A 144179-nucleotide genomic window follows, 5' to 3' on the forward strand; every position below is an offset into this window, starting at 1 on the left:
GGATGGCCGGCAGCCAGGACGCCGGGAGTTTGTAGCCATCTTCTTTGTTGATGTTGTCAGGTTGCTTAATGACTTCGATCACCTCCTGTATTTTGCGTTGTAGCATCCACGATTCTTTCGCCAGTACTCGGGCTTCCTGGAATTATCAAGCAGCCTGACACCATCAACAGAGAAGATGGCTACAAACTCCGGGCGTCCTGTTTGCCGGCCATCCAACTGTAGAGCAACTGTCAGTCCACTTCCGCGCACACTAGGAGGGATACTTGCCGACCAGAAGCCGAACGCTGATTGGCGGACAGCTACCAATCGTTGACGACATGGACATCCACGAATAGCCACTTTCCTTCCATCTTCCCTTACGTCTTGACTAGCCAATCATATTAGAGGGCCAATTAAAAGTTTTGCAACAGTGACATCAGACATGGATAGTCTGTAATAAATAAAATCACCTATCCCCATGCAAAACCAGTCGTGCCCTGAGGAAGGCCGTTGCAATTCGGCCGAAACGTCGGTTTTAGTTCATTATTGTTGTCAGTTTTTAGCAATGACGCGGCATAATACCCAGAAGAATTTTAATCTCTATAATATGAGTGAAAAACAGGGAGAGATATTTTACCCTTTGATATGTGTCATTTTTCAGTATGTCATGTAGTTTTTGTGCAGGTATCTTCTGAAACCACGGAGGAACGTATGAACAAACATTTTATCTACCAGCGCATATCGACAGCGCGCCACGGGCTACAAATTCGCATTTCCGCTGTGAGCGTCGCAACCGACTGTTGATCCGAAGAAATTCTGGCGACCGACGACCGGAATCGAATTATACGCGCGAGACGACGTGTGTGTGGGCTGCGCGGAGACCCGGCATATATGGCGACCCCGCCAGGAGCCCATAACGGTTCTTCAGCGCCGACATTTCGGAGGACGCGTAGCAACAGCAGCATCCTCCCCCATCTGCGGTAATTCACCCGCCTCCACTCCCTGCTACCCGCATCAGCCATTTTTCCGCCGAACTGCGCTCGCTAGGCGGCGGGGGTGGGTTGGGGTCCTGGTTATTAAGCCGTTGGCACCGCTTTCTGGCGCCGTCCCGCAGAAATGCTAAACTAGGTGGCGCGTTAGTGGCTGCGTCTAGGCTAGTAAAAGACTACGGGTGGGGGGGGGGGAGGAATTGTTGCATGTAGACCGCCGCCGTATGCAGCAGTAGCCGCCCGCTTTTGATTATAATATCTTCTGGCGGTGAATGCAATGTCTGGCCGTCTGCAATTTCTCGCCGCGACAGACAAATTACCCTCCCAGGATAGCTACAGGGCCGAACTAGGCTGCATAGCCAATAACTAGCATAAGAGTGGGCGGGGCTGGGAGGAGCGCACACAACAGGAAGCATCCGGTAATAAAAATCTTGGCTCCTCGTCATGGCTCGCTCGTAATAATAAGGCGCCTTCCGTGGGAAGAGTTTTTTGGCAGCCGTACCGAGGACTCCCCGCTATACCCCCCCCCCCCCCCCCCAGTCAGCCCACTCTCGTACCGTGCTCCAGGCCGCGCGAGTGCATCTGTCTCGTCGACGTCTTTGTTGATGTCGCTGCCGCCACTTGGCACGGCGCGTACACGCCAAATTGCCCCTCTCGGCCGGTTTTGTGCCGTGTCGGCGAAGCGGCGCATTGGTGTGCTCTGAATGGCCGTGTTTCTTGCAGCGAGACTGGTGGCGTTGGGACGGAGGTGGGGTGGATGATGCTAGACGCATGTATCGTCTGCGCTGTCGCGCATCGCTTGGGTTCCGTCTATTAACTTTGCTTTACGTGTCTGCCTCTCGGAGCGGTCCGAAGTCTGCTTACAGTCGCAGGAATATTAACGGCGGCCGTAGATAAAAAGGAGGAGAAATAAGTGGAAAATGGAGACCGGACGCCCATCTCTCCCGCAAAGAGAGAGGAGGAGAAAATGATGAGGTCAGTCGTCGGAATTATATGCACGCCAGCATGAACTGTGCTGACGCGTCTTGGCTATTTACGACACTTGTGCCCCAACCTCTTTCTCCCTCTACGTCTATTGCGCCTGCTCACCAGAATCTCTCCACCCCCTCCTACTGCCCCTTTATTTATTTATTTTATTTCCTCGGCCTTGTGTCGCCCCAGTTCTTGTCCCCTCCGGTTCCAAACAGGCCCATCGCCGTGGACAGTGCGTGCGGTAGTAAACAGACCGCGACGGGCAGCTGTAAATTTGGCCGTAAAATGTTTCCGTCGGATAATACGGAGCCGCTATTAGGCGTTGTTGCTCTTCTTGTAAGCGGTCACTCGGGAACTTGTAGACGCGTGTACTGACCGCTGGGACCGCTTCCAAATGGCCTTCCAGTGTCCGGAGGACAAACTTGCAGGCGGCGATTACGGCCGCTGCTGAGCCGAGCCTCCGGGCGGGGAAAAAATATCTCCAGTTCTGAGGAATCGGACGCCACACTGATACGTTCCCAACTATTAACTTGTTTCGGCAGTGCTGTAGATACCTGCGATTCATTGCAGATAGCACAGTCTGTTTCCCTCTCTAGTCATTTGGTTGGTTGGTTGGCTTGTTGGGGGAAGGAGACCAGACAGCGAGGTCATCGGTCTCATCAGATTAGGGAAGGATGGCGAAGGAAGTCGGCCGTGCCCTTTGAAAGGAACCATCCCGGCATTTGCCTGGAGCGATTTAGGGAATCTAGTCATTTGGTCAATTTCATGCGCCCTTGAACTAAAGCACGGCCATTGTTTCTGTCCTGTCTCCCGAAAATTTTACAATTTGGAATCCGTAAATTCTGTGGAGAAGTCCATGGAGAAGAAATAAAAACTTTGAGGTTCGCCGATGACATTGTAATTCTGTCAGAGACAGCAAAGGACCTGGAAGAGCAGTTGAACGGGATGGACAGTGTCTTGAAAGGAGGATATAAGATGAACATCAACAAAAGCAAAGCGAGGATAATGGAATGTAGTCGAATTAAGTCGGGTGATGTTGAGGGTATTAGATTAGGAAATGAGACACTTAAAGTAGTAAAGGAGTTTTGCTATTTAGGGAGTAAAATAACTGATGATGGTCGAAGTAGAGAGGATATAAAATGTAGACTGGCAATGGCAAGGAAAGCGTTTCTGAAGAAGAGAAATTTGTTAACATCGAGTATAGATTTCTCAGGAAGTCAAAAATGGTTCAAATGGCTCTGAGCACTATGGGACTCAACATCTTAGGTCATAAGTCCCCTAGAACTTAGAACTACTTAAACCTAACTAACCTAAGGACATCATACACACCCATGCCCAAGGCAGGATTCGAACCTGTGACCGTAGCAGTCCCGCGGTTCCGGACTGCAGCGCCAGAACCGCTAGACCACCGCGGCCGGCTCAGGAAGTCGTTTCTGAAAGTATTTGTATGGAGTGTAGCAATGTATGGAAGTGAAACATAGACGATAAATAGTTTGGACAAGAAGAGATAGAAGCTTTCGAAATGTGGTGCTACAGAACAATGCTGAAGGTTAGATGGGTAGATCACATAACTAATGAGCAGGTATTGAATAGAATTGGGGAGAAGAGAAGTTTGTGGCACAACTTGACTAGAGGAAGGGATCGGTTGGTAGGGCATATTCTGAGGCAACAACGGATCACCAATTTAGTGTTGGAGGGCAGCGTGGAGGGTAAAAATCGTAGAAGGAGTCCAAGAGATGAATACAGCAAGCAGATTCAGAAGGGTGTAGGTTGCTGTAGGTACTGGGAGATGAAGAAGTTTGTACAGGCTAGAGTAGCATGGAGAGCTGCATCAAACCAGTCTCAGGACTGAAGACCACATCAACAACAACAACAACAATAACAACAACAACAACAACACCCATACAACTTTATGCCCCCCCCCCACACCACATCATATGTGCCACCAAGTCGATCATGTCGGATAATACTGGACGTACCTCCATCTGGCGAGAGGTGGGAACACCCAGGAACAAACAAGTGTTACCACTACGTAATACAGGGAGTACCTCACAATTGGTTGATATCTTACTTTAGCAATAGACAGCAAAAGGTTGTTATTCACAGTATTGAGAATGGCTGTGATGTGGGGTCTGAGTGTGGTACGGTCAAGTGGGAGTTGCCCCTGGGATCAGTGTTGGGGCCACTCCTGTTCCTTATTTATGTAAATGATATGCCCTCTGGTATTGCGGGTAACTCTAAAATATTTCTGTTTGCTGATGACACTAGCTTTGTAGTAAAGGGTGTCGTGTGCAACATTGGTTCGGTTTCAAATAGTGCAGTTCATGACGTAAGTCCATGCCTTGTAGAAAAGAAACTAACGCTAAATCACAGCAAGACTCAGTTTTTACAGTGTCTGATACACAATTCAACAAACCCCGACGTTTCAACTTCACAGAATGGGCATATGATTAGTGAAACTGAACAGTTCAAGTTTCTAGGTGTTCAGAGAGATAGTAAGCTTTCGTGGAAAGCCCACGTTCAGGATGTTGTTCAAGGACTTAATGCTGCCATTTTTACTATTCGACCGGTATCAGAAGTGAGTGATCGTTCGAGACGAAAATTTGTCTACTTTGCTTGTTTTCATTCGCCTATGTCGTATGGTATTATATTTTGGGGTAACTCTCCCCATTCTAAAAGGATATTTTTGCTGAGAAGCGGGCGGTTAGGGCAATAAGAGGTGTAAGTTCGCGAACTTCTTGTCGACCCCTGTTCACGAGTCTGGGCATTTTGACATTGGCCTCTCAGAATACACATTCCTTACTGTCATTTCTTGTTAACAGTTTTAGCTTATTCCCAAGAATAAGCAGCTTTCACTCAGTTAATGATCGGCAAAAATCAAACCAACATTGCATCAGAATTCCTTAACTCTTGTACAGAAATGTGTGCAGGATACTGTTGCATCCATTTTCAACAAGCTACGACAAGAATTCAAAAATCTGTAACAGTAATACAACTCTAAACTGAAGAGTTTCTTCATGGGTCACTCCTTCCACTCTGTCGAGGAGTTTCTTCAAAAATTAAGCTGATTGCGTTTACTTAAACTTATATCCTGAATTTTTCGGCTTCATAAACATTATTTTTATCTGTTATTACTTTCATGTTGTAAATTCATGTACTGTCACGTTCCATGAACTTGGACATTTGCTCCTCAATTTGGTACTTCGCAGCTTGACGTGTAAATAAAAATAAAAAATTGTAACAGCAATGATAAATCTGCTGTGTTGGCAGAAGAGCCAACACCGTGTTGCTAGAGGAGGCCGAAATGCACACGTTTAATTACACGCAGACTGGCGTGAGGTCTGGAACAGTTAAAGGAGTTGAGTCTAATAAGAAAAGAACGTAGTTCTTGGAATACTTAACTTTAATCCATAATTGGAGAACATCGCTCTTGATGATACATTAATTATAATCTCAATATAAACTGGTAATGGCGCCTTGCTAGGTCGTAGCAAATGACGTAGCTGAAGGCTATGCTAAACTATCGTCTCGGCAAATGAGAGCGTATTGGTCAGTGAACCTTTCATAGCAAAGTCGGCTGTACAACTGGGGCGAGTGCTAGGAAGTCTCTCTAGACCTGCCGTGTGGTGGCGCTCGGTCTGCGATCACTGACAGTGGCGACACGCGGGTCCGACGTATACTAATGGACCGCGGCCGATTTAAAGGCTACCACCTAGCAAGTGTGGTGTCTGGCGGTGACACCACAAAATCAATTCCTGTACATTTTATGTAAAATCAGATTGCTGTATGGTTTAAGCTAAGCACCAATAAATTAAAAATTAAAGCATATCAATTGGTTTCAGACAAAAAATTACTCCATTTAATGTGCGTCTGGGCTATTTCAGTTCTTTTTTTCATGTTTCTCTCTTTCATGTTGCTCGCATCCTCTCTGTTGGCAATCACACACATACACATCTTTTTATACATTTGTAGGTAGGTGACAAAATAGCCAAGTGTTCATTGACACTGGTGCTACCGCGTCCCCTAAGCGTTGTTTACTGTACTAATTGTTATATATGTGACTGGTACGAGAGACATTGTTGGAAACCAAACACGACATCTGGGGAGATGGTAGTTCTTCGCGATATGGCTAGATACACGGTATTGTTTGCATAAACTAGTGTGCCTTTGTTCCCATGGCCTGCTCTCAGCGAAGTGGTCAGACCAATGGACTCGCATTCGGGAGGATAGAGTTTCAAAACCCCGTCCGGCCATTAAGGATTAAATTTTCTCTGGTTTCCGCATATCGCTTAAGGTAAATTCCGGGACGATTCCTGCGAAACCGCGCTGCTGAATTGCTCCCCTGTGGTATCCACACCCGGCTGTAATACCTCGTCATCAACGGGACGCTGCTGAATTGCTCCCTTGTGGTATCCACACCCGGCTGTAATACCTCGTCGTCAACGGGACGCTGCTGAATTGCTCCCCTGTGGTATCCACACCTGGCTGTAATACCTCGTCGTCAACGGGACGCTGCTGAATTGCTCCCATGTGGTATCCACACCCGGCTGTAATACCTCGTCGTCAACGGGACGCTGCTGAATTGCTCCCCTGTGGTATCCACACCCAGCTGTAATACCTCGTCGTCAACGGGACGCTGCTGAATTGCTCCCCTGTGGTATCCACACCCAGCTGTAATACCTCGTCGTCAACGGGACGCTGCTGAATTGCTCCCCTGTGGTATCCACACCCGGCTGTAATACCTCATCGTCAACGAGACGCTGCTGAATTGCTCCCCTGTGGTATCCACACCCGGCTGTAATACCTCGTTGTCAATGGGACGCTGCTGAATTGCTCCCCTGTGGTATCCACACCCGGCTGTAATACCTCGTCGTCAACGGGACACTGCTGAATTGCTCCCCTGTGGTATCCACACCCGGCTGTCATACCTCGTCGTCAATGGGACGCTGCTGAATTGCTCCCCTGTGGTATCCACACCCGGCTGTAATACCTCGTCGTCAACGGGGCGCTGCTGAATTGCTCCCCTGTGGTATCCACACCCGGCTGTAATACCTCGTCGTCAACGGGACGCCAAATGCTAAGCTTTCCTCGCTCTCGACGGCTACTCAGTTCCTGACGCTATTGTTCATGACTAAGCTAGAGGTTCAACTAGAAATTTACGTGGCTCGAGCACCGAGAAAATTTGAGCCAAAGGAACCTTCCGATACTGTAAATCGGCTTCGTGCCATGGCGTGATGATATAGTGGTACGTGGCGTTATACGTGCACAAACAAAAAGGGAACAGAAAACTGATTGCTGAAGTGGGTCAAGGAGATTCAGTTCAAACGAGTCTACCGATACCGCATATCGCCTTCTTCCCATATTGTTGTTGTTGTCGTCGTCGTCGTCGTGGTCTCTAATCCGAAGACTGGGTTGGTGCAGTTCTCGATGCTTCCCTTTTCTGGTCTCTGAATGTGTCCTATGAACCAATGCCTTCGTTTAGTCAAGCTGTGCATACAAATTTCCTTTCTCCCTAGTTTTGTTCAGTATCTCTTCATTAGTTATATGAGCTACCTACGTAATCGTCAGCATTCTTATGTAGCAGCACCTATCAATAACTTCTATTCCCTCCTTGTCAAAACTGTTTATCGTCCATCTTTCACCTGCGTACGAGACTACACTCCAGACAAAAGCCCTCATAAATGTATATTCGATGTTAACAAACTTCTCCAGAAAAGCTGTTCTAGATTTTGCCAAACTACATTTTATATCCTCTCTACCCCGGCCATTATCAATAATTTGGCCGGACGCCGTGACCGAGCGGTTCTAGGCGCTTCAGTCTGCAACCGCGCTGCTGCTGGGGTCGCAGGTTCGAATCCTGCCTCGGGCATGGATGTGTGTGATGTACTTAGGTTAGTTAGGTTTAAATAGCTCAAAGTATCAGGGGATTAATGACCACAGCTGTTAAGTCCCATAGTGCTTAGAGCCATTTGAACCAATCAATAATTTGACTGCCAAAATAGCAAGAGACATCTACTACTTTTCTTGTCAAATTTTCTAATTTCAACGCTTCAGCATTGCGCGATTTAATTCGACCACGTTCCATTATCTTTGTTTTGCTTTTCTTAATGTTAATGTTATATCCTCCTTTCAAGACACTGTCCTTTCCGTTCAACTGCTCTTAGAAGTCTTTTGCTGTCTCTGGCAGAACTACAATGGCATCGGCAAACCATACAGTTTTCGTTTCTTCTCCCTAAACTTTAATTGCTTCTCCAAATTTTTCTTTGGTTTCAATTACTTCTTGCTCAATCTACAGACTGAATAAGATCGAGGACAGGCTAGAACCCTGACACACTCTCTTCTCAAGTTGTAAACAGATTTTCGCTCCTTTTATTTTATCCATCCTACCTTCAAAATTTCAAAGAGGGTATTCCAGTGAACATCTTCAAACGCTTTCTCTAAGTCTACAAATGCTGTAAATGCAGCTTTGCCTTTCCTTAATCTATCGTCTAAGATAAGTCGTAGCGTCAGCCGCAATGCCTTGCGTGTTCCATTTCTACGGAACCAAAACTGATCCACTCCGAGGTCCGCTTCTGCCGATTTTTGCATTCTGTAAATAACGTCAGTATTCTGCAATCGCGGCTTATTAAAGCGACAGTTCAGTAATATTCACACCTGTCAGCACCTTCTTTCTGGAACTGTCATTATTACATTTGTCTTGAAGTCTGAAAGAATTGCCCCTGTGTGAAACATCTTACACATCACATGGAACAGTTTTGTCAGTGGCTGGGTCGCCGAAGAATATCGGTAATCCCCACGAAATGTCGTCTGCTCAGCGGGCCATGTTTCGACTTATGTTGTGCCATAATGTTGTGGCGCCTGGCGTGAGGTTTGCACAAACACAAAATTTTCTTGCGACTGTGGTATTTTCAATGATGAGCTACAGGTCATCCGCAGGTCTAGGTTAGGTTCGAAGGTGACTGTTCGGCTATGAATCGGCGAAGTTGTATAGAATGCTTCAGTTATTCCAGATAAAGTACTGGCCATTAAAATTGCTACACCAAGATGAAATGCAGATCATAAACGGGTATTCATTAGACAAATAAATTATACTAGAAATGACATTCGGTTACATTTTCACGCAATTTGGGTGCATAGATCCTGAGAAATCAGTACCCAGAACCACCATCTCTGGCCGTAATAACGGCCTTGATACGCCTGGGAATTGAGTCAAACAGAGCTTGGATGGTGTGTACAAGTACAGCTGCCCATGCAGCTTCAACACAATACCACAGTTCATCAAGAGTAGTGACTGGCGTATTGTGACGAGCCAGTTGCTCGGCCACCATTGACCAGACGTTTTCAATTGGTGAGGGATCTGGAGAATGTGCTGGCCAGGGCAGCAGTCCTACATTTTCTGTATCCAGAAAGGCCCGTACAGGACCAGCAACATGCGGTCGTGCGTTATCCTGCTGAAATGTAGGGTTTCGCAGGGATAGAATGAAGGATAGAGCCACGGGTTGTAACACATCTGAAATGTAACGTCCACTGTTCAAAGTGCCGTCAATGCGAACAAAAGGTGACCGAGACGTGTAGCCAATGGAACCCCATACCATCACGCCGGCTGATACGCCAGTATGGCGATGACGAATACATGCTTCCAATGTGCGTTCACTGCGATGTCGCCAAACACAGATGCGACCATCGTGATGCTGCAAACAGAACCTGGATTCATCCGAAAAAATGTTTTTCCCTTCGTGCACACAGGTTGGTCGTCGAGTACACCATCGCAGGCGCTCCTGTCTGTGATGCAGCATCAAGGGTAACCGCAGCCATGGTCTCCGAGCTGATAGTCCGTGCTGCTGCAAACGTCGTAGAACTGTTCGTGCAGATCGGTGTTGTCTTGGAAACGTCCCCATCTGTTGACTCAGGGATGGAGACGTGGCTGCACGATCCGTTACATCCATGCAGATAAGATGCCTGTCATCTCGACTGCTAGTGATACGAGGCCGTTGGGATCCAGCACGGCGTTCCGTATTACTCTCCTGAACCCACAGATTCCAAATTCTGCTAACAGTAATCTGATCTCGACCAACGCGAGCAGCAATGTCGCGATACGATAAACCGCAATCGCGACAGGCTACAATCCGACCTTTATCAAAGTCGGAAACGTGATGCTACGTATTTCTCCTCCTTACACGAGGCATCACAACAACGTTTTACCAGGCAACGCCGGTCAACTGCTGTTTGTGTACGAGAAATCGGTTGGAAACTTTCCTCATGTCAGCACGTTGTAGGTGTCGCTACCGGCGTCAACCTTGTGTGAATGCTCTGAAAAGCTAATCATTTGTATATCACAGCATCTTCTTCCTGTCGGTTAAATTTCGAGTCTGTAGCACGTCATCTTAGTGGTGTAGCAAGTAGTGCAGTTCACTGTGGAGGTGTGGCAGACAGCAGGTGGCCGTCATCTGGTGTTACCGTACTGCGCAGTAACAGGGGAAGTGACGGGAAGGCAGCAGCTAGCAGCGAGCTCGTCCCACCCGGGTTCGCTCGCACTTTGCCGCGGCAGCAGCTGAGGAACAGCGAGGTCCATTTCCGGCGACTTGGCGCGGATGTCCTGGGGCGTCTATTTCTTAGCCGGGAGCTGCGGGGGTGGCGGCGGCGGCGGCGGCCGCTAACCGCGAAGGGGTTGAGGGTGGGACGGCGGACCAAGTTTGCCGGCGAGTCGCCGCCCCGGGCTGCAGTCTCCAGACTCCAGACACGCACCGGAAATGGCGCCAGCGGCTCCAGCGGCGGCGGCTGGCGCCCTCCAGTCTGCACGAGGTGTCCGCCGGCGGGTGCTGGAGGCGGAGTCGCGGCGAGGTACTGGAGGCGGCGGCGGAGTGGTTGCCTGCGCACAGCAGTTCTCGCAGAGGAAGCGGCGCACACCAACAACTCTCGAGGCGTTTGCTCTGCGTTTCCGACCACGTCTCTCATACTAACCACTACGCTAGAGAGCTGGTGTGTACAATGCATGAGTCCGACGACTTACCGGCAGGCCCTGGTGGCCGAGCGGTTCTAGGAGCTACAGTCTGCAACTGTACGACCGCTAAGGCCGCAGGTTCGAATCCTGCCTCGGGCATGGTTGTGTGTGATGTCCTTAGGTTAGTTAGGTTTAAGTAGTACTAAGTCTAGGGCACTGATGACCTCAGAAATAAACTCCCACACTGCTCAGAGCCATTTGAACCATTTACAGTACACTGATACAGACACTCATACAGACACAGCAATAACAGTAGTAAGAGACGAAGAACAATGGGCACAACTAAACGCACTGACAAACAGTATTTCAAAAACAACACCTGAAGATTACATGCGGACACGACATAACAGACATGCCTATGTGCAGCGTAACAGCAATCTCCAGAGGATGGACAGCGATACTCACAGTGACAGCGAAAATAGTGACAATGAGGAGGAACAGGAGGAGGAAGCTGAGATGTGACAGCAAATAAGCATATTGCTGGCCATCTAGGCAAGAAAACACCAAATGCCGTACATGGATGGGCACCTAAAGTAGTTAATACATAGGATTAGTAACAAATAGGATAAGCAACATTATTTCTCTAATAATAACCATATTTGTGTGTGTGTGTGTGGGGGGGGGGGGGGGGGGGTTGGTGGTCAACGGCTCGAAGAAACCATTCCGAGGTATTAACCGTCGGTCACATTCGGTGATGGTACTAACAAATCTCTCCTCTATCCCATCTTCTCATTGTTGTTGTTGTTGTTGTTGTTGTGGTCTTCAGTCCTGAGACTGGTTTGATGCAGCTCTCCATGCTACTCTATCCTGTGCAAGCTTTTTCATCTCTCAGTACCTACTGCAACCTACATCCTTCTGAATCTGCTTAGTGTATTTATCTCTTGGTCTGCCTCTACGATTTTTACCCTCCACGCTGCCCTCCAATACTAAATTGGTGATCCCTTGATGCCTCAGAACATGTCCTACCAACCGATCCCTTCTTCTGGTCAAGTTGTGCCACAAACTTCTCTTCTCCCCAATCCTATTCAATACTTCCTCATTAGTTATGTGATCTACCGATCTAATCTTCAGCATTCTTCTGTAGCACCACATTTCGATAGCTTCTATTCTCTTCTTGTCCAAACTATTTATCGTCCATGTTTCACTTCCATACATGGCTACACTCCATACAAATACTTTCAGAAATGACTTCCTGACACTTAAATCTATACTCGATGTTAACAAATTTCTCTTCTTCAGAAACGCTTTCCTTGCCATTGCCAGTCTACATTTTATATCCTCTCTACTTCGACCATCATCAGTTATTTTGCTCCCCAAATAGCAAAACGCCTTTACTACTTGAAGTGTCTCATTTCCTAGTCTAATTCCCTCAGCATCACCCGACTTAATTAGACTACATTCCATTATCCTTGTTTTGCTTTTGTTGATGTTCATCTTATATCCTCCTTTCAAGACACTGTCCATTCCATTCAACTGCTCTTCCAAGTCCTTTGCTGTCTCTGACAGAATTACAATGTCATCGGCGAACCTCAAAGTTTTTATTTCTTCTCCATGGATTTTAATACCTACTCCGAATTTTTCTTTTGATTCCTTTACTGCTTGCTCAATATTCTTATATTCTTCTTAAAAAACAACAAAATTTTATCTATATTTCAACCTTAAATTATTGTTATTGTGAAAAGTATCATTCTTTGTATATGTTGTAGATAAAACAAAAAAACTCTAAAAAGATGAAAAAACGAACATTGTAAGATGTACGACCTGTTTTAAACAACTGGTAACAGTTCTATAATTTGGCAATAAATAAAAATACTACCCACGCGCTACATCCCCTGTTCCACTACGCTAGAGACCTGGTGTGTAGAATGTATGAGTCGACATTCCATCTGACTTTCGGAAAAATATCATCCACACAATTCCGAAGACTGCAAGAGCTGACAAGTGCGAGAATTATCGAACAAATAGCTCAACAGCTCACGCATCCAAGTTGTTGACAAGAATAATACACAGAAGAATGGAAAAGATAATTGAGGACGTGCTAGATGAAGGTCACTTGGGCTTTAGAAAAGGTAAAGGAACGAGATAGGCAATTCTGCCACTGCGGCTGATAATGGAAGCAAGAAAAATCAAGACACGTTCATAGGATTTGTCGACCTGGAAAAAGCCTTCGGAAATATAAAATGGTGCAAGATGTCCGAAATTCAAAACATTACAGACTACCCCTACCACTTATACATACATACCACTGTGCGCTCTTCGAATCAGTAGTCGGCCGGCGGCGGTGGCCGAGCGGTTCTAGGCGCTACAGTCTGGAACCGCGCGATCGCTACGGTCGCAGGTTCGAATCCTGCCTCGGGCATGGATGTGTGTGGTGTCCTTAGGTTAGTTAGGTTTAAGTAATTCTAAGTTCTAGGGGACTTATGACCTCAGAAGTTGAGTCCGATAGTGCTCAGAGCCATTTGAACAATTTTGAATCAGTAACCTTCGCAGCTAGCACGTGGGCACATAGACTGAACAAAGTATCGGTCAGACGAGGGCAGAGAAGTGTCCTACTTAGGCTATCTGGAGCCTTCGGTACCACCTCAGCGGATGCACTGTGTGTGGTGCTCGGAATATGCCCCATAGATATCACGATCAAATACAGAGCTGCAAGGTACCGGTTAAAGGTGGGGAGACTAGATGAGGTACACACTATAACCGGTGTGCCGATACAGACGATACGTCACCTACAACGTTGGCGTTTGGATACATGGCAAGGTGAGTGGGATGTGATAAGGAACGTAGACTGCACGACTTCCTCCCTCACATAAGGGAGCGGTTGAGAATGAGACATATCGATCCCAGCCGCGGTATGGTACATTTCTTAACCTGGCACGGACCTTATCCCACGCACTTAAACCGCGCGAGTCTGAGGCAGGCACCTAGATGCACATGCGGGGAAGAATGTTCCCCAGAACACACTGTCTTTTTCTGCAGGCAATACGCGAACAATAGACCTACACTACACTAAGACTACACACATGCAGACATAGATATATACACACAGCAATAAGAGACGAAGAACAATGGGCACAATTAAACGCACTGACAAACAGTATTTCAAAAACAACACATGAAGAGTACGTGCGGACACGACATAACAGACATGCCTATGTCCAACGTAACAACAATCTGCAGAGGGTCGACAGCGATAACCACAGTGACAGCGAGAATAGTGACAGCGAAAACGAAAATAGTGACAGCGAAAACGAAAATAGTGACAGCGAAAACGAAAATAGTGACAGCGAAAACGAAAATAGTGACAGCGAAAATGAAAATAGTGACAGTGAAAACGAAAATAGTGACAGCGAAAATGGTGACAGCGAAAATAGTGACAGCTAAAATAGTGACAGCGAATATAGTGACAGCGAAAATAGTGACAGCGAAAATAGTGACAATGAGGAGGAACAGGAGGAGGAAGCTGAAATGTGACAGTAAATAAGTATAAGGTGCTGGCGATCTAGCCAAGAAATCACCAAATGCTGTACATGGATGGGAACCTAAAGTAGTTAATACATAGGATTAGTAATAAATAGGATAAGCAATAATATTTGTCTACTAATAACCATTTGTGTGTGTGTGTGTGTGTGTGTGTGTGTGTGTGTGTGTGCGTGTGCGCGCGCGCGCCGTGCGACTGGCGGTCAACGGCTCGAAGAAACCATTCCGAGGCTTGTGCGAGCACCAGCATTGTGCTCTTTCGGCAGAGACGCCACAAATCACTATGTATCCTACTTTACAGAGCAGCCTCCAGACCCAACGTTCTGTGAGGAGACGTGGACGTCCAAGCATTTAGCGCCTAGTGGTAGTTTCACTGCCCTTCTATCTCTTTCCGTAGATGCTCACGACAGTAGCACGCGGACATTCGACCAGCTTCGCCGTTTTCTGGGTACTCGTTCACAGGCTTTGCGTAATAATGATCTCCCGTTTGTCAGAGTCGCTCATTTCAATGGATTTCCGTATCTGCAGCCCCTATCTTGGCCTGGGTGATCCGCCGTCCGTGTCTGCACCGCTTACATACTTTCATTACCGCGTCACGTGGCTGCAAGGTTAAAAGGCTGATCCAACGTCGCGGTGGACAATGGTCATAATGTTTCGGCTGATCAGTGTAATGTGGTAACGGCACTGTCAAGGCGGGAACTGTCGTCATGGATACGCACTGTCAGCGATGTGTCGGCAAAGAAAGTAATGAAAAAAGATGCCAAGAAGTGGATTCAGCATTAACATGTGCACTGAAACAATTTTTAAGAGGAAAGGCCAGGGTTATAGACTGTACAGTTACTAGGATGCGATGGAAGAGCATCAGGCTGCAGCTGCACTTTTAATTCCGTTGCCAGCAAAGAAAAACCCAAACGACCGTGTTCATGTAGGATGAGAGGGCGGGTTAGGGGGCGGGAGGATTTTGGAGCATGAGAGAAACTCATTGTAGAGTTGGTGACTGAGGAAACACCCTTTATAATTTGACCCAAAACTGACGATCTAGATACTTTATGCCTAAATCCATTAGTGTTCAAGACAGGCTGCTGGTGAAACTAGTATTTCTAGCATCAGCTACGTTTATTCTCTTCAATATTTGGTAACATAATAAATAACGTTACATCAATTACACATTCATATCAGTAGTTCAAAATCGTAACCTGTCTGGTTGGAAAGTGTACATGTGAAGAAGGTAGACATAAAACTGAACGACACAATGCGCTGCATTACTGGTTCCGAAAATCAACCCCGTGCCACTGGTTACCTGTACTGAGTCACATCCCTCCACCTCACTGAAGGCGGAAACAAGCTCTGCTGAGGGAGGAAAAGAAAATCTCTGCATCACCCTCTCCACCACTGCACCAGGAATTCGGTCATCCGCCACAGCAACGATTGTCATCAAGAAGACCAGCAAGTGTTACTGCAGGACAACTCATCGCGGATAGTTTTGATCTAAGTGAAAGCTGGAAGCGTGGATGGTCAACAAAAACATTGGGAAGAGCCCATCACCTTGATCCTACAAAGAAGCCAAAAGGTTTTGACCTGCCGAGAAACCTCTTGTGCCGCTTGAACAGGTTAAGGACTGGACATGGTTGTTGTGACTACTTCAGGTACCAACGTGTGAATGTAATCAAGAAGAGGAGACAACTGAACATCTACTCCAACGCTGTCCACTTCATTCACACCCTGGAATTCCCGACGACTTGTTCACCCACACACCCAGCTTAATTATTTGGTTGAACAACACAGACTTTAAGGTTTAATCTTGTCGTATATCATGTGTATATTGTATAAAATCAGTTGCTCATATCAATTGTATATTGTCTAAAATCACCATACGATTAAATAAACCGTATCCTCTTGCTTCGCATACAGAACTGCGACACAAAAATCTCGCGGAAAGTGACCTCTCAGTTGCCGGCCGCGGTGGTCTAGCGGTTCTAGGAGCTCAGTCCGGAACCGCGCGACTGCTACGGTCGCAGGTTCGAATCCTGCCTCGGGCATGGATGTGTGTGATGTCCTTAGGTTAGTTAGGTTTAAGTAGTTCTAGGCGACTGATGACCTCAGAAGTTAAGTGGCATAGTGCTTAGAGCCATTTGAACAACTTTTTTGCTGGGCTATCAAGAAATGTTAGCATGCGAACCATTCAGCGAAACATCATCGATATGGACTTTTCGAGCCGTAGACCCACTTGTGTACCATTGATGACTGGACGGCGCAAAGCATTACGCCTCGCCTGGACCCTTCAACACCGACATTGGCCTGTGGATGACTGGACACATGTTGCCTGGTCAGACGAGTCTCATTTCAAATTCTATCGAGCGAATGGACGTGTACGTATATGGAGACAACCTCATGAATCCATGGACTCTGCATGTCAGCAGGAGGTTGTTCAAGCTGTGGAGGCTCTGCAATGGTGTGAGGCGTGTGCAGTTGGAGTGATATGGGACCCCTGATACGTCTAGATACGATTCTGACAGGTGACACGTACGTAAGCATCCTGTCTTATCACCTGCATCCATTTATACTTATATCGACATGGTGTCTGTTGTTTCCGACATGTCCGAAAGAACAGTCACAATATCCATGTAAGTATACAGTTCTGGCAATACCGGCCATGACCTTCCTCTTCTGTGCGAATGCACATATATTCCCCGAACTCTTACGGGACTTGGTAAGAATGTCTTCCACGAGTAATGAGTGTGTTTGGGTGGGACACTACGAATGTAGCGTGTGGACATACAAGGTGAGAATGTGGGTCTCGCGGGAGGCGTGCGTGAGATAGTCCCTGCAGTCGCATTGTCATCTGTGCCCTCGGTGGCTCAGATGGATAGAGCGTCTGCCATGTAAACAGGAGATCCCGGTTTTGTGTCCCGGTCGGGGCACACATTTTCACCTGGCCCCGTTGATATATATCAATGCCCGTCAGCAACTGGAGGTATTAGTGTAATTCTATTTTCTTGCATCCATTTATGTCCATTTTGCATTCCAACGGATTTGGGCAATTCCAGCAGGACAATGCGACACACCACACGTTTGCTACAGAGTGACTCAAGGAACAGTAATATGAGTATAAACACTTCCGGTGGCCACCCAACCCCGCAGACATGAGATGAACATCATTGAGCATATCTGGGATGTCTTGCAACGTGCTGTTCCCCTAAAGATTCCCTGCAGCTTTCATGGTGTCAGTTCCCTCCAGCACTACTTGAGACATTAGTCGAGTCCGTGCGACGTCGTGGTGCGCCACTTCTGCGTGCTCACGGTGGTCCTGCTCGATACTGGGCAGGTGTACCAGTTTCTTTGACTCTTCAGTGAATTAAAATTCACTCACAGAGTATACTCTGAGTATCTGAGGGGACCAAAGGGTCTGATAGGGAGAAACACTCACGTGGACCCCAGCGCTCGGTTTATCCTCGCTCCGGCCACATCGAGGCCTGTGGACGGCGCAGCAGCTCTAGTCGAGTTATCTGAGTGGCTAGGCAGCCAGCTACTTGCGATGCGTCTGAGTTTTATCACCGCGCGAACTGGGCCACTGCGCCTCCATCTGGGGAGGCTCTTCTGGGGACGGCCGGAGAGACAGAGAGAGATGAACTCTCGGCGGCCGGGCCAGACGAGATGTTTTTCTCCGGCCCGCGTCTTCCTCTTCCCACCCCCCCCCCCCCCCCCACACCACCACCGTGCGGCCGGGCGTTGACAAGTGAACGCTGCCCGTCCAGCGGCGTCTCTCTAATATCTGGCGACTATTAGCCGCGGCGCCTCGCGCTTATGGGCGTAATTTGTTAGCGCGGCGCCATCCGCCGCCCGCACCAGCTACTGGACGTGATTAACGCGTCGTCAACACGATAGCCGCAGCGAAATGATAATAATAATAGCGGCGGGCGGAGCGCACACCGGACGGCGCCCGGAAAAATACGGCGGCGGCGGTGGAGGCGGCGTCGGCCGCGACATGCCGTGTTTTCATTCCTCTGGCAGGGCCGGATTTAGCGCTCACGTGTGGTCTGACAGCTCGGCCCTCCTGTCATTTCCACCCTAAAGTCGTCCACCTCGCGCGCGGTCACATAATGAGATCCGGACAGTCTTGAAATAGCTCTTGCGCAACACCTAAAAATTTTCAAAATTTCTAGTTATTTGGCCTATGGTTCTCCAGATACCTGGGCAACTACACTGCTCTTTGTCGGCCAGTGTGGCCGTGCGGTTCTAGGCACTACAGTCTGGAACCGCGCGACCGCTACGGTCGCAGGTTCGAATCCTGCTGTGGGCATGGATGTGTGTGATGTCCTTAGGTTAGTTAGGTTTAAGTACTTCTAACTGTAGGGAACTGATGACCTCGGAAGTTGAGTCCCATAGTGCTCAGAGCCATTTGAACACTGCTGTTTAGGGGGAGAAGGAGTCTTTTACCTTCACCGTGTTAAACTGACCATTCTCAATCTAAGGAAGTAGGAGGGGCGTTCAACACGTAATGCAACACATGTTTTTCCCTCAATGGAAGTTGCTGTTATACTGGATTCTAATACACCACACTATTCTCCAGTTTTTTGGCTATAAAACCTTGTGTGTTCTACATAATCTCTATTCAATGCGGCGACCTTACGCCAACTTACTGGCAGGGCTTGTATGCTCGTATGGTACCACTCTAGTGGTCTACGCCTTGCTGCATCAACAACCCCCCCGTCATCCAAGTACCACTTCCAAGAAAATGGTTCAAATGGCTCTGAGCACTATGGGACTCAACTTCTGAGGTCATCAGTCCCCTAGAACTTAGAACTACTTAAACCTAACTAACCTACGGACATCACACACACCCATGCCCGAGGCAGGATTCGAACCTGCGACCGTAGCGGTCGCGCGGTTCCGGACTGTAGCGCCTAGAACCGCTCGACCATCCCGGCCGGCGTACCACTTCCCATGGAGTGTAGCCTTCATTGAGCGAAAGCTTTCAAACGTAACTTGTTCCACTATATCAATTAATGCCGCTTTATTTACCATTAGAACAGTATCTGAAATAAGTGACATTTCAACACGAAAAGTAGTATACTTCGCATATTTTCATACGCTTATGTCATATGGTATTATTTTTTGGGGTAATTCTTCTGATTCAAAAAGGGTATTTTTGGCTCAAAAACGGGCTGTTCGAGCTATGTATGGTGTAAGTTCGAAAACCTCTTGTCGACCCCTATTCAATAGTCTGGGAATTTTGACATTGCCCTCACAGTATGTATTTTCTTTAATGTCGTTTGTTGTTAGCAATATTAGCTTATTCCCAAGAGTTAGCAGCTTTCACTCAGTTAATACTAGGCAGAAATCAAATCTGCATGTGGAATGCACTTCCTTGACTCTTGTGCAGAAAGGAGTGCAGTATTCTGCTGCATCCATTTTCAATAAGCTACCACAAGAACTCAAAAATCTTAGCAGTAGCCCAAACACTTTTAAGTCTAAACTGAAGAGTTTCCTCATGGCTCAATCCTTCTATTCTGTCGAGGAGCTCCAGGAAGAGCTAAAAAATTAAGCAAATTCCAGTGTTACATTCTTGATTTTCTGTATTTAAACTAACGACTTGTCGCCTGAATATGTTTCTTATATTTCATTTCATCTGTTTCTACAATCGTGTTATAATTTCATGTATTGACTCGTTCCATGACCATGGAGACTTCTCCTAAATGTGGTCCCACGGAACAATAAATAAATAAATTTACCTTATAAAGCTACTTTGCCTGATTCCCTAAAATGGTAAATTTCTTCTTCACTTCCTATTGTTCAGTAACTGGTTCAAATGGCTCTAACCACTATGGGACTTAACACCTGACGTCATCAATCCCCTAGACTTAGAACTGCTTAAACCTAACTAGCCTAAGGAGATCACACACATCCATGCCCGAGGCAGGGTTCGAACCTACGACCGTGGCAGCAGCGTGGTTCCCGACTGAAGCGCCTAGAACCGCTCGGCCAGAGCAGCCCGCCTCCAGTAACTGTACATTCCATAACGCTGGCCTTTTCTCGTAAAAACTGATTCAAATGTTCAAATGTGTATTAATTCCTAAGGGACCAAACTGCTGAGGTCATCGGTCCACAAACTTACACACTACTTAAACTAACTTATGGTAAGAACAACACACACACACACACGCATGCCCGAGGGAGGACTCGAACCTCCGGCGGTAGGGACCGCGCAATCTGTGACATGGCGCCTCAAACCGCGTGGCCCCTCCGCGCAGCTAAAACTGATTGAGTGCTCATGTTAATCCTAAGTCAAGTTCCTGGTATGGTGTCTTGCCCGCTCCTCGCTAATAGGCTGCCTATGGGACTCAGCGTTCTCGAAATGTTGTGTAACAGTTCAATCAAATAAGTTTAGTAGTTTTATTCCCAGAAAGCAAATTGACAATACTTGCCTTGACTACAGCAAATGTTGCTAGCGAGAAGTGACATGAAAACCTAAACACGTTGCAGACTCGAGCCGATCTAAGCGACCGAGGCTAGAAGGAGTGTTGTTGTTGTTGTGGTCTTCAGTCCTGAGACTGGTTTGATGCAGCTCTCCATGCTACTCTATCCTGTGCAAGCTTCTTCATCTCCCAGTACCTACTGCAACCTACATCCTTCTGAATCTGCTTAGTGTATTCATCTCTTGGTCTCCCTCTACGATTTTTACCCTCCACGCTGCCCTCCAATACTAAATTGGTGATCCCTTGATGCCTCAGAACATGTCCTACCAACCGATCCCTTCTTCTGGTCAAGTTGTGCCACAAACTCCTCTTCTCCCCAATCCTATTCAGTACCTCCTCATTAGTTACGTGATCTACCCACCTTACCATCAGCATTCTTCTGTAGCACCACATTTCGAAAGCTTCTATTCTCTTCTTGTCCAAACTGGTTATCGTCCATGTTTCACTTCCATACATGGCTACACTCCATACAAATACTTTCAAAAACGACTTCCTGACACTTAAATCTATACTCGATTTTAACAAATTTCTCTTCTTCAGAAACGCTTTCCTTGCCATTGCCAGTCTACATTTTACATCCTCTCTACTTCGACCATCATCAGTTATTTTGCTCCCCAAATAGCAAAACTCCTTTACTACTTTAAGTGTCTCATTTCCTAGTCTAATTCCCTCAGCATCACCCGACTTAATTCGACTACATTCCATTATCCTCGTTTTGCTTTTGTTGATGTTCATCTTATATCCTCCCTTCAAGACACCATCCATTCCGTTCAACTGCTCTTCCAAGTCCTTTGCTGCCTCTGACAGAATTACAATGTCATCGGCGAACCTCAAAGTTTTTATTTCTTCTCCATGGATTTTAATACCTACTCTGAATTTTTCTTTTGTTTCCTTTACTGCTTGCTCAATATACAGATTGAATAACATCGGGGAGAGGCTGCAACCCTGTCTTACTCCCTTCCCAACCACTGCTTCCCTTTCATGTCCCTCGACTCTTATAACTGCCATCTGGTTTCTGTATAAGTATAGTAAACAAAACCTGCATCGTAACTAGCTGGTAATCAGGCTCGCCCTCGTTGTTTACTTGAAGCAAATACAGAATTTACTTGTAAATACACAGCACAATACATGTAAACCTGTACGCATTTCAGCCGGCCGGTGTGGCCGTGCGGTTAAAGGCGCTTCAGTCTGGAACCGCGTGACCGCTACGGTCGCAGGTTCGAATCCTGCCTCGGGCATGGATGTGTGTGATGTCCTTAGGTTAGTTAGGTTTAATTAGTTCTAAGTTCTAGGCGACTGATGACCTCAGCAGTTGAGTCGCATAGTGCTCAGAGCCATTTGAACCATTTTTGTACGCATTTCAGCTGCAAATAAGCTGGAAAACAGTAATCCTAGGCAAAGCGGTAGACAAGTTTACTTCCATATCGCCTTAAGCTGACTTCTCCGAGTCCAGGTTCCCTACCTCAAATAGTTCAGTTGAGCATTCTCAATGGCTTGTTGCATTTTTTTTGCGCTATTACGGACACAACCTATATACAGGGTGAGTCACCTAACGTTACCGCTGGATATATTTCGTAAACCACATCAAATACTGACGAATCGATTCCACAGACCGAACGTGAGGAGACGGGCTGTGTAATTGTTTAATACAAACCATACAAAAATGCACGGAAGTATGTTTTTTAACCCAAACCTACGTTTTTTTAATTGGAACCACGTTAGTTTTGTTAGCACATCTGAACATATAAACAAATACGTAATCAGTGCCGTTTGTTGCATTGTAAAATGTTAATTACATCCGGAGATATTGTAACCTAAAGTTGACGCTTGAAACCTCCGACGTTCAGTTGCGTGTTGTAACAAACACGGGCCACGGTCGGCGAGCAGCATCTGCAGGGACATGTTTACGATGACGACCGTGTTTACGAGTGTGGCTGTAGTGCAGTGTTGTGGTTTGGTCTAGCTGTCGCAGTGTCCGCATGTAGCGCTTGCTGCTATTGTTATTCTGCATTCGTCTCCGCACGCAGACCAACTGTAGTACACCGTGTTACCAGACGTCTGTGATAGTGTAGTGTTGTCGGAACTGTGACCATTGTGTATTCGAACTCTGAAAAGGCGGAGATGATACTCATCTATGGCGAGTGTCGACGAAATGCAGCTGAAGCCTGCAGGGTGTATGCAGAACGGTGCCCGGACAGAGAGCATCCAACGTGCCGCACATTGCAAAACATCTACCGCCAACTGTATGTAACAGGTATGGTCGTAGCACGCAAACGGGTCCGTAACAGGCCCGTCACAGGAGAAGCCGGTGCAGTTGGTGTTGCCATGAACCCACACATGAGTACACGGGACATTGCGAGAGCCGGTGGACTGAGTCAAAGTAGTGTCATGCGCATACTGCATCGTCACCGCTTTCACCCGTTTCATGTGTCGCTACATCAGCAATTACATGGTGATGACTTTAATCATCGAGTGCAATTCTGTCAATGGGCATTAACTGAGAATGCGTTGCGGTTCTACCTGTTTACCAATGAAGCGGGTTTCACAAACCACGGGGCAGTGAATCTACGGAACATGCATTACTGGTCCGTGGACAATCCTCGCTGGCTCAGACAGGTAGAGCGACAGCGACCGTGGACTGTAAATGTATGGTGCGGAATCATTGGCGACCACCTCATTGGTCCTCACTTCATTGCAGGGGCCCAAACAGCTGCAACATACATCGCGTTTCTACATAATGATCTGCCAACGTTGCTCGAAAATGTCCCACTGGAAACGCGTCGACGTATGTGGTATCAGCATGATGGTGCACCTGCACATTCCGCAATTAACACTAGGCTGACCCTTGACAGGATGTTCGACGGGCGTTTCATTGGACTTGGAGGACGCATAAATTGGCCATCCAGTTCTCCTGATCGTACACCTCTGGACGTCTTTCTGTGGAGTACGTTAAAGGAGAATGTGTACCGTGATGTGCCTACAACCCCAGAGGATATGAAACAACGTATTGTGGCAGCCTGCGGCGACATTACATCAGATGTACTGCGGCGTGTACGACATTCATTACACCAGAGATTGCAATTGTGTGCAGCAAATGATGGCCACCACATTGAACATCTATTGGCCTGACATGTCGGGACACACTCTATTCCACTCCGTAATTGAAAACGGAAACCACCTGTGTACGTGTACCTCACCCCTCATGGTAATGTACGTGTGCGTCAGTGAAAAAGACCAATAAAAAGGTGTTAGCATGTGGACGTAATGTGCTGTTCCAGTCTCTTCTGTACCTAAGGTCCATCACCGTTCCCTTTGGATCACTATGTAATTCGGTGCTCTCCGATACACACGATCGAACAGCGGAGGAGTGGTACTCAAGGTTCAACTTTAGGTTGCAATATCTCCGGATGTAATTAACATTTTACAATGCAACAAACGGCACTAATTACGTATTTGTTTATACGAGGGCAGTTCAATAAGTAATGCAACACATTTTTTTTCTCGGCCAATTTTGGTTGAAAAAACCGGAAATTTCTTGTGGAATATTTTCAAACATTCCCGCTTCGTCTCGTATAGTTTCATTGACTTCCGACTGGTGGCAGCGCTGTACGGAGCTGTTAAAATGGCGTCTGTAACGGATGTGCGTTGCAAACAACGGGCAGTGATCGAGTTTCTTTTGGCGGAAAACCAGGGCATCTCAGATATTCATAGGCGCTTGCAGAATGTCTACGGTGATCTGGCAGTGGACAAAAGCACGATGAGTCGTTGGACAAAGCGTGTGTCATCATCGCCGCAAGGTCAAGCAAGACTGTCTGATCTCCCGCGTGCGGGCCGGCCGTGCACAGCTGTGACTCCTCCAATGGCGGAGCGTGCGAACACACTCGTTCGAGATGATCGACGGATCACCATCAAACAACTCAGTGCTCAACTTGACATCTCTGTTGGTAGTGCTGTCACAAGTGTTCACCACTTGGGATATTCAAAGGTTTGTTACCGCTGGGTCCCTCGTTGTCTAACCGAACACCATAAAGAGCAAAGGAGAACCATCTGTGCGGAATTGCTTGCTCGTCATGTGGCTGAGGGTGACAATTTCTTGTCAAAGATTGTTACAGGCGATGAAACATGGGTTCATCACTACGAACCTGAAACAAAACGGCAATCAATGGAGTGGCGCCACACCCACTCCCCTAGCAAGAAAAAGTTTAAAGCCATACCCTCAGCCGGTAAAGTCATGGTTACAGTCTTCTGGGACGCTGAAGGGGTTATTCTGTTCGATGTCCTTCCCCATGGTCAAACGATAAACTCTGAAGTGTATTGTGCTACTCTTCAGAAATTGAAGAAACGACTTCAGCGTGTTCGTAGGCACAAAAATCTGAACGAACTTCTCCTTCTTCACGACAACGCAAGACCTCACACAAGTCTTCGCACCCGAGAGGAGCTCACAAAACTTCAGTGGACTGTTCTTCCTCATGCACCCTACAGCCCCGATCTCGCACCGTCGGATTTCCATATGTTTGGCCCAATGAAGGATGCAATCCGTGGGAGGCACTACGCGGATGATGAAGAAGTTATTGATGCAGTACGACGTTGGCTCCGACATCGACCAGTGGAATGGTACCGTGCAGGCATACAGGCCCTCATTTCTAGGTGGCGTAAGGCCGTAGCATTGAATGGAGATTACGTTGAAAAATAGTGTTGTGTAGCTAAAAGATTGGGGTATAACCTGGTGTATTTCAATGCTGAATAAAACAACCCCTGTTTCAGAAAAAAAATGTGTTGCATTACTTATTGAACTGCCCTCGTATGTTCAGATGTGCTAACAAAACTAACGGGGTTCCATTTAAAAAACGTAGGTTTGTGTTATAAAACATACTTCCGTGCATTTTTTTATGGTTTGTATTAACGAATTACACTAGCCCCTCTCCTCACGTTCGGCCTGTGGAATCGAGTCGTCAGTATTTGATGTGGTTTACGAAATATATCCAGCGGTAATGTTAGGTGACTCACCCTGTATATAAAACTTCAGGTGTGCAGACGGTACCATGCTGATGGCAGAAAGTGAAGAAGAGTTAGAGATCTAAAAAGTGGCAAGTAATTCGACTTGTCTTAGCCAACAAAGTAATTAATCTCAATCAAAGGGTATAGATCAGCAATGTTTAAATTAAAAACAGAATTTCAGAAATTAGCTACAAGAGATGAAAATGTCTTCTCATACAACTGTGCAAAGAAGTTGAAGATAATACTAGAATGGTGAAGACAAGGGATCTTTACAAGAAAATCAATCCGGGCGAAGATTGGAATAATAAAAGATAGAAATGGGAAAGTTCTAACAAAAGCAGAGGACGTTAAAGAAAGATGGACATAATGTGTAGGAGATCTATGTAAGACAGAACTGCATACTGACAATGCTCACGATGATGATAATGTTATTTTGGAACGACAGCCAGATATTTTGAAGAATGAAGTCAAAGGGTCTCTCGAAAATATGGCTACAAACAAACCTAGTGGATATGATGGAATTCCAGCAGAATTGTTCAAGGTCAGTGGAAAGAATGCAGTGAAACTGCTGCATTCAATATTTCAGAAAATATGGAGCACACAACACTGGCCAGAAGATGGAAAAGATCGGTATTTATTCCGATCCCAAAGAAGGGAATTTCGAAAGAATGGTCAGACCACCCACCAGTCGCATTTATCTCCCATGCCAGCAAAGTCACTGTGGAAATCTTACAAACCAGATTTCGCCAGTATCTAGAGCGCGAACTACCACAAGAACAACCTGAATTTCGTAAAGGAAGAGGAATCAGAGATCAAATTGCCAACATTTGGTGGGTTATGGAAAAGGCAAGAGAATTCCAGAAAGACGTTTATTTCTGCTTTGTTGATTATGTCAAAGCCTTTGACTGTGTCGATCACAATAGATTATGGGAAGTACTCAAAAATATGGGAGTACCACATAACCTCATTCACTTCATACGGAAAAGCCGGGGTGAGAACTGTGAACGGAACAACTAAATGGATCGAGATTCAGAAAGGGGTACGGCATGGCTGTATATTATCACCCTACTTATTCAATCTGTATGCAGAACATGTTATGAGGAATGCTGGGCTAGATGGAGAAGAAACCGGAATTAAAGTAGCTGGGATAAATATAAACAACTGTAGATATGTAGATGATACTACAGTGTTGGCAGAAAGTGTAGAAGAGTTAAAGACTTTCTCTTATGCAGGTGAAACAAGAAAGTGAAAAAGCTGCTCTCAGGCTGAATGGTAAGAAAACGAAAATTGTGGCAACTGCATTTATCATTTCATGGCATATAGGAGGAGAAGCAATGGAGGTAGTGTGTACGTTCAATTATCTCGGTTCCCAGATTTCTGTTGATGGTGACAGCAGCCACGAAACCAGGAGGCCTTGCTGCTTGGTATGAACGCAGCGTGAAACTTCGACAAGGTTTTAAGCAGTAGAGATATAAGTAACTTGATCAACAAAGATCCATATTCATCAGGTTACCTTCCATTCGGAAAGTGGATGCTCTCAGCCACTGTTACGTGATTTATACATTATACAGCGCAACAACAATCAGTCGTCCATCTTTTTTTTTTGCAAGTTTTATTACGAAAATCCAGCTTTCGGCAGGTGCCTAGCCATTATCAGTGCACGATTTTCTAATCTCGATGCTTGTTAGTTCGGGCGTCATCACAGTGCTCTTACTGAAGGTGAAGAAAGAAAGTGCCAAGAGTGGTCTAATGATGAATGTCACGAATACGAAAATTATGAGAATTGCAACTATCACTTCATGGAAAATAGGAGGAGAAACGAGGAAGGTGGTTACTGTGTTCAATTACCTCGGCTCCCAGATTTTTGCTGATGGTGACTGCAGCCACGGAATCAACAGACACTTGTTAGTTACATTGCTGGCCACCGTGAATGCAACACCCTGAAGGAAGCATCCGAATCGAGTGAAATTTACACCATGAGTTTGCAGCGATGAGATATGCAACTCATTAGAATTTCAGCGCAGACGCACATCACGCGCGCCTGTGGCGCCACCTCATAGCGCCATTTAAGGCTTGGCGATTTCGACGAGTGTACGTTCGGCACGTGTGTTTACCTTGTGGTTGTTTCACAAGACGATCAGTTATGCCTCGTAGACAATAGCGAACATCTTTTGATCGAGTATCCGAGTTCGACAGAGGAAGGATAGTGGTTTACCGAGATTGTGGATTATCATACAGAGAAATCGCTAGTCGTGTTGGACGAAACCAAACAACTGTAATGCGGATATGTGACCGTTGGATGCAGGAGGGTACGACGGACCGACGTGGTCGATCGCATTCACCTCGGTGCACCACTGCACGTGCTGAAAGGCAAATTGTGCGCATGGCAGTGACGGATCGCTCAGTGACATCCCGAACCGTAGCACAGCACATTGCGTCTGTAACGCATCATCCAGTGTCTGCGCGTACCATTCGACGCCGTTTACAGCAGAGTGGTCTGTCCGCAAGACGTCCATTGCTTCGTCTACCATTGACGCAGAACCACAGACGTCTCCGTCGCCAATGGTGTGATGACAGACTGATGTGGACGGCAGAATGGAATGACGTTGTCTTTACTGACGAGGCACGCTTCTGTCTGCAGCACCACGATGGTCGGATTCGAGTGTGGAGACACCGTGGAGAGAGGATGCTGGACAGCTGCATTATGCACCGCCACACTGGTCTTGCACCGGGTATTATGGTATGGGGCGGTATTGGATATTACTCGCGCACGCCTCTAGTACGCATTGCCGGTACTTTAAATAGCCGGCGCTACATATCCGAGGTGCTGGAGCCAGTTGTCCTTCCTTACCTTCAGGACTCGGCCACAGCCATATTTCAACAGGATAATGCGCGACCACACGTGGCACGCATTGTCCAAAGGTACTTCGTCAATAACCAGATTGAATTGCTTCCCTGGCCGGCTCACTCTCCGGATCTTTCGCCGATAGAAAACATGTGGTCCATGGTTGCTCAACGAGTGACCCAGATTACATCCCCAGATGCCACACCAGATGATCTTTGGCAACGTGTGGAAGCTGCTTGGGCTGCTGTACCCCAGGAACACATCCAACGTCTCTTTGACTCAATGCCGAGACGTTTGGCAGCGGTGATCTCCAGCAATGGCGGCTACTCTGACTACTGATTCTGGCAGGAACCACATGTCACAGACGTCTGTAAACGTAATCATTTGATACTTGGTCAAGATGTTATCTACAAAATAAATTTTGTTGTGCTACCTCTTGTCTTTCTTGGTGTTGCATTTACGGTGGCCATCAGTGTAGAAGAAAGGCAATGTCCCATCTTGGCCATGTTTTAAGGAGCAGAGGCGTATAACCAGTTCCAGTTGGTGAGCTAGTTACAGTTTTAAACTGCTAGCTCGGCCTTCATAGCCACTGAAGATGTATTCAGGACTAGGAGACGAGAAACATCAGAGGGCGAGACGTGATTTGGAGCACGACATAACGGCCGTAACGTAGAAACCGATAAATACTTGCACTTCCGTGGTTTCCAGCAAAAGAGTTCAGATAAATACTGGGATGGTTCCTTTGAAAAGTGCGCAGCCGATTTTCTGCCGCTCTCTGCGCTGACGACCTCATTGTGTATGGGGTGCCAGACCTGACTTTCTCCGCTTCCCGAGCATGGGTTCGATTCTTGGCGGGGTCAGGGTTTATAACCCTCATCTACATCAACATGACTACCTTGTAATTCACATTCAAGTGCTTGGCAGAGGGTTCATTGAACCACAATCATACTATCTCTCTACCATTCCGCTCCCGAGCAGCGCGCGGGAAAAACGAACACCTAAACCTTTCTGTTCGAGCTCTGATTTCTCTTATTTTAGTTTGATGATCATTCCTACCTATGTAGGTTGGGCTCGACAAAATATTTTCGCATTCGGAAGAGAAAGTTAGTGACTGAAATTTCGTAAACAGATCTCGCCGCGACGAAAAACGTCTTTGCTTTAATGACTTCCATCCAAACTCGCGTATCATATCTGCCACACTCTCTCCCCTATTACGTGATAATACAAAACGAGCTGCCCTTTTTTTGCACCCTTTCGATGTCCTCCGCCAATCCCACCTGGTAAGGATCCCACACCGCGCAGCAATATTCTAACAGAGGACGAACGAGTGTAGTGTAAGCTGTCTCTTTAGTTGACTTGTTGCATCTTCTAAGTGACCTGCCAATGAAACGCAACCTTTGGCTCGCCTTCCCCACAATATTATCTATCTGGCCTTTCAAACTGAAGTTGTTCGTGATTTTGACACCCAGGTACTTACTTGAATTACAGCCTTGAGAATTGTACTATTTATCGAGTAATCGAATTCCAACGGTTTTATTTTGGAACTCGTGTGGATCACCTCACACGTTTCGTTATTTAGCGTCAACTGCCACCTGCCACACCATACAGCAATCTTTTCTAAATCGCTTTGCAACTGATACTGGTCTTCGGATGACCTTACTAGACGGTAAATTACAGCATCATCTGCGAACAACCTAAGAGAACTGCTCACATTGTCACCCAGGTCATTTATATACACTCCTGGAAATGGAAAAAAGAACACATTGACACCGGTGTGTCAGACCCACCATACTTGCTCCGGACACTGCGAGAGGGCTGTACAAGCAATGATCACACGCACGGCACAGCGGACACACCAGGAACCGCGGTGTTGGCCGTCGAATGGCGCTAGCTACGCAGCATTTGTGCACCGCCGCCGTCAGTGTCAGCCAGTTTGCCGTGGCATACGGAGCTCCATCGCAGGCTTTAACACTGGTAGCATGCCGCGACAGCGTGGACGTGAACCGTATGTGCAGTTGACGGACTTTGAGCGAGGGCGTATAGTGGGCATGCGGGAGGCCGGGTGGACGTACCGCCGAATTGCTCAACACGTGGGGCGTGAGGTCTCCACAGTACATCGATGTTGTCGCCAGTGGTCGGCGGAAGGTGCACGTGCCCGTCGACCTGGGACCGGACCGCTGCGACGCACGGTTGCACGCCAAGACCGTAGGATCCTACTCAGTGCCGTAGGAGACCGCACCGCCACTTCCCAGCAAATTAGGGACACTGTTGCTCCTGGGGTATCGGCGAGGACAATTCGCAACCGTCTCCATGAAGCTGGGCTACGTTCCCGCACACCGTTAGGCCGTCTTCCGCTCACGCCCCGACATCGTGCAGCCCGCCTCCAGTGGTGTCGCGACAGGCGTGAATGGAGGGACGAATGGAGACGTGTCGTCTTCAGCGATGAGAGTCGCTTCTGCCTTGGTGCCAATGATGGTCGTATGCGTGTTTGGCGCCGTGCAGGTGAGCGCCACAATCAGGACTGCATACGACCGAGGCACACAGGGCCAACACCCGGCATCATGGTGTGGGGAGCGATCTCCTACACTGGCCGTACACCACTGGTGATCGTCTAGGGGACACTGAATAGCGCACGGTACATCCAAACCGTCATCGAACCCATCGTTCTACCATTCCTAGACCGGCAAGGGAACTTGCTGTTCCAACAGGACAATGCCCGTCCGCATGTATCCCGTGCCACCCAACGTGCTCTAGAAGGTGTAAGTCAACTACCCTGGCCAGCAAGATCTCCGGATCTGTCCCCCATTGAGCATGTTTGGGACTGGATGATGCGTCGTCTCACGCGGTCTGCACGTCCAGCACGAACGCTGGTCCAACTGAGGCGCCAGGTGGAAATGGCATGGCAAGCCGTTCCACAGGACTACATCCAGCATCTCTACGATCGTCTCCATGGGAGAATAGCAGCCTGCATTGCTGCGAAAGGTGGATATACACTGTACTAGTGCCGACATTGTGCATGCTCTGTTGCCTGTGTCTATGTGCCTGTGGTTCTGTCAGTGTGATCATGTGATGTATCTGACCCCAGGAATGTGTCAATAAAGTTTCCCCTTCCTGGGACAATGAATTCACGGTGTTCTTATTTCAATTTCCAGGAGTGTAGATCAGGAACAGCAGAGGTCCCAGGACGCTTCCCTGGGGAACACCTGATATCACTTCAGTTTTACTCGATGGTTTGCCGTCTATTACTACGAGACCTTCCTGACAGGAAATCACGAATCCAGTCGCACAACTGAGACGATACCCCATAGTCCCGCAGCTTGATTAGAAGTCGCTTGTGAGGAACGGTGTCAAAAGCTTTCCGGAATTCTAGAAATACGGAATCAACCTGAGATCCCCTGTCGATAGCGGCCATTACTTCGTGCGAATAAAGAGCTAGCTGCGTTGCACAAGAACGATGTTTTCTGAAACCATGCTGATTACCTATCAATAGATCGTTCCCTTCGAGGTGATTCATAATGTTTGAATACAGTATATGCTCCAAAACCCTGCTGCAAACCGACGTCAATGATATAGGTCTGTAGTTCGATGGATTACTCCTACTACCCTTCTTAAACACTGGTGCGACCTGCGCTATTTTCCAATCTGTAGGTTTAGAACTATCGGTGAGCGAGCGGTTGTATATGATTGCTAAGTAGGGAGCTATTGTATCAGCGTAATATGAAAGGAACGTAATCGGTATACAACATGGACCTGAAGACTTGCCCGTATCAAGCGATTTGAGTTGCTTCGCAATCCCTAAGGTATCTACTGTATTTCTAACAAGGGAACCTCCCCATCGCACCCCCCTCAGATTAAGTTATAAGTTGGCACAGTGAATAGGCCTTGAAAAACTGAACACAGATCACTCGAGAAAACAGGAAGAAGTTGTGTGGAACTATCAAAAAAATAAGCAAAATATATAAACTGAGTAGTCTACGTGCAAGATAGGCATCATAAAGGACAATGTGAGATCAGGAGCGCCGTGGTCCCGTGGTTAGCGTGAGCAGCTGTAGGATGAAAGGTCCTTGGTTCAAGTCCTCCCTCGAGTGAAAATTTTAATTTCTGTATTTTCGCAGTAATGATCTGTCCGTTCGTTCATTGACGTCTCTGGTCACTGTAATAAGTTTAGTGTCTGTGTTTTGCGACCGCACCGCAAAACCGTGCGATTAGTAGACGAAAGGACGTGCCACTCCAATGGGAACCGAAAACATTTGATCGCTAGGTCATAGGTCAACGGATTCCTCCACAGGAAAACACATCTGATATATTCTATACGACACTGGTGACGGCATGTGCGTCACACGACAGGAATATGTTGTCGACCGACCTAACTTGTACACTTGGCGATTGGGTAAAAAGATTCTTCTACCTTGCCCGATTTAGGTTTTCTTGTGGATTTGATAATCAGTCCCAAAAAAGTGATGAAAACATAAGAGTTTATCACATAAACTGCAACAAATGAATGCAACAGTTTCACGGTCGCACAGTTTTGCCTGTGCTCTGTCAAAACATATGTTTTTAACGTTTTCAAATTTTTCCGTGTGTAGACCGTCAAATCCTGCATATTTCCAAGCAAATCTGAACATGTCCTGGAATTTTGGAGAGCGAAGTTGATTGTATGTGTGCGCCTGAACTTTGATAATTGTCTGAAAATAAAAAATTAAAATTTTCATTCGAGGGAAGACTTTAACCAAGGACCTCTCGTTCCACAGCTGCTCACGCTGACCACATGACCACGACGCTACTCATCTAGTACTCTCCTTATTATTGCGTATGTGAAGCATGGACTACTCAGTTTGTATATTTTGCTTATTTTTTTAATAGTTCCACACAACTTCTTCCAGTTTTCTCGATTGATCTGTGTTCAGTTTTTCAAGGCCTATCCACTGTGCCAACTTATAACTAAATCTGTGCCAACTTATAACTAAATCTGAGGGGGGTGCGATGGGGAGGTTCCCTTGTAAGAAACTCATGCTAGCAGCTGTTCGTGTTTCAAATTCTGGAATATTCAATTCGCCTTCCCTGGTGAAGGAATTTTGGAAAACTGCGTTGAATAACTCCGCTTTAGCGGCACAGTCGTCGGTAACAGTACCATCGGCACTGCCTCGAGATGACTGGGTGTTTGTGTTGTCCTCATCATTTCATCATCATTCATGAAAATTGCGAAATTGGGCTGAGCAAAGGTTGGGAATCTGTACGGTCGCCGATAACCACGCAGTTGAGCGCCGCACAAACCAAACAGCATCATCCTCTTCATCTGACTTTCCTCACAACGCGTGACAGGCAGAGTTGTGGAGCTGGTGGCGGCAACTGGGAGACGCCGCAGTAGACTCGCCCGCTGTGCAGCGCGGGACAGACGGAGGAACGGATGGCACAGCGAGGGAAATTTGCGGCACTGGCGGGAGAGGAGGGAGGGAGGGAGGGAGGGGTGAGGTCTAAAACACTGCAGGAGAAGGGGGGGGGGTGTAAAGGACATCCCGAAGTTTATCCGCGCTCCGGCAGCTCGCAGCAGCGCCTTGCGGTCGCCGCTATCTGGAGCCGCCGGGACACAGTGAAATACAGCCCCGCCACCTCCGGAGGAGCTGGACGGCTGGCCGTAGCCGCGCCGCCGCTCCAGTGAAATACGTCACCTCCGGCGGCTGCGACAGCTGCGGGCCAGCTCTGCCGGACACAAAGGCGAACGCCGGACCCCACACAGAGAGAGGCGCCACCTGCTACGAACTTCGCGGTGACGTCACATTTAGGTGACCACCTGTCAATAGGCTGAATAACCACCTCTTGTAGCTCGGACTAGCAGGAAGAGGCTCAGCGAGGTTCTGGAAGGCACCGATAGGGGGCTACAGTATCGTGGACAGCTGGCCTCGGTTCCTCAGTTGAGGATCCACAGCGCAAACAACCTGATCGATGAAACTTCCCGGCTACCCGAGCCGCGATCCGTCCTCACAGCTTTAATTTCGCCAGTACCGAGTCTCCCGCCTTCCAAACAGATCTGCTGCAGACCTTGCAGAACTAAATTCTTTTATCTTGGCGGTTCGCGCATGCCCGCCCAGTCGCGTGAGATTGTTGCGTTGCCAGTTGCACGCGCCAAGAGAAGCAGCGCCAAAATATAGTACGCAAACTTACGTTTAGGGGGGAGCGCGCAGTTTATGAAGTAAAGCCACCACGGCCGCATTAACCCTTTCGCTGCTACAGAGACGTGTTCTCCGCATTCCGCGCTGTGTCATCACTGCACTGCTCGCCTGTGCAGACGCATGGTGTTTCGACTGCTTTGGCACACTTTATCATTCGATTTCACAAAAACTATTTGGCCCAAAAATTTGATTTTTACACATCTTCTTGACTGATACCTTCCCCCCATAAATGACTTAATTTTGTTTCGATGTTCAACGCAGTTATTGTGCAGCATTGAATGTAGTAAAACACTGCACGAAATTTTGAAGATGTTTCCACAGCGTATACTTTCCGTGCGGTTGATTTCAGTTGACACTAGAAATTTCAAAAATTTACATTCAAACGAATAAAATTCATGAAGTAAGACACTTCGATATTGTTTTTAAATGAAGATAATATTAAGCACAGAACAAGGCTTTTTTTTTAATCTCATTTTGTTCGTTTTCGTTCGTTGTACCTGCTCGGGGCGGACGTCGCAAGACACCCGTTTCAGTTTCTCGTTGATCCATTAACTCAGTTTTTTTTATTACAGGGGGCAGCTAACCCTCTGACCGAACACGCTCACTTATCGTTTGAACTCGGAACCTTCCGCTTAGCAGCCAAACACTAACCATTACGCTAACGCACCTCGTTATTCAATAAGATTCCTGGAGGACTTTAAACTAGGACGCAAAATACCGACAAACACTGTTCGTATGATTATGAATTACTCACATTTTGTCTTTCCTTAATCTTTCTTCTAAGATAAGTCGTAAGGTCAGTATTGCCTCACGTGTTCCAGTATTTCTATGGAATCAAACTGATCTTCCCCGAGGTTGGCTTCTACTAGTTTTTCCATTCGTCCGTAAAGAATTCGTGTTAGTATTTTGCAGCTGTGGCCATAAGTAAGTGACAATAAGTAAGACGTAAATAAGGTTCATTATTCACAAAACCCACAGGGGGACTTGAAAGTTGCATTGTAATCCATTACGGTCAAGCTTACATAGGAATCCCTAAACACAAGCAAATAACGATGATGTTGCATTTCTTATAAACTGCGACAGGAAAACATCGTTTTACTTTATGGCCATATCTGGTGTTACTACTTGGCACCTTTTCTGTTATTTTTGCGTGTTTCTTTGATATCTTTCCCAAATTATTTGTTATGTTTTTGCCTAATTTGGTGTATATCGTTTTGGCAAATTATGTGTAATATTTTGCCTCATTCTGTGTCTTCTTTTGTCAAGTTCGGCGGCATTGTTGCCGAAGTCGACATTAATTTTCCAAAATTTGGAGTCAGTTTTTGACAAATTCGGAATGTTTTTTGCAAAATCCGTTAACATTTTCTGTCAGATTCAGTCTTATTCTTTGCCAAATTCAGTGTTGTTTTCTCCCACATTTGGTGCTATTTTTTCCCAACTTTCGTGATATTTTGCCGTAAATTTGGTGTAATTTTTTGCCAGTTCGGTGACTTTTTTGCCAGATTCGGTGTTTCTTTGCGGTATTCGGTGTTACCTTAGTGCCAGATATTCTTTTTTCTGGATTTAGTGTATTTTGACACGTTCGGTGTCTCGTTTTTGCTAAATTTGAGTTTCTTTTTGGCCAAATTCGATGTTTCCTTTAGAATTCCAGTGCTATTTTAGTTGTCGCAGCAAAATCTGTTACGCAGGAAATATAGTATAAGTTTAAGATTATACACGAACCTAAGCCCTGAGGAGATTAGGAGTCAAAGTGCAATTTTAACATTCCATAGCGATCAGTTACGACCATCACTAAACTGCCGTTCTCCGGCTTACAACCTTTCTATACTAGTACGGCAAAACCACAAATTTAGCGATATCTCGAAAAAATAGCCGATTGCCCGTTATTTCGCTAAAAACTGCTCATTTCTCGTTATTTTCCACTTTATCGTTGCAGGCCAGGGTGGCCGAGCGGTTCTAGGCGCTACAGTCTGGAACCGCGTGATCGCCACGGTCGCAGGTTCGAATCCTGCCTCGCGCACGGATGTGTATGATGTCCTTAGGTTAGTTAGGTTTAACAAGTTCTAAGTTCTAGGGGACTGATGACCTCAGATGTTAAGTCCCATAGTGCTCAGAGCCACTTGAACCCTCTTCCTGATGTCAAATAGCACGCCCGCAGCTCGCGATCTAGTGGCTAGCGCTGCTGCCTCTGGATCACGTGGGCCCGGGTTCGATTCCTGGTAGAGTTGGGGATTTTCTCTGCCCGGGGACTGGGTGTTCGTGTTGTACTCATCATTTTATCATCATCATCATTGTTGACAATGGCCCGGTCGGATTGTGTAAAAACTGAGACACTGTACGGGCGCTGATGATAATCCAGTTGAGTGCACCACAAACCAAACATCACCACCACGAAAGAGCACGGTGACTACCTGTGATACGCTGTCTACGGCACTCTATGTCTCGTGAACAAACAGAGCGAATTCAGCTAATTTTTTGTCCGCTGGTCGCGACTGTGTTAATACCCAGCAGGCAAACTACACAGCTCCGGTGAGACGGCACGCAATGCGCCGTCGCTTCTGTTTCTCTCCCGCAGCAGTCTCCATCCCGAGGACAGTAATTTTTAGTGCGCCGCGCGCCCTCCAGCCGCCTCCGAGACGCCACAAGACTGATGGACCGCCTGCCCCGGACGGACACTGGCTGCCAGCCACTAATAGCCCGCCCCCGCCACCCCCGGGCCGCCCCCGCACCGCCGCCACACTCGTCGCGCCGCCTCCGGCTGTAATTGCTAGCGACAGCGATTCCGGGGCTTTGGCGGTGACCGATGGACGTCCGTGTCGGCATATCAGACTCTCTCCTACCCTCTCAGCTGCTGAAGACCCCGATACAGACGCGGCAAGTGAACCGAATGAGAGACTTGCTCAGAACAGGAGAAGAAGGGTGATGGGAAAATATCAGCGTGAGAACTTAGGCATAACAGTCCTGCAGACAACTAGGAACTCGTCGGTAATTAGGGTCAGGTGTTCCAAAGTGGCCTTTACAACTTTAAGCACACATACTTCTCAAATGGGGATAGGTATAATAGTGCGGTTTGCACTACAGTGTCCACACACACAAACCAAAAGTTTATCCTATTTTATTTCTCATTTACTTTCATTGCACTTCAGTTAAAGACGAATATGGTCACACACCAGCTTGTGGCACAGAATGTGGAATGGTGGATGGTGACCAAATCTACACTACCGGCTATTAAAATTGCTACACCAAGAAGAAATGCAGATGATAAACGGGTTTTATTTGGACAAATATACGAGGGCGGTTCAGAAAGTAACCTCCGATTGGTCACAGTGCGGGTTGTGGGGGGAGTAGCGACGCCATCTGTGCGTTCACGCACTCAACAGGTCAGTCGGCATCAAGCCGTGGTCGAGTGAACGTCGTACCTGCGCTAGTTTAGTTTTTGTGGCAGTTTGAAATGTGTGCTGCAATAGAAAACCCCGCCAAATGTGAAGTGCGTGCTGTCATAAGGTTTTTTACAGCCAAAGGATATTCTGCAGCAGCTATTCATCGTGAGCTTTGTGCCGTGTACGGACCGAGAGTTATGAGTGAAGCAGTTTTCCGTGAATGGGTACGTTTATTTAAAAGTGGACGAGAAAACGTTCATGATGAAGAGAGGAGTGGTAGACCATCATTGGTGACTGACGAACTCGTTCAGACAGTTGTTGCAAAAGTTCGTGAAAATCGACGTTTCTCAATGTCGGAGTTGTCTACTGGTTTTCCACAGATTTCTAAGACTCCCTTGTACGAGATAGTGACAGCAAGATTGGGTTACCGTAAGTTCTGTGCACGATGGGTGCCCAAAATTCTTACCGACCACCACAAAACTCAAAGAATGGCCTCTGCATTAGACTTTCTGTCACGTTATGAGGACGAAGGAGAACCATGGTTAAACAGAATCGTGACCGGTGACGAAACCTGGATTAAGTACGTGAACCCTGAGACAAAAAACAATCAAAGATGTGGGCACATTCAAATTCGCCTACCAAACCAAGAAAAGCCTCGCAAGATTTTTCTGCCAGAAAACTGATGGCAACGGTGTTTTGGGATGCCAAAGGGGTGTTGTTGGTTGAATTCATGGAACGTGGTACGAGCATTAATCAAGACGTGTACTGTGAAACAATAAAAAAAGTTACGACGGGCTATACAGAACAAACGCCGTGGTATGCTGACTTCCGGTATCGTTTTTTTGCACGATAACGCCCGTCCTCACTCTGCTCGTAGAACAACGGCCCTTCTTGAGTCCTTCAAGTGGGATGTTATCAACGATCCACCTTACAGCCCAGACCTGGCGTCAAGTGATTATCACCTCTTCATGCATTTGAAGAAATGGCTCGGGTCACAGCAGTTTGATGACGACGAAGACGATCCGGACCATTCAGGACCGATGTGTTGAGCATCAGCGGCACACACGGCTGCTTCAACCCGAGAAATCCGCAGTGGCGGAGCACTGTCTCACCCAGGGACACAGAATGCAATATGATGCGACACAAATGGTTGCCCCTGCATCTCGATATTGGGACTGTATTTTAAAAGAATCAATAGAGATTCGTTTATCTGAGAATCTTATTAATAGAGACAAGGGCTATCTTTTAAGTAAGACTTGGGACCCGGTGTTATCCGACATTAAAAAACAACGGTCTGCGTCTCAATCGTCGGAATAGAATTTTTTAATTTTTAATTTTCTTTTATTTTTGACAGCGATATCTCGATTTCGCCTCTTTCCACCACCGGCGGCGCGGCATGTTTACTGCACTAGAGGGCAGCTACGGCACCTTTTCGCGCACGCGTCGTGGGCCTTCTGCGGCCTATATATGGGCTGCCGCTTGCGCTGGGAAGTCAGTTCCGGCGAGATTGTGCACCAGCGCTCTCACCTGATGATGGCGGCCAGTTGGACCGCAGAAATATTGTGTCTTGAAGACGTCATGATCCGGCTGCATACCCGAGAAGAATTTTATGATGCTAGGGTATTCTGCAGATTTTCATATTATTATAAAAGGTCACCATACAATAAGTCACAGCTGCGTAATACTAACGCGAATTCTTTACAGACGAATGGAAAAACTGGTAGAAGCCAACCTCGGGGAAGATCAGTTTGGACTCCGTAGAAATGTTGGAACACGCGAGGCTATACTGACCCTATGACTTAGCTTAGAAGATAGATTAGGCATTGGTTTCTAGCATTTGTAGAGAAAGCTTTTGACAATGTTGACTGCAATACCCTCTTTCAAATTCTGAAGGTGGCAGGGGTAAAATACAGGGAGCGAAAGGCTATTTGCAATTTGTACAGAAACCAGATGGCAGTTATAAGAGTCGAGGGGCATGAAAGGGAAGCAGTGGTTGGGCAGGGAGTGAGACAGGGTTGCTGCCTCTCCCCGATGTTATTCAATCTGTATATTGAGCAAGCAGTAAAGGAAACAAAATAGAAGATCGAAGTAGATATTAAAATCCACGAAGAAGATCTAAAAAGTTTGAGGTTCGCCGATGACATTGTAATTCTGTCAGACACAGCAAAGGACTTGGAAGAGCAGTTGAATGGAATGGACACTGTCTTGAAAGGAGGATATAAGATGAACATCAACAAAAGCAAAGCGAGGATAATGGAATGTAGTCGAATTAAGTCGGGTGATGCTGAGGGAATTAGATTAGGAAATGAGACACTTAAAGTAGTAAAGGAGTTTTGCTATTTGGGGAACAAAATAACTGATGATGATCGAAGTAGAGAGGATATAAAATGTAGACTGGCAATGGCAAGGAAAGCGTTTCTGAAGAAGAGAAATTTGTTAACATCGCGTATAGATTTAAGAGTCAGGAAATCGTTCCGTGGACGATAAATAGTTTGGACAAGAAGAGAATAGAAGCTTTCGAAATGTGGTGCTACAGAAGAATGCTGAAGATTAGATGGGTAGATCATATAACTAATGAGGAGGTATTGAATAGGATTGGGGAGAAGAGGAGTTTGTGGCACAACTTGACTAGAAGAAGGGACCGGTTGGTAGGACATATTCTGAGGCATCAAGGGATCACCAATTTACTACTGTAGGTCACCGTGGAGGGTAAAAATCGTAGAGGGAGACCAAGAGACGAATACACTAAGCAGATTCAGAAGGATGTAGGCTGCAGTTGGTACTAGGAGATGAAGAGGCTTGCACAGGATAGAGTAGCACGGAGAGGTGCATCAAACCAGTCTTAGGACTGAAGACAACAACAACAACAACCATACAGTTTTCAAAAACGTTAACTACATTTCAACTTTTGCATGAAATGCATTTTTTTTATCATGGATTCGAAGTTATACCGTCTGAAAGTAATATTCCAATTTGCCTTCCAGCGTGGATTTCAGCGTTAAAAGTGGAACTGGGCAAAAGCGAAAAAATACGCATTGCATTAGTTTGACCCCCCCCGCCCACTACATTCTTGCCATGATTGATCGAGATACACTCCTGGAAATGGAAAAAAGAACACATTGACACCGGTGTGTCAGACCCACCATACTTGCTCCGGACACTGCGAGGGGGCTGTACAAGCAATGATCACACGCACGGCACAGCGGACACACCAGGAACCGCGGTGTTGGCCGTCGAATGGCGCTAGCTGCGCAGCATTTGTGCACCGCCGCCGTCAGTGTCAGCCAGTTTGCCGTGGCATAAGGAGCTCCATCGCAGTATTAACACTGGTAGCATGCCGCGACAGCGTGGACGTGAACCGTATGTGCAGTTGACGGACTTTGAGCGAGGGCGTATAGTGGGCATGCGGGAGGCTGGGTGGACGTACCGCCGAATTGCTCAACACGTGGGGCGTGAGGTCTCCACAGTACATCGATGTTGTCGCCAGTGGTCGGCGGAAGGTGCACGTGCCCGTCGACCTGGGACCGGACCGCAGCGACGCACGGATGCACGCCAAGACCGTAGGATCCTACGCAGTGCCGTAGGGGACCGCACCGCCACTTCCCAGCAAATTAGGGACACTGTTGCTCCTGGGGTATCGGCGAGGACCATTCGCAACCGTCTCCATGAAGCTGGGCTACGGTCCCACACTCCGTTAGGCCGTCTTCCGCTCACGCCCCAACATCGTGCAGCCCGCCTCCAGTGGTGTCGCGACAGGCGTGAATGGAGGGACGAATGGAGACGTGACGTCTTCAGCGATGAGAGTCGCTTCTGCCTTGGTGCCGATGATGGTCGTATGCGTGTTTGGCGCCGTGCAGGTGAGCGCCACAATCAGGACTGCATACGACCGAGGCACACAGGGCCAACACCCGGCATCATGGTGTGGGGAGCGATCTCCTACACTGGCCGTACACCACTGGTGATCGTCGAGGGGACACTGAATAGTGCACGGTACATCCAAACCGTCATCGAACCCATCGTTCTACCATTCCTAGACCGGCAAGGGAACTTGCTGTTCCAACAGGACAATGCACGTCCGCATGTATCCCGTGCCACCCAACGTGCTCTAGAAGGTGTAAGTCAACTACCCTGGCCAGCAAGATCTCCGGATCTGTCCCCCATTGAGCATGTTTGGGACTGGATGAAGCGTCGTCTCACGCGGTCTGCACGTCCAGCACGAACGCTGGTCCAACTGAGGCGCCAGGTGGAAATGGCACGGCAAGCCGTTCCACAGGACTACATCCAGCATCTCTACGATCGTCTCCATGGGAGAATAGCAGCCTGCATTGCTGCGAAAGGTGGATATACACTGTACTAGTGCCGACATTGTGCATGCTCTGTTGCCTGTGTCTATGTGCCTGTGGTTCTGTCAGTGTGATCATGTGATGTATCTGACCCCAGGAATGTGTCAATAAAGTTTCCCCTTCCTGGGACAATGAATTCACGGTGTTCTTATTTCAATTTCCAGGAGTGTAGTTTGTGTACACCTGAGAATGTTCCTGTATTTTTCAAAGTAACTTCCGTATCACACGTCTGCGTCGTATAGCAGTCGCAGTGGGTGCAGACCGATGGAAGCAAGCGGCTTTGCTCGCAAACCCTCCCCAGCGCCCCGCCGGAGAGGAGGAGATGTACAGTGCTTGCTTGGCTGTGTGAGGCGGCGCGCCGCTCTTGATCCCGCGGCTGCGAAGTTAACCGGCGGTGGCGCTGGGAGATGTCAAAGGTGAGAGTGAGGAGGCGTGGGGCGGCGTGCCAGCCCGCGGCTTAGCGGCGGCGGGGGGCGGGGGGCGGAGGGCGCCTTAAAAGCAAAGCGTGGTCGCGGCGGCGGGCGCCGGGGCGCGGCCCGCGTCCTCAGGAGCGTCGCTGAGCGATGGCGCCGCCGTGACGGACGACGGCGGGCGTCGCCTGGCATCCCAACGCGCCCCGCAGCGCTGCGTGCCGGCGCCTGGCGCGTGCGTGCGCTGGGTGCGCCAGTGCGTGCAGCAAGTGGGCGTAAAGAGCCGTCCAGCACTTGCTCACCGACTGCTGTACCAGAAGAATACCTATCTCTCTCACTCTACGTACATCGATTGTAACTCTGAAGTGTCCGTATCGGACATAGAGTAGAAATATCTCTGGAGTGAGCATTGAGAAGCGCAGAATTGATTTTGTGTTGTCGACACGTTGCCACAATGGTCACGTGATCTCGGGACGCCGTAGATTTGTCCGACATTCATCCTATAAATTTTGAATGTTGTCATATCGCTAGTAAATACAGATTCCCTTCGTAAGTGCTGTGGATTTAGTATAGACGTTTTGCAGGCACCATAGCAGTTTACGTCTGATATTTGAAATAAATTGGGCTCTTAGCTTTGAAGAGCAAAATGAAAGAGCATGACGTCACAGAAGCTTCACGTCAGCATGTATTTACAATGTCTTTGATGTCACATCTCGTCAAGTCGCTTAACACAGTACTGAACGGCGAAATTGGGGTTTTGAGTCACCATCCCTAATATGCATAAAATGTTAGAGTATGGTATCAGAACTGAGGAGCTAACAACGACAAAATTTGTCAATGGCCGAAGCAAACTTTATAACCTATGTTCTTGATCAATTATGTTTGGTAAATTACTGAGAAGTGAGACAACGTTTCAAAACATCGACAATTATTTGCTAGGGAAAATATGTACATTCGTACACATCAAAGAAAGATTCAAACGAATTAATGAAGCCTGTTAAACTTATCCATTATGTTTTTTCTTACGTAATTAATAACGTCATAAACAACTGTATTTGACTCCTTCATTAAAGCTGACGTTTTTGCTTAAAATGTCATATGGTGGAATTTGCTTCGTCTACTTATGTTCTTATACATAAACATTGTGGGCGTCAGCGCCTTTGTGTAATCGAAAACCTAAATAACTTTTCGCCTTCAGATATACGACCTCGGTTGCGTAAGAAAGTGGAAAACATATCCCAGCCGTCATGGAACATCTCCAATTTGTCACTAAAACAAAGCGCTATTATAAAATGATTGTGAAGATACAACAGTACAAAAGCCGCTTTTATAAGGAGAATGAGCGCGGCGAAAATGGGTTAACTTAAGACGTTGACTGGTAACGTCAAAATTTTCTTCCCGAGAAACCTTGACGTACCGTGAAATGACGTGACGTTCCGTTGACGACCTGTGCGAATGCCTCCATTCGAAAGGTATTGTAGAACGTTTTGGTGCTGTGTGACGAGACGTGACGTCACCTGATGGCGGACGCGCATTGGCGCTAAACAATCGACGTCGTCCCTAGATCACGTGACAATTCCAGTTTAATGTTGACAACATGCGCAAGACGCAATGCTCACTCCAGAGATATTTCTACTCTATGGTATCGGAGCACACTTCGCGTCAAAGTCGATGTAGCCCAACATGTTTCTGCATCCTAGTGAAGAATACTACACTTAAATTCCAAAGAAATTGATAGAGGTATGGCGCGGGATTAGCCGAGCCGTCAAAGGCACTGCAGTCATGAACTGTGCGGCTGGTCCCGGCGGAGGTTCGAGTCCTCCCTCGGGCATGTGTGCGTGTGTTTGTCCTTAACATAATTTAGGTTAAGGGGCTCCGGAAAGGCTCAAAATCATGAAAAATTTTTACTTTTTTGCGTTTTCTGAATCTGCAGACCATTACCTTTTAATAGATATATAATTTATTCAATTCCGAAGACTACAACTATTTTTAAATTTTTTTTGAAATGTGTTCTACATGGGCGTGACCCACTGTGGCGCTGTTAAACTGCTGTCAAATGTTATTATTAACGTCCGTGTTCATCAGGTACATTTTAGTGATGTGAGATAAAGTATAAAACCTATTTTCAGAGACTTAGCAGCACCTGAACTGTTGAAAAAGTGTATTCGCGGAAAAACTCAAAACCCCAATGAAAGTGTAAATAGTGTTATATGGTCGAGAATCCCCAAGACTGTATATGTTGGAATAGAAACACTTCACTTTGGTGTGTATGACGCTGTTGCGACTTTCAATGATGGCAACATTGTAAGGTGCAAGGTATTTAGAAATATGGGAATGAAGATAGGTTCTAACATGGTACGAGCGATGCTTGCTTTAGACAAGGAACGCCTTCGGGCTGCAGACAGGGCTGTAAAGAGTCTAGAAATACAAGCAAGAGTAAACAGGAGGAGGAACAAGAGGAAGCTGGAGGAGGAGTTTGCAGAGGATGAAGATAATCGATCCTATGGACCTGGAATGCACTAAAAAGTTAATCCAATCTTTGTCGCTCGATTCCCAAAACTGTTATTTTCTCATACTAATTACATGTTTTCTAAGGATCTTCCAAACATATTTGTTTCAAACTTTCAGTAAATGTTACACAGTACCTTCTGCATAATTTAACACAGCCTTTTTCCAAAAAACTGTATATTTTTGAATATATAAATAAAAAATTGCAACAAAATGTTGTGAATTTTCATTACAATTAAAAAAAATCATCTTTAATAACTGAACTAAAATTTTGTAAAATTCCTGTGTTAAGTTGTAGCCCATATTCCAATAAATAATCTGTAAAAAGTTCAACTTCCTACCTCAAATACTTTGTGAGGAAAGATGTAATTTATAAGCGTTATTTTAACATTGCAAGTATAGGGCGTTCCGGAGCCCCTTAAGTAGTGTGTAAGCTTAGGGACTGATGACCTTAGCAGTTAAGCCCATAGGATTTCACACACATTTGAACATTTGATAGAGGTATGCGTATTCAAATACAGAGATCTCCAAACACGAAGAGTACGGCGCTGCGGTCGGCAACGCCTATGTAAGACAGCAAGTGTCTAGCGCAGCTGTTAGATCGGTTACTGCTGCTACAGTGACAGGTTGTCACAGTCTGAACGTGGTGTTACAGTCGGCGCACGAGCGATGGGACAGCCTCGCTCAGGTAGCGATGAAGTGGGGATTTTCCCGGAAGACCATTTCGAGAGTGTACCGTAAATATCAGGAATCCGGTAAAACATCAAGTCACCGACATTGCTGCGGCCGGAAAAAGATCCTGCAAGAACGGGACCAACGACGACTGACGAGAATCGCTCAAGGTGAGAGAAGTGCAAACTTTCCGGAAATTGCTGCAGATGTCGGTGCTGGGCGATCAACAAGTGTCAGCGTGCGAATCATTCGACGGAACATCGTCGATATGGGCTTTCGAAGCCAACGCCCACTTGTGTACCGTTGAAAACAACACGACACCTTGGCGCCTCGTCTGTGAGCGTCAACGCCGTCCAGAGTGGCCGAGCGGTTCTAGGCGCTTCAGTTTGGAACCGCGCGACCGCTACGGTCGCAGGTTCGAATACTGCCTCGGGCATGAATGTGTGTGATGTCCTTAGGTTAGTCAGGTTTAAGTAGTTCTAAGTTCTAGGGGACTGATGACCTCAGAAGTTAAGTCCCATAGTGCTCAGAGCCATTTGAACCGTAAGACCATCAACACGCACATTGGACTGTTGATGACTGGAAACGTGATGCCTGGTTCGACTAGTCTCGTTTCAAACTGTATCGAGTGGATGGACGTATACGGGTATGGAGACAACCTGATGAATCCATGGACCCTGCATGTGAGCAGGGGACTGTTCAAACTGATGAAGGTTCTGTAATGGTGTGGGGCATGGGCAGTTGGAGTGGTATTGGACCCCTGACATGTCTAGATACGACTCTGACAGGTCTGATTACTGCTTTCTTTCGTGTCCTTTGTGAATTCCGACGGACTTGTGCAATTCCAACAGGACAGTGCGACACCCCACACGACCGGAATTGCTAGAGAGTGCCTCCAGGAACAGTCTTCTGAGTTTAAACACTTCCCCTGGACACCAAGCTCCCCAGAAATGAACGTTATTGAGCATGGATGGGATCCCTTGCTAACGTGCTGTTCAGAAGATATCTACATGCCCCGTACTCTTACGGATTTATGGACACCCTACCGGATTCATGTTGTCAGTTCCATCCAGCATTACTTCAGACATTAGCCGAATCCATGCCACGTCGCGTTGTGGCACTTCTGACTACTCGCGGGGGCCTGCGCAATATTAGCCAGGTGTACCAGTCTTTTCGGCTCTTCAGTGTATGACGTGTAATCATACCGTCTACCTTCACTGTTCTTACATGGGTCGGACAAAAACAAGCAAGCGATAACTGCATGTTTGAAAACAGATGCAGGTGGTAGCCCAGCCTGCAGGTTGCGATGTTCTATTTGACCACGAATGCATGGTGATCATATCCCATACTGATGTAGGGTTACATGCGCAGGAAACAGTGGCATTTTGTAGCACTTGTCTTTCGGGACGGTTTTCTCAACTTATCACCTATACCGTGGACTTACAGATCTGTGTCGTGTGTGTTCCCTACGCGCGTATGCTGTTAGCGCCAGTTTTGTGTAGTGCCACGTTGTATGGCACCACATTCTGCAATTACCCTTCATTTATGAGCATGAGTGTAGTTATCTGTGGGCTACATACACGGCAGGTGATCAGGTTCACTTTCATTCGTCAGCGCTATCTATCGTGGCAACAACGCATTTCCGGACACATGTTCATAGGACCTCCTTTTCCTCCATTTCCAGCGAAGATCTCGTCCCTGCAGTTGCCACTCTTATTAACGCTCACCCTGTACGTTGCATGCAAAGTGTGCAATGTTGATGCATTAAGTTGTTATGAAAGCGGTGCTGATATTCAAGACAATAAAAGCGGGATAAAAGCTGTGAGCTGTCTGGGGAACTTAACCTTGCATTACTGAGCAACTGTTTCACCAGGTATCCAGTCTAGCTTACCAAATTCCCAACCAGACTAACGTAAAATAATCTTTTAATAGTCATCTTACGACAACCGGTGATATATATATAAAAAGAGAATTTAAATAAAAAGAAATAAATCAGTTTATATTTGGACATTTATTTTAACATTGATCATTGCTCCGTTAAAATTTCAGCATATTAAACTTGATTCATAACTAAACTGGTGCCTTATTTAGAATTCTGAAAATATGAGTTTGTAAACTAACAGAACACATCAAATATGGAGCCAAGATTGGGACACTGCGTACAACACTGCATTCATAAAATAACACATGAAGAACGTTGAAACATATGCAAGAGGAAATTAACCACAACCAACCGATTCAATTTTCACCCAAAGAAGTTACGTTCGTAGCGCAATCCTGTCCGTCATGAAATTACCACACACTGGTATACTAAATTCATACTAACCCTCTGTGAAATCTTCCCAAAAAGAATAGCTGAGGGCTACTTTGATGATTACACCACAAGCTACACGTGGTCAACTTGGTTTACACAAAGAGCATAACTCCACAATAATTTTGATAATTAAAATAAATTACATCGAAATGCAATTTACAAAAGAAAAACCTCGAACTGGTTACTATCCTCTTACTATTAACCTGATGGGTCAAACAATTGTATAAGCACGTGGTACTGGTCTCACAAAGTACACCCCACATGGGTTGAACATAAAGAAAAGTTGCTATATTGAGAAATATTGTCAAGAGGAGACGTTATAATCTGACGCACATTCGCATTTATGATCTTAGTTAGTTACTGATCAACACGTGGTTCCACTTTACTCATAAAGTAGTGACAAAGCAACTACCGGAAGATATTCTGAACTTCACACTCGAATTACACTGCGTTGCAATTTAAGATAACATTAGATATTTTAGATCTAAACCTGAAATAAAGGTGATTAAATTTTCAGTTAGGCTGAACTTAAGAAATCCATTGTCCTACGGACTTAGCAGAGACGCACTTAGCCGGAGATCTTACCACTTCAGACGCTCGCAGCAGATGGGCTGCCTGGGCCCCTACCGAGGGTGCTTCACAGATACAAAATTGAAGTGACCAGAGAGGCAGCTTCCTATACCAACATGACAAGGGACGGACAGGACCGTACTAAGAATAGAAACCTCTTTCCTTTTAGATGGCGTAGCTACCTGTTCCGACATTGGTCCTACTGTTCTCTAGCAGACAGGCTTGTCTGCTACCATCAAGTATTCATCCTTTCACACAGAACGGAAGGGGGATGACAGTATCTTATCATATACAGTATATAAAAGAAAGCGGATGTAGGTTCCGTATGAGACTGTGTGACATGAATTACATATAAACTGTGTTTTAAAGTGTAGTAGTGTGACAGATCGTTCTTGATTATGTGTAAAAGTAACACGTTCCACTGCCCAGTCTCCTCCCAGATGGAGTCAGAAACACCACAGTAAATTTAGAAGTGGAATTCATGCCGTAAATGACAACAGATTTAAGAAATTAACATGAAAGGAATCCAACAGAGACCTTTCAAGTGGAATGGTTCCGTGTAGGCAGGCTTGGTAGATTAGAAAGACGTAAGTGTGGAGGACGATACAGTGACGCACTGGCGCCGCTGTCTGGCTGCTCCGCGATTGGTGGTGGCGGGTAGAGCCGTGTGGGCGGAAACAATAAGGTGGAATCAAGCGCCACGGGAGAAACCAGAAAGAGAAAAAATAAAATAAAGCAATCGGGCAATTTCCAAAGCCGCGACAGATGAGGGAGTCAAGCTCGGGCGTAAATAAAGGAGGCATTCAGGGAGTCCGCAGCAGCGGAGAGTGTCTTCCAAATAAAAACAAACTGCCCTGTGAGGGGGCGGACGGGGGTGGGATGGGGTGCGCCGCCGGTCGGTTTGTTACCGCTGTTAACAAGACGAGGGACCCATTAAGGGAGGGCGACTCGCAGCCCCCCAATTATAAGGAGGCCCACGCTCCGGTTTTTATTTCGGTATTTCGCCGTCGCGCTGGCTTCTTTCTTTCCCTTTTTTTTCTCCTGCCCTGGCCTCAAGACTTTATAAGGCACTAGTTGGGGACGCGATAGACGGGGGGAGGAAGGAAGGGTTCGGCTTGTCTGTTACGGCGGTGACGCTGCCGGGGAAAGAAGGACGGCCCGGCGCGGATTGATGCGGCCTCTTTGCTCCGAACACTGTGGCTGCCGGGCCATTTATATATCGGCCGCACTAATTGCTTTCAATTAAGAGGCCCGGCGTCTCGCTCTTTTCTTCCCTCCTGACACGCTGTGTGTGGCTGGGCGGTCCCGCCCTTGAGCCCTTCTTCCAGGGCAGGCTAAGGGATTCGGCAGTCACTGCGCGGCCGCCGCTGCCGTAAATGGAGCGATAAACAGAAATAATTGCCTGTGCTAGCGAGTAGAGACTCATTCCGCTGCGAGGGGCATTCCGCTTCGAAGCGTCGCCATTGGTCTCTTGCGGCGGTCATGTGACGTATCACCCCTTCGGTGGCTGTCTTACTGTGGCAATCAGACAGCGGAGCAGAAGCGACAGGATTACGAATCGGGACAATGGACAGTAACGCAGGGACTGTTATTACTGATGTAAGGTCTACCATACCCCAACTCATCCCAGAAAATATGATTCGACATGTGAAATTGGATGGACGAGCTGAGTGTAGACCACGTCCATGGGTTGTCGGTAATAAGACAAGTATGACCAGTTACTCCAACAACCATTATCTGATCAGAAGTAAGTCGACACCTGTTAGTGGACATTAATATGAGATATGTGTACGCTTGACGGCTTAGGGACACGTTCAGTGATGCATATGAATGTGTGTGAAGGAACGGCAACGCGTTCTTCCTCAAGAGTCAAAACCAGGTACGATTGTGATGTTGGATGCGGGGGTTTCGAGGATGAGGATGATGACGTCGTTTGGTTTCTGGGACGCTCAAGTGCGCTGTTATCAGCGCCCGTACAAATTCCCAACCTTTGCTCAGTCTAATCTCGCCACTTTCGTGAATGATAATGAAATGATGAGGACAGCCGGCCGGTGTGGCCGAGCGGTTCTAGGCGCTGCAGTCTGGAACCGCGCAACCACTACGGTCGCAGGTTCGAGTCCTGCCTCGGGCATGGGTGTGTGTGATGTCCTAAGGTTAGTTACGTTTAAGTAGATCTAGGGGACATGACCTCAGATGTTAAGTCCCGTACTGCTCAGAGCCAATGATAAGGACAACAAGAACCCACAGTCATCAGGGGGAAGGTGAAAATCCCTGACCCCGCCGGGAATCGAACCCGGGAACCCGCGCTCGGGAAGGGGGTTTGGAGGAGGAGGAGATTGGTGTCCAACCCCGGTCGACAGTTAGGTTATTAGAAAAGGAACACAAACTCGCAATGTGTCAAGGATGGGGAAGGAAATCGGCCCTGCCCCTTCAAAGGAACCATCCCGGCATTTACCTGAAGCGACTTGGGGAAATCATGGGTAATCTAAATCAGGATGGCCGGACGCGGGTTTGAACCGTCGTTCTCCCGAATGCGAGTCCAGTGTGCTAACCACGGCGCCACCTCGCTATGTTACAATAATGATGGAATCTGCAGAAATACATTAAAATTCGTGCTACAGCCAGGACTCGAACGTGGATGTCCTTGCTTACGAGGCAGGAATGCTAGTGATTACATCACTGCAGCCACAACGAGGGGAAAATAAGCGGAAGATATGAACTATGTGTTTGGGAGGGCGGTGGGCTTGGATACCCCGTGTAGCAATGTTAGCCATAGTGCTGCAGTGGAGTAATGGGTAGGACTCCTCCCTAATAACCAAGGAGACCTGAGTTGAAGTCCTGGCTGTGGCAGAAATTTTAATTCATTTCTTCGGACTCCATTATTATCGCTGAATGGTGTGACTGGAAACACGTGTGCCTGCCCCTGCACTGTACTTTGCTGTCAGATCTGCCAACTGTCATGCTTTTTGACAAGGCATGGCCGTCCGACTTGTTGTCACCCGTTCGAGGTTCCACCATCCTTCAACCACTTTTCACAGCAACAGTAGCATGCAATCAGCCGACCAACTTACCGATACTGGGATGTTCATTCCCAGGTCCTGCGCATAACAACCTCCCCATCCTCAAATTCGCTTGTGTCTGTGGATTTCCCCATTTGCGACACGTATCATCACTACAACTGTCCCCCATTCGGCGCTGATAACGACGACGTTAAGTGCCCCTAACCCATAACTATTTCCCATTAGCCTCCGCTCGACAGCCACGGGTATCTGAAAATGATGTCTTTTAACAAGTACTGTATTCTGAGGTGAAAGTGAGATTCCCAGCTGTTGTTACATGTGATCGACTGCAGAGGAGACATTTCTACTTGTGGTACGGTCTTGTTCACGGTGTGGCTGCTCAAGCGACCCAAAACATTAAATCAGTCACGATTTAGTCGGGAATAATCTTCCAGTTTCGACCGTATTCTGTACGCTCACGCGATTCTCCTGGAATACTGAAGGGCATTATGTCACCACAAGGAAGAGGAGCCGTGGACAATTGTAAAGACACAATTCTCCCTCATAGCAGCTGAAGAAAGTAGGCACTTTGTGTGTGGCTGTGTCATTTGCAGATGAACGCCGTGAAAACCGGAACATTGGAGCAGTTTGGTTTCTGCCAGTATCAAGTACGTCCCAGGCTGTGTTGCGCGCCAAAGAGTGTCTCAGAAAATCACAGAACAGAGGTAATTAGAATATTGACTAATAGTCAATACTAAGCTCAGAAAGGTAAAAATGCAGCTTACAACAGGGAGAAGTTTGAGAGAGATGTGAATGGCAGGGTTATTAGGAAAGTAAGGAACAATCGGTCGCGAAATGGAAACGACACTGAAAATCCGATGAAGTTTTGCACAAATGTGTTGGGCAGTGTCTCTGGTATGCCCGTCGATCATTTTACGTCGTTCTTTTCAGTTCTGAGCACACAGGAATCACATAAAGATACCTAAAACAATAGTGTCTCCCGCCAAGTACGGGAGCCTGCGAGAAATTTCGCCTGAAGCTATGCAGCCAACATAACATAACTGTGGTGCTGTTTCTTCTTCAAGACAATTCACAGTCGCATTCTGCAGGGGCAATGAAGATGCTCCTGCATCGTTTTCAATTGGAAATGTTTGATTACCCACAATACAGCCCGTAACTGTCTCCCCCTGAGTTTAATCTCTGCTCACATGAACCACTGGCTATGAAGACAACATTTTGGCACAGACAACGAGCTGTAGACCAGAGTAGACAATTGGCGGAAAGCAATGGTGGCTGTCTTCTATAACGAGGGTATTTGGAAGTTGGCACAATGCTATGACAAACGTCTAAGTCGGATTGGCGACTATGGAGATAAGTAGCTGGAAATTGTAGCTAACTGTTGCACATAAAACAGTTTTGATTTTCACTGTGGTTTCAATTTCGCGACCTGTCGTTCCTTACTTTCCGAATAATGGTTCAAATGGCTCTGAGCACTATGGGACTTAACATCTATGGTCATCAGTCCCATAGAACTTAGAACTACTTAAACCTAACTAACCTAAGGACATCACACAACACCCAGCCATCACGAGGCAGAGAAAATCCCTGACCCCGCCCGGAATCGAACCCGGGAACCCGGGCGTGGGAAGCGAGAACGCTACCGCACGACCACGAGATGCGGGCTTACTTTCCGAATAGCCCTCGTAATAGCTACAGTAGACAGAGAGGTGGGTCGGACCCCGCCGCCTGTTGCTGGGTTGCGCTCGCTAAGAAATGATGGCCTAGCAGAACGTGACACAAAGCATTCTCTCTCTCACTTCCTTGATACTTTTGCGTTTGAATAAAACAATATTAAAGTAAGTGCTTTACGATGCCTCCCGTCTAGCGGTGTATGCTTGTCACCAATTTAAATCCCTTTTAAGTTGACGGCACTTCGGCGACTTGCGTGTTTATGATGATGAAGGACACAAAAGACCCAGCCCCTGCCGGGAATCGAACCCGGGCCCCTGGTGTGGCAGGTGGTAACGCTACCGCTGCGCTACGGAGGCGGACTATTACAAAGAGTCTGACATTATTACCTCTTTATCCTTGACATCATTGTAAATGAATATTTATGTTACCGGCTGTATTTTTGTTGGTTTCCATGGAGATCTGTTTCTAAATGGAGATCCGTTTCTAAATAAATCTTAATTATCACAAATCGACTTCCCATATCGTGCATTTCTGTGAGTGTTACGATGTACTTCACTTTTCTTATTTTATGAAAGATGGAATTTCGCGTTTTCAATTGACAGTGTAATTAGGCAATAGAACCACACAGAGTTCGCCCCGATAGCTGAGTGGTGAGCGTGACGGATTGCCGTCCTATGGGCCCGGGTTCGATTCCCGGCTGCAGTGGGGATTTTCTCCGCTCAGGGACTGGGTGTTGTGTGGTCTTCATCATCATTTCATCCCCATCCGGCGTGCAGGTCGCCCAATATGGCGTCGAATGTAATAAGACCTGCAGCAATGCGGGCTGACCTGCACACATGAGGCCTGCTGGACAATGACGCCAAACGCTCATTTCCATTTCCATACCACGCAGAAAGAGTTACCAGTGTCTCAAGAGACGTGGTAAAGTCCACTTCTGGTGGTGACTTGATGACTTTAACTTCTGGTGTCGACTTGGCTAAATGAAGAAGGCTGGGGTGGTGAGGTGTCTTGTTAATTGCTAGTGGTGATGGAACTACCTTGTGCAGCATAATTAAAGGCTCACTTTTTCGAAACCCATTATTTTCCCAAATTGCGATGCCTAGGTACATGTACAGAAACTGTCATCTCTTCGATCCCTAGGTGTCTGTGGGCAGGCAGCCCCTCTAACGACCCTCCTGAACAACACAAATGCAAGTAGGCGCTGGAGTGGAAGTGTGTGCAGGGGTAGCCTACCCACAGGCGCGTAGAGACTGAAGAGCCAGAAGTCACTGTATATGTACTCTTTTAATGTGCTCAGCGAAGGCGCTTGGGTAATCTCGATGGTATTGCCAAATTTGAGGATCTTACAGGAATCATCGTCGTTTCTTTCACATCCTTATCAATGTTGCGGGCCCCCAGTGATCACACCATGGAAGGGTAAGAAACAGGATGAGTAAAACAGCATAAATAGAAACTTCCTGTCAGATTTAAACTGTGTGCCCGACCGAGACTCGAACTCGGGACCTTTGCCTTTGGCGGGCAAGTGCTCTACCAACTGAGCTACCGAAGCACGACTCACGCCCAGTACTCACAGCTTTACTTCTGCCAGTACCTCGTCTCCTACTTTCCAAACTTTACAGAAGCTCTCCTGCGAACCTTGCAGAACTAGCATTCCTGAAAGAAAGGATATTGCGGAGACATGGCTTAGCCACTGCCTGGGAGATGTTTCCAGAATTCTGGCAGAAGTAAAGCTGTGAGTACCGTGCGTGAGTCGTGTTTCGGTAGCTCAGTTGGTAGAGCACTTGCCCGCGAAAGGCAAAGGTCCCGAGTTCGAGTCTCGGTCGGGCGCACAGTTTTAATCTGCCAGGAAGTTTCATATCAGCACACACTCCGCTGCAGAGTGAAAATCTCATTCTGGAAGCATAAATAGACTTTGCTGCATTGGAGCACGTTCAGATTTTTTTGAACGTTTTTTAACAGTCCTTAATGGCTCCTCTTTGTACACCTGAGCAGAAAATACAATCGCACTGCGCTCGAAAGGGGTCAGATATCATTCATGGGGTTTGGAATCCCACATAGTCCTTAGAAGAGGGTTGAATAGTGTGGGGGCATCAGCAGTATCAGAAATTGTTAAAAACGTCGTTCTGTCGCACATCCCACTGCAAATAGCCGTTTTCGACTGCGAAATACGTGTAAAGGAATACGCCCTTCGTGCCACTCCTCGAGAGCTTCTGGTATTGATTCTGAGCGGTGGCTTGTCTGAAAGATTTTCCTTGGCTAAGAAAACCGTGTGATTTCAACATTGGGCGGGGCAATTCTGACCTTCATTAGAGGCGCGTTAAAAGAAAGGGGTGAATTGTGAATAAGAAGGGGTGTGACGATCTTTCCATCATGTGACACCTCCATGGCTGCGTCAGGCAGAATTCTGGTGAATGTGGTGGCAATGTGCCACCATTACCGCTTCTTACACCTCACACGAACCTCTGAGCTCTGGTCTGTAACATAGTACAACTTTTGCGCCATTAAAGAGGTAGACACGGGATTTGAAAAACCTGAGTCTTTAATTCTGCACTGTAGTCGTATGCACCACTGCTGCTCCTGGCAGCTACTGAAGACGCTGCGGCTGGTAGAGAACGCTGACGCGCAGACCGGCAGGCAGAGAGTGGGGTACTCACCGGTAGCGCTGTCGGCGTCGGCGCGGGCGGCCGCGGTCTCGGGTTCGGCGCCCGGCTCGGCCACCGGCTCGGGGAAGATGACGGCGGTGTCGGCGCGCTGCAGGTACTCGGCGATGCGCGCGCGCTCCTCGCCGCCCCAGCAGCCGGCGGCGGCCACCGCGGCGGCGGCAGCGGCGGACGCGGAGGCGGAGGAGGCCGGCCCCGAGCCGCCCCCGCTCTCGGGGGTCACCGCCCCCGCGCCCGGCGGGTCGGGGGACGCGGCGATGGCCGCCGCTGCCACGAGTGCGCGGACCCTGCACAACAATAGCAAAGGTTCATCTAGGCTGTTGTCGTCGGGGCTTCAGTAGAAACCGCAAGATTAGATTAGATTCCGTTTTCGTTCCATGGACCCAAAAATGAGATGATTCTCGTGTGTGTGAAACATTTCACATAAAAATATAAAACATTTGAATATACACTACTGGCCATTAAAATTGCTACACCACGAAGATGACGTGCTACAGGCGCGAGATTTAACCGACAGGAAGAAGATATGCAAATGATTAGCTTTTCAGAGAATTCGCACAAGGTTTGCGCCCGTGGCGACACCTACAACGTGCTGGCACGAGGAAAGTTTCCAACCGATTTCTCTCATACACAAACAGCAGTTGACCGGCGTTGTCTGGTGAAACGTTGTTGTGATGCCTCGTGTAAGGAGGAGAAATGCGTACCATCACGTTCCCGACTTTCATAAAGGTCGGATTGTAATCTATCCCGATTGCGGTCTATCGTATCGCGACATTGCTGCTCGCGTTGGTCGAGATCTAATGACTGTTAACAGAATATGGAATCGGTGGGTTCAGGAGGGTAACACTGAACGCCGTGCTGGAGCCCAACGGCCTCGTACCACTAGCAGTCGAGATGACAGGCATCTTATCGGCATGGCTGTAACGGATCGTGCAGCCACGTCTCGATCTCTGAGTCAACAGATGGGGACGTTTGGAAGACAACAAACGTCTGTAGGAATAGATCGATGACGTTTGCAGTAGCACGGACTATCAGCTCTGAGACCGTGGCAGCGGTTACCCTTGACGCTGCATCACAGACAGGAGCGCCAGCGATGGCGTACTCGACGACGAACCTGGGTGCACGAATGGCAAAACGTCATTTTTCGGATGAATCCAGGTTCTGTTTGCAGCATCATGATGGTCGCATCCGTGTTTGGCGTCATCTCGGTGAACGCACATTGGAAGCGTGTATTCGTCATCGCCATACTGGCGTATCACCCGGCGTGATGCTATAGGGTGCCATTGGTTACACGTCTCGGTCACCTCTTGTTCGCAATGACGGCACTTCGAACAGTGGACGTTACATTTGAGATATGTTAGGACCCGTGGCTCTACCCTTCATTCGAACCCTGCGATACCCTACATTTCAGCAGGATAATGCACGAGCGCCTGTTGCAGGTCGTGTACGGGCCTTTCTGGATATAGAAAATGTTTGACTGCTGCTCTGTCCAGCAGGTTCCCCAGATCTCTCACCAACTGAAAACGTCTGGTCAATGGTGGCCGAGCAACTGGCTCGTCACAATACGCCAGTCACTACTCTTGATAAACTGTGGTATCGTGTTGAAGCTGCATGGGCAGCTGTACCTGTACACGCCATCCAAGCTCTGTTTGAGTCAATGCCCAGGCGTATCAAGGCCGTTATTACGGCCAGAGGTGGTTCTGCTGGTGATTTCTGAGGATCTATGCACCCAAATTGCGTGAAAATGTAATCGCATGTCAGTTCTAGTATAATATGTTTGTCCAATGAATACCCGTTTATCATCGGAATTTTTTCTTGGTGCAGCAATTTTAATGGCCAGTACTGTAATACTTACTATCCTGATCATCTGAGAAGAGACTGTTAAAGTAGGTGAATACATTACAATAACCTGGAAATGCTAATATCTACAGAATTAAGACACAGTCAGAATGAAATATTGTTATACACTTTCAATAAATTTATCATACACAAAATACCTAATCTTGACTGTTGTGATCAAGTGTTCTCTAAATTGAAATCTAGCTGTCATTTTTATTTAGGCTTGTCTAAAAGTTCCTGTTAAGAAACTTCCTGGAAAATTAAAACTGTGTACCGGACCGAGACTCGAACTCGGGACCTATCCCTTTCGCGAGCAAGTGCTCTACCAACTGAGCCGTCCAAGCACGACTCTCGGCCCGTCCTCACAGCTTTACTTCCGCCAGTACCTCGCCTGCTACTTTCCAAAGTTTACAGAAGCTCTCCTGCGAATCATGCAGGACTAGCACTCTTGAAAGAAAGGATATTGCGGAGACATGGCTTAGCCACAGCCTAGGGGATGTTCCCAGAATCCAGAACTCCGCTGCAGAGTGAAAAGCTCATTCTGGAAACATCGAGTGTAAGAAACTTGCCCCAAAGCTTGTAAAAGTGCCGACCTGGGTGGCCGAGCGGTTCTAGGCTTCTGCCCGTCATCCTACAGGATCGAGCAGTCTCTAATTCGTCGACCTATCTCTAACATGGTCACGATATCGGCTTTTTATAACAGATTGAAGTACGTGCACTACGCACTCTTCTACACTAATTTTCTTTCCTTCAGGATAAGATATGTCGCTGCATGAGCCCACGAAATGCGGGACGAGTGCATAGAGACATTCTATTGCGTCAGCTGTTGACTAGTTGTGTTGATGCATTTCAGGGTCGTGATCGATAAGAAGTATTGTTAGTACACATTCGTTGTCTGTTTCACCCACTAGCAGAGGCGATGTCATTAGCAGTAAGATGGATTGCTATTCATTTATCAGAAATAAAGTATAAACTCACGAAAGTTTGAAATTGGAGAATGGACCAGTCCCTTACTACAAGTCAATAGATATAATGGAGATGCGAGAGATGAATTTCATGTTGTAACTGCTGATCTTCTGCACAAATTAAAATGTAAATGTTCGTTTGTTCAAAATCGAGCATCCGCTAAAGTTCTTGACCGTCTGCTTTGAAACACTGACAATACGTTGAATTCTAACATAGGTGTGTTTTTAGATAGCTATTCCGTTTGAAATTTTTCGTAACAACATTTCCTCATTATTAAATTTATAAAAAATTGTATATTACATGTATTAAAGTACATATACAAAACACACGCGTATTACAATGCAACGTTGCATCAAAATATCAAAGCATTCGGTCAAAAACGTTCGGAGGTTTTCAATTGGGAACATATACAGTTCCTATGTAAGTTCGAACGTAGATGCTCGTTTCTTCAAAATTTCACGTCTCCGAAAGTTCCACGTGGATTGCTTTACAATTTTGACACAAAACTGCAAAAAAAAAAAAAAAATACGTGTCTTTATGTTCTACTGGAACGTCATCTGGTGTATATGTAATAAAAGAGGAGACGTCCAAAATTGTTAATCTGCGAAAATGCTTCACCGGGTATTTTGAAATTTTGACAGAACGTTGAATTCTAATGCGGCTGTGTTTTTAGGTACCTAATTCTTTAATGTATGTAAATTTTTAATACAAATAGTATATAAATTCATATATATAATATATAACCACAAAATATTATTACCAAAAATCTCAAAATGTACCTTTCCACTTCAGATTTTTACAGGTTACTGTAACAAACATTTAGAGACATGTACAGTGAATATTTGTTACAATATATGTGAAACGTTGTTAGCAAACAGGAAAGTTGTATTCAAGGTTTATTGTTTTATAATCAGAATACTGCTGCAGGATCTGAAAGTTCAAGAACAACAAAAAAGGCTGAAGGTCAGAGAGAGGGGATTGATGGAGTGGTGAGGTGAGATAGACACAGAAAATGGAAACGAGGAGATGAACAGAGAGAGAGGACAGGAGGAGATGGAGAGAGAGGAGGGCGAGAGGAGAAGGTGGACAGAGAAAGAGGAAGAAGGTGATAGAGAAAGGGAAGGGGGTAAACAAAGAAAGGGGGAGGGGAGGTGAATAGAGACAGGGAAGAGTAGGAGGTCAGGACGTAAACACAATTCCCATACATATTAGGGACGTGAGCTTTTTCTTTTCTTTGTTTTCCATTTAAGCAGACCGAGCCACAACAAAGCGTGTACGGATAAGGCTTGTATTTTAGATATGCGGTCAGATGGGTACGTCGTCCTCACCTGAGCAGTCCCTGAAGGCCCAGCGTGGCGGCCACCGCCGGAGGGCTATCGTCGGAGGCGGCGCAGAGGGCGGCGTCTGTCTGGACGGGGCCGCCGCCGCCGCCTCCGTCGCTGCTCCGCCCCCGCTCTTCGTCGGAGGCGGAACACGAGGACGTAGAAGAAGGCACCGTTGCGGAGGCGGAGGCGTCGGGCGCGAGGTGCTCCGGCTCGGGGGCGGGGGACGGCGAGTCTGCGCCCGGCGTCGGCGCCGCGGAGGCGGACACGGGCGCCGCGACGTCAGCCGCCGCCGGCGACCGCGCCTCCTCCAGCTCCACTGCACAGGCAAAGGAGGCGCCGTGTCAGCACAGCAGTGGGGAACGTATGCGAGGCAAGCAGGAGAAACAAAAATAGTAAGTGTACATACAGGAGATAAGCTACGGTCAAGATACTTCCAGCTCCGCCGCCACTACCAAAGGTGGCAAAGTACTGTGGAACAGGTGCAAGGCAAGCAGTGGAAACGTCAACACTACTATTACATACAGGAGATAAGCTGAAGTAAAGATTCCTCCAGCTTTGCCTCCCCAAGCACTTGACTGCTCGTCTACGATATCTGTGACAGACATAACAGCTTTTGGTGTGTTATGCGCACTGTCGCCTCTATTGCCAGACACTCCGCAGACTTTTGTTGCGGTTGTTGCTGCGGCTTTTTTTGTGGCATTCGTGGTGTCTGCCGGTTCTGTGGCCTGTTCAAGGTCGGTAATACGGTTTCGAATATCATTGGTATGAACACTACAATCTCTGGCGTAAGGGCAGTAATAGACGTCGTCTTCTTCCTCTGTCAGTGAGTCAGAGAGACTTATTTTGCGTTTGATTTGATTACAGTTTGGGGTGTCCGATCGTGTTTTCCGTTTGGGCTCCAGTTGTGCTGGCTTTTGTTACAGTTCTGTTTAGCACCGTTGGGTTCAAGGTCTCACCTTGTATGAATATGATTGGTTTGATGCGTCCTTCGCATTTTGTAGTGTCGTATGTGCGTCGTTGTGCTGGAGTGGATGGGTGATCTTGAGTCGTTAGCAACGCTGTTTTGCGCAGTTGCTTTGGTTCGTCATGTGTGGTGTGGTTTTCTGGTCTCTCGGTATGAGGATTTGGGGTTATCATGTCTATTCTCAGCAGTTCGTCTTCGACTTCGAGTATCCTGTTCATAAGGGTCGTCTGGAATGTCATCCAGTACATTGTCTTTTGATTAGTTTGGCGGCTACTGGTGACATTTATCCTGTGAGTGTTAGGTCGTCTATGTATTCAGTGATTGCGTGATGGCTGTCCTCCAGGTTTGCATTGTTTATCAAGCCTGGAATGTGACCAATGTTGGGGTAGTCGTCAGGTAATAGTTTTTGCCTCTTACGCCAGAGTATGGCACGTAGATGGTTTCTGTGCCTGGTGGATGGTGACTTGTATGATATTGTTTTTTCAGGGATTGATTTATGGAGCATGTTGGTTGACTCAGGGGGGTGTTCAGTTGCCATAGTCAGTACTGTCAATTAGTCTATCAAGCAGCTGTTTGTAGGTCTGGCAGACGCCACCCCTGCTCTTATTGCAAATTCTGTTTCTGTTCCTGCAGGGAATGCAATCGATGGGCTCTGATGCACGACAGTCCGCGCGTTTGTTGCCCTTTTTACCACACCTTGAACAGGTCGTACCTGTGTCTGCGCAGGCTTTGGTTGTATGGCCAAGGTCACAACAGTTGTAACACTGGCTCACTGACGTAAAGTCTTTGACAGATAGGGATTGGAAGTCTATGTACACCCTTCCTTTTTTGGTGAGGTACCAATAAATTCTGGGTGTGACTTCCAACACTTGATGGTTGTATCCCTTTCCTTTGGGCCCTGTGCGGAATCTGATTTTTACGTCTTTGTCGAATTCGTCTTTTGTGAAATCGTCACTGAGATTTTGGTCGTATAGACTCTCAAGAAATTCTCTATCCGAGATAGTGTCTGTCACTCGATGGACTACCACCAATGGTTGCCGCTTTCTGGGCCCCTCACACGCGATATTCTCAATATCTTTCGCCTTTTCCATTATTTTCCTACAGTCCTCCTGTGTTACTGCTTCAACAATCACAGCTTTCTTCGTGTTTCTTATTGACTTAATGTGTAGGTTGTCTCGTCTTGGGTTGATGTTTTTTGTCAACGTCTGTTTTATTGTTTTCGTGTCTTGGTTGTTCAAAATCGTTCAAATGGCTCTGAGCACTAAGGGACTTAACTTCTGATGTCATCAGTCCCCTAGAACTTAGAACTGCTTATACCTAACTAACCTAAGGACATTACACACATCCATGCCCGAGGCAGGATTCGAACCTGCGACCGTAGCGGTCGCGCGGCTCCGCGCCTAGAACCGCTCGGCCACCCCGGCCGGCTGTCTTGTTTGTTGGTAGGCTTTATGAAGAGAGTAGTTGCCTGCTTGGCTTTTGCCACCGCAATGCGTTTATGTTCATTGGGTGCGGTGGAGAGTGCCACAGCGTATGTTAGTGTCTTGGCCTGTTGCTGTGCCTGTTCAGTAAACTTTCCTGTCAGATCCCTAATTTGGTCCCTGAGCTCTTGGTTTATTTCAGCGAGTGTTGTATTGTCTTTCTCGAGTTTGTTGACTTGTTCTGTGAGAGACTCAATTCTAAGGTCCTTCACTGGGTCAGCTGAGTGTTGAAGTTCGCGCAGTAGATCTTTGTTCTGCTGTTGCAGCAGCTCGACCTTTGCTTCTGCTGACGTGAGTTGGAAAGCCAAAGGGAATATTTTATTCCTTATCGTATTCAGTACGCTACTCGATACGTGTTTGGCCTTTAATTCCGCCCCAATGTCATTTAATAGCTCGTCAATTGCAGCGATCTTCTGGCTCGGTGACATGATGGCATATTCGTGGGCACCAGACGCCATGCCTATAGGTTACTGGAGCATTTAAATTCACATAATTTGCTGTCAAATGTTCAGTTTGGTTTTAGAAATGGTTTAACAACTGAAAATGCTATATTCTCTTTTCTCTGTGAGGTTGTGGACGGATTAAATAAAAGGTTGCGAACGCTAGGTGTTTTCTTTGATTTAACAAAGGCTTTTGACTGTGTTGACCACAAAATATTACTACAGAAGTTGGACCATTATGGAGTAAGGGGAGTAGCTTACAATTGGTTCGCCTCTTACTTTAAGAACAGAAAGCAGAATGTAATTCTCCGCAATATTGGGAGTGGTAGTGATGTTCAGTCCCAATGGGGCACTGTTAAGTGTGGCGATCCCCAAGGGTCGGTGCTGGGGCCACTGCTGTTTCTTATTTATATAAATGATATGCCTTCTAGTATTACAGGTGATTCAAAAATATTTCTGTTTGCTGATGACACCAGCTTGACAGTGAAGGATCTTGTGTGTAATATTGAAACAGTAACAAATAATGTAGTTCATGAAATAAGTTCGTGGCTTGTGGGAAATAATTTGATGCTAAATCACAGTAAGACTCAGTTTTTACAGTTTCTAACTCACAATTCAACAAGAACCGATATTTTTATCAGACAGAATAGGCATATTATAAGCGAGACGGAACAGTTCAAGTTCCTAGGCGTTCGGATAGATAGTAAGCTGTTGTGGAAAGCCCATGTCCAGGATCTTGTTCAGAAGCTAAATGCTGCTTTATTTACCATTAGAACAGTATCTGAAATAAGTGACACTTCAACACGAAAAGTAGTCTACTTCGCATATTTTCATACGCTTATGTCGTATGGTATTATTTTTTGGGGTAATTCTTCTGATTCAAAAAGGGTATTTTTGGCTCAAAAACTGGCTGTTCGAGTTATATGTGGTGTAAGTTCGAGAACGTCTTGTCGACCCCTATTCAAAAATCTGGGAATTCTGACATTGCCCTCACAGTATATATTTTCTTTAATGTCGTTTGCTGTTAGCAATATTAGCCTATTCCCAAGAGTTAGCAGCTTTCACTCAGTTAATACTAGGCAGAAATCAAATCTGCATGTAGAATGCACTTCCTTGACTCTTGTGCAGAAAGGAGTGCAGTATTCGGCTACATCCATTTTCAATAAGCTACCACAAGAACTCAAAAATCTTAGCAGTAGCCCATACTCTTTTAAGTCTAAACTGAAGAGTTTCCTCATGGCTCACTCCTTCTATTCTGTCGAGGAGCTCCTGGAAGAGCTAAAAAATTAAGCAATTTCCAGTGTTACATTGTTGATTTTCTTCATTTAAACGTACGACTTGTCACCTGAATATGTTTTTTTATATTTCATTTTATCTGTTTCTAATATCGTGTTATAATTTCATGTATTGACTCGTTCCATGACCATGGAGACTTCTCCTTAATTTGGTCCCACGGAACAATAAATAAATAAATAAAATAAATAAATATAGGCGATGCTTTGCTACTGGTGCTGCTCTGCGCTCTACTAAGCGTCCCTTTCGTGGACTTGGATGTGGTGTTTGCACCACTTAGTTGGCGTGCTCGATCCAGGATTGCGGATCTGTTTTATAGTTCTTAAAGATTGACCTTTATTTGGTCCATTTTCATGAAATGATGAGGGCAACACAAACAGCCAGTCATCTCGAGGCAGGTGAAAATCCCTGACCCTGCCGGGAATGCGAATTTAGAGATGGCAGTATTAGAGGAGCAACGCGTCTGCATTAAAGTTTACGGGGAACTTCAAAAAAACCTTTACAGAGGCACACCAATTCATGCAGAAAGCCTACGGTGATGAGTGCCTTAACAATACTCGTTGTTGCGAACGGTTCAGACGGTTTAAAAATGGCCGGACGGAAGCTAAAGATGAGCCTCATTCAGAACGCCGACGCTCATGTTAGGAAAGTCAACGAAGTTGTGCGTGACGATCGAAGGCTGACTGTCAGAGAGTCTGCAGAAGAACGCAACATGTCAGTTGAATCGTGACAGGAAGTCCTGACACAGCATCGTGGAATGCACGGTTTTGCTGCCAATTTCCTCCCGTGGTTCACGAGTCGAGATCACAAAGACCTTCACGTCGCAAACTGTGAAGAGCTTTTGGATCGTGCAAATGAGGACGAGGTGTTCCTTAAGAGAATCATAACTGGTTATGAGACATGGGTCTACGGTTGTGATGTTGAGACCAAGGTTCAATCTTCGCAATGGGTGGGGAAAGGTATTCCAGGTCAGCTCAAATGTCAAAGACGTGCTGATAATTTTCTTTGACTTTGTAGGAGTAATTCATCATGAACTCGTGCTACAGAGACAAATTGAAGGGCTTATTTCAATAGTGGTACAAGTAAATTACCTCCAAATTTCTGCCTATAATGCTTCTGAAAGTAATGATCCAAACAAACAGAAAGAAAGGTTCATCTCTAGCAAGAAGCCATATGCTTGAATATTTCTGGGATCTTAACTGCAGATTTTTCAGCGCTCATTTAATTTTAAGACTCTCTATCTCAAAACGAACAAAAATGGACTTGAAAATTCCTGGCAGATTAAAATTGTGCGCCGGACCGAGACTCGAACTCCGGACCTTTGCCTTTCCCTGGCAAGTGCTCTAACAACTTTTTTTTTAATCTTGTTTAGTTCGTTTTTTTTTTTTTTCGTTGCATCTGCTCTGTGCGGACGTCGCAATACGCCCGTTTCAGTTCGTCGTTGACCCATTAACTCAGTTTTTTTATTGCAGAGGGCCATCTAACCCTCTGACACCAACTGAGCTACCCAAGCACGACTCACGCCGCGTCCCCACAGCTTTACTTCTGCCAGTACCTCGTCTCCTACCTCCCTATCTTGTCGTGCTTGGATTGCTCAGTTGGTAGAGCACTTGCCCAGGAAAGGCGAAGGTCCCAAGTTCGAGTCTCGGTCCGGCACATAGTTTTAATCTGCCAGGAAGTTTCATAAAAGCGCACACGCCGCTGCTCAGTGCAAATCTCATTCTAAAAATGGACTTGTACCACTACTGAAATAAGCCCTTCAACTGTTAATCGATGCCTGTGAGAAAGTATGAGAAGGAAACGGCCTGTAATGCGGTGAGACAATTGACGGCTCTTGCATCACGACAGCGCGGGTGCTACGGTCGCAGGTTCGAATCCTGCCTCGGGCATGACTGTCTGTGATGTCCTTAGGTTAGTTAGGTTTAAGCAGTCATAAGTCTAGGAAACTGATGACCTCAAATGTTAAGCCCCATAGTGCTTAGAGCCATTTGAATTTTTTTTTTTTTTTTTTGCGTCCAATTACTAGGCTAAATTCGAAGCCAGTTACCTCTCCTGACTGATATATTCTGTAGTTACTGCCTCCCCACTGTCAAAACACGTAATACCTTGAATCAGATAGCCTACAAGTACCTCCAAGCTTTCGTTATGAAAGATGTTGCAACTGAAACGTGACTCATACCTTTGGTATCAACGAGTGCGGCTTGTGACCTGTTTATTCTGCAGCTGTATACAGCACGGTGTAACCTCCCAACAGATAAAAAAAATATAATTATGTATATAGCATTCACATTTAGCGTAACCTACCAACAGATAAATTCCGTAACCTACCAATAATAGAATGTGACTAACCTCTCAATGAAATTGCTGCTCACTTATAACCTTTCAATAACTGGCTGTGAATTTAAACTGGTAAATTTTGGACGTCAGCAGTGCTCCGTCACGGCCTTGAAAATTCATTCTGAATAAAAATGAAAATTCTTACCTCAATAAGGTCGCCGGATAAAAATGGCTCTGAGCACTATGGGACTTGATATCTTAAGTCATCAGTCCCCTAGAACTTAGAACTACTTAAACCTAACTAACCTAAGGACAACACACACATCCATGCCCGAGGTAGGATTCGAACCTGCGACCGTAGCAGTCCCGCCGTTCCGGACTGTAGCGCCTAGAACCGCTCGGCCACCGAGGCCGTCGGTCGCCCGATAACGCATATATATCTGCTCCTATAAGAAATTTTTCTGGCACAGCCCAGTGCAATGCTGGCCGATAGATTTGTCATGTATAAAAACAAACAACTGATTTTTCTTTACAATAATCGGGATGACCATGGATTGGAGAAATAAGTAAATTCTTTAAATTGAAATGAATGATTGTCAAAAGTTACTCTTTATGAGAAAGATTATTATTAAGGGGCTCCGGAACGCCCTATACTTGCAATGTTAAAATAACGCTTATAAATTACATCTTTCCTCACAAAGTATTTGAGGTAGGAAGTTGAACTTTTTACAGATTATTTATTGGGATATGGGCTACAACTTAACACAGGGATTTTACAAAATTTTAGTTCAGTTATTAAAGATGATTTTTTTCAATTGTAATAAAAATTCACAACATTTTTTTGCAATTTTTTATTTATATATTCAAAAATATACAGTTTTTTGGAAAAAGGCTGTGTTAAATTATGCAGAAGGTACTGTGTAACATTTACTGAAAGTTTGAAACAAATATGTTTGGAAGATCCTTAGAAAACATGTAATTAGTATGAGAAAATAAAAGTTTTGGGAATCGAGCGACAAAGATTGGATTAACTTTTTGGTGCATTCCAGGTCCATAGGATGGATTATGTTCATCCTCTGCAAACTCCTCCTCCAGCTTCCTCTTGTTCCTCCTCCTGTTTACTCTCGCTTGTATTTCTAGACTCTTTACAGCCCTGTCTGCAGCCCGAAGGCGTTCTTTGTCTAAAGCAAGCATCGCTCGTACCATGTTAGAACCTATCTTCATTCCCATATTTGTAAATACCTTGCAGCTTCCAATGTTGCCATCATTGAAAGTCGCAACAGCATCATACACACCAAAGTGAAGTGTTTCTATTCCAACAAATACAGTCTTGGGGATTCTCGACCATATAACACTATTTACACTTTCATTGGGTTTTGAGTTTTTCCGTGAATACACTTTTTCAACAGTTCAGGTGCTGCTAAGTCTCTGAAAATAGGTTTTATCACCTCCATTATTGCATGAGGCAGACTATGCTTGTGAGTGTACACTTCACCAGTTAGCAATCCTTTGTTATATTTACACCAACTGTCTTCTTCTTTGGGACACAAGCTATGTTGGGGATTTTCATCGTCTTTATTGTTTACAGTAATAACACATACCTTTGGCTTTCCAACATTTCTCCTTTTGTTAAAAGCTTTCAGAGGATTTCTAATAACTTTACTTTTACTCATTATTATACTTCAACAAAACAGAGACTCAAGAAACAGAATTAATTACGAATATTTTCGGGATAACGACAGAGTAAATAAACATGAAACAATCGACAATCACACCAGCGATATATATTGAACCATCACAGGTTAGCCACAACACATACTTTATCTCACATCACTAAAATGTACCTGATGAACACGGACGTTAATAATAACACCATTTGACAGCAGTTTAACAGCGCCACAGTGGGTCACGCCCATGTAGAACACATTTCAAAAAAAAATTTAAAAATAGTTGTAGTCTTCGGAATTGAATAAATTATATATCTATTAAAAGGTAATAGTCTGCAGATTCAGAAAACGCAAAAAAGTAAAAATTGAACTTTTCATGATTTTGAGCCTTTCCGGAGCCCCTTAAGAGAATTTCTTAAAACATTTACATGGGACATGGTATAACAATAGTACATATACGTGAGGCTGCTTTTACCTTATACTACATCGCTCAGGCACCTCCATCGCTCCCCACGAGCGGCCCAGCCAACTCCGTACAGCAGACTGCTAGCTACTACCTACTCCTACTGCCATACAGTTCCTACTGCAGCCAACACTGCTCTTTGGTCTGAGATTCTCTTATAGCTTACATATCGCAGACAGCGCGTGAGCAAAAAACACCTAGTCATGGACCTCTTACAACGGCCCGGCAGTTTTCAAATGGTTGAAATGGCTCTGACCACTATGGGACTTATCGTCTGAGGTCATCAGTCCCCTAGACTTAGAACTACTTAAAGCTAACTAACCTAAGGACGTCAAAATACATCCATGCCCGAGGCAGGATTCGAACCTGCGACCGTAGCGGTCGCGCTGCTCCAGACTGTAGCGCCTAGAACCGCTCGGCCACCTCGGCCGGCCCGGCAGTTTTCAATTAGGATCAAATGTGGTTGACGTTTTTATTTCGTGGCGAGGAGGGTGTAAGGAGAAATGTTCCCTACCGACAATCCTGCCGCCGCGAAACATTTCACATGACGGCGCAGCAGAGGGACGAGGCGACCCTGCAGTTCCGATGCCGTGTCCGCTGTTTACTGGACCGCGAAGCCATCGCGTTGGCGCCATACGGGCCGCGATTGTGGCGTTGTCGGCGGGCAAAACCGGTCGCAAATAAAAAAAAGAAAATAAAAAAAAGGTAAATTATATATTTCGGCGCATCGCGGCGCGGCTCTGGCCTGGATGCGTGTTTATTGTAATAGGAAGTGTGTTGTCGGGGCACCGGGCGCGCAGACAGCTACAACCGCCCCCGGGGCTTGTCAACGAATAAAATTTGCGTTTGTTTTTCGCTTTGGCGCTGTTTGAAGCACCCGCCCCCGCGCAACGGGCCACTTTTCGGCCGCGCCCGCACGCGCCGTGTGCCATGTTTTTGTACAAGTTTTCTTTTTTTTGGTGGGGGGGAGGGAGGGAGGGAGGGGCTGGTTCACATGTGAAGGGGTGGTGCCGGTGGTGTGCGGGGGTGGAATAAATAAATGTTGAGAGAGGGGATGGATGCCGTTGTAGCGACAGGGGCGATGTTTTTTGAAGGGCCCTGCACGGCGACATTACACCGGCTGTCGCTGCCGGGGGCCCGTCGACGTGCGCGTCCCTGGCGTGCGGTCTCCGGCCGAGAGCCCTCAGTGCGATGTGGCGTGACGTCACGCGTGCGGCCGCAGAGTTCCCCTGTTAGGTGAGCGGAGAGCGGCGACTGCAAAGTGTGCACGCAACAAGCACTCCAGACAGGGCGCGGCAGCGTGGAAAAAGCGCGTCACTCTAGAGGCAGCCATTGAAGAGTGGATCTGACGTCGTATTGGCCGATATTTTTCCCGGTTCCAGTGTTTGTGTTCTTTTCTGATCAGATACCTTCAGCAATACCTCGGTCAATATATCCACACATTTTTGGGTGTCTAAACTACAGACTTTAAGAAAGTGAAGGTCACTTAGCCTCTCCTACACAATTCCGTCTCTCATTTCCAAGTTTGTGAATCACGAAAACCTGAGCAACCGTGTGGAACATTGGGTACGCAGCCTTAGTGGCTGAGCGGAGAGGAGAACGGGAGAAATAATCCTCTGGGCTATGGGCTGATAACCCATATCTGGAAAAAAGTCTTATTACGGAAGTTCAAGGAAATTCAGCCGGTTGGACCTTAAGGCAAGTAAGAAGGAATATGACAACTGGATGTTGGAACGTCATATTGGCTGATATTGTTCACGGTTCCCGTGTCCGTCTCCTTTTTTTGAACAGATACATTCAGTGATACTGAGAGGTGGCATGAGCCCCCTCTCATATTTCTATCTTAAGATTCTCCTCTCTAATTGTATGCGGTGAAAAGTTGCTATTCCTTCACACGCGGACTTCCCACGCAGCGTCTCTCGTCACCCGGGTGGTCCGGTGACAGGCGGGCTCTGTTGAACTGGAGAGGGTTAAGCCGACGACTGTGAGGAAGTCGAGTGAATGCTTTGCAGACGCCGACATTGTCAAAAGACACGCCAGGAGCGGTCTGAAGTAGCGGCTGGGCTAGAGGTTCCGTTACTTCACAGAATCTTAGCGAAAACACTTTCTGGCGGGCTACCAGCGAGGCGTGGGAATGACTTGTGTACCCAGGCAGTTGTGGCGGGAAAATTCCCGCGCTTTCTGCAAAATAGTAACTGTGATTGGCTTGCTCAGGGCATAGCTCCGTGACGTAGCAAAATCAGCGCAGAAATTGGCGCCAAGAATCTCCATTGGTGGAATGGTAGTGCTCCGGCAATGGAGTGGAATTTTCCGCCGGTTTTCGAGTTGCTGATTGGAACGTTTAACCACGGCCACTGTCGTGGGGGCGGGAATGTTCTGTGTTCGGCCTGTACGGGTGCTCAGAGGTAGTCGGCTCTCGCCTTTCGGTCGAGGACGTCGAAGCAACCAGCCATCGCCGCCGATACGCCAGATCGTGTTCTGGCAGCCAAGAAGACAGTTTGGTAATGTATGTCCGCAGCACCGGCAGATAGGGATTTTCCTAGTCAATCAGAGCTCAGCAGAGCGCGCCTGTTCGTCTTTTTCTAACTTTGTTCTGTCTTGAGTAGCAACAATTACTGTTGGGTTAGCTGTGTGTCTCTCTTCAGATTTGAGTGGCAAGGAATTGGCTCCACATACCACTTCGTCTTAAACCTCACGATCTAGTTTAGGGACAACTTCACTTTTACAGTGTTTGTATGAGTCTCCAATTTGAGCCAATTTGATGTATTAGAAATCTTTCATGTGTTTTTTTTATTATTTTGTGTTTAGTCTTAATAAATCATATTGTTATTTTGGACAGAACTTTCATTCTGTTAATCGGTAGAGCAACCCATCATTTCCCACTATGTTAATGAAACCTTCGTTTATTTAACTTATTTATCAAATTAAATTATTGCAGGTGCCAAACTCTCTTCTACTCCACTGGCAGGGTTGATTAGAGTGAGTTCGCGTGTTTTTTTTTTTTTATCCTTGTGCAACAGCAAAAGTCGGAGTTAGAATAGGGGGGGCTTTGAGCATCATTTACATATGTAGATTCAAGAAGAATTTAGTGTCAAATACACTGCTAGCCCCGGCACCTCGCAATACCTCGGTCAGTAACGGCGCTCATTTATGGGCATGTAAACTACAGACTTCCGTCTCTCACCTCCGTGTTGATGAACCCCGAAAATCTGAGCAACCATCTGAAAGATTGGGTACCCATCCTTAGTGGGAAACACGGTGAGCGAAGACGAGAACGGGCGAAATTATGCTCTGACGAATAGGGGATTGGGCAATGGGCTGAGAACCCATGCCTGGGAAAAGTCTTATCACGGAAGCTCGAGGAAATGCAGCCGGTTGGACCTTGACGCAAGTAACAATGAATCTGAGAATTGGGTCGTGGAATGTACAGGTGTTATACAGAATTCGAACCCCTGGAAGTGTGACTGAAACAGTGAAAACATACAAGGTGGGGATCATAACTTTGAAAGAGGTAATATGGACTGGACATGGTGCCTTCCAAAAACAGTAGCGAGCTATGCACTGCATAACCAGTGCACTGGATAACTAGTGATAGGACTTGAAGCAACAAGTCCAACGATGTGTTAAATGTGAATAAATGGAAATCGTGTAACTACAGTCTCCTAAGGGCATAAGCAGACTGTGGAGAAGACAGCTGAGGAGAAGAAGATCTTCTATGATGAACTGGAGCAACCTGATCAGCAGTCTCCAACAAAATAATATAAAAGTGTGACACGAGATATGTATTCTACAGTAGGTCAGAAGTGCGTCTTCTCCTTACTACCGATAAATACATCCACCATAACGAGAGCAGTAACAACGGACTCCGTCTGATAAATTTTGTAGCATCATTTAATGTTACAGTTTCTAGCACGTGGTTTCAACGTAAGTACTTACATGAAATGACCAGGGTGTCACCAGAAAACAATACTAGGATCCAAACTGATGACGTACAAATAGATACCAGGCATGGTTCCGCTTACAAGTAGTTTCAAAGCTGCTAATGTGAACTCTGATGATTACCTCCATACAGCAAAATTTAGAGGAGGAATGTCAAATGCACACGGAGTTAAAGGAGACATACAAAATTAGTCTTCAGAACTTTAGGACCTAAGGAAGACTGAACACCTAGCTATTAATTTTGAACAATAGACTGACAGGAATTCTACAGAAATATAAGTGAACTGAGCAGTGGAATAAAATCTGGAATGAAATACAGCCTGTCGCAAAGGAAGTGACTGATATGGAACAATAGGCCAGAAGGAATGGATGGTATGGTGATGAGTGTCAGAAAGCAACAAGAATAAACAATGAAGCATATGAAGAGATGCAAGCCAGAAGATCAAGAATGTTTGTGGATGAGTATGGAGAAAAAAGGCGTGTAGAAAAGCGGATTCTGAAAGCAAAGAAGAGAAGCTCTGGAGAAAGACATCTGCAGGACATCAATCACTGAGTATTATGAAAGCAGGAAATTCTATAGAAAGGAGCCGGCCGCTGTGGCCGAGCAATTCTAGGCACTTCAGTCTGGAACCGCGCCACTGCTACGGTCGCAGGTTCGAATCCTGCCTCGAGCATGGCTGTGTGTCATGTCATTAGGTTAGTTGGGTTTAAGTAGTTCGAAGTTCTAGGGGACTGATGACCTCAGATGTTAAGTCCCATAGTGCTCAGAGCCATTTGAACCAATTCTCAAGTGCATACTGGAAAGTTAAAATATGTCTGACCTGTCCGTGACGTGTGTCATCGTCGAAAATACGTATTTCTGGTCCTACAGACCAGTTGTCGCAATACAGGATACAAGTACACATACAAGACAAGTAAAAGGATCACACTGTGCACCATGAGAAACCATCAGCATACAGTGTGGTGTGTTCAGAAATTGATATAATATATGCTTGTGATCTGCATTTAACACATGTGTCAATGTCCCCTGAGGAACAGAAGTGATGAATGCAGGTCATAAGAATACATTAGCTGTTGACTACACCACTGGTTTCTCATCACGAACACTGCCCGTCTCTCTCTCTCTCTCTCTCTCTCTCTCTCTCTCTCTCTCTGTCTTGGATATGTACTCGCGTTCTGTATTAGGACAACTGGTCTGTAAGACCAGAAATACGTATTTTCGACGGTGGTATCTTCCCCTGAAGAATTGTATTCAGAATTTTGGTAAACATTTTTGGAAAGCAGTGATCAATCAATTGTTATATATATATATATATATATATATATATATATATATATATATATATATATATATTTTAAAGTTCAGTCTTGATCACGTCATGTATGTTTTAATGACACAGGTAACCGGTTTCGGTTCTTTCTACAAAACCATAGGTCTGATGATGGTTTTGTAGAAAGAACCGAAACCGGTTACCTGTATCATTAAAACATACATGACGTGATCAAGACTGAACTTTTTAAAAAAAAAATGTATTCAGAATGCCTCCCTTCTCTCCTACTCTACCCAGTGCATCGTTATTAGTCACCAGTCCACTTGATCTTCTCCATTCTCCTCCAGCACCACATTTCAAAACTTCCAAGGTATTCTTTTTCCTTTTTTCTCATGGTCCACGTCTCTGCTCCGTACAATACAATGCTTCAGATTTAGCACTTCACCAGTTTTTTTTCCCATATAAGGCCGAGTGGTAACACTGGTTCCTGTCAGATCATCGAAGAAGCGCTGTCGGGCTGGGCTAGCACTTGGATGTGAGACCATCCAGTCTGCCGAGCGCTTTTGGGAAGCGGCGTGCATTCAGCCCTCGCAAGGCAAAACTGAGGAGCTACTTGACTGAGAAGTAAAATCTGTCTCTTAAACTGACATACGGCCGGGAGAGCGGTGTGCTGACCACATGCCGCTACATACCATCATCCAGTGACTGCTGTGGTCTTAGGATGACACGTCGGCCGGTCGGTACTGTTCGGCCTTCACGGCCTGTTCGGGCGGAGTTCCCTCAGTGCGCGATTCCTACTCGCAGTTCACCTGTTTTCTTTAGGTTTGTGTCACGAAAAACTCGGGAAAGGTGATTCTTGCATGTTAAATGATAACTCGTTAGTCAAGCCGGGTGGTGGTAATTGGTATACCGACTGCGGGTAGGAGCAGACTTTGCCTTGGCGACGTAGACGGACCCCTTCCCTCCCCCGCACTGGATTGTGACAGCTGCCTCCCCCCCTCCCCCTCCCCCCCCACCACCCCCACCACGCGACACGGCCCACCTCGCGCTGAGGCGACACGTCCCTAGCTGTTTTCGGTGTCGCGCCAGAAATTTATGGAGCGCCACGCTGTGGCTTTCCCGTGTCGGCCCCCCTGCGGCAGCCAGCCTCGCAACCACCCTCCGCCACGCACCCACTCACGCACTCCGCCGCTGACGCAGTATTTCACGCGGCGGTGCTATCGCGCTCAGGTACGTTAATTGGACTCGCTGGCGGAGTGCGGAGCAGGAGTAAGAGGCGGCGACAGGGCTTGGAAAAGCTGTCGCCCACAAATCAGACGGCCGGCGCGAACCGCTGAACGTGAACGTGAACGTGACGGCTGAGCCGCTGCCAGAAATACTGTCCCGAGTCTCCCCGTAAATGCCCAAATCCTCTACTGCGACAAAAACACACTGCGGAAGTCGTACGTTTCCGCGTGGATGGTTCTGTCCCTCATCGCAAGGCGTGATGCCGTGTTTCGTGACATTAATGAAACCCAGTGAGCTGTGGGCACAGGTTAAGGCCGCTTCACACATGTCAGTGACGAGCAGTGAACGACTGGCTAGTGAATGATCGACCGTGATGCCAAAAAGACGATTATTCACTATGGTGGTTTATGGGGCGCTCAACCGCGTGGTCATCAGCGCCCATACAAAGTCCCAATTTTCACACAGTCCAATTTTGATCACAGCCGAATCTAGCCACTGTCACGAATGCTGCTGCTGCTGATGATGATGATGATGATGATGATGAAATGATGAGGACAACAGAAACAAGCAGTCCCCGAGAAGAGAAGAGAAGATCCCCAACCCGGCCGGGAATCGAACCTAGGACCCCGTGTTCCAGTGGCACTAGACCACCAGCTGCGGACCCCATTCACAATGATCAGTGCTTCTTCCTGCGTGTGACAATGCACTTGGTGAAGTTCTCGGACTAAGCTCTCATCCTAATTGCTGTGTTTCCGGTTGGTTGGGTCGTTTTGGGGGAGGGGACCAAACAACGATGTCATCGGTTCCATTGGATTAGGTAAGGATGGGGAAGAAAGTCGGCCGTGCCCTTTCGAAGGAACCATCCCGGCATTTGCCTGAAGCGATTTTAGGGAAATCGCTTAAAACCTAAATCAGCATGGCCGGACAGGGGTTGAACCGTCGTCCTCCCGAATGCGATTCCGCCGGCCTCAGTGGCCGAGCGGTTCTAGGCGCTTCAGTCTGGAACCGCGCGACCGATACGGTCGCAGGTTCGAATCCTGCCTCGGGCTTGGATGTGTGTGATGTCCTTAGGTTGGTTAGTTTTAAGTAGTTCTAAGTTCTAGGGGACTGATGACCTCAGATGTTAAGTCCCATAGTGCTCAGAGCCATTTGAACCGAATGCGAGTCCAGTGTGGTAATGACTGCGCCAAAGAACAAGTGGAAAAACAAATGAAAAAACGAGCAAGAGAAGGTGAATCTGACACCTTGAACAGCGAAATGGTAGACGAAGTTTTATGAACATTTCAAAATGTCAGTAATTTCATTCAACGTATTATTGAACAGACTGGCAGTTCGTTTAAAAAAGTGTTACACGCACTCGAGGAAAGCCACCACTCCAAGAGAACGGCTTGCCGTTTGCTTGAGTTTAGTTGGTATATAGGGTGCTTCCGTAAGATGGTGCAAAAATTTAATATGACATAGAGGATGATCCACTGAACAATTTGAGGTAGGGAAACTCAGGTCGGAGAAGGAAGCTTAAGGAGATAACAGGAATAAAATCACATTACTGTGTACTTTTTTATTAAATTAGTTAACTGCAAATGCCATCATAGACACAATGAACGTACCATTCGTACCGTATCCTACAAAATTTGCTGGAACTGTCGGCCATCAACCTCATAGCATCTGTGGTCATCAGTCCCCTAGAACTTAGAACTACTTAAACCAAAGTAACCTAAGGACATCACACACATCCATGCCCCAGGCAGGATTCGAACCTGCGACCGTAGCGGTCACGCGGTTCCAGACTGAAGCGCCTAGAACCGCACGGCCACACCGGCCGACAGTAATGAGTGGATCTGTCGTTGATTCTTTATGGGACAATGTAAATACGATACAACGGAGCTACATTATGGAAAAGTAAATTAAACACAATCTGCATTACCTTCCAGGTAATCAGCCTCGTCCTCCTTGTTTTCTTGAGGAAAACAAAGAATGTACATCTAAATAAACAGCACAGTACGTGTAAAATGGTACGCATGGTAATTGTAAATAGGCATGAAATCAGCAATGCTAGACAAAGCGATAGTCAAGTTTATTTCCATATGTCCTTAATCTGGCTTCGTCGATCCTAGGTTCCCTACCTCAATTATTCTCTCGTTCAGTGGAGCGTCCTCTATGTCCTGTTGAATTTTTGTAGACTCTTACAGAAACCGTTGTATCACTATTGTCTACCGTTTTTCACATATGTGACCATTTCAGATGAGCTAAGCACTGTTTCATTTAGCATAGTACAGTTCACAAGATCGTACGAGAAATCTGCAAGACAATTGCAATCAGTGTGATGCGCGAATTGATGCCTACTCCGACAGAAGAAATGTGGAAGAACATCCGCTAAGGGCTTTTACGGAATGTGTCAAATTTCCCAGCTTGATAGGAGCTTTTTGGACGGGAAACACGTTGCTATCCAGACTCCTTCGAACACCGGAGCCTTGTTCTTCAATAACAAAAAGACATTTTGCAAACCTCTGTTGCCTCTTGTAGACGCTCAGTCTAACTATATTACTATTGCTGTCGTGTCAGTACTAAATTCGTGATCCCTTGATGTCTCAGAATATCTCCTATCAAGAGATCCCTTCTTCTAGTCAAGTTGAGCCACAAATTTCTTTTCTCCTCTATTCTGTTCGGTACCTCCTCATTAGCTGCGTGATCCACCCATCTAATCTTCAGCATTATATTCTCTTTCTGAGTAAGCTATTTGTCGCCCCCGTTTCAGTTCTATACTTGGCTACACCCCATACAAATAATTTCAGAAAAAACTGCCTAACACTTAAATGAATACTCGACGTTAACAAATTTCTCTTGCTCAGAAACGCTTTCCTTGCCATTACCAGTCGATCCGACCATCGTCAGTTCTATTCTGCCCAAATAGCAAAACTCATCTACTACTTCAAGTGTCTCATTTCCCAGTCTAAAGCCCGCAGCATCACCTGATTTAATTCGACTACATTCCATTAACTTTGTCTTGCTTTTGTTGATATTCATCTTATTTCCTCCTTTCAAGACACTGTGCTAACCGTTTACCTGCTCTTCCACAGTCCCTTGCTGTCTCTGGATGCTTTACACAATGTCATCAGCAAACCTCACAGTCTTTATTTTTTCTCTCTGAACTTTAATTCCTATTCCAAATTTTTCTTTGGTTTTAAAATGGCTCTGAGCACTATGGAGACTCAACATCTGTGGTCATCAGTCCCCTAGAACTTAGAACTACTTAAACCTATCTAACCTAAGGACATCACACACATCCATGCCCGAGGCAGGATTCGAACCTGCGACCGTAGCGGTCGCGCGGTTCCTGACTGAGCGCCTAGAACCGCTAGACCACCGCGGCCGGCTTTCTTTGGTTTCCTTCACTGCTAGCGCAAAGTACAGATGGAATAACAATGTATGTACTTACCAGTTGTCGGCTGATTACACTGCCGACGTAAGACGTTAATCTGACATCGGCAATGTATTCAGCCAACTACTGTACTTTAAACTGTAAACTCTATAGTTTCTGATGATCTTCTTGTTGAATTGAGCGAAACCGGTCAATAAAACATAATGTGTGCGTCTTGTGTTTATCTTGTAGTAGTTAGTTTCAGCAGTCGGTGCTTCACTTGCAGGAAATGACTGCTGTCGCTAGATAAAACTTTGATCATGAAGGACATCACTTCACATTTTCCTGAATAAAGAACGTGTTCTGTTGCAACTGACTTTTCTGTTTCTCCCCTATTTGGAGGAAAAACCTACTCCTCTGGGGGTGTGTAAAATTTCATGTACGTGTGATAAGGTGTACATTGTAGCTACCAAAAGAAGCGTGAATGCACGGTTACGGAAAAATAGAAAAATCAGCTGTAGCAGAGCACGCAACATGTCCCTGATATCACTCAGCTGACATACAATGAGCGGTCCACATTCGAAGTCGCTGGAGTTCTCGTGACTGACCCAGTCTGCTGTTACTGCTGCAGTACTGACAACACAACATTCCCCGAATCCTTTTACAGTGACGGGTCCGCCTGTCTCGAAATCTAGTGGTCAACTGCATATTAGATATGGGTGTTTTGAATAGATAGTGTATGCAATGCGCCAGCACTGGATCGCACATCGTACTAATGTTAGTAATTTCCTGTACTGCTACTATCGAGAGTTAAGACGTACGCAATGTAATGTCTCGAATGTGATTCTCACACTCCGTACGCGAGATATATGATAGTTGCAGAAGATTTCTCACACTGTGTCACTCGAATACCAGTTCTCCACATTTATTGCTTAAGGTTTCGCGATAATATGACCTTTCTTGCAGAGATACTCATTTAAGTTCGTCATTTACTTGAGCTACACTACCGAACCGACGGAAAGAATGAACACCTGTATCTTTCCGTACGAGCTCTGATTTACCTTAACTTAACGTGGTGATCGTTTCTCCCTATGCAGGCCAGTGTCAACAAAATATTTTCGCATTCGGAGGAGAAAGTTGGTGACTGGAATTTCGCGAGAATCCTGCCAATAAAACGCAGTCTTTGGTTAGCCTTCCTCACAACATTTTTTGTGTGTTCCTTCCTGTCTACCTCAGTAGAGAGTGTTCGATTGTTGCCGTGGTCAGTGCGTTCGCCAGATATTACACCCAGGGAAGATGCCTCACGTTGTTTGGGTTCAAACACGGCTCTGAGCACTATGGGACTCAACTGCTGTGTTCATCAGTCCCCTAGAACTTAGAACTACTTAAACCTAACTAACCTAAGGACATCACACACATCCATGCCCGAGGCAGGATTCGAACCTGCGACCGTAGCGCGTTGTTTGGGGAGAGAAGCACCCGGCGTTCGCCCCCACGAATGAACACGCATAGAGCTGAAGAAGCATCTAGCGACGTAAACACATCTGTCATGGCAGCTCAGTTCTGCTCGACGTCCAGCCGGGTTAGAGACGTCGCTGGTGCCACAGATGGGGCTATGTGTGATAGATTTGGAACGCTATAGAATAATGTGCGCCAGCCGCTGTGGCCGAGCTATTCTAGGCGCTTCAGTCCGGAACCACACAGCTGCTACGGTTGCAGGTTCGAATCCTGCCTCGGGCATGGATGTGTGTGATATCCTTAGGTTGGTTAGGTTTAAGTAGTTCTAGGGGACTGAGGACCTCAGATGTGAAGTCCCATAGTGCTTAGAGCAATTTGAACCATTTTGAAGCCTTGAACCCAAGTTGTCAACAAGGCACTGTACGAGCTGGTGGTGGATCGATAGTGATGTGGGCTGTGTTTACATGGGTCCTATGGTCCAACTGAATCGATCTTTGACTGGAAATGGCTACGGTCGGCTACTTGGAGAACATCTGAAGCCATTCATGGAACTCGTCTTCCAAAACGGTGTCATGTCATCGGGCCGCAACTCCTCTCAAATGATTTGAAACACGTTCAGGATTTTCGAGCCAATCATTTGGTCACCCGTATCACCCCACATGAATCCCACTTATGAGACATAATCGACAGGTCTGTTCGCCCAAAAACTCCTGCAAAGGCATCTTTCACATTTATGGACGAATCCAGAAGCAGCAATATTCAGTGGACTTCCAACGACTTGTTGAGTCCGTGGCATGTCGCTTATCTGCAGTACGTCGGCCGAAAGTAAGTCTGATACGATATTAGGATGTCTCCCATGACTTGTCACCTCAGTGTTTACTCCTAAATGACCTACGAATTTAGTGACGAATCCCTCAACCTACACTGTAAAAACGCAACAAGAAAAATTTCGCGACTTTCTTCCTTAGGTGCTGTGGTGTGCTCGACATTTTGTCCACTACTCTCGAGTGAGGATAGCGTGCGATTCCTTCCCTTCTCTTTTCTTAGCACTTCGTTAGTTACACTACCGGCCGTTAAAATTGCTACACCAAGAAGATGACGTACTACAGAAGCGAAATTTAATCGACAGGAAGAAGATGCAGTGATATGCAAATGATTATCTTTTCAGAGCCTTCACACAAGGCTGGCGCCGGTGGCGACACCTACAACATGCTCACATGAGGAAAGTTTCCAACCGATTTCTAATACACAAACAGCATCTGACAGGCGTTGCCTGGTGAAACGTTGTTGTGATGCCTCGTGTAAGGAGGAGAAATGCGTACCATTACGTCTCCAACTTTGATAAAGGTCGGATTGTAGCCTATGGCGATTGCAGTTTCTCGTATCGCGACATTGCTGCTCGCGTTCGTCGAAATCCAATGACTGTTAGCAGAATACGGAATCGGTGGGTTCGAGAGGATAATACGGAACGCCGCGCGGGATCCCAACGGCCTCGTATCAGTAGCAGTCGAGATGACACGCATCTTATCCGCACGGCTGTAACGGATCGTGCACCCACGTCTCGATCCATGAGTCGACAGATGGGGACGTTCGCAAGACATCAACCATCTGCACGAACAGTTCGACGATGTTTGCAGCAGCATTGACTATCAGCTCGGAGACCGTGGCTGCGGTTACCCTTGACGCTGCATCACAGACAGGAGCACCTGCGATGGTGTACTCAACGACAAACCTGGGTGCACGAATGGCAAAACGTCATTTTTTCGGATGAATCCAGGTTCTGTTTACAGCATCATGATGGTCGCATCCGTGTTTGGCGACATCGCGGTGAACGCACATTGGAAGCGTGTATTCGTCGTCCCCATACTGGCGTATCATCCGGCGTGATGGTATGGGGTGCCATTGGTTACACGTCTCGCTCACCTCTTGTTCGCATTGACGGCACTTTGAACAGTGGACGTTACATTTCAGATGTGTTAGAACCCGTGGCTCTACCCTTGATTCGATCCCTGCGAAACCCTACATTTCAGCAGGATAATACACGACCACATGTTGCAGGTACTGTACGGGGTTTCTGGATACAGAAAATGTTCGACTGCTGCCCTGGCCAGCACATTCTCCAGATCTGTGACCAATTGAAAACGTCTGGTCAATGGTGGCCGAGCAACTGGCTCGTCACAATACGCCAGTCACTACTCTTGATGAACTGTGGTATCGAGTTGAAACTGCATGGGCAGCTGTACCTGTACACGCCGTCCAAGCTCTGTTTGACTCAATGCCCAGGTGTATCAAGGCCGTTATTACGGCCAGAGGTGGTTTCGTGGGTACTGATTTCTCAATATCTATGCACCCAAATTGCGTGAAAATGTAATCACATGTCAGTTCTAGTAATACACTCCTGGAAATTGAAATAAGAACACCGTGAATTCATTGTCCCAGGAAGGGGAAACTTTATTGACACATTCCTGGGGTCAGATACATCACATGATCACACTGACAGAACCACAGGCACATAGACACAGGCAACAGAGCATGCACAATGTCGGCACTAGTACAGTGTATATCCACCTTTCGCAGCAATGCAGGCTGCTATTCTCCCATGGAGACGATCGTAGAGATGCTGGATGTAGTCCTGTGGAACGGCTTGCCATGCCATTTCCACCTGGCGCCTCAGTTGGACCAGCGTTCGTGCTGGACGTGCAGACCGCGTGAGACGACGCTTCATTCAGTCCCAAACATGCTCAATGGGGGACAGATCCGGAGATCTTGCTGGCCAGGGTAGTTGACTTACACCTTCTAGAGCACGTTGGGTGGCACGGGATACATGCGGACGTGCATTGTCCTGTTGGAACAGCAAGTTCCCTTGCCGGTCTAGGAATGGTAGAACGATGGGTTCGATGACGGTTTGGATGTACCGTGCACTATTCAGTGTCCCCTCGACGATCACCAGTGGTGTACGGCCAGTGTAGGAGATCGCTCCCCACACCATGATGCCGGGCGTTGGCCCTGTGTGCCTCTGTCGTATGCAGTCCTGATTGTGGCGCTCACCTGCACGGCGCCAAACACGCATACGACCATCATTGGCACCAAGGCAGAAGCGACTCTCATCGCTGAAGACAACACGTCTCCATTCGTCCCTCCATTCACGCCTGTCGCGACACCACTGGAGGCGGGCTGCACGATGTCGGGGCGTGAGCGGAAGACGACCTAACGGTGTGCGGGACCGTAGCCCAACTTCATGGAGACGGTTGCGAATGGTCCTCGCCGATACCCCAGGAGCAACAGTGTTCCTAATTTGCTGGGAAGTGGCGGTGCGGTCCCCTACGGCACTGCGTAGGATCCTACGGTCTTGGCGTGCATCCGTGCGTCGCTGCGGTCCGGTCCCAGGTCGACGGGCACGTGCACCTTCCGCCGACCACTGGCGACAACATCGATGTACTGTGGAGACCTCACGACCCACGTGTTGAGCAATTCGGCGGTACGTCCACCCGGCCTCCCGCATGCCCACTATACGCCCTCGCTCAAAGTCCGTCAACTGCACATACGGTTCACGTCCACGCTGTCGCGGCATGCTACCAGTGTTAAAGACTGCGATGGAGCTCCGTATGCCACGGCAAACTGGCTGACACTGACGGCGGCGGTGCACAAATGCTGCGCAGCTAGCGCCATTCGACGGCCAACACCGCGGTTCCTGGTGTGTCCGCTGTGCCGTGCGTGTGATCATTGCTTGTAGAGCCCTCTCTCAGTGTCCGGAGCAAGTATGGTGGGTCTGACACACCGGTGTCAATGTGTTCTTTTTTCCATTTCCAGGAGTGTATTTGTCTAATGGATACCTGTTTATCAGCTGCATTTTTGTTTGTGTAGCAATTTTAATGGCCAGTAGTGTAACTTAGGGTAGTGGGGGTTCGATACACGGAGACTTATGACTGGACATCGCGCGGCATAAATATCGCCACGTGGAAGAACAAAGGGTGGCGATGTAGACAAGGAGACGAGCGCGCGGGGCAGACAGGAAGGGATCGTCGGATCCTGCTAGTGGATGCGAGGGCCCCGGCAGAGGGAATAAGAGGGAGCGGCGGGCAGGAGAGGAGAGGAGAGGGAAGGGAAGGCGGCGGCGATCCGCGGACATTATGCGCGGGCACGGAGGGCCGCGGGATTTGCCGGACCGCGCGGAGGCGGCCGGGCTGCAGGTGGCGAAGACAGCGCGCGGGCAGCCGGCGCCCAGGTCCAGAGGCTCCTCAGGATTAGCCAGGCCGTCCGCCTCAAATCCGCAGATCACTCCTCGGGGCGCGACGCACGGCTTACCGCGCCGCAATTAAAACCTTACGGGGCGCGCGGCCCGGGCAGTAAAACAGCGGCAGCGGCAGCGGCGGGCCATCACGGTGTTAAGTGCCTCACACCGAGGCGGCAAACTGTAGTTGTCAACATTACGCCCGCGAGGAAAAAAAATGATACCTTCAGAGGTATCAGCCAACACCAGTTCCGCTACAGACCTGGCAGATCAATAGATGGTGCCATCAACCAGGCCCTGCACATAGTTAACACCACAAAACCGAAATACGCCATGGTAATAATGATTGACATTGCCGGAGCATTTGATAATCTTTGGTGGCCAGCATTGTTTGAGAGATCTGGAGGTACCGCAATAACTGTACAACAGTTTTCTAGACTACTGTAAAGACCGAGTAGTCGAATGGCAGATGCATAGCCGGAAAGTAATTAAAAGAATTACCAAAGGCTGTCCTCAAGGGTCGATATGCGGTCCCATCTTCTGGGACATAACAATCGAACCCCTCCTACAGCTTCTGGATGGCGATGACAGGTCAGACGGAATTGTCGCCTACGCAGATGACCTATTGGTTGTGGTCACTGCAAACAACAGAGCCCAGTTAGAAGAGAAAGCCAGTGGATTACTACAAACAATTACCCAGTGGTGTCACAACAACAAACTCAGGATAGCCGAAAACAAAACAACATACACTTTACTGAAAGGATCACTCCAAAGGAATCCTGCGGTTAAAATTGGGGACACAAACATCAAACGAGCACGCATTACGCGCTATCTTGAGGTACACACAGATGAAAAATTGAATTTCCACGAAGACATAAGGCTAACAACAGACAAAGCAGAAAAAATACTCCAGAAACTAGTGAGGCTAAATTCAAAACAGTACAAACTACCTCTACCAGTCATACGTACATACCACTGTGCGCTCTTCGAATCAGTACTCAGCTTCGCAGCTAGCACGTGGGCACATAGACTGAACGTGGTCACCAACAAAGCATCCGTCAGACGAGGGCAGAGAAGTGTCCTACTTAGGCTATCTGGAGCCTTCGGTACCACCTCAGCGGATGTGGTGCTCGGAATATGCCCCATAGATATCACGATCAAATACAGAGCTGCGAGGTACTGGTTAAAGGTGGGGAGACTAGATAAGGTACACACAATAACTTATGTGTCGATGGAGACGATACATCACCTTAAAAGTTGGCGTTTGGATACATGGCAAGGTGAGTGGGATGTAAGTGATAACGGACGTGGACTGCACGACTTCCTCCCTGACATAAGGGAGCGGTTGACAATGAGACATATCGATCCCAGCCGCGGTATGGTACATTTCTTAACCGGGCACGGACCTTATCCCACCCACTTAAACCGCGTGAGTCTGAGGCAGACACCTACATGCACATGCGGGGAAGAAGGTTCCCCAGAACACATTCTCTTTTTCTGCGGGCAGTACGCGAACAATAGACATACACTACACTTAGATTACACAGATACAGACATAGATATATACACCGCAATAAGAGACGAAGAACAATGTGCACAATTAAACCCACTGACAAACGGTATTTCAAAAACAACTCATGAAGAGTATATGCGGACATGACATTACGGACATGCCTATGTGCAGCGTAACAGCAATCTCCAGACGATGGACAGCGATACCCACAGTGACAACGAAAATGATGACAATGAGGAGGAACAGCAGGAGGAAGCTGGGATGTGACAGTAAATAAGCAAAAGTGCTGGCAATCTAGCCAAGAAAACACCAAATGCTGTACATGGATGGGCACCTAAAGTAGTTAATACATAGGATTAGTAATAAATAGGATACGCAACATAATTTCTCTACTAATAACCGTGTGTGTGTGTGTGTGTGTGTGTGTGTGTGTGTGTGTGTGTGTGCGTGTGTGTGTGTGGGCTCGAAGAAACCATTCCGAGCTATTCACCGTCAGTCACATTCGCTGATGGTACTAACAAATCTCCCATCTATCCTATCTTCCTTTTATATTCTTCTTAAAAAACAACAAAATTTTATTTATACTTCAACCTTAAATTATTGTTATTTTGACAAGTATCATTCTGTGTAAATGTTGTAGATAAAACAAAAGGAAAGAAAACTATAAAAAGGTGAGAAACGAAAATTGTAAGATGTACGACCTGGTTTAAGCATCAGGTAACAGGTCTATAATTTGGCAACAAATAAATAAATAAATAAAAAATAAGTAAATAAATAAAAAATAAATAAAATTTGTCGCTTCTACCTCACTCCACTTTTGTATCACTTTTGTTCACGTGTATCAAGCTGCATCAAGGCGAGCTTCTAGCAAGATAAAATGCTGGCGGCCACGGCCAGGAAAATCACACAGTTTCTTTGCGAGAACATCTTCCGTCATTTAGGTCTTGGATGAACCGATCTGTGGATCGAAACACACTGCGTTTTAGGCTACGGCGTACTAGCGGAGGTTTCCTATTATTCCGTCCAGCCCCCTGTAATGTGATGAACGAGATATAGAAATCAGTGGAAATTACGTAAATGCCTTTCACGCGCATTTACGCTCGACTTTCGGGGCCATACCGCGTTTCCAACCTTTTCCGAATCAGAGCTCACTTTCAGCTTGATACACGTGCCCTGTCGGGACCAGAATATGTATAAATTTCCGCCGAAAAATCGCGTGTTATTCTTGGCAGGCTTTTTTTTTATGTTCCTGCGTTCGGCCGTCGGCGGTGCCCTCCCTCGCATACAAATGCGAGCGAGCGAGGCCGCCCGTGTTTTGCTGGCGTTCGCCCGACGGCTCGGCACATGTGTCGATGTTATTGTATAATGATGCTCTCCTTCCCATCAGGCGCACACCACGTACGCCGTAATCACTCAGCGTGCTCCGGTCCGACTGTCTGTCTGTCCGTCATGTAAATTGTAACGCGGCGCACGCACGCCGATATCGCATTTGATGTTATCGTCTCGTTACAGCCGTTTTTTGCGCGTTCGCAGATTCGCTTCGCAATGTTTTTTCCTCCTCCTTTTTTTTTTAATTCCTGTCCGTGACGTCGATCCTGATATGTAACAGGCTTCGTAACCATAGAGGAAGATGGGGGGTAGTGGTACGGGGGTGGGGGAGGGGGTGGGGGGGCAGGAAAAAAAGAGGAGCGACACGACAGAAAACAGGCAGAAATCACAGTCGCTTGGCTGTCGAGTTGATGATGCAAATACTTGGTGCGGATGTTAATTATAATACCGCCTCGTGTTGTTCTCGTCTCTTTCTGTTTTTGCTTTTTTCGATTCCGGTGGCCCGTGGAACATTTTGCGCCAGCCGGTCCGCCATGGATTTTTTTTTTCCCCGGCTTCTTCTTTTTCGGGGCACCCCGTGTCTGGTCGCGGTAGGCCATCTGTAAAATTCGCGTCGTGTTTGTTCCGCGTCGCGTACGCTGACAAGCGACCACCCGGGCCGCCTGCCGTGTGGATACAGCGCCCAGAGCTGCTGATCATCGCCGAGGTAGCAGCGAACCCAACTGTTCCCGTCGGAAATTGTGTGACTGTTTGTTATAAAGCGTATGGACCTGCTGGGTTCTTTTAGCGAAACGCTTAACCGAACCAAAATACAAGGAAATAGATGTTCCTCAGGGTATCATATTCGGACCAATAATACACAACTGGCCATTAAAATTGCTACACCAAGAATAAATGCAGATGATAAACGGGTATTCATTGGACAAACATATTATACTAGAACTGACATGTGATTACATTTTCACGCAATTTGGGTGCACAGACCTGAGAAATCAGTACCCAGAACAACCACCTCTGGCCATAATAACGGCCTTCATACGCCTGGGCATTGAGTCAAAAAGAGCTTAGATGGCGCGTACAGTTACAGCTGCCTATGCAGCTTCAACACGATACCACAGTTCATCAAGAGTAGTGACTGGCGTATTGTGACGAGCCATTTGCTCGGCCACCATTGACCAGCCTTTTCAACTGGGGACAGATCTGGAGAATGTGCTGACCAGGGCAGCAGTCGAACATTTTCTGTATCGAGACAGGCCCGTACAGGACCTCCTACATGCGGTCGTGCATTATCCTGCTGAAATTTAGGGTTTCGCAGGGATCGAATGAAGGGTAGAGCCACGGGTCGTAAAACATCTAAAATGTAACGTCCACTGTTCAAAGTGCCGTCAATGCGAACAAGAGGTAACAGAGACGTGTAACAAGTGGCACCCCATACCATCACGCCGGGTGATACGCCAGTATGGCGATGACGAATACACGCTTCCAATGTGCGTTCACCGCGATGTCGCCAAACACGGATGCGACCATCATGACGCTGTAAACAGAACCTGGATTCATCCGAAAAAATGACGTTTTGTCATTCGTTCACCCAAGTTCGTCGTTGAGTATACCATCGCAGGCGCTCCTGTCTGTGATGCAGCGTCAAGGGTAACCGCAGTCTTGGTCTCCGAGCTGATAGTCCGTGCTGTTGCAAACGATGTCGAACTGTTCGTGCAGATGGTTGATGTCTTGCGAACGTCCACATCTGTTGACTCAGGGATCGAGACGAGGCTGCACGATCCGTTAAAGCCATGCGGATAAGATGCCTGTCATATCGACTGCTAGTGATACGAGGCCGTTGGCATCCAGCACGGCGTTCCGTATTACCCTCCTGAACTCACCGATCCCATATTCTGCTTACAGTCATTGGATCTTGACCAACGTGAGCTGCTATGTCGCGATTTGATAAACAGCAATCGCGATAGGCTACAATCCGACCTTTATCAAAGTCGGAAACGTGATGGTACGCATTTCTCCTCCTTACACGAGGCATTACAACAACGTTTCACCAGGCAACGCCGGTAAACTGCTGTTTGTGTATGAGAAATCGGTTGGATACTTTCCTCGTGTCCTCACGTTGTAGGTGTCGCCACCGACGCCCACCTTGTGTGAATGGTCTGTACGAATGTAGTGTGTGGACATTAAGTTGGGAATGTGGGTCTCACGGGGAGCGTGCAAGGGATAAATCCCTGCAGTCGCACTATCCTCTGTGCTCTCGGTGGATTAGATGGCTAGAGCGTCTGCCAAGTAAGCAGGAGATCCCGGGTTCGAGTTCCAGTCGGGGCACACATTTTCAACTTTTCCCGTTGATGTATATCAACGCCTATCCACACGGTAGGGTCTTGATTTAATTATCATTTCAGTCATTGGGAACGTCGCAGACGAGAAATGAGGAAAAGCCGTGTATACGGCGTGTTTATACCAACTTCAATGGGTCGTGCGCGTCACAGGTGTTTTCATTTACGTATCCTGACAGTTACAGCACCACCTACTGATCAATTTCACACTATTTCTTTTCTTCTGCCGTATCTTTTTCCTCTTCTCCGATTATATTCCGTTGCAATTTGACGTCATTCTGACCACTCGGGTTATTTCTACAGCGTTTCGAAAGTTTAATTTTAATCACCCGCTATACGCATTGGAGCATCAGCTGTCACAGGTACTGAAAAAGAAAGAACGTAAAATCCCCTGAACAATTCTTGGAGCAATGCACAGATTTGATATATGCATGAAGAGACCAACCAAAGAATTACATGAACACACAGACAGGCTCACGGATATGGTAAGAAAACGACGATTAACATTCTCTGGACACATACACAGAATGAACAACATACTCACAAAGAGGATTTTTGATTTAGTAAATAATTCAATCAAAGAAATCAATTGGTTTCAAGAAACAGATGAAGACCTAAAACAAGGAGGGATCAGTATTGAAATGTTAACTGAAAGAGACGCATTCAGAAACAAAATTACAAACGCGAAATCTGAAGTAAAAAAAAACCGAAGAAAACAAGCAAAATACGGACAAAGCAAAAGAAACATGAACACAGCCAAAGAATGAAGACGTTTTGGGAACAGGAAAACAAAAAAACTTTCATATATATATATATATATATATATATATATATATATATATATATATATATATGTGTGTGTGTGTGTGTGTGTGTGTGTGTGTGTGTTTGTGTTAAGAAATCAGGTACCTAAAAACACGTCCGTATTAGAATTCAATGTTGTGTCAAACTTTTAAAGCAATAGGTGAAGAACTTTCGAAGGGATGCGATCTTGAACAAACGAACCCTTACATTTTAATTCATATAGCTAGATTTTCGGTCCGCCAGACAAGTGCTCGCGGTAGCGTTCTCGCTTCCCGAGCACGGGTCCCGTGTTCGATTCCCGGCGGGGTCAGGGATTTTTCCTGCCTCGAGATGACTGGGTGTTGTCGTGTCGTCTTCATCATCATCATTCACCCCCATTACGGTCGGAGGAAGGCAATGGCAAACCACCTCCACTAGGACCTTGCCGAGTAAGGCGGCGCGGGTCTCCCGCGTCGCTCCCCTACGCTCTGTAAAGGAGTATGGGAATCATCATCATCATCATCATCATCATCATCATCATCAGACAAGTCGTCCGACCGCACACACCTACTGCTGCCCGTGGAAAACCGAGAGAACACTAGTGCTTGCTAAACTAAGGGTTAGCACGTAAAATGGTTCAAATGGCTCTGAGCACTACTTAAACATAACTAACCTAAGGGCATCACACACATCCATGGCCGGGGCAGGATTCGAACCTACAACCGTAGCAGCAGCGCGGTTCCGGACTGAAGCGCCTAGAACCGCTCGGCCACAACGGCAGGCGTAAATCAGGAATCGCAGAGAGTTTATAGTACTTGCTTGGGGAACGCCAGTGTTCTCTTCTGTTTCACTCGAAAGCTTCCCATTACTTACTACAAATTAGGATCTTTCCGACAGGAAGTAACAGATTCAGCCGCACAACTGAGACGAGACTCCACAGACGCGGATTTGAGTGTCAGCCGCTTTTGAGGGACGACATCGAAAGCGTTCTGGAAATCTTAAAATATGGAATCAATCTGACATCCCATGTCGATAGCACTCATTACGTAGTGAGAATAAACCGCTAGTTGTGTCTCACAAGAACGATATTTTCTGAATCCGTGCTGACTATTTGTCACTAAACCGCTCGGCCACAAGGGGCGGCTAGCACTTAGTCCCACAAACCGTTGAGCTGAAACAGATCCATTCCGCTGCGCAGTATGTCGTTTCCACAATGAGATTTTCACTCTGCAGCGGAGTGTGCGCTGATATGAAACTTCCTGGCAGATTAAAACTGTGTGCCCGACCGGGACTCGAACTCGGGACCTTTGCCTTTCGCGGGCAAGTGCTCTACCATCTGAGCTACCGAAGCACGACTCACGCCCGGTACTCACAGCTTTATTTCTGCCAGTATCTCGTCTCCTACCTACCAAACTTTACAGAAGCTCTCCTGCGAACCTTGCAGAACTAGCACTCCTGAAAGAAAGGATATAGCGGAGACATGGCTTAGCCGCAGCCTGGGGGATGTTTCCATAATGAGATTTTCACTCTGCAGCGGAGTGTGCGCTGATATGAAACTTCCTGGCAGATTACAACTGTGTGCCCGACCGAGACTCGAACTCGGGACCTTTGCCTTTCGCGGGCAAGTGCTCTACCACCTGAGTTCTGCAAGGTTCGCAGGAGAGCTTCTGTAAAGTTTGGAAGGTAGGAGACGAGATACTGGCAGAAGTAAAGCTGTGAGTACCGGGCGTGAATCGTGCTTCGGTAGCTCAGATGGTAGAGCACTCGCCCGCGAAAGGCAAAGGTCTCGAGTTCGAGTCTCGGTCGGGCACAAAGTTTTAATCTGCCAGGAAGTTTCAGTATGTCGTTTAATGTCTCTCCCGCCGGTCGTCTCTGAGACGTAGCAGCGTATTCTGGTTGGGACGCGAGTGGTAACTGACCGACGCCACGGCTGCCCCGAGGCACGAAGTACAGGGACGCTCCAGCTGGCCCGGTGTAATTGCGGTCAGGGATACGGAGAGTGGCTGGGCCAGGGCGGTAACCATGGCGACGGCCGCACCGCACATTGTTGTCGGCAGAGGCTGGCGGCCGGAAGCGGCGCCGCACGTGGCCCGGGCTTCCTGTGGACGCTCCGCCGCTCCCGCGCGGCACTCGTCTGGCGTCGCGGCGCCGCCCCAGCTGCCGGGCGAGCGACGCCACGCGTCGCTGCGCGCACAGCGCCGCGTGTTCGACGCCGGACGCGGAGCGCATCTGACGCGCGTCGCTGCCTATGGGTGTGGGTGTGACTGCTCTGCATACTCTGTCCAGTAACGTGCCTACACGGGAGCGCTGCTACTGCCGCCGCCACAGCGGAAACCTGAGGTCGGTGACAAGCTACACTGAAGCGCCAAGGAAACTGGTAATGGGCACGCGTATTCAGATACAGAGATATGTAAACAGGGAGAATACGGCGCTGCGGTCGATAATGCCTAAGACAAGTGGCTGGCGCACTTCTTAGATCGATTACTGCTGCTACAATGCAAGGTTACCAATATCTAAGTGAAACTTCCTGGCAGATTAAAACTGTGTGCCCGACCGAGACTCGAACTCGGGACCTTTGCCTTTGGCGGGCAAGTGCTCTACCAACTGAGCTACCCGAGCACGACTCACGCCCCGTCCTCGCAGCTTTACTTCTGCCAGTACTTCGTCTCCAACCTTCCAAACTTTACAGAAGCTCTCCTGCGAACCTATGAGGACGGGGCGTGAGTTGCGTTCTCGTTTGTTTAGCTCTGGTATTTACAGGGTCACAGAGAAAGCATCCTAGGTTTTGGAGGGAATAACCGTAATTGTGATGATCTGCACTACAACAGAAACAAGAAGCGCAACTTCAGGAAAAATAATGTAATGCGTGTTTCAGCTCACAAGCAACACTGAAGCAGGTAGTTCCTGCGACTTAGTATGGACAGAGGTTATATTCGACAAGCGGAATAAATTAATAACTGGCTCCTTTTACCGACCCCCGGTCTCAGATGAAACAGTTGCTCAAAATTTCAAAGAAAACTCGAGTCTCATCGCAAACAGGTACCCCACTCATAGAATTATAGTTGGCAGTTACTTCAATCTACCTTCCGTATGTTGACAAAAGTACATTTTCAGACCCTATTGTAGATAGAAAACAACTTCCGTAATTGTTCTAACTTATTTTGAATAATTAGTTCACGAGGCCATTCAGATAGTAAATGGTTACGAAAACACACTTGACCTCTTAGCCACAAATAATCATGAGCATCATGACGGATACAGGGATTAGTGAACACAGAGTCGAACGAGGCTCCATTCCGTAACAAAGAAATCCACCAAAACTAAATGCGAAATATATCTATTTGTAAAAGCAGCTAAAAATTCGGTTGACGTCTTTCTAACAGACAGTCTCCAATCCTTCCAAGTTATGTAAGTGAACACCATATGTGGCTTAAGTTCAAAGAAATAGTATCTACAGCACTCGAGAGATTCATACCAAATAAATTAATAAGAGACGGCACTGATCCCCCACGGTACACAAAACACGACAGAAATCTGCTGCAGGAGCACCGAAAAAGGCACGTATAATTTAGACGAATTGCAAAATCTCCAAGATTGGCGAAGTTTTACTGAGGTTCGAAATTTGGTGCGGATTTCAATGGGAGATGCATTTAATAGTTTCCACAACGGAAGTCTCTTTAGAAATGTGGCGGAAAATCCAGAGAGATTCTGGTCCTATGTTAAGTAAACTAGCGGAAAGGCTTGGTACCTTTGCTGCGGATCGGGCGACGAATAAGAAGGAGGAGGAGGAGAAGAAGAAGGAGGAGGAGGAGAAGGAGGAGGAGGAGGTGGAGGGGGAGGGGGAGACAAAGGACCCAACCCTTCGGAGCAGGTAAAATCGTGGCAAATGTCCGCACAGGGTGGCATTCATTTCACGCTAGGTGAGGAGAGCCCTACGTCAACGTGACGTAGGCACGCGTCATCATGAGTTTCACGAGTTGTCCTATCGACTATTGTGTGCATTCTGTATACATCGACTGTTGTCTGCGTCTTGAATATGCACTGTTCTTTGTTCTTAGTTGATTTACAAGATGAAGGCAAAATTAAATTGAACTAGATGGTTTAATATTTCCCGCAACATTCGGAATTAATTCCAACTTCAGTTTCTCAGTTTATCGTTTCTGCCCACATGAATTATGTACAATGCATTGGCTTTTATAAAAATACGAAACACTTTAATTTCTCCCTATTTCACGTTTTTATCCACGTGATTTATGCACGATTAATCGGACTAAAAAATGCCTAGACACTTTCGTTATAGTTGTGATTCCTTCATTCAGATATTCGTTATGTTCATGAAACACACAATAACATCCCACATGCTTTGGATTGCAGCTTAATAATTATTTCATGTTTCTATCCACAGGATTTAACACGAGTCATCGGATTTTTTAAAAAAGAAGGGGTAGCATTCATTTCAGGCTAGAAAAATAACAAGACACTTTCGTTATGGTTATGTTTCCTTCATTCAGATATTCGTTATGTTCATGAAACACACAGTAACATCCCTCACTCTTTGGATTGCAGCTTAATAATTAATTATTTCACGTTTCTATCCACACGATTTATGCACGATTCATCGGATTTTTTTTTAATGACAAAGCTTTTTTTTTTACTTTCGTTATGGTTCCTTCGTTCAGACATTCATTATGTTCCTGAAACACATAATACCATCCCAGATTGTTGGGATTACAGCTTAATAATTAATTCAACTGGGATGAGCGTGACGGATGACTCCTGTCACTTCGTTTGTACACATGTATTTACATTTAGCTTTGACGTTATCGGTACAACCGCAAAGATCGATATACGCACTCATGTAGTTGATTTAGGTTATTTACGTCACGATGACTTAGTGTTACGTCACTATGACGTAGGGTTCTCCTCACCTAGCGTGAGATGAATGCTACCCGTCCGCACACCGTAGAAAACAAGTCTTACCACTGAAAATTGGGCACACGGCTGTACCACTTTTGCCCGGTATCCTGGCCTAAACAAGCGCCTGCTGAAATGGTAACCCAAGAGTGGGAAGTTGCCTGCAGAGGCTAGAGGTATTACTGGAGCGTCGTTAGGTGGCGGCGAAATTTTCTGCGGCTAGTCGGTAGCTGGAGAGCCTGCGGTCGCTCCAGATTTCTAAGACGCCGAAGTCGAAGTTGGGCGCCCACGTCGGCGAGCAGCTGAGGGCGCAAGACTCCAGCTTGAGGCGGTCGCGTATCTATCGGCGCCGCGAGTTTGCCGAGGCTGTGGGGGGGAGGCGGGGGTGTAGGAGCGGGGGAAAGGGGGGGGGGTGGGAGGCAGGAGGGCCTGCTGCGAATTCCTGGCGCCGGATCGCTGGAATATTTGCCGAGATTATTAAGACGGCCCGCCGGGGTCTGGAGAAGACGGCGGAAGGTGCCCCAGTAGCAGCAAGGCTCCCCAAACAGAACACTAGGGTGGGAGGGAGGGAGGGAGGGCGCGCTGGAATCCGGGCACAGGCCGCTCCAGGAGGCAAGTCCCTCCCGAGAAGTGCGGCCTGGCCGGAGAGGTGGCGAGGTCAGCGTCCTCCGCCTAGAGAGGCTGTATAGGGAGAGAGCGGCCAACCGGAAGGTACGGCGGCCATTTTTCTGCCAAACTGCGGGCGGGCTTTTGAATGGCCAGTAGTGGAGTAGTGGAGTACACACTAACGAATAATTTCGCCATATTGTCTTGTGCTTTTGATTCGGTTAAATGCCTTTGTTTATAAGAATAGTGTGTATAATAATTTTCACACAGCCAATTTACAGGTCTGTTTTCAAGTTTAACTACGTATAATTACTATTAAAAACAGTCTTGATCACGATTTATTTAACAAGGTGACCGGTTTCGACCACTACTGTGGTCATCTTCAGACCTACAAGTTGTATACAAAGCTCTAATTAGAGGGCTACAGATCTTTGCAACGGCGTCCAACTTCACCATAGCAACCAGTGGTTCCAAATGGTTCACTGACTGGCCTTGAGAGGGCAACCCATGTACTGCCAAACCGAAGTTCATTTTCCTACATATTTAAATATTTTTAACGCTTCTTAATTGACAATAGCTGTTTAATAAGCTAAGTTTAGTGTGTATTTATTTCTGATTATTGACAATGTTCTTTTAACTAAGAAATTTTAAATTGTAATTCGACTTATAACTCATTGGTTAATAATGACGACATGCAGTCAGAAGTGGGTGGAGCTTTCATTATATATACACTCCTGGAAATGGAAAAAAGAACACATTGACACCGGTGTGTCAGACCCACCATACTTGCTCCGGACACTGCGAGAGGGCTGTACAAGCAATGATCACACGCACGGCACAGCGGACACACCAGGAACCGCGGTGTTGGCCGTCGAATGGCGCTAGCTGCGCAGCATTTGTGCACCGCCGCCGTCAGTGTCAGCCAGTTTGCCGTGGCATACGGAGCTCCATCGCAGTCTTTAACACTGGTAGCATGCCGCGACAGCGTGGACGTGAACCGTATGTGCAGTTGACGGACTTTGAGCGAGGGCGTATAGTGGGCATGCGGGAGGCCGGGTGGACGTACCGCCGAATTGCTCAACACGTGGGGCGTGAGGTCTCCACAGTACATCGATGTTGTCGCCAGTGGTCGGCGGAAGGTGCACGTGCCCGTCGACCTGGGACCGGACCGCAGCGACGCACGGATGCACGCCAAGACCGTAGGATCCTACGCAGTGCCGCAGGGGACCGCACCGCCACTTCCCAGCAAATTAGGGACACTGTTGCTCCTGGGGTACCGGCGAGGACCATTCGCAACCGTCTCCATGAAGCTGGGCTACGGTCCCGCACACCGTTAGGCCGTCTTCCGCTCACGCCCCAACATCGTGCAGCCCGCCTCCAGTGGTGTCGCGACAGGTGTGAATGGAGGGACGAATGGAGACGTGCCGTCTTCAGCGATGAGAGTCGCTTCTGCCTTGGTGCCAATGATGGTCGTATGCGTGTTTGGCGCCGTGCAGCTGAGCGCCACAATCAGGACTGCATACGACCGAGGCACACAGGGCCAACACCCGGCATCATGGTGTGGGGAGCGATCTCCTACACTGGCCGTACACCACTGGTGATCGTCGAGGGGACACTGAATAGTGCACGGTACATCCAAACCGTCATCGAACCCATCGTTCTACCATTCCTTGACCGGCAAGGGAACTTGCTGTTCCAACAGGACAATGCACGTCCGCATGTATCCCGTGCCACCCAACGTGCTCTAGAAGGTGTAAGTCAACTACCCTGGCCAGCAAGATCTCCGGATCTGTCCCCCATTGAGCATGTTTGGGACTGGATGAAGCGTCGTCTCACGCGGTCTGCACGTCCAGCACGAACGCTGGTCCAACTGAGGCGGCAGGTGGAAATGGCATGGCAAGCCGTTCCACAGGACTACATCCAGCATCTCTACGATCGTCTCCATGGGAGAATAGCAGCCTGCATTGCTGCGAAAGGTGGATATACACTGTACTAGTGCCGACATTGTGCATGCTCTGTTGCCTGTGTCTATGTGCCTGTGGTTCTGTCAGTGTGATCATGTGATGTATCTGACCCCAGGAATGTGTCAATAAAGATTCCCCTTCCTGGGACAATGAATTCACGGTGTTCTTATTTCAATTTCCAGGGGTGTATATAGTAAGACGTGCACTGGTTTCTCCAGCAGTGATTCTCCAACAGAAAGAGGTTCCTACTCAATGGTAATTCAACGTTTTATAGCTTTATAGCTTTATGTATTTTCTTTAATGTATGTAGCCCTCTAATTAGAGCTTTGTATGCAACTTGTAGGTCTGAAGATGACCACAGTAGTGGTCGAAACCGGTCACCTTTTTAAATAAATCGTGATGAAGAGTTTTTAATAGTAATTATTTATAAGACATTGATCACTGCTGTTCCCGTAATGCATTCGAAAGTAATTAACTATGTATATTGCAAGTTGTTTTATACGTGGTAAAAAGCAAAAACGACTTACTTCGCATAGATAAGAGTACTTGGTTGTTTTCCACAAGGCTCCTGTTTGATTTATGTCAGCCCTGTTGACTTCGACTGCCCACTGCTTTCGTCTTTCTTCATTGCGTGGAAATGCTCACACGCGAAATCCACCTTCGCCTCTATTGGAACAACCAAATGCAGCACAACCTGGTCTCGCTTACGAACGTCTGCAGAACGAATCACCGATGTCAAAAACAATACTGTACAATTACTAACGTGTTTACTTCGAACACGTAGGCCTACCGACTTCCGGTGTGGCCGTGCGGTTCTAGGCGCTTCAGTCCGGAACCGCGTGACCGCTACGGTCGCAGGTTCGAATCCTGCCTCGGCCACGGATGTGTGTGCTGTCCTTGGGTTAGTTAGGTTTAAGTAGTTCTAGGTTCTATGGGACTGATGACCCCAGATGTTAAGTCCCATAGTGCTCAGAGCCATTTGAACCTACCGACTTAATCACAAAACGCTTCATTATTTCAACTCGTATTTAAGATCGCAAACGCTAATTACGTACTAAAAACGATATACAACTAAAACGAATAGGCATACACAACGCATAAGAAGTCTCTCAGTAATTCAAATACCTTTTAATCGTTTCCGAAAGTCCTCTGAACTTCAGTTCAACTCAAAAGCACGGCGAACATAGAAAGCGCGAGAGACGTCTGGCGCCATTTTCCTGCCAAAGCTAATCAACCGATCACGGGCAACTTCACCTATGGCCACTCTCTCTGTATACACGCTCTCTACCTCTGCCAGCCCACTGTCTGCGCGCTGGCGTCGCTGTCTCCCGGTACGACGCGTGAGGCGATGCGGATCTCAGCGGACATTCACAGTAACAATTAATTTTGCCGATAAAAGCTTGCGACGGTGTGGATACAAGCGGGTGTATCCAGGTGTATTCGTAGAAATGTGTGCAAGAGGGCGCAACATTGCAAAAGTGGCACTTTTATACACCGAAGCGCCAAAGAAACTGGTATACGCATTCGTATTCAAATACAGAGATATGTAATCAGGCATAATACGGCGCTGCCGTCCGCAGCGCCTGTAGAATACGAGGTGCGGCTAGAAAAAAACCGGACTGATGCTGGAAAAAACATTTATTTACAATTATTTACAATTTCATGTACTCTCCTTCAATGTACTCTCCTCCTCGGTCTCTACACCGCTCCATACGAATTTTCCACTGTTCATAGCAATGCTGCAGATCATTTTCGTTAAGTCCATACATTACTTCCGTCGCTTTTTCTTTTACTGCTTCAACAGTCTCAAATCTAGCTCCTTTCAAAGCTGACTTGACTTTAGGGAAAAGAAAAAAGTCACAGGGGGCCAAATCAGGTGAGTAGGGTGGATGATCTAAGATGGGAATGTTGTGTTTTGCCAAAAACGTCTTCACTGACAATCCACTGTGAGCTGGGGCATTATCTTGGTGAAGGATCCATGACTTTTTTCTCCACAAATCGTTCCGTTTTCTCCGTACTCGCTCACGTAGGGTAGCCAGGACGCTAATGTAGTAATGCTGATTCACTGTTTGTCCCTCTGGTACCCAATCAATGTGCACAATCCCTTTGATGTCAAAAAAAAACAATCATCATTGCCTTGAATTTCGATTTTGACATTCGTGCTTTTTTTTGTCGTGGAGAACCAGGAGTTTTCCAATGCATCGATTGGCGTTTAGTTTCGGGATCGTAAGTAAAAAACCACGATTCATCACAAGTAATAACATTTTGTAAGAAGGTGGGATCACTTTCAATGTTTTCCAGGATGTCAGAACAAATCATTCTTCGGCGTTCCTTCTGTTCAATTGTGAGACACTTTGGAACCATTTTTGAACACACTTTGTTCATGTTGAAACTTTCATTAAGAATCTGCCTAACACTTTCCTTGTCAACTCCTGTTAACTCAGACACTGCTCTGATTGTTAAACGGCGATCTTGTCGAACAAGTTTACCGATTTTTTCAATGTTTGCATCAGTTTTTGCTGAAAATCGTCTGCCAGTGCGAGTGTCATCACTGGTGTCTTCGCGGCCATCTTTAAATCGTTTAAACCACTCAAACACTTGTGTTGGCGATAAACAATCAGCGCCGTAAACTTGTTGTAACATTACAAACGTTTCACTTGCAGATTTTCCTAGTTTGAAACAAAATTTGATGTTAACACGCTGTTCTTTCTGTACACTCAACATTTTCCGCCGCACAGACAAAACGTCAACTACTTAAAACAGACGCCGCGGGCAGACTGAGTGCAGGAGGCAGATGAAACTCCAGCAGTAGGCGGAGCGAGAGTCACGTGACAGGCCACGCGACTTTCACCCTTATTGCATTCGTTTTATTGTTTCACCAGTACTAGTCCGGTTTTTTTCTAGCCACACCTCGTATAGCAAGTGTCTGGCTCAGTGTTAGATCCGTTACTGCTGCTACAATGCCAGGTTGTCAAGATTTAAGTGAGTTTGAACGTGTTGTTATAGTCGGCGCACGAGCGATGGGACACAGTGTCTCCGAGGAAACGATGCAGTGGGTATTTTCCCGTACGACCGTTTCACAAGTGTACCGTGAATATCAGCAATCCCGTAAAACATAAAAATCTCCGACATTGCTACGGTCAGGAACGGGAGCGACGACGACGGAAGACAATCGTTCAGCGTGACAGAAGTGCAACCCCTGCGCAAATTGCTGCATGTTTCTATGCTTGGTCATCAACAAGTGTGAGCGTGTGAACCGTTCAACGAATCATCATCGATATGGGCTTTCGGGGGGATGACTGCACGACTCAACGTTTTGCGCCTCGCCTGGGCCCCTCAACAGCGACATCGGAGTGTCGATGACTGGAAAACTGTTGCTTGGTCAGACGAGTCTCGTTAAAAATTGTATCGAGCGGATGGACGTGTAGCGGTATGGAGACAACCTCATGAATCCATTGACCCTGCATGTCATCAGGGGACTGTTCAAGCTGGTGGAGGCTCTGTAATGGTGTGGATCAAAATGGTTCAGATGGCTCTGAGCACTATGGGACGTAACTACTGAGGTCATCAGTCCCCTAGAACTTAGATCTACGTAAACCTAACTAACCTAAGGACATCATACACATCCATGCCCGACGCAGGATTCGAACCTGCGACCATACTGTTCGCGCGGTTCCAGACTCTAGATCTCTCTGCAAGCCTCTTGATCTCTGCATAATTACTGCAGTCAAGCCTTTGATCTCCCTCTACAGTTTAAACCTCCCCTCCTCCTTCCCTTCCAGCACAAATAAACGCACTTCCCTCCCACTATCAGACTGACTCCTCAGGATGTGTACTGTCAACCAGTCTCTTTTTAATCATCGTACATCCATATTTAAATTGGATGATGCTGGGGCATCAGCTGGTATCACTTTCACTTTCAGCTGTACTTAATATTTCGTATTTATTTGTCTACTAGTTTCGACGTTGCGTCAACGCCATCTTCCGGCCTGTACACTTTGATGATATCAGTTGTGTGTGGCTGAGTACTAGAAATCCGTGGTGAGACCAATACGTGCTCCACACGGATGGCGGGCCTTGAGTTACAACAGATTTAAGAAATTAACATGAAAGGAATCCATCGGAGACCTTTCAGTATGTTATATAACAAATTCAGTACGTACTGTCCTTTTTATACTCTAGAGCAATAATAAATTTTACGGAGGTTTCGTAATGTAAGGTTAAAAATGTGCAATGTACCACGCACCTTACAAATAAAGTATCTCCCGTGTACAGGTATGACACATAGACGGGCACACATGTAAGTTTTCGTCTGACCGTGAGTAGTGCACGGATAGCCGAAGCTGTTAAGGCGGTTGCTCCCTAAAGCGCGACATCCGGGTTCGAGTCCTGGTCCGGCACATATGTCCAGTGTCTTCACTCCTTTATACACATGAAGACGGCTCGTATTCGCAACAGCGAATGCGTTTCATGTGTTTTACAGCAGCTGCTGTCACCACAATGTCTGTTCCCTGGAAGATGCATGGCTGTCCGAACGATCATTGTATCATACTTCTTCATAGCACAGCCACTGCTGTTTCGCATTCGTAACTGCCCTCTGGATTCTCTACAACTTGCAGTGAACTGCCGGCCGCGGTGGTCTAGCGGTTCTAGGCGCTCAGTCCGGAACCGCGCGACTGCTACGGTCGCAGGTTCGAATCCTGCCTCGGGCGTGGATGTGTGTGATGTCCTTAGGTTAGTTAGGTTTAATTAGTTCTAAGTTCTAGGCGACTGATGACCACAGCAGTTGAGTCCCATAGTGCTCAGACCCATTTGAACCTTTTTTTTTTTGGTATGTTATATAACAAATTCATTACAAAAAGTTCTCTTTTATACCCTACTCCAGTATCAGATTTTACGAGGACTTAGTATTCAGAGGTTAAAACTGTGCAATGTAGCATGCAACTTAGGAACGAAAGAGAGTTTTTCCGCAGTAAAAATATGCATTCTGCTATTACTTTTTGAAAAAAAAAACTGCCAAGAATCACGTCTAGCTCTTCCGAGAAAGGGGGACACACCGCCACCGCCCAAGTTGCGTCAGCGGAAGCTGCAGCCCCGTGACGTCACCACAATGAGGCGGCGCCTGTGCAGGGCGGCATTGTTCCGCCGGCAGACAGGTGTATGGGGGCGGGGGCAGCGGCGGCGGGGGCGGGAACGGGGGGCACACCTCAAGTCGTTAGGCCGCCCCCGCCCGAGGTCTTCAACTTGGCCTCCTACTCCACCCTCCACCAGCCACCACTACCACTACCACCAACCACCGCCACCGCCACCGGCGTCACCCCCCTACCCCCACCCCCGCTGGCTGCTATTCTGCGCGGCGCGCCTGTCTGCGTTAATTAATTGACGCTATTGTTGCCGGCTTCTAATTACCTGCGCCGACGAGGCCCCAGCGCGCGGCTTTCGGCTTCGGCCTCAGCGGCGCGCGACCTGAAAGACGCCGGCTCCACCGCGCGTCAGCTAGAGTGTTGTTAAGGCAGGGGACCGGCATTCCTGCAGAGGTGTGGCGGAATTAATTCCACCGCGGAGGCGAGACGTCACGAACCGATCGCGCCGGGGACCGACTGCGCCTTACCGCGGCGACGGCAGCCTTGTCAAAGTGTGTAGGGCACTCGAAACACGCTCCTTGTCACAAGCAAACACGAAGGCGAACAAATCTCGCAGAGTTGTTACTATGTTTTTAAGATGAAGAACTGGAGCCAGGGACAGAGACTCTTGTGACATTATCCTGACTGCCTTGTCCGAGAATTAAAAAAATGGTTCAAATGGCTCTGAGCACTATGGGACTCAACTGCTGTGGTCATCAGTCCCCTAGAACTTAGAACTACTTAAACCTAACTAACCTAAGGACATCACACACATCCATGCCCGAGGCAGGATTCGAACCTGCGACCGTAGCAGTCGCACGGTTCCGGACTGCGCGCCTAGAACCGCGAGGCCACCGCGGCAGGCACCGAGAATTACTTCGAACAGATAGTTAGAGAACCAACTCGTGAAGCTAACGTTTTAGACCTCATAGCAACAAATAGACCGGAACTTTTCGACTCCGTGAATGTAGAAGAGGGTATCAGTGATCATAAGTCAGTGGTTGCGACAATGACTACAAGTGTAATAAGAAATGCCAAGAAAGGAAGGAAAATATATTTGCTTAACAAGAGTGATAGGGCACAAATCGCAGAATATCTGAGTGACCACCATCAAACGTTCATTTCTGAGGAAGAGGATGTGGAACAAAAATGGAAAAAATTCAGAAACATCGTCCAGTACGCCTTAGATAAGTTCGTACCGACTAAGGTCCAAAGCGAGGGGAAAGATCCACCGTGGTATAACAATCATGTACGAAAGGTACTACGGAAACAAAGAAAGCTTCATCATAGGTTTAAGAGTAGTCGAATCGTAGCTGATAAGGAAAAGCTGAACGAAGCGAAAAAGAGCGTAAAGAGAGCAATGAGAGAAGCATTCAACGAATTCGAACATAAAACATTGGCAAACAATCTAAACAAGAACCCTAAAAAGTTTTGGTCATATGTAAAATCGGTAAGCGGATCTAAATCCCCTATTCAGTCACTCGTTGACCACGATGGCACCGAAACAGAGGACGACCGAAGAAAGGCAGAAATACTGAATTCAGTGTTCCGAAACTGTTTCACTGCGGAAAATCGTAACACGGTCCCTGACTTCAGCCGTCGCACGGACGCCAAAATGGAAAATATTGAAATAAACGATATCGGAATTGAAAAACAACTGCTATCACTTAGTAGCGGAAAAGCATCCGGACCAGACGAGATACCCGTAAGATTCTACAGTGATTATGCTAAAGAACTTGCCCCCTTTCTATCAGCAATTTATCGTAGATCTCTGGAAGAACGTAAAGTACCTAGCGACTGGAAGAAAGCGCAGGTCGTTCCCATTTTCAAGAAGGGTCATAAATCAGATGCGAATAATTATAGGCCTATTTCGCTTACGTCAATCTGTTGTAGAATAATGGAACATGTTTTATGTTCTCGTATTATGACGTTCTTAGATAATACAAATCTCCTTCATCATAACCAACATGGATTCCGCAAACAGAGATCATGTGAAACTCAGCTCGCCCTATTTGTCCAAGAAATTCACAGTGCCGTAGACACTGGCGAGCAGATTGATGCCGTATTCCTGGACTTCAGGAAGGCATTTGATACGGTTCCGCACTTACGTTTAGTGAAAAAAATACGAGCTTACGGAATATCGGACCAGGTTTGTGATTGGATTCAGGATTTCCTAGAAGAAAGAACACAACATGTCATTCTTAACGGTTCAAAATCTGCAGATGTAGAGGTAAATTCGGGAGTACCGCAAGGAAGCGTGATAGGACCTTTATTGTTTACAATATACATAAATGACTTAGTTGACAACATCGGTAGCTCCGTGAGGCTATTTGCAGATGACACGGTTGTCTACAAGAAAGTAGCAACATCAGAAGACTCGTACGTACTCCAGGAAGGCCTGCAGAGGATTAATGAATGGTGCGACAGCTGGCAGCTTTCCCTAAACGTAGATAAATGTAATATAATGCGCATACATAGGGGCAGAAATCCATTCCAGTACGATTATGCCATAGGTGGTAAATCATTGGAAGCGGTAACGACCGTAAAATACTTAGGAGTTACTATCCGGAGCGATCTGAAGTGGAATGATCACATAAAACAAATAGTGGGAAAAGCAGGCGCCAGGTTGAGATTCATAGGAAGAATTCTAAGAAAATGTGACTCATCGACGAAAGAAGTAGCTTACAAAACGCTTGTTCGTCCGATTCTTGAGTATTGCTCATCAGTATGGGACCCTTACCAGGTTGGATTAATAGAAGAGATAGACATGATCCAGCGAAAAGCAGCGCGATTCGTCATGGGGACATTTAGTCAGCGCGAGAGCGTTACGGAGATGCTGAACAAGCTCCAGTGGCGGACACTTCAAGAAAGGCGTTACGCAATACGGAGAGGTTTATTATCGAAATTACGAGAGAGCACATTCCGGGAAGAGATGGGCAACATATTACTACCACCCACATATATCTCGCGTAATGATCACAACGAAAAGATCCGAGAAATTAGAGCAAATACGGAGACTTACAAGCAGTCGTTCTTCCCACGCACAATTCGTGAATGGAACAGGGAAGGGGGGATCAGATAGTGGTACAATAAGTACCCTCCGCCACACACCGTAAGGTGGCTCGCGGAGTATAGATGTAGATGTAGAGTAAGGAAAACTTGACAATGTAATCCGTCCACTGTAAAATATAAACTTTCACGGCCGGAATTGTCACAATTAATAAAATATTTATGGGCTATTATCCCGTGGACGAAGGGATTTCACTTTAAAACCCGACTTTTCGTCCCCATCTTGCGACGACATTTTCAAGGATGATCTTGTTCTTATTGTTGTGGTCTTCAGTCCTGATACTGGTTTGATGCAGCTCTCCATGCTACTCTATCCTGTGCAAGCTTCTTCATCTCCCGGTACCTACTGCAACCTACATCCTTCTGAATCTGCTTAGTATATTCAGCTCTTACTCTCCCTGTACTGTTTTTACCCTCCACGCTGCCCTCCAATACTAAATTGGTGATCCCTTGATGCCTCAGAACATGCCCTACCAACCGATCCCTTCATCTAGTCAAGTTGTGCCACAAATTTCTCTTCTCCCCAATTCTATTCAATCCCTCCTCATTAGTGATGTGATCTACCCATCTAAATTACAGCATTTTTCTGTAGCACCACATTTCGAAAGCTTCTATTCTCTTCTCGTCCAAACTATTTATCGTCCATGTTTCACTTCCATACATGGCTACACTTGTAAGACGTATGCGGTGCCGGCGATGGGCGAGGCATTGCAGAGTCTCTGACCAGAGTTGTTGCTTGTCGCGAGTCGGAGTCAGTCGGCTTTAGTCTTCTGTCCGTGCTAGTAAGCAGCTGTCGTGAGTAGTCTGTGTGAGTCGGCAGTAGTCGGCGCGTGTCGGCAGCCTGGTCTGCTCGGGACTCTGGTCAGAACTCTGGAAGATGAGTATTGTTGTAGAAGGTAAAGAAGCAGCCTTGCGCATATCTAGTAATGTATATTAATTGTCATTTAACTTCTTTCAAAAAAAAATGCCCCAATAATAATTTTTATAATATAAAGTAACTTTTTAAAAGAAAAGCATTCATTTCAATTTAGAGAATATTTCCAATGCATGATCATTCCTTCCAAGAATCAAAAAAATATACGCCAGCATTGCACGAAGCTGTGTCGAAAAATTTCTACATAAGAGCAAATATATTTGCAGTTTTTATTGAGGTAAGAATTTTTTGCCTTTTTATTCAGAATACAGGGCCGAAGGGCAGCGCTGCTGTCCTCATAAAATTTACCAGGTTAGTAATTTTTTTTATTATTTTGGTGTTTAGGAATTTTCTGTTTCGAACTTAACATTAAATGAGAAAAGAATTTTGTGGGAACATTAAATGTGAATGCATTTCAGCATAGAGATCATAAATAGGAACAAATTTTGTTCTGAGGTTACAATATTAACAGATTCATTTAATTATTTTTCTGTGGGGAGGATACACTTGGTTCATGGTTCTTGGTTCATTTAAATATTTCTGTGGGGAGGTTACACACTCCATACAAATACTTTCAGAAACGACTTTCTGACATTTAAATCTATACTCGATGTTAACAAAGTTCTCTCCTCAAAAACGCTTTCCTTGCCATTTCCAGTCTACATTTTATATCCTCTCTACCGTCATGAGTTATTTTGCTCCCCAACTAGCAAAACTATTTTACTACTTTAAGTGTGTCATTCCCTAATCTAATTGCCTCAGCATCACCCGACTTAATTCGACTACATTCCATTATCCTCGTTTTGCTTTTGTTGATGTTCATCTTATATCGTCCTTTCAAGACTCTGTCCATTTCGTTCAACTGTTGTTGCAAGTCCTTTGATGTCTCCGACAGAATTACAATGTCATCGGCGAACCTCAAAGTTTTTATTTCTTCTCCATGGATTTTAATACCTACTCCGAACTTCTCTTTTGTTTTCTTTACTGTTTGCTCAATATACAGATTGAATAACATCGGGGATAGGCTACAACCCTGTCTCACTCCCTTCCAACCACTGCTTCCCTTTCATGTCCCTCGACTCTTATAACCGCCATCTGGTTTCTGTACAAATTGTAAATAGCCTTTCGCTCCCTGTATTTTACCCCTGCCACCTTCAGAATTTGAAAAAGAGTATTCCAGTCAACACTGTCTAAAGCTTATTCTAAGTCTACAAATGCTAGAAATGTAGGTTTGTCTATCGTTAATGTATTTTCTAAGATAAGTGGAAGGGTCAGTATTGCCTCACGTGTTCCAACATTTCTACGGAATCCGAACTGGTCTTACCCGAGATCGGCTTCTACCAGTTTTACAATTCGTCTGTAAAGAAGCTATGTTGAATATCCGACTCCCACCCTGGCTAGCTACTGACTTAGCACGAAGCTAGGATCCCCCTTGAAAACGTCCTCCGCAGATGGGGACGAAACGATGGATTTTAAAGTGAAATCCCTTCGACCACAGCATACTAGCCCGGAATATTTTATTAATTGTAATCCGTCCACTGTATTTTCAATAGTGTTTCTGCGAGGGAGTGCTAAAAAGAAATACCTCCGAATTTTTAAATGTGATAACTCTTGAAACAAACGTCATTAATATTCTAAATCTTCATTCTTCATGTTGTATTAGAACTGTTACCTTTATGGGTATATGTTTTATTTTTTTTCTGACTACTTTTATCATTTCGGCCTTGCCGCAGTCGATACACAGGTCCCGTCAGATCACCGAAGTTAAGCGCTGTCGGGTGTGGTCGGCACTTGGATGGGTGACCATCCGGGCCGCCATGCGCTGTTGCTATTTTTGGGGGTGCAGTCAGCCTCGTGATGCCAACTGGGAAGCTACTCCACCGAATACTAGCAGCTCCGGTCACAGAAAACCATCGTAAAGACCGGGAGAGCGGTTTGCTGACCACACGCCCGTCCTATCCGCATCCTCCACTAAGGATGACACGGCGGTCGGACGGTCCCGATGGGCCACTTGTGACCTGAAGACGGAGTGCTTTTATTTTTATCAATTCATTCCCCTAGCTCGTTTACAGCAAAGATTAAAATGCCGTACGCCCCGAGCAATCAAGCCTGTGGGAGTAGCGAAAAAAAATGGACACTATTTTCTTACGATTTTTAAAAACTGCTGTCGGATGTTTTCATCGATCTTGGTCTGTCTGTCTTTTCCCGTCCATGATAGAGAGAGGACGTGGATTTATGTTTAGTTCTCTCATAATGTGACACAAATTAATTGTTATAGTACGAAGGCAACTACATTTACTAGTTCCTTATTTCCCCAGATCTACCTATCTGCGTTACCGGTGTCTGTAATCCTTCGGAAACGCAAGAAATTCAAGCAAAGCATACTGGACAGCATCACACTGGCTTTGAAGAAGAAGACGAGGTAAATAGTTCCAAAACTCGAAGAATTATCATCTAATAATCCAATATTATATGTTGCAGATTTTTCGTGTATACGAAAATTCACAAGCCTATCTGGAGTGTCCGTCCCTGTACGTAAATCAGCAGAGACACGCTCCCGAGAGAAGTCACTGCAGTTGCGCCTCTAGCGCGGCGCCAGCAAGTTTCCATCGTAATTACCGTTCTTAACATTATTAATTAACCAGTAGTCTGTCTGAATATTTGCATCGCCCTACCGCGACAGGGCTCCGAACTGCAGCGTGTACCATGATGGTGCGTAACGCCGCTATGTCGGTGCGTGACAAACGGCGAACTGTAATCGGGTTTCCAACCGCAGAAAACGTGCCTCCAATTGAAATTAATCTATCCTTCAGCATGACAAGGCCAGACCACACACGAGCGCTGCGACATGGGCAACAACCCGCGCCACGGGTTCCCCGTCATCCATCATCCTGCATACAGACCATAAAACAAATCTACATCTTCATCTGGTCGACTACTCTGCAATTCACACTCACGTGCCCGTCGCAGAGTTCATCAAACCTCCTTCAGACTACTTGACTCGCGACAAGCGCCCGGGAAAAACAAACACATCTTTCCGTGGGAGATCTGATTTTTTCTTATTCCGTTGCGATGATCATATCTCCATATGTATGTAGGCTTCAGTAGAATATTTTTCATTCACATGGGAAGTTGGTGATTGAATTTTTGTGGAAAGATCTCGGCGCAACGAAACGCGCCTTTCTTTTAATGATTGAATTACTAATTACCGTGACACTGTCCCATATTTCGCGATAACACAAAACGAGCTATCCTGCAATGAAGTTTTTTGATATCCCCCATCAATCTTGTCTCATAAGATTCTGATACGGCGCACTAATACTCAAGCAGAAGACAGTCACAGGTAGTACAGGCAATCTATTTAGTGTTGAAAGGTCTCTGTTGGATTCCTTTCATGTTACTTTCTTAAATCTGTTGTCATTTACGGCATGCATTCCACTTCTAAATTTACTGTGGTGTTTATGACTATCTGGGAGGAGACTGAGCAGTGGAACGTGTTACTTTTACACATAATCAAGAACGATCTGTCACACTACTACACTTTAAAACGCAGTTTATATGTAATTCATGTCACACAGTCTCATACGGAACCTACATCCGCTTTCTTTTATATACTGTATATGATAAGATACTGTCATCCCCCTTCCCTTCTGTGTGAGAGGATGAATGAGCAAATGTATTTCTAGTTGCATGCTCGATGGTAGCAAACAAGCCTGTCTGCTAGAGAACAGTAGGACCAACGTCGGAACAGGTAGCTACGCTTTCTAAAAAGCAAATAGGTTTCTATCCTTAGTATGGTCCTGTCCGTCCCTTGTCATGTTGGTATAGGAAGCTGCCTCTCTCGTCACTTCCGTTTGTATTTGGGATGCACGCTCGGTAGGAGCCCAGGTCAGTCCGTCCGAGGCGAGCGTCTGAAGTGGTAAGATCTCCGGCTAAGCGCGTCTCTGCTAAGTCCGTAGGACAATGGATATCTTAAGTTCAGCCTAACTGAAAATTTAATCACCTTTATTTCAGGTTTAGCTCTAAAATATCTAATGTTATCTTAAATTGCAACGCAGTGTGATTCGAGTGTACAGTTCAGAATATCTTCCAGTAGTTGCTTTGTCACTGCTTTGTTAGTAAAGTGGAACCACGTGTTGATCAGTAACTAACTAAGATCATAAATGCGAATGTGCGTGATATTATAATGTCTCGTCTTGACAATATTTTTCAATATAGCAACTTTTCTTTATGTTCAACCCACGTGGGGTGTACTTTGTGAGACCAGTACCACGTGCTTATACAATTGTTTGACCCATCAGGTTAATAGTAAGACGTTAGTAACCAGTTCGAGGTTTTTCTTTTGTAAATTGCATTTCGATGTAATTTATTTTAATTATCAAAATTATTGTGGAGTTACGCTCTTTGTGTAAACCAAGTTGACCACGTGTAGCTTGTGGTGTAATCATCAAAGTAGCCCTCAGCTATTCTTTTCGGGAAGATTTCACAGAGATTTAGTATGAATTTAGTATACCAGTGTGTGGTAATTACATGACGGACAGGATTGCGCTACGAACGTAACTTCTTTGGGTGAAAATTGAATCGGTTGGTTGTGGTTAATTTCCTCTTGCATATGTTTCAACGTTCTTCGTGTGTTGTTTTATTGAATACAGTGTTGTATGCAGTCTCCCAATCTCGGCTCCATATTTGATGCGTTCCGGAAGATTACAAACTCACATTTTCACAATCCTAAATAAGGCACCAGTTTAATTACGAATCAAATTTAATATGCTGAAATTTCAATGATCAATGTTAAAATAAATGTCCAAATATAAACTGATTTATTTCTTTTTATTTAAATTGTCATATATATATATATATATATATATATATATATATATATATATATATATATATATATATATATATATATATCACCGGTTGTCGTATGACTATTAAAAGATTATAATTAATGTTAGTCTGGTTGGGAATTTGGTAAGCTAGACTGGATACCTGGTGAAACAGTTGCGCAGTAATGCAAGGTTAACTTCCCCAGACAGCTCACCGCTTTTAACCCGCTGTTATTGTCTATCAGCGCCGCTTTCATAACAAAATAAAGCAACAACGTTACAGTGTATTTTTTGCATTTTCTTAGTGTACTGCCAATAAATCGTAGTTTTTGGTTCGCCTTCCCCACAGCATTATTTGTGTGGTCGTTCTGGTTTAAGTTATTGCCGGTTCCCAACTCAGAAACAAAATAATACCCATCTTTTTGAATGTGTTCCAATATCCCTTTTCTCATTAGGCTTGCTGTTCAGTATGTTCTGAGATACTGTGTCACCTGGCATTGTCATGAGGTGGTGTCTCCAATTTTCACGATTTTTTTAATTTTCTCATTCACGCTGAACATACTTAATTCTGGAACTTCCTGGCAGATTAAAACTATGTGCCGGACCGAACTCGGGACCTCTGCGTTTCGCGGGCAAGTGCTCTACCAACTGAGGTACCCAAGCACGGCTCATGCCCCGTCCTCACAGCCTTATTTCTGCCAGTACCTTTTTTCCTACCTATCTTCCTGGAGTGCTAGTTCTGCAAGGTTCACAGGAGAGCTTCTGTAAAGTTGGAAGGTAGGAGATGGGGTACTAGCACATGTACGGCTGTGAGGACGGGGCGTGAGTCGTGGTTGGGTAGCTCAGATGGTAGAGCACTTGCCCGCGAAAGGCAAAGGTCCCCAGTTCGAGTCTCGGTCCGGTACACAGTTTTAATCTGCCAGGAAGTTTCATATCAGCGCACACTCCGCAGCAGAATGAAAATCTCATTCTGGATATTTAATTCTAATATGCTCGTTTCTAATCATATCTCTTATTCTGCAGTCCATCTTTCTTAGGAACCTCGTCTCTGGTGTTGGAATTTAGTTTTCTTATCTTCTTGTGGTTACCCAACTTTAGCTCCGATAGAATAACACAGGAAGCGCTATAACATTACTGAATTTCATGATCGTTTCTTTTTGTACTTTATGGCCCACTGTTCTGCTAATGGTACAAAGGACAGCTTGGAATTTTTGTATTTTATTTTGAATATCAGAGTCAAAACCAAAATTCATAGAAGAGTCTAAATAAGAGATTTGAGACAGTTGTTCTGATCTGACTGGACATTTTTCTCCGAATGCCATTATTTTTGCTTTGTTGCTAGAAATTTTAAAGTTGCACTTTTTGCAAATTTCGTTCAGCTGGCGTACTGATCTTTGGAGGTCATCTTCATTCTTTTGAATCATAAGGATGTCATCAGCTAACAGAAGTACATTCAGGTCTATGTAAAGTTAACGTAAAAAGTAAATGGAATTAAAAGAAAAATGAGCACCCAGAAACCGGAAAAAGTAAGACGTTATAGTAATCTAAATTTTTTTTGTACTTTAATCCTTGCTAACAACGATACGAAAAATGAGCTGTCGTAGTCTGTGAAAACAAACCATACTCGCCATAAGTAACTTGTAAAAAATACGTCCCTCTGAAAGAAATTTCTTTTTGGCTCTGTAATAATCGAAATATTGAAAAGGACTGTGAAATTAACAGTTTACAGAATTACCACCGAGAATGGTTCACTAACAGAGCAAAACTATCGTTGCGAAAAACTTTTCTTAATTTGCTGCATACATAATGGGAAAAATCACATAATAGCCTACTTGGTATAGCAGGTGTTGTCTGATCAGCCTGACAAACACTCTAGGTACACTCGCTGTGAAAATTAAACTTTCGTAAGATCTTCATGTCTATCACTGCTTACAGGAACATTAAACAACCTACATTTCCTATTCGTTTCATCGTGCGGGGTATATGTATGACACACAGGGTGATTAATACATGCGAGCTATGAACGAACCTCAAAAAAGAATCTCTCATAAAAAAGGAGACGCAAGGATCACGGAACGTGTCTGATAATCTCCGTTTTGTGAGTGGTCCGGTATTACTGGAGAGCTATTCAGAATTTTTAATTTCCGAAATAATTCTTATTCCAGTGACGGGCCATTTGATGCTTTTCCATAGGTTCAACAGCCGCTGTTGACTTTATCGGCGGCCTAATCCTACCACACGCTCCTCATTTCAGTTTTTTCTACTTTTTTTCTGTCAGCCTTCAATACGCTGGTAATAACGGAGCTTCAAATTACTCCGAGAGTGGCGACCAACGGCATGTTTCTTCAAATTGAGTTAGCTTTCATTATTCTGGTTCTCTCTCTATATTTTTCCTTATTAATGATTCCTCGAAGATATAACGGCCAATAAAGGCGTAAAACTAGTTTTATTCACGCGCAGTGTTATTTCAATTTATAAAATGTTTATACCGCTGGTCATTTGTAGTACAATTTTCGCAAAAAGTAACTTGACAGAGTTGTAAATGAAAATTCCATGAAATCGGGTAGAGCCCCGTCCAGTGATGTTCACGCCTTCAGTGGATGAGAGACACTATGCAAAAACCCTATTACTTTGTGCTGTCTACGAAACAACATTATTAACGTATCAACACATACCTCTGAAAAAACAGTTACTTTTGGGGTGTATCCGCCAGACACAACACTTGCTAGGTGGTAGCCTTTAAATCCGCCGCGGTCCGTTAGTATACGTCGGACCCGCGTGTCGCCGCTGTCAGTGATTGCAGACCGAGCGCCGCCACACCGCAGGTCTAGTCTAGAGAGACTCCCTAGCACTCGCTCCAGTTGTACAGCCGACTTTGCTAGCGATGGTTCACTGACAAAATACGCTCTCATTTGCCGAGATGATAGTTTAGCATAGCCTTCAGCTACGTCATTTGCTACGACCTAGCAAGGCGCCATAATCAGTTACTATTGATATTGTGAATCATGTACCGTCAAGAGCCACGTTCTTCATTAACGGATTAAAGTTAAGTATTCCAGCAGCTACGTCCGTTTTTCTAAATTCTAATTTCCTTGTCCTGTTCCAGACCTCACGCCAGCCTGCGTGAGCTAAAACGCGTGCCTTTCGGCCTCCTTCTAGTAACAGGGTGTTGGCTCTCCTGCCAACCAAACCAACTTTAAGTACTCTCGCTTCAACATACTCCGTAAAAGGACTGGACACAGAAAGAGAAAGACGGATTCCCATAGCGACCCTGTTAGTCTGTTCAGAAGATAGCATCGTAAACATGAATTATGTTGAGATAAGAGCGTGCTGGCGTAAGATAACTCTCGCCGTCTCAGCTTCGCTTACCAGCACCGCCGGTTTAAAATGAAAGTGTAGAAGATGGTTGTCTGCCGGTCTTGAATGTTACGCTTGGATAGAAATATGATAGCACTCCATGTCTTTTAGCTTACCGTAAGGCCAGCTTCACACGGGTTTGTAAAAAACGGATGGGAAGAATAGTACCCTGACAACAAACTGAAAGGTCTATGTTGGATTCCTTTCATGTCAATTTCTTAAATTTGTTGTCATTTACGGCATACATTCCACTTCTGAATTTACTGTGGTGTTTCTGACTCCATCTGTGAGGAGACTGAGCAGTGGAACGTGTTACTTTTACACATAAACAAGAACGATCTGTCACACTACTACACATTAAAACACTGTTTATATGTAATTCATGCCACACAGTCTCATACGGAACCTACATCCGCTTTCTTTTTTATACTGTATATGATAAGATACTGTCATCCCCCTTCCCTTCTGTGTGAGAGGATGAATGAGCAAATGTGTTTCTAGTTGCATGCTTGAGGGTAGCAGACAAGCCTGTCTGCCAGAGAACTGTAGGACCAACGTCGGAACAGGTAGCTACGCTTTCTAAAAGCAAAGAAGTTTCTATCCTTAGTATGGTTCTGTCCGTCCCTTGTCATGTTGGTATAGGAAGCTGCCTCTCTGGTCACTTCCGTTTGTATTTGGGAAGCACCCTTGGTAGGAGCCCAGGTCAGTCTGTCCGCGGCGAGCGTCTGAAGTGGTAAGATCTCCGGCTAAGCGCGTGTCTGCCAAGTCCGTAGGACAATCGATTTCTTAAGTTCAGACTAACTGAAAATTTAATCACCTTTATTTCAGGTTTAGCTCTAAAATATCTAATGTTATCTTAAATTGCAACGCAGTGTGATTCGAATGTACAGTTCAGAATATTTTCCAGTAGTTGCTTTGTCACTACTTTGTGAGTAAAGTGGAACCACGTGTTGATCAGTAACTCTAACTAAGATCATCAATCTTCAATGCGAATGTGCGTGAGATTATAACGCCTTGACAATATTTTTCAATATAGCAACTTTTCTTTATGTTCAACCCACGTGGGGTGTACTTTGTGAGACCAGTACCACGTGGTTATACAATTGTTTGACCCATCAGGTTAATAGTAGGACGATAGTAACCAGTTCGAGGTTTTTCTTTAGTAAATTGCGTTTCGATGTAATTTTTTTTAACTATCAAAATTATTGTGGAGTTATACTCTTTGTGTAAACCAAGTTGACCACGTGAAGCATGTGGTGTAATCATCAAAGTAGCCCTCAGCTATTCATTTCGGGAAGATTTCACAGGGAGTTAGTATGAATTTAGTATACCAGTGTGTGGTAATTTCATGGCGGACAGAAATGCGCTACGAACGTAACTTCTTTGGGAGAAAATTGAATCGGTTCGTTGTGGTTAATTTCCTCTTGCATACGTTTCAACGTTCTTCGTGTGTTATTTTATGAATGCAGTATTGTATGCAGTCTCGCAATCATGGCTCCATATTTGATGTGTTCCGTAAGATTACAAACTCACATTTTCACAATCCTAAATAAGGCACCAGTTTAGTTATGAAAAGTTTAATAAAAGCAGTTATAAACTGAAACCACATGTATACCGTTGCTTTTCTCTTTGTGTGTAGATTTTGTGCCACGTGTTTGGTAATCAATGACCCTTCTGGTCCACCACGGCACCATAATAGGCTTTATTTGAACAGTTTGCTTGTTTAATGAGCTACAATTTCTGCAAGAATATCTGTTCTTTCGTGCGCTTTCTACAAACCAGCACTAATAGCGGGTGGCGAGCATGGAATTACAGTGGCATGCAAAAATAATAACGAACGATACTAAGAGGGTCATTCAATAATTAAACAGAGAGGTTGGTCTGGGGAAAAAACTGTTAGTAGGGCATGTTTGGTACTTTTATGGCTTTAAGTTGGCATCACTGGGATGAGTCCTGATCAGCTGATGTATCAACATTGTTTTGTTTATAAACTCAAAAATACATTTCAAAATGGCAAGTCCGCTTGAAGAGTCCACAATAGTTGAACAACGTTCTGTTATTCGTTTTTTACTTGCTGAAGGCGAGAAACCAGTGAATATACACTGGTCATTCAATAATTAAACAGAGGCTGGGCTGGGGAAAAAATTGTTAGTAGGGCATGTTTGGCACTTTTATGGCTTTAAGTTGGCATCACTGGGATGAGTCCTGATCAGCTGATGTATCAATATTGTTTTGCTTATAACCTCAAAAATACATTTCAAAATGGCAAGTCCGCTTGAAGAGTCCACAATAGTTGAACAACGTTCTGTTATTCGTTGTTTACTTGCTGAAGGCGAGAAACCAGTGAATATACACTGGTCATTCAATAATTAAACAGAGAGGTTGGGCTGGGGAAAAAATTGTTAGTAGGGCATGTTTGGCACTTTTATGGCTTTAAGTTGGCATCACTGGGATGAGTCCTGATCAGCTGATGTATCAACATTGTTTTGCTTATAACCTCAAAAATACATTTCAAAATGGCAAGTCCGCTTGAAGAGTCCACAATAGTTGAACAACGTTCTGTTATTCGTTTTTTACTTGCTGAAGGCGAGAAACCAGTGAATATACACTGTAGAATGTCTATAGTTTATGGTGAAGATTGTATGAATCGTGCAAGTGTTTACAAGTGGATAGAGCAGTTCAAAAATGGTCGCGACTCAGTGACTCACGAACACCGTTCTGACTGACTGACCAGTCGCACTTTCAACTCCCTCACTTGAAAGTCGAATTGATGACATAATTTGTGCTGACCGCCCTGTGACTGTGGAAACGATAGTTGTCAAGGCTCAAGTAAGTACTGGTACAGTTCGTAACATTATCTGTAACAAGCCGAAGTACCGCAAAACATGTGCAAGATGGGTCCCAAAGTAGCTGACGCGACCACACAAAGGAAACAAGGTTGAGAGCGTGCACAGAGCTAAAGGAACGTTATGAAGGAGAAGATTAGCGCTTCCTCAACAAAATTTTTACCTGTGATGAAACATTGGTTCACTATTATGAGCTAGAATCAAAAAGACAAAGCATGGAGTGTGTGGTATCGATAACAACGATGCGACGGCGTTGGTGCAAAGTTCTCAAGTTGGCACTACGACAGACACCGACGACAGCGCCCTCTAGCCGGTTCTATGGAGCTCTACGAGCTCCGGTACAGATTCTGCCCATTTGACTAACAAGGGCAGGCCGCCAATTGTGAAATTCAGATTCGATTCATACTGCGCATAATAAAAGCTCATGGCCAGAGGTGTAATGTGGCAAAGCACCAAGATGCACTTCTCAGCCGTTGTCGAGAAAATCGACAGTTAAAGAAACCGTTGCTGTGAAATACTCTCTACGATCAATAATTTTTTTACACCGTCGTGGCGCAGCGGTACGCTCTCGGGTTCGTAATCCGAAGGTCCCCGGATCGAATCTCGCGCCATGCAACATTTTTTTATTATTAGTTTATTGTAATTCATATATATATATATATATATATATATATATATATATATATAAACAATTAATGAATTGCTTATGCATGTTGGTGAAGGCGGATCGCTCTCCAATTGTACCGCCTCTATTTTTCCGTTTGTTTAACAGGGTGTACCAAAGCTCTCACGTCCGCACTGATTTTCGATGATGTTATAAGTTGCGCTAGGCACCGCATCTACCTTCTTTCGAAGTTAGCAGGCAACTACGCTGTTATGCGGCGGCTCGTTTCGGCCCATTCAACATCTGTCCTTCAAGTGTAACGAGCGAGTAACGGAGTTTATATTTCATACCTGCCACAGCAAATTTGTGTTCGTGGGGTTTCTATTCTAACTCGAACGTTTGACTTACGCTATACGTATTCGTTTCCGAATATCGTTTCTACGTCTTCCGTTAACTATACGTGGTTAACATTATGAAGACAATTAATAACATTTGTGAAATACAACTTTGTTTCCGGAAAACATAATGATGTTCGAAGTCGCCAGTTTTTCCACGACAAACGACTTTCAACAACTTATTATATGCATAATTATTGCAACTGATTGCCGGGAATTATATATATATATATATATATATATATATATATATATATATATATTTGTGTGTGTGTGTGTGTTTATACACACATTTGAATTCCAAAAAAAATACTAAAAAAAAAAGGGTTGCATAGCGCGGGATACGTAGCGGCGACCTTCGGATTACGAAGCCGAGCCCTTACCACTGCGCCACGACGCTATAGGAAATTATTAATCGTAGAGTGTATTTCACAGCAACGGTTTATTTTAACTGTGGATTTTCTCGACAACGGCTGAGAAGTGCATCTTGGTGCTTTGCCACAGTACACCTCTGGCCATGAGCTTTTATTATGCGCAGTATGAATTGAATCTGAATTTCACAATTGGCGGCCTCCCCTTGTAAGAGCAGACGACCGGGACACTTCGCACCTCATTGCGAAGTTAGGTATTCTTCTTGCCAGAGTAAAGGTGATTTAAATCATACTGCAGTACCGACGTGTATGACCTTTTCCTGCTCCTACCCACGCGCCGCCTCCCGGGCGGGATACAAAAGAGTGGGAGCACACCAACTCACCTGTCAAGAAAAGATTCCAAGCATCAGCAGGAAAAAAGTCGTGTAGACGGTGTTTTGGGATGCTGAAGGTCCAGTTTTTTGTGATTGTCTCGGAGACCAGCGCACCATGAACAGTCAGTACTACTCGGATTTGCTTTTAAACAAGGTGAAGCCAGCCATGAAAGAGAGACGTCGTGGATCTCAGAGGAGAGGTGTGATTCTCCAGCAAGATAACGCACGTCCTCATTTTGTTCAACTAACCCGTGAAACCCTGGTCAAAACGCGCTGGGAAGTACTGCCTCGTCCCCCTTACAATTCTGATTTAGCACCTAGTGATTTCCATTTGTTCGGTGCACTGAAGGAGACATTGCGTGGGAAGAGATTCCATGACAACGACAACGTGAAAATGTTCATGGGAAATTGGTTCAAACATCAGGATAAAGAGTTCTTTGCAGTCGGAATAAGAAAGCTTGTAGCCAGTTGGAACAAGTGCATGAATGCTGAAGGGGATTATGTTGGAAAGTAGAAAAAAGTATTGTTTTGTAAAAATAAATGCTTTTTTCTCGGAGCAATTTGTCTCTTTAATCACTGAATGACCGGATAAGCTAGTTCGATGAAGCGATAGACACCAGCAAAGAACGCACTGGATGAGAGAAATAATTCATTGCAAACGCCGATGCTGCACCCTTCCTTCTCCCCTGGTGTAGCTTTCCAGAAATGCTCGCGACATTAAGTCTGGAGGTAATCCCTTCCACCAGAGCCGCGTAGTAAAAAAACGTAAACTGCACGTATCGGGGACTCCCCCGGTACAGGGGCCCCGTAGCTTCAAAGTGTGCCCCTCCTGATGTCTCAGCATTGTGATGTAGAGGCCGGACGAGACAAATCGCTTGAGGACTTTAAGGATGGACCTCCCGTGAGCTGATACGGCGCGCCATAACAGTATATCTGCCACTTCGGCGCACCCTCACCCGGAATTATAATATTTGCACCGCCGCACGTCCTCCACCTCCGTTCCAGCCCTCCTGGACTGTTCCAGTCGCCGATAGCTGCGCAGCGAGGGGACGGTTTGTAGCGAGGCGGGGGACACAGCAAAGGTCAGGAGTAAGGCAGATCATTCTGGGACGGTCGCGAGGTTACTTCTGTAGGTTTGTGCAGCATCCCAGACATTACGTGACGCCGCAACCAACGGAGTGGTACTGACGTTTCGGTTTACCTGTAGAGGTTTCTGAATCTCTGAATTTCCACAGCGTACTTAACACTCGATACCATCGGAGCTTCCAATTGACGAGTGCTTTATGGGGATCTGTCACTTCATGTGCCAGCCGGGGTGGCCAAGCGGTTCTAGGCGCTACAGTCTGGAACCGCGCGACCGCTACAGTCGCAGGTTCGAATCATGCCTTGGGCATGGATGTGTGTGATGTCCTCAGGTTAGTTAGGTTTAAGTAGTTCTAAGTTCTACGAGACTGATGACCTCAGAAGTTTAGTCGCACAGTGCTCAGAGCCATTTGAACCATCTTTTTTTTTGTCACTTCATCTTACTAGCCGATCTCAGATGACATTGAGCTGAGACTGATTTTTCCCAATATATTATACATCGATGTGCAAAACATAAATACCACCTGCTTAATAGCTTGTTTGTCTGTCTTTGGAACGAAATACATCACTGATTCTGCATATCAGAGATCAGACAGGTTGTACGTTTGTGGAGATATGTGCCATTAGATCTATACAGGCAGGTTACGTAATTCGTGTAAATAACGGGCCGCTGATCTGTATACACGATGACGGCTCGTGATAGCGACCCAGTTGATCGTAGGTTGTGTTCCAAAAATGAAGAGCATATAGACAGAAGCGACGACACTTTCTGCAGGGCCTGAACATTGCCACACGGGATTAGCCGAGCAGTCTCAGGCGCTGCAGTCGTGGACTGTGCGGCTAGTTCCGGGAGAGGCTCGAGTCCTCCCTCGGGCATGGTTGTGTTTGTCTTTAGGATAATTTAGGTTAAGTAGTGTGTAAGCTTAGGGACTGATGACCTTAGCAGTTACGTCCCATCAGATTTCACACACATTTGAACATTTTTGCCTGACCATCATTTTGCAGGACAATGCTCAAGTACGTACAGCGCAAGCTGTTACTGATTTGTTTGACTGATGGGGCTGCTAAGTGCTATACCACCTACTGCACTACCCTGACTTAAGCCCTCTTGAGTTCAGCTCGATTTCTAAACTGAAGGAAACACTTCACGGCATTCGCTTGAGAACTGCTACAGATTCGTCGGGCAATAGACCGCGCCGCTCGAACTGTCAACAGAACTGGCACTGCTAAGAGTATCGTACGACTCCCACATCGCTGGCAACGAGTTATACACAATGCTGGTGACTACTTTGAAGGTCAGCAAAACTTTGAAACACGTATCTATTTAGTACGAGCTGTAAATAAATAGTTACCACTATTAAAGTTCCAACACTCGTATATAACAACATGTACTTTCTACGCTGTTGTTGTTGTGGTCTTCAGTCCCGAGACTGGTTTGATGCAGCTCTCCATGCCACTCTATCCTGTGCAAGCTTCTTCACCTCCCAGTACCTACTGCAACCTACATCCTTCTGAATCTGCTTAGTGTATTCATCTCTTGGTCTCCCTCTACGATTTTTACCCTGCACGCTGCCCTCCACTACTAAATTAGTGATCCCTTGATGCCTCAGAACATGTCCTACCAACTGATCCCTTCTTCTAGCCAAGTTGTGCCACAAACTCCTCTTCGCCCCAATCCTATTCAAAACCTCCTCATTAGTTATGTGACCTACCCATCTAATCTTCAGCATTCTTCTGTAGCACCACATTTCGAAAGCTTATATTCCCTTATTGTCTCACCTATTTACTTTCTACGCAAATTGAACTAGTAATACATATAAATGTTTTCCATAAATTTTAAACAGTTTTTTCTCGAGAAACGATTCTCCAGAACATAGTGTCGACAGCGGTGGTCACGAGCTCCGGACAGTCACGTGGTACTAACGAGACGGAAGACCATCACGTTCGGCCTATGGCTCCGGCGCATCGCACTGCATCTGCAGCAGCAATCTGAGCAGCAGTTGTCACCGCAGTGACACAACGAACTGTTACGAGGCAGACGTTAGAAAGGGTCCTGTAGCCACCTTTCATTGCCAACTCTCGTAGTGGTCAAGTCGGCAAAGAGGTTTCCGCTACTTGTGAGAAATCCACCTGCGTTAGGTTGGTGGCGGAAATGGCATCCTGGGGTTTTCCGGTCCACGCGGAGCGTGGAAGAGGCTGGAGAAGCGGGAGGCAGTCTGCCGCCGGTACGGGAAGCGTACACAGCTGTGCTCCAGACGAAGAAGGGTGAGTTGGACTGACCGCGTGGCGCGTTGTCACATAGAGAGGGGAGCTTTTAGCTTTTGGTCTCGAATTTCGTCTTATAAAGATTTACTTGCTGGGTTGCAGCAGGGAATGCAAGCCTTTTGTACACTTTCAGTTTGATTCCCAATGCAGTCTTGACTTTGATCCGTGAGAGGAACGCAGCACAAAGGAGTTGCATATGTTGAAGTGCCCTCGGTTCAGTGTGAATGTTTATGTGCCTACAACTGTGTGTGGATGCTTCTAATCTTTTCCGGATCTTGGCAAATTTTGTGTATTTGTGAATTTTCTTTGTCTCATGTGATTAAAATTTGGCCACGGTCCATAGAAATTGTCTCCGCGGACCGAGTGGGCACGCGAGTCTGTTATCAAACGTATAGTATTTCACAAGCAATTGTACATAGTTAGCATGCAACAGCAGTCTATAGATGCACTACATCAATGTTTTAAGGAATAAATAATTTTGCCTTCAATCTTATCTTGTGTACCGCTGTTACGTCGCCGTTACCTTCGCCATTTACCTTGTAGTTTTCCTTGTTGGCCCACCTATAGCGTTTCCATGTGCACAGGTGTAGTGATTAGTGTCCCTTTTTTTATCTGAAACAAATGCTCTGGAATAGATCGTGTTTTCACGAATCTTGCTGCAGGCTGCTCTTACGCATGGTGTTCACGCCCTCTTTTCTTTACTCAATATTTGATTCACGGGAAGAATGCCTGGATCATATTAATAACTACATCCCATTCTTTATCAATGACTTTACAATGAATGTTCTTTTGTGAGTTTTTCTTATTAATAAATTAAGTAATTTTCCGACTCAGCGCTACCTCTTCTTTGTCGTGTGGCTAGAGTTGGTGGCGACCCTATCTTTTACATTGATTTCAGTGTCAAATAGCATTTTCTTATTCAAAGTGCGCGTGGCTCTTTTAGCTATCAGGATACATTCAAAGGGCGCTTCATGCTTCTTGCACATAGCGTCCTTTTATTCACGCCACTTACACGTTCTCTAGTGTGCAGTTCACTGACCCCAAACCACTGCCATTTGCGACGCCAGCGTTATCAAGCGGGCGCTCGTTGTCGGCAGGGTGGAGGTCTGTTGTGTTTTCTGATGAAACCTGGTTCTGCCTCGGTGCTAGCGATGTTGGTTAGAAGGTGGCCAGGTGATTGCTGGCAACCAACCTGCCTGGGTGCGAGACATACCGGGCCAACACATGGAGCTACGTTCTCGGATGCGATTTCATATGACAGCAGGAACATTCTTGTGGTTATCCCATGCACCCTGACTCTAAATTTGTTCATCAGTCTGGTGTTTCGATATAAATGTGAATGTCGTGTGACTGGGGCCTCTCGTTCCGTAGACTGTTCGTCGGGTGCAAGTCTTTCGATTTGACGCCGCTTGGACGACTTGCGCGTCGATGGGGGTGAAATGATGATGATTAGGGCACTTTTTTTCGCTTGCTGCTTGCCAAATAGCCCTGCTGCCAGTATAAAAAAAGCGGGATGTAATAGTGCAGTTGGTCTCTTAGCCGTTACATCAGTAACTCAAGATCAAGAACGAGGGAAAAGCGACTTAGTAATGAACATTGACCCATCAAAGCTCCACCTACTGATCTAATACATATATGAAGAAATACTCCAGTTGATTAATCGAAGGAGGAAGTACAAACATGTTCCGGGAAAATCAGGAATACAGAAATACAAGTCGCTGAGGAATGAAATAAATAGGAAGTGCAGGGAAGCTAACACGAAATGACTGCAGGAAAAATGTGAAGACATCGAAAAAGATTGTCGGAAGGACAGACTCAGCATACAGGAAAGTCAAAACAACCTTTGGTGACATTAAAAGCAACGGTGGTAACATTAAGAGTGCAACGGGAATTCCACTGTTAAATGCAGAGGAGAGAGCAGATAGGTGGAAAGAATACATTGAAAGCCTCTAAGAGGGTGAAGATTTGTCTGATGTGATAGAAGAAGAAACAGGAGTCGATTTAGAAGAGATAGGGGATCCAGTATTAGAATCGGAATTTGAAAGAGCTTTGGAGGACTTAAGGCAGAAGGGATAGATAACATTCCATCAGAATTTCTAAAATCATTGGGGGAAGTCGCAACAAAACGACTTTTCACGTTGGTGTGTAGAATATATGAGTCTGGAGATATACCATCTGACTTTCGGAAAAGCATCATCCACACAATTCCGAAGACGGCAAGAGCTGACAAGTGCGAGAATTATCGCACAATCAGCTTAACAGCTCACGCATCGAAGCTGCTTACAAGAATAATATACAGAAGAACGGAAAAGAAAATTGAGAATGCGCTAGGTGACGATCAGTTTAGCTTTAGGAAAAGTAAAGGGACAAGAGAGGCAATTCTGACGTTACGACTAATAATGGAAGCAAGGCTAAAGAAAAATCAAGACACGTTCATAGAATTTGTCGACCTGGAAAAAGCGTTCGACAATATAAAATGGTGCAAGCTGTTCGAGATTCTGAAAAAAGTAGGGGTAAGCTATAGCGACAGACGGGTCATATACAATATGTACAACAACCAAGAGGGAATAATAAGAGTGGACGATCAAGAACGAAGTGCTCGTATTAAGAAGGGTGTAAGACAAGGCTGTAGCATTTCGCCCCTACTCTTCAATCTGTCCATCGAGGAAGCAATGATGGAAATAAAAGAAAGGTTCAGGAGTGGAATTAAAATACAAGGTGAAAGGATATCAATGATACGATTCGCTGATGACATTGCTATCCTGAGTGAAAGTGAAGAAGAATTAAATGATCTGCTGAATGGAATGAACAGTCTAATGAGTACACAGTATGGTTTGAGAGTAAATCGGAGAAAGACGAAGGTAATGAGAAGTAGTAGAAATGAGAACAGCGAGAAACTTAACATCAGGATTGATGGTCACGAAGTCAATGAAGTTAAGGATTTCTGCTACCTAGGCAGTAAAATAACCAATGACGGACGGCGCAAGGAGGACATCAAATGCAGACTCGCTATGGCAAAAAAGGCATTTCTGGCCAAGAGAAGTCTACTAATATCAAATACCGGCCTTAATTTGAGGAAGAAATTTCTGACGATGTACGTCTGGAGTACAGCACTGTGTGGTAGTGAAACATGGACTGTGGGAAAACCGGAACAGAAGAGAATCGAAGCATTTGAGATGTGGTGCTATAGACGAATGTTGAAAATTAGGTGGAGTGATAAGGTAAGGAATGAGGAGGTTCTATGCAGAATCGGAGAGGAAAGGAATATGTGGAAAACACTGATAAGAAGAAGGGATAGGATGATAGGACATCTGCTAAGACATGAGGGAATGAGTTCCATGGTACTAGAGGGAGCTGTAGAGGGCAAAAACTGTAGAGGAAGACAGAGATTGGAATACGTCAAGCAATTTAGGTTTCAAGTGCTACTCTGAGATGAAGAGGTTAGCACAGGAAAGGAATTCGTGGCGGGCCGCATCAAACCAGTCAGTAGATAGATGGAAGAAAAAAAAAAAACAAGTATAGTGTGAGGCAGTTTTAGTCAACAAAACACCCAGTCGCTGAGCGGAGAAAATCTTCGACCCAGCCGGGAATTGTACCGGTGCCCTTAGGATTGGCATTCTGCCGCGCTGACCACTTTTTATTTTCTTGCGCTCTAGTATCTTTTTTTTAAATGTGGTAAAAAACAAACACAGTTGGGCGCGAACACGCGACTATAAGTTGAGAAATCGCGACGATTACCACTTTTTTCTTTGTTTTTTAAACAAAAAGGAAAATAGATTTTGGCATGTTTTTTTTTCTATTTTAATTTTAATTTTACTTTTATTTTATTTTTATACAAATGGATAAAGGAAAACCGGATACATAAACAGAATAATAGGAAGTCGTCCCGTTACGACATAAGAATGCTCCATACTATAGCCCGCTGCGAATTTTTGATGAGTGTCGTCTCGTTGATGTGTTGTTTCCGTTGTTTGTTCAATCTCATGAAAAAAGGGAACAGGAAAGAGGTGCTATGGTTATCTTCTAATGTCATCAATTATGGAATGCGCTCCAAGAAAAATTAGAAAAATATTGCCTGTATTTAGGGTTCTTGACGATCGCACAAAATGGTTCAAAAAATGGCTCTGAGCACTATGGGACTTAAGAGCTATGGTCAGCAGTCCCCTAGAACTTAATTACTTAAACCTAACTAACCTAAGGACATCACATAACACCGACTCATCACGAGGCAGAGAAAATCCCTGACCCCGCCGGGAATCGAACCCGGGAACCCTGGCGTAGGAAGCGAGACAAAATGGTTCAAATGGCTCTGAGCACTATGGGACTTAACTTTTGAGGTCATCAATCCCCTGGAGCTTAAACCTAACTGACCTAAGGACATCACACACATCCATGCCAGAGGCAGGATTCGTACCTGCGACCGTAGCGGTCGCGCGGTTCCAGACTGTAGCGACTCGAACCGCTCGGCCACTCCGGCCGGCCACGATCGCACAATATCGTTCGTTCAGGTAATACCAAAAATCAGGTACTGTCTTTTCACCATTATCGAGTAGGTAATGAACAGCGTGACCGCTAATCGGTATCACGGAGTTCGTTTTTGCTCTTGGGAAATACATCGCATCGTGGAAAAGAAGTGACCGGGTACTTATCCTGTTCGGTGTATTGCGTCTGAGAAAAGCCAATATCTGGCACACCAAATACCAAACGTCCTTTGCCGACCCACATTCGGCCACTCAGCTACCGCGGGCGGACTGTTTTGATCTGATCTGTTGCACTGCCATTCATGAACATTATTCCAGAAGGTGTTTTCCAACAGGATAACGCTCGCCTTCATGCCACCATTGTAACCGAGGGTGCTCTACAGGACCACGACATCTTCCCTTGGCCTCCTCAGTCATCAGATCTGTCTCCAGTCGAGCACATATGGGGCATCGTCGGACGAAAACTGCAGCATTATTGAAAAATAGCATCAAGCATCCCTGTATTGAGCGACCAAGTGCAGCAGGAACGTAACTCGACCCCACAGACTGACATCCGGTAGCTCTGTGACACATTGTATCAACGTGTTCATGCTCGCATTCAACATTCTTCCTGATTACACTGGTTGTTACTGTACCAGCGTTTCACATTTGCACTTGCTTTCCTTTTGCTTACATTTATCTACGAAATTGCAACGCTAATCTAGTAGACACGTTACATAGGCAAGTACACTCCTGGAAATGGAAAAAAGAACACATTGACACCGGTGTGTCAGACCCACCATACTTGCTCCGGACACTGCGAGAGGGCTGTACAAGCAATGATCACACGCACGGCACAGCGGACACACCAGGAACCGCGGTGTTGGCCGTCGAATGGCGCTAGCTGCGCAGCATTTGTGCACCGCCGCCGTCAGTGTCAGCCTGTTTGCCGTGGCATACGGAGCTCCATCGCAGTCTTTAACACTGGTAGCATGCCGCGACAGCGTGGACGTGAACCGTATGTGCAGTTGACGGACTTTGAGCGAGGGCGTATAGTGGGCATGCGGGAGGCCGGGTGGACGTACCGCCGAATTGCTCAACACGTGGGGCGTGAGGTCTCCACAGTACATCGATGTTGTCGCCAGTGGTCGGCGGAAGGTGCACGTGCCCGTCGACCTGGGACCGGACCGCAGCAACGCACGGATGCACGCCAAGACCGTAGGATCCTACGCAGTGCCGTAGGGGACCGCACCGCCACTTCCCAGCAAATTAGGGACACTGTTGCTCCTGGGGTATCGGCGAAGACCATTCGCAACCGTCTCCATGAAGCTGGGCTACGGTCCCGCACACCGTTAGGCCGTCTTCCGCTCACGCCCCAACATCGTGCAGCCCGCCTCCAGTGGTGTCGCGACAGGCATGAATGGAGGGACGAATGGAGACGTGTCGTCTTCAGCGATGAGAGTCGCTTCTGCCTCGGTGCCAATGATGGTCGTATGCGTGTTTGGCGCCGTGCAGGTGAGCGCCACAATCAGGACTGCATACGACCGAGGCACACAGGGCCAACACCCGGCATCATGGTGTGGGGAGCGATCTGCTACACTGGCCGTACACCACTGGTGATCGTCGAGGGGACACTGAATAGTGCACGGTACATCCAAACCGTCATCGAACCCATCGTTCTACCATTCCTAGACCGGCAAGGGAACTTGCTGTTCCAACAGGACAATGCACGTCCGCATGTATCCCGTGCCACCCAACGTGCTCTAGAAGGTGTAAGTCAACTACCCTGGCCAGCAAGATCTCCGGATCTGTCCCCCATTGAGCATGTTTGGGACTGGATGAAGCGTCGTCTCACGCGGTCTGCACGTCCAGCACGAACGCTGGTCCAACTGAGGCGCCAGGTGGAAATGGCATGGCAAGCCGTTCCACAGGACTACATCCAGCATCTCTACGATCGTCTCCATGGGAGAATAGCAGCCTGCATTGCTGCGAAAGGTGGATATACACTGTACTAGTGCCGACATTGTGCATGCTCTGTTGCCTGTGTCTATGTGCCTGTGGTTCTGTCAGTGTGATCATGTGATGTATCTGACCCCAGGAATGTGTCAATAAAGTTTCCCCTTTCTGGGACAATGAATTCACGGTGTTCTTATTTCAATTTCCAGGTGTGTACATCGATGTGCGAAACATAAATACCGCCTGCTTAATAGCTTGTTTGTCTGTCTTTGGAACGAAATACATCACTGATTCTACATATCAGAGATCCGACAGTTTGTTTGTACGTTTGTGGAGATATGTGCCATTAGATCTATACAGGCAGGTTATGTAATTCGTGTAAATAACGGGCCGCTGATCTGTATACACGATGACGGCTCGTGATAGCGACCCAGCTGATCGTACGTTGTGTTCCAAAAATGAAGAGCATATAGACAGAAGCGACGACACTTTCTGCAGGGCCTGACCACTGCCACACGGGATTAGCCGAGCAGTCTCAGGCGCTGCAGTCGTGGACTGTGCGGCTAGTTCCGGGAGAGGCTCGAGTCCTCCCTCGGGCATGGGTCTGTGTGTTTGTCATTAGGATAATTTAGGTTAAGTAGTGTGTAAGCTTAGGGACTGATGACCTTAGCAGTTAAGTCCCATCACATTTCACACACATTTGAACATTTTTGCCTGACCATCATTTTGCAGGACAATGCTCAAGTACGTACAGCGCAAGCTGTTACTGATCTGTTTGACTGATGGGGCTACTATACCACCTACTGCGTTCCCCTGACTTAAGCCCTCGTGAGTTCAACTCGATTTCTAAACTGAAGGAAACACTTCACGGCATTCGCTTCAGAACTGCTACAGATTCGTCGGGCAATAGACCGCGCCGCTCGAACTGTCAACACAACTGGCACTGCTAAGAGTATCGTACGACTCCCACATCGCTCGCAACGGGCTATACACTATGCTGGTGACTACTTTGAAGGTCAGCAAAACTTTGAAACATGTATCTATTTTGTACGAGCTGTAAATAAATAGTTGCACTATTAAAGTTCCAACACTCGTATATAACAACATGTACTTTCTACGCTGTTGTTGTTGTGGTCTTCAGTCCTGAGACTGGTTTGATGCAGCTCTCCATGCTACTCTATCCTGTGCAAGCTTCTTCACCTACATCCTTCTGAATCTGCTTTGTGTATTCATCTCTTGGTCTCCCTCTACGTTTAACAATCAGAGCAGTGTCTGAGTTAACAGGAGTTGACAAGGAAAGTGTCGAACAAGTTTACCGATTTTTTCAATGTTTGCATCAGTTTTTGCTGACAATGGTCTGCCAGTGCGAGTGTCATCACTGGTGTCTTCGCGGCCATCTTTAAATCGTTTAAACCAATCAAACACTTGTGTTCGCGATAAACAATCATCGCGGTACACTAGTTGTAACATTACGAACGTTTCACTTGCAGATTTTCCTAGTTTGAAACAAAATTTGATGTTCACACGCTGTTCTTTCTGTCCACTCAACATTTTCCGACGCACAGACAAAACGTCAACTACTTAAAACAGACGCCACGGGCAGACTGAGTGCAGGAGGCAGATGAAACTCGAGCAGTAGGCGGAGCGAGAGTCACGTGACAGGCCACGCGACTTTCAGCCTTATTGCATTCGTTTTATTGTTTCACCAGTACTAGTCCGGTTTTTTTCTAGCCACACCTCGTATGAGGGTCCCATTGACTGAAGGCGGAACCTAAAAACATAGTGAACAGACGGTAAAGTACTGGAAGAAGGTAAAGAGAACAATGACTAAGGAATTGAAGTTGGTAAGTCGTCTTTAGTCGGCTCATCCGAGAAGGGGAAGAAAAGGTAACGCACGTGCGAGCTGTTGGCAGAACGCGTCCCCGCTGGCGGCGAACTAATTCGGCCGGACGGAAGCGGCGGTTGGGCCTGGCGGTATATGAGTGTGACGCGTCGCCGTCGTTTAATAAGCAAAATACCTCCACGCAGAATACCTAGGCAGGCGGCCTACGTGACCGGCGTGGGGATAGCCCGAGCTGCGTGTCGCGTATAGTGAGTGCTTTGTCCTCAGCGGGGGACGCGAGTGTATGGGGCGGAATGGGACACTGCTGGAGGTAACCGCGGCGCGCGTGCTCCGCCTGCCCGTAGATTCCTCGCGGCTGACTCCAGTGTCTACACTCCTGGAAATTGAAATAAGAACACCGTGAATTCATTGTCCCAGGAAGGGGAAACTTTATTGACACACTCCTGGGGTCAGATACATCACATGATCACACTGACAGAACCACAGGCACATAGACACAGGCAACAGAGCATGCACAATGTCGGCACTAGTACAGTGTATATCCACCTTTCGCAGCAATGCAGGCTGCTATTCTCCCATGGAGACGATCGTAGAGATGCTGGATGTAGTCCTGTGGAACGGCTTGCCATGCCATTTCCACCTGGCGCCTCAGTTGGACCAGCGTTCGTGCTGGACGTGCAGACCGCGTGAGACGACGCTTCATCCAGTCCCAAACATGCTCAATGGGGGACAGATCCGGAGATCTTGCTGGCCAGGGTAGTTGACTTACACCTTCTAGAGCACGTTGGGTGGCACGGGATACATGCGGACGTGCATTGTCCTGTTGGAACAGCAAGTTCCCTTGCCGGTCTAGGAATGGTAGAACGATGGGTTCGATGACGGTTTGGATGTACCGTGCACTATTCAGCGTCCCCTCGACGATCACCAGTGGTGTACGGCCAGTGTAGGAGATCGCTCCCCACACCATGATGCCGGGTGTTGGCCCTGTGTGCCTCGGTCGTATGCAGTCCTGATTGTGGCGCTCACCTGCACGGCGCCAAACACGCATACGACCATCATTGGCACCAAGGCAGAAGCGACTCTCATCGCTGAGGACGACACGTCTCCATTCGTCCCTCCATTCACGCCTGTCGCGACACCACTGGAGGCGGGCTGCACGATGTTGGGGCGTGAGCGGAAGACGGCCTAACGGTGTGCGGGACCGTAGCCCAGCTTCATGGAGACGGTTGCGAATGGTCCTCGCCGATACCCCAGGAGCAACAGTGTCCCTAATTTGCTGGGAAGTGGCGGTGCGGTCCCCTACGGCACTGCGTAGGATCCTACGGTCTTGGCGTGCATCCGTGCGTCGCTGCGGTCCGGTCCCAGGTCGACGGGCACGTGCACCTTCCGCCGACCACTGGCGACAACATCGATGTACTGTGGAGACCTCACGCCCCACGTGTTGAGCAATTCGGCGGTACGTCCACCCGGCCTCCCGCATGCCCACTATACGCCCTCGCTCAAAGTCCGTCAACTGCACATACGGTTCACGTCCACGCTGTCGCGGCATGCTACCAGTGTTAAAGACTGCGATGGAGCTCCGTATGCCACGGCAAACTGGCTGACACTGACGGCGGCGGTGCACAAATGCTGCGCAGCTAGCGCCATTCGACGGCCAACACCGCGGTTCCTGGTGTGTCCGCTGTGCCGTGCGTGTGATCATTGCTTGTACAGCCCTCTCGCAGTGTCCGGAGCAAGTATGGTGGGTCTGACACACCGGTGTCAATGTGTTCTTTTTTCCATTTCCAGGAGTGTATAAAGAGGATACTTTCTGTGGTATCGATAGCCGCGATGCCACGGCGTAGGTTGGCAATACGACATCGACGACACCATCCTCTGGCAGGCGCTGTCCAGATCTACGAGCTCCGCTGCAGATTCTGCCCATTTCATCAAGAGCAGACGGGCTGGAAACATCGCTTCAACCCCAGCTTGCTACTCAAACTATGCACTACTTTCGACGGGAATACGGTTTTGCGCCTACGGGCTCTTCAGTTGCCAAGTTACGTATGTCACTGACTAATAATTAAATGTACTTTCACGTAAAAAAAGCTGTACCGAGAATCTTACCTCACCTGCTCCTACTCACATCCTACATTCGGCCTACCCATTCCGTTTACAGCAGCAGACCCACGCGCCGTCTTCCAGGTGGGATACAAAACTTTACTCGCCCGCTCACAGAGAAGTGTAAAATTACATGCCCCCTCCTCCCGCTACCGCCACCCAAGTTGCGCAGATGGCGCGCTACGGGAGAGGACAGGGGTAGCGATGGGATTCCACTGTGGTCGAGACACCGCGATTGAGGAGATGTACTTTTTACGTAGTTACTTTTGCATTGGGTATCAGGGAGTATACAGCCAGTAGTAGTTACAACAGTGTCAAGTTTACATTAGTTCATCTTCCACAACAGAACAATGGTAAGTGTGTGAAGTACATTGAGAGGCACCCACATGCCTTGCTCATACTGTGGCATCAAGCAGTCAGGCCTGCAAGATGAGTGGTCTGCCAAGCGAGTGGATTCATTCTTAATTTATCGAGTAACATGAACTCTAGTACTCACACTTCAGTTACAAATTATCCACCTGTATGAATAATACGCAACGGAAACGCACATCTGACTATCAGTAATTTACAGAACTCTGACTGTTCACTACGCACTGGCAATACCACATTTTCTTTTTGTCTTTTATTTAACGGCTTTTATCAACACGTGGCCACCGCACTGAATATGAATGGCGCACACATTATAAATTCGGGACATCATGACAACATACAATTCGAAGGAAAAGGCCACCAATCTTTTTCTTTTCACTATCTTATTTATTCTGATAAATTCTCTAACCTAAACACAGAAATTCTATAACCTACAACAATAACACATGAGAAATTCCGCCCAGTGGGCATGGCTTTACATTGGTGATTCTCTACCTTATGGTCTCGTAATTATTTAACGCTACAGTGCACTTTCTCGATAGGATGGTGGATCTTTTATTATTTCTCACACTTCGACTCTCACAATCATCATCACGAAACTATCCAACTTATTGTACACACGCTAGTAATTCAGCTTAACTTAAGCACACGGAAGTATTTCAACTTATTGCTACACGTGGTTTCATTGTGACCGTTGGTCACTTCCGAAGATTACTACAATCCCATTAATATTACCTGCCTGACATTTAATTCTCCCCACAAAAGTTCCTGAAATAGAGAAATTATTATTTCAAACTACTCTTAAATATTCCACATGCATACCATGTCTCCACTCTTTTGTCATTACGGAGCACAACTAAAACAGGTCTTAACAGCACAAGATCCAGCGGCAGAGTGCTGAAACATGGCCGTTCTCCAGGTCCTCTCACACCTCTGTCGAAGTGGGGGAGCACCTTGCTACCGTATTGGTCAGCCACATTTCAGGCGCTCAAAGCTCTGGTAAATTTCATCTCTTTGGTCCCACCAAAGGTGGCCAAAGGATCGACTCAAAGATGATCATATATTCACATTCACTATCTGCAGTTAGCAGATGACCATACATTCATTCATTTCACAGATCTCACCAAACTGGATGTAGGGATTTATTTTGTGGGAGTGCACATGTGATCAATTAAATAAATAAATTGTCATTCTTTCCCACACTGGTATCCGGCTTCGCTGTATTAATTGAAATTGAGTTATTTTACAAAAAAAAATGTGTTGTTCTGACAAAAATAATGAAGTATGTTGTACCTATTTTCAATGTCGGGCGGTACTGTACCCTTTCAACATAGCTGTATTTATACACTGAACAGGCAAAGTAACTGATGTAGGCATGCGTATTCCAATACAGAGAAACATGAACACGTATAATAAGGCGCTGCGTTCTCAACGCCGATATGAAACAAGTGTCTCGCGCAATTGTTAAGCCGGCCGGTGTGGCCCAGCGGTTCTAGGCGCTTCAGTCTGCAACCACGCGACCGCTACGGTCGCAGGTTCGAATCCTGCCTCGGGCATGGATGTGTGTGATGTCCTTAGGTTTAAGTAGTTCTAAGTTCTAGGGGACTGATGACCTCAGCGGTTAAGTCCCATAGTGCTCAAAAAATGTTCAAATATGTATGAAATCTTATGGGACTTAGCTGCTAAGGTCATCAGTCCCTAAGCTTACACACTACTTAACCTAAATTATCCAAAGGATAAACACACACACACACACACACACACACCCATGCCCGAGGGAGGACTCGAACCTCCACCGGGACCAGCCGCACAATCCACGACTGCAGCACAATCCACGACTGCAGCGCCTAGACCGCGCGGCTAATCCCGCGCGGCCCCATAGTGCTCAGAGCCATTTTAACCATTTGAGCAGTTGTTAGATCGGTTACTGCTGCTGCAATGTCAGATTATCAAGATTTAAATAAGTCAGAATGTGGTGTTATAGTTCGCGCACGAGCGGGCACACAGCATCTCCGAGGGGGCAATGATGTAGGGATTTTCCCGTACGGCCATTTCACGAGTCTACCGTGAGTATCTGGAATCCGGAAAAACATGACGTCTCTGACATCACTGCCGCCGGAAAAACATCCTGCAACAACGGGACCAACGACGACTGGAGAGAATTATTCAGCGTTACATAAGAGCAACCCTTCCGCAAATTGGTGCACAGTTCAATGTTGGGCCACCACCAATTGTCAGCGTGTGAACCATTCAACGAAATATCATCGATATGGGATTTCGCAGCCGAAGGCCCGCTTGTGTACCCTTGATGACTGCATGACACAAAGCTTTATGCGTCGCCTGGGGCATGCCTCTGTGGCCGAGCGGTTCTAGGCGCTTCAGTCTGGAACCGCGCTGCTGCTACGGTCGCAGGTTCGAATCCTGCCTCGGTCATGGAAGTGTGTGATGCCCTTAGGTTAGTTAGGTGTAAGTAGTTCAAAGTCTAGGGGACTGATGACCTCAGATCTTAAGTCGCATGCTGCTTACAAGGGAACCTCCCCATCGCAACCCCTCAGATTTAGTTGTAAGTTGTCACAGTGGATAGGCCTTGAAAAACTGAACACAGATCAATCGAGGAAACAGGAAGAAGTTGTGTGGAACTATGAAAAAAATAAGCAAAATATACAAGCTGAGAAGTCCATGCGCAAGATAGGCAACATCTACATCTACAGCTACATCTATACTCCGCGAGCCACATTACGGTGTGTGGCGGAGGGTACTTATTGTACCACTATCTGATCCCCCCTTCCCTGTTCCATTCACGAATTGTGCGTGGGAAGAACGACTGCTTGTAAGTCTCCGTATTTGCTCTAATTTCTCGGATCTTTTCGTTGTGATCATTACGCGAGATATATGTGGGCGGTAGTAATATGTTGCCCATCTCTTCCCGGAATGTGCTCTCTCGTAATTTCGATAATAAACCTCTCCGTATTGCGTAACGCCTTTCTTGAATTGTCCGCCACTGGAGCTTGTTCAGCATCTCCGTAACGCTCTCGCGCTGACTAAATGTCCCCATGACGAATCGCGCTGCTTTTCGCTGGATCATGTCTATCTCTTCTATTAATCCAACCTGGTAAGGGTCCCATACTGATGAGCAATACTCAAGAATCGGACGAACAAGCGTTTTGTAAGCTACTTCTTTCGTCGATGAGTCACATTTTCTTAGAATTCTTCCTATGAATCTCAACCTGGCGCCTGCTTTTCCCACTATTTGTTTTATGTGATCATTCCACTTCAGATCGCTCCGGATAGTAACTCCTAAGTATTTTACGGTCGTTACCGCTTCCAATGATTTACCACCTATGGCATAATCGTACTGGAATGGATTTCTGCCCCTATGTATGCGCATTATATTACATTTATCTACGTTTAGGGAAAGCTGCCAGCTGTCGCACCATTCATTAATCCTCTGCAGGTCTTCCTGGAGTACGTACGAGTCTTCTGATGTTGCTACTTTCTTGTAGACAACCGTGTCATCTGCAAATAGCCTCACGGAGCTACCGATGTTGTCAACTAAGTCATTTATGTATATTGTAAACAATAAAGGTCCTATCACGCTTCCTTGCGGTACTCCCGAAATTACCTCTACATCTGCAGATTTTGAACCGTTAAGAATGACATGTTGTGTTCTTTCTTCTAGGAAATCCTGAATCCAATCACAAACCTGGTCCGATATTCCGTAAGCTCGTATTTTTTTCACTAAACGTAAGTGCGGGACCGTATCAAATGCCTTCCTGAAGTCCAGGAATACGGCATCAATCTGCTCGCCAGTGTCTACGGCACTGTGAATTTCTTGGGCAAATAGGGCGAGCTGAGTTTCACATGATCTCTGTTTGCGGAATCCATGTTGGTTATGATGAAGGAGATTTGTATTATCTAAGAACGTCATAATACGAGAACACAAAACATCAAGGACAGTGTGAGCTCAGGAGCGCCGTGGTCCCGTGGTTAGCGTGAGCATCTGCGGAACGAGCGGTCCTTGGCTCCCCTCGAGTGAAAAGTTTAATTTTTTATTTTCAGATTATTATCTGTCCGTCCGTCCGATGCGAGGTAACTGCGCCGCAGTATGGGGACGCTACACCTAAACAAACATCGAAACACACGACGCCAGTCGACTACAACGCACGGAAGAGAGAGTATTCCTGCTAACGAGGATCCCTGGCTGGCTGTTGACAGTTCGCTACATTGGACGAGAGTGCATTAAATACGTGAGATGCATTCCGTGGGCAATATGAATCCAGCAAATATAGCTCGCGACTTCAATAACAATCGCACGCTTTTGCGGTGCGGTCGCAAAACACAGACACTAAACTTATTACAGTGAACAAAATGGTTCAAATGGCTCTGAGCACTTAGAACTACTTAAACCTAACTAACCTAAGGATATCACACACACCCATGCCCGAGGCAGGATTCGAACCTGCGACCGTAGCAGCAGCGCGGTTCCAGACTGCAGCGCCAGAACCGCACGGCCACCGCGGCCGGCTTACAGTGAACAGAGACGTCAATGAACGAACGGACAGATCACAACTTCGCGAAAAATAAAGAAAGTAAACTTTTCACTCGAGGGAAGACTTGAACCAAGGACTTCTCGTTTCACAGCTGCTCACGCTAATCACGGGACCACGGCGCTCCTGAGCTCACACTGTCCTTGATGTTGCGTGTCTTGCGCGTGGACTTCTCAACTTGTATATTTTGTTTATTTTTTCATAGTTCCACACAACTTTTTCCTGTTTTCTCGATTGATCTGTGTTCAGTTTTTCAAGGCCTATCCACTGTGCCAACTTGTAACTAAATCAGAGGGGGGTGCGATGGGGAGGTTCCCTTGTTAGAGGCATTCGAACCATCTCTGTTTCCTCTACAGAGTAAGTTAATCTCCCTACAACTGGTGTGGTGCACCTGGAGCGGCGCTTGTCTCCGCCGAGTACGCGACGTTTGGCGACAGTTGTGGACACAATGGCCGGACCCTCCCCCCTGCCTGCCTGATACATCTGCCGCTCCCTACCTTAGCCCCCACCCCTCCTCATCCCCCGGCCGCCGTCGCTCGGTCCCCAGGGCTACCTCACGTCAGCCCGTAATCCCGGCAGCCGCTCGGCTACCTCCGCACAATGCCGAGGTGCGCGGCTCGGGGCGGCGCTGCAGCAGCCGGGGGAATCCCCGGCCATTGTCCGACGGCCGCCGGTTTACCTTTGCTCGCACACTTTGCTTTGTCGCCGTATGCCCACCCCCTGCGTCACCGCACCGTCACACCCTGCAACGACGGGGGCGCCCGACGTGGATGGACTGGTCACAGCTCCACGATACCCCTCGCTACAACTAGCAAATACGAGGATTGGAACTTTAATAGTGGCAACTACTAATTTACAGCTCGTACAAAATAGATACGCGTTTCGAAGTTTTACTGATCTTCAAAGTAGTCCCTAGGATTGTGTATAACCCGTTGCACGCGATGTGGAAGTCGTAGGATAAAATAATTGAAAAGCCGCGATCGCTTCAATTGTTTATTAGACGACCGGTTTCAGCACTCTGAAGATACCATCATCATCAGCAAGGTATAACATAACAGGTTTGAGGGAGGGCTTACATGAGTTAACTACAGGGTGTTTCAAAAATGACCGGTATATTTGAAACGGCAATAAAAACTAAACGAGCAGCGATAGAAATACACCGTTTGTTGCAATATGCTTGGGGCAACAGTACATTTTCAGGCAGACAAACTTTCGAAATTACAGTAGTTGCAATTGTCAACAACAGATGGCGCTGCGGTCTGGGAAACTCTGTAGTACGATATTTTCCACATATCCACCATGCGTAGCAATAATATGGCGTAGTCTCTGAATGAAATTACCCGAAACCTTTGACAACGTGTCTGGCGGAATGGCTTCACATGCAGATGAGATGTACTGCTTCAGCTGTTCAATTGTTTCTGGATTCTGGCGGTACACCTGGTCTTTCAAGTGTCCCCACAGAAAGAAGTCACAGGGGTTCATGTCTGGCGAATAGGGAGGCCAATCCACGCCGCCTCCTGTATGTTTCGGATAGCCCAAAGCAATCACACGATCATCGAAATATTCATTCAGGAAATTAAAGACGTCGGCCGTGCGATGTGGCCGGGCACCATCTTGCATAAACCACGAGGTGTTCGCAGTGTCGTCTAAGGCAGTTTGTACCGCCACAAATTCACGAAGAATGTCCAGATAGCGTGATGCAGTAATCGTTTCGGATCTGAAAAATGGGCCAATGATTCCTTTGGAAGACATGGCGGCCCAGACCAGTACTTTTTGAGGATGCAGGGACGATGGGACTGCAACATGGGGCTTTTCGGTTCCCCATATGCGCCAGTTCCGTTTATTGACGAAGCCGTCAGTAAACCAAATGCTGCCCACATGCATATCGCCGTCATCAACCCTGTGCACTATATCGTTAGCGAATGTCTCTCGTGCAGCAATGGTAGCGGCGCTGAGGGGTTGCCGCGTTTGAATTTTGTATGGATAGATGTGTAAACTCTGGCGCATGAGACGATACGTGGACGTTGGCGTCATTTGGACCGCAGCTGCAACACGGCGAACGGAAACCCGAGGCCGCTGTCAGGTCACCTGCTGCACTAGCTGCGCGTTGCCCTCTGTGGTTGCCGTACGCGGTCGCCCTACCTTTCCAACACGTTCATCCGTCACGTTCCCAGTCCGTTGAAATTTTTCAAACAGATCCTTTATTGTATCGCTTTTCGGTCCTTTGGTTACATTAAACCTCCGTTGCAAACTTCGTCTTGTTGCAACAACACTGTGTTCTAGGCGGTGGAATTCCAACACCAGAAAAATCCTCTGTTGTAAGGAATAAACCATGTTGTCTACAGCACACTTGCACGTTGTGAACAGCACATGGCATATGAGGCAGACCATCTGATAAAATCATTGTCACAACCAATAAAAAATAATAAAAAACCTTCTCTCGTGGTCGTTCTTCCCACAAAATATAAAACTGAGGTCACCAGGTGAATCTACCACTGCTCGCCTAAACCCAATCGGCATCATCACTGCCCTATTTCCCGTAGGCTCACCTGCTGTGATTCTAGCGGCTCACAACCGGCCACCAGATAGCGCTGTCCAAGCAGCGCATGCACAGTCATTACTACTAAAACACAGTCCGCCTCCGTAGCGTAGAGGTAGTGTTACCGCGTACCACGCAGGGGGGCCCGGGTTCGATTGCCGGCAGGGGACTGGGTGTTGTGTGTCGTTCATTATCATTTTCATCATCATTGACTCGCAAGTCGCCAAAGTGGCGTCAGCTAAAAAGGACTTGCAATACGGCGGCCGAACTACCCCGCATGGGGTCTCCCGGCCAGCAATGCCATACGATCATTTTTCACTAAAACACAACTTTACTGTAACTGCTTGTCACATACCCATGCAAAGCCCACATTTGCGCATGCTTTTCCTGTACATACTACGATCAATATCCACTACACACCATGTGTTCACTGCAAAAAAGTAGTAGGACACTCTAAGCATTGAAAGGGTCCTGTAGCCACCTTTCATTGCCAACTCTCGTAGTGGTCAAGTCGGCAAAGAGGTTTCCGCTACTTGTGAGAAATCCACCTGCGTTAGGTTGGTGGCGGAAATGGCATCCTGGGGTTTTCCGGTCCACGCGGAGCGTGGAAGAGGCTGGAGAAGCGGGAGGCAGTCTGCCGCCGGTACGGGAAGCGTACACAGCTGTGCTCCAGTCGAAGAAGGGTGAGTTGGACTGACCGCGTGGCGCGTTGTCACATAGAGAGGGGAGCTTTTAGCTTTTGGTCTCGAATTTCGTCTTATAAAGATTTACTTGCTGGGTTGCAGCAGGGAATGCAAGGCTTTTGTAAACTTTCAGTTTGATTCCCAATGCAGTCTTGACTTTGATCCGTGAGAGGAACGCAGCACAAAGGAGTTGCATATGTTGAATTGCCCTCGGTTCAGTGTGAATGTTTATGTGCCTACAACTGTGTGTGTATGCTTCTAATCTTTTCCGGATCTTGGTAACTTTTGTGTATTTGTGAATTTTCTTTGTCTCATGTGATTAAAATTTGGCCACGGTCCATAGAAATTGTCTCCGCGGACCGAGTGGGCACGCGAGTCTGTCATGAAACGTATAGTATTTCACAAGCAATTGTACATAGTTAGCATGCAACAGCAGTCTATAGATGCACTACATCAATGTTTTAAGGAATAAATAATTTTGCCTTCAGTCTTATCTTGTGTACCGATGTTACGTCGCCGTTACCTTCGCCATTTACCTTGTAGTTTTCCTTGTTGGCCCACCTATAGCGTTTCCATGTGCACAGGTGTAGTGATTAGTGTCCCTTTTTTTATCTGAAACAAATGCTCTGGAATAGATCGTGTTTTCACGAATCTTGCTGCAGGCTGCACTTACGCATGGTGTTCACGCCCTCTTTACTTTACTCAATATTTGATTCACGGGAAGAATGCCTGGATCATATTAATAACTACATCCCATTCTTTATCAATGACTTTACAATGAATGTTCTTTTGTGAGTTTTTCTTATTAATAAATTAAGTAATTTTCCAACTGAGTGCTACCTCTTCTTGGTCGGGTGGCTAGAGTTGGTGGCGACCCTATCTTTTATACTGAGTTCAGTGTCAAATAGCATTTTCTTATTCAAAGTGCGCGTGGCTCTTCTAGCTATCAGGATACATTCAAAGGGCGCTTCATGCTTCTTGCACATAGCGTCCTTTTATCCACGCCACTTACTGCATTCCCAGTTGTGTTGACAGTTCGTGCGGCGCGTGCTATTGCCCGACGAATTTTGCAGCAGTTCTGAAGCGAATGCCGTGAAGTGTTTCCTTCACCTTAAAAATCGAGTTGAACTCACGAGGACTTAAGTGAGAGGAGTCCAGTTGGTGGTATAGCACTTAGCAGCCCCATCAGTCAAACAAAGCAGTAACAGCTTGCACTGTACGTGCTTGAGCGTTGTCCTGCAAAATGATGGTCAGCTCCTGCTGCTAAGGGCTGTACCGTCTGCTGCACTCCCCTGACTTAAGCCCTCGAGAGTTCAACTCGATTTCAAAGCTGAAGCAAACCACAGAATTTCTTTCTGAACTGCTACAAATTCGTCGGGCAATAGACCGCGGCCGGCCGCTGTGGCCGAGCGGTTCTAGGCGCTGCAGTCCGGAACCGCGGGACTGCTACGGTCGCAGGTTCGAATCCTGCCTCGGGCATGGGTGTGTGTGATGTCCTTAGGTTAGTTAGGTTTAAGTAGTTCTAAGTTCTAGGGGACTTATGACCTAAGATGTTGAGTCCCATAGTGCTCAGAGCCATTTTGTAATATTGTAGCTTTATTTTTGGTATGATGATCGGTGCTAATAGCCAATGAAAGCGGGTTGAAAGCTGTGATCTGTCTGGGGAAGTTAACCGTGGATTACTGGGCAACTGTTTCACCAGGTATCTATTCTAGGTTTACCGAATTCCCAAACTGACTAACATTAATGATAATCTTTTAATAGTCATACAACAACCGGTAATATATAAATAAAAAGGAGAATTTAAATAAAAAGAAAGCAATCAGTTTATATTTGGAAATTTATTTTTAAGATTGATCATGAAATTTCAGCATATTAAATTCTATTCGTAACTAAGCTGCTGCCTTGTTTAAGGATTGTGAAAATCTTACGGAACACATCAAACATAGAGCCAAGATTGGGAGTCTGCATACAACACTGCATTCATAAAACAACACACAAAGAACGTTGAAACGCATGCAAGAGAAAGTTAACCACTACAAACAGATTCAAATTTTCACCCAAAGAAATTACGTTCGTAGCACAATCCTGTCCGTCATGTAATTACCACACACTGGTATACTAAATTCATATTAACTCTTTGTGAAATCTTAGCGAAAAGAATAGCTGAGGGCTACTTTGATGATTACACCACATGCTTCACGTGGTCAACTTGGTTTACACAAAGCGTATAACACCACAATAATTTTGATAATTAAAATATATTAGATCGAAAAGCAAATTACAAAAGAAAAACCTCGAACTGGTTATTAACGTCTTACTGTTAACCTGACGGGTCAAACAGTTATATAAGC

At 46.4% G+C, this 144179-nt stretch overlaps 1 protein-coding gene and 2 non-coding genes across 3 annotated transcripts; all 3 read right to left on the reverse strand.

The window, feature by feature from the left end:
- Positions 1 to 43122: 43122 nt before the first annotated feature.
- LOC126214973 (spidroin-2-like) lies at positions 43123 to 103626 on the reverse strand. Its single transcript, XM_049941606.1, has 5 exons — positions 103509 to 103626; positions 92535 to 92861; positions 60589 to 60901; positions 56450 to 56742; positions 43123 to 43268 (listed from the first exon to the last, which is right to left on the reverse strand). Exons 1-5 carry the CDS (start codon positions 103624 to 103626, stop codon positions 43123 to 43125), a joined length of 1197 nt encoding a protein of 398 aa, XP_049797563.1.
- Trnaw-cca (transfer RNA tryptophan (anticodon CCA)) lies at positions 55271 to 55345 on the reverse strand. The gene has a single exon. It is a non-coding gene; the product is annotated as a tRNA-Trp (tRNA).
- Trnaw-cca (transfer RNA tryptophan (anticodon CCA)) lies at positions 93161 to 93235 on the reverse strand. Its single transcript has one exon. It is a non-coding gene; the product is annotated as a tRNA-Trp (tRNA).
- Positions 103627 to 144179: the final 40553 nt, after the last annotated feature.

This window comes from Schistocerca nitens, chromosome 12, assembly GCF_023898315.1.
Source record: "Schistocerca nitens isolate TAMUIC-IGC-003100 chromosome 12, iqSchNite1.1, whole genome shotgun sequence".
In the NCBI taxonomy this organism is placed as follows: domain Eukaryota; kingdom Metazoa; phylum Arthropoda; class Insecta; order Orthoptera; family Acrididae; genus Schistocerca; species Schistocerca nitens.

Coding starts and splice junctions, on each gene's coding strand:
- LOC126214973 (XM_049941606.1), bottom strand. CDS start 103,626: ATGCCGGTCCCCTGCCTTAACAACACTCTAGCTGACGCGCGGTGGAGC. Junction 56,743..60,588: donor GGCCTTCAGGGACTGCTCAG/GTGAGGACGACG, acceptor ATTGTTGTGCAG/GGTCCGCGCACTCGTGGCAG. Junction 43,269..56,449: donor CGACGCCGACAGCGCTACCG/GTGAGTACCCCA, acceptor CGCACGCGCCAG/GCGCCGGCACGCAGCGCTGC.